Here is a 144179-nt window from a genome sequence, read left to right as displayed (position 1 = left end):
ATGGGCTGCTGTTCAAACCGAGATTGGTCAAACCTAGGTGGCCCATCAAAACGCTGTCGTGGTTGGTCAAATCTAGGTGGCCCATCAAAACGCTGTCGTGGTTGGTCAAATCTAGGTGGCCCATCAAAACGCTGTCGTGGTTGGTCAAATCTAGGTGGCCCATCAAAACGCTGTCGTGGTTGGTCGAATCTGGGTGGCCCATCAAAACGCTGTCGTGGTTGGTCGAATCTGGGTGGCCCATCAAAACGCTGTCGTGGTTGGTCAAATCTAGGTGGCCTTTCAAAGCGCTGCCTTGGTTGGTCAAATTGAGGTGGATTATCAAAACGCTGCTGAGGCTGGTTGAACTGTGGAGGGCCATCAAAACGCTGCTGAGGCTGGTTGAACCGTGGAGGGCCATCAAAACGAGGCGGGGGCTGGTCAAACATTGGAGGACCATTAAAACCTCGTGGTGGCTGACCAAACGTTGTAGGACCTTCAAGGTCTTCTGGTGGCTGGTCAAATATGTTTTTCCTGAGATCAGTAAAAAGAGAACATGTAAACTATTACTATAAATAATTACATTGCATCACATTTTGCTTTAAAAGAAAAATCAACTCCACCTATCTAAGAAGAGAACAGTCCCAACTGACCTTAGAGTTCCGCTTTCATCAAAACTTGATGGTTGTCCAGGTGGTGGCCCAGGGGGTCTGACTCCAAGTCCAGTGGGAGCACTTGCCTGCAAAGGGGGTCCAGCAGGTGGTTCCGATTGTGCTAAAAAAGGAGGAGGTTGCTGACTTTGAGTTATGTTACCAACAGCAACTGGAGGTTGCTGAATACCTGGGATTATTTCTTGCTGCTGCATTTGGATACCTTGTCCAGGGTATTGACCAAACTGTCCCACCATAGCACTACTGTACTGGTTTGAGGCAAATGGTACAATGGCAGAAATAGTGGCTACCCTTTCTTGAAGGTGGGCATTGGTGGCATTCATCTGTTCTTGCCACTGCTTCCACTGGTGCTCATAGTCCTGTAGTTGATCTTTGTGGGGATAAGTCTGAAACTGCTCATACCACAAGGCAAATGATCTAACCCAGTCTTGGAATAAAAGAGTGAACTGTTGCAGTTGCATTTGATAGTGTCTCAGTTGCATTTCAGCAGGCATCGACTGAAAAAAGGGCAATACAGTTAAGCTCTAGTACAAGTGAAACTGATGACTTGCATTACACTCTTAAGAGTTGATCTACCTGTAGGTCTGATGGTTGTTGAATCAGCTGCTGGTATTGTTCAAGGATCTTCTGAAGCTTTTCATGTTGCTGCATGAGTGCCTGGTACTGTAAATTGGTTCTCTGCTGTTGCACCTGCTGCCACTGTGCTGCTGCAGCCTGTAACTGCTGGAGACGAACAGCTTCTTCAGGGTCTTTTGGAGCATCAGGCTTTAGATAGAATTAAGCAAATGTTAAGCAAATGTTAGAGTATATCTCATAATTTCTATTTTGAATTTTTTTTTAAATATGTCTGGTTGAAGATGACATGTTTTAATGGAGTCAAGTCACTACAGAACTTAAAACAAAACAAAACAAAAAAAAATCACTGACTAAAATCAAGCAGTTCAAAACTGAATAACATAAAACATTTAAAAAGGTAGAGTTGCACAACAAAAGAATGAATAAGGTTGGGTCCTGTTTAGGGGTGTGCCATCTTACGATTTGATTTTGACTCAGGGTCCTTCATTTTGATTACTAACCAATCACCATGATTACGACTATTCATAGCTTCATCGTGCTTTCAAATTAATGCAGCACACATTTCAAGTTGCCAAACACATTTTACTCTACTCTTTTGTACGTTTGTTCTGCGTTTACCTATGTAATACATATCTTTCTTTTTTTACACAGTTTAGTACAAAGATAAACGGAAGCGATTCCACTGGCAACTCTGAAGATGATTAGAGGAATTAGTCAAGACGCGCCAGGATTTTTTTTTATTAAACGGTGTTAAAAAAAAAGAAGAAATACAATTAACTCTTATTATTTTAGTTATGTACAACTGAACAAATTCCCAACACACTTTTGCTAGTGTTGCTCTTGTATTTTATTATACTTGAATTCCACTAAACACATCTCTAAATGCTTAAGTACTATGAAGTGGGCCGATGTTAAACAATAGCAACTGTGTCAGTTCCAATACAGTCATGAAAAACAAAAAAACAGTGCATGTAGGAGACAAAGATTTAAAAAATAAATATATAAAAAGATTAACAACAACCATTTAATGTTTGAAAAAGTTGCGTGGTTGAATTTTCAGTTTTACTTAAATAGTTTAAAGGGGCTGTCCAAATTTTAGAGACGTTCATAAAGTTCATGAACGTGATCACATGACAGCACCGACACGGTGCACCGAGACAATAGCAGCTCACGCAGCAACTGACTTGGTATCTTAAAAGAACTCAACTTCTGTGGTTTGGGAGTATTTGGGTTCGAAGCAAACTTAAAGGAAGAGCCAGTAAACACTGATGTGGTTATTTGTGCAAACAAATGATGACTGCGAAAGATGCATGCCTCGTTGGAACTGCGGAGGAGAAAGGTGTAGCTGAAATAGCAGACTTCTGTTTAGACGACAGCATTCTTTTCTGGTGGAAATAAGCAGCTAGCCCTCCCCAGGTGTCGCAACTAGCCCCAAAGTACCCGTATGTCTGTGCCACAAGCTCATCAAAGCGGGTTTTCAGCAATCAGTATACAATGTTCTATGTTGAAGCCAGAAAAGGTAAACATGCTAGTTTATCTGGCGTAAAATCTTTTTATCAGCTGCGTTATTTTTTTTGAGTTGTTAATATTATGTTTGTTATGTTGTTATCTTTTAAGTAATAGTGTTTGTTATTCAGTTTCTGAATGGTGAAGTTTCAAACCAACAGTTTGGTAATTCCATTTGAGGCTTATGTCTTCATCTTTAAATTAGTCCCAGTGATACGGTGCACCTTGGTAAAATGTGGAGGAAGCTAGACGGTATTAAGATGTATGAAGAGCTACACCATTGGCAGGATGTAAACAATGGTGAAATATCCGTTAAGCCAGTCAAGCTGAGAGTTGGCTGATTCGGGTCCTTAATCAACAACCTATAGTAACATTTACTTTAGCAGCAGACTTCAATAATGGGATGGATACTACACAAGCTAGCATCCACCACAATCAGGCTTTTCCACCAAAGGCAAAAGCGTTATACGCATAGTATGCAGCAATAAGCTGCTGTTATTGTGGATGGGTATTATTCCAACAGCCAGTGTAGTCTTACACTTTAAATCAGTGTTAATTATTTTTTTTCTCACCACAAAGCGACATTGGATATGACCGTTCGGACTATTTTTTTTTCCTTTACATAAAAATATTCTCTTCTTAAACATTTTGTTCTTATTTGTTAAAGGCCTAGTCCACACGTAGCCGGGGTTTTTTAAAAACGAATATCCGCCCCTCCAAAAACTTGCATCCACACCACCGCGTTTTAAAAACAAACTCTGTCCACACGTACCCAGATAAATACGTTGTTAAGGACATGCCAGACCTGTAGGCGGCAGTACTTCCCCCGTTCTTAACCTCGTCCTTCGTCTGTGGTCTTCCGCAAGGAGCAGTAATTCCGTTTGCAAAAACAAACGAGCAGAAAGCGCTTGGACAATTGATGCATCGGGTAGTGACAGAGCGCAGCTCCGAGGGCTTCCATGATGCCGGCTAGTGTAAACACAGGTCGCACACGTGATGTCAGCATTTTTTTGTAGCGGAAAGTGACGTTGCGGACCTTAAAACTCCGGTTTTGTCTGTCCACACGCAGACACCCAAAACGGAGAAAACGCAGATCTTCACTTTGGCCGGAGTTTTTAAAAAGATCCGTTTTCATGTGAAAAAACTCAGTTTTCGTGTGGATGACAGGCCAAAACGTAGGAAAATATCTACATTTTGGCAGATCCCCGGCTACGTGTGGACAGGGCCAAAGTCTAACTTTAAAGATTCGCCTAAAAAAATGCATCCAATGTGGTGGATGCTGGTGGGATATCGTTACTTTGGCAGGCATAAAATTGAAAAGCATCATAGGAGTTGTAGTTTATGGCCAATGTACACTTGATAGCATTATTCTTAATGTAATCACATGACTTAAGTGCTAGCATGCCAGATTTGGCCTTCAGATGTCCACTTGTAGGTTAATATGAAAAAGCAGGTCAAAGAAAGGTCTTTTGAAATATTTTTTAAAATATTTTATGTTTCAAGTATCTATTTAGACAGAAAAGTGCAAATGAGAGGCAGGTGTGGTACCCAACCCTATTCAGGAAATGACAGGAATCACAATAACTATGGTTAAATACCAAGATATTGTGTTTATGGGGAAGTGGTCAGTATGACTTACTGTGTCTGTAACTGTGGATGGGTTTCCAACATTTCCACTCTGCAAATTTGTGCAAATGATATAAAAAGATTTAGTCTGCAAGACAAATCCCCTAGAAAACCTGACTTGGAATGTGCTTCAAGGCTGTTCAGTAAAATAAATAAATAATAATCTAATAAAGTTTATCTGAATGACTTAATTACAAATGCATATACATGTTTTAGGTAGCCATTTTTTGTAAAATAAGGACCAACTTTGTTTGGGCCAAGAAATTAAAAAACTATTTCATTTTTTTTAAAAATGCTGCAGTGCTACCCAATTTTCTTGAGATCTGATCAAAATTTGTTTCTAAGAAGCTTACTGAACAGCCATTAGGTACACACCACTTTTGTCATGCATAAGAAAAACAACTAATACTAGAGAACACAATTAAAACTGATTATTTGGATTAAACATTGTTGCCTTTAAGGAATGTTTTGCATTGTGTAATATCCCTAAACCAAACCTTCACACATTTAACATATTTAATGAATCTGGTCCCCTAGACTCACTCGGTCAGTGCCTAGAGCAAGTTAATGACTGGATGCAATCAAGTGTCCGTCAGTTAAGCAAAAACAAGACTGAAGTTATTGTCTTTGGAAATAAGGATAGGTTGGAAGTTATTCCTCAACTTAGCTCTAAAGGAATAAAGGCAAAGACCCAAGTTAGAAATCTTGGTGTTACCATTGCTTCAGAGTTGAGCTTCACTGGTGACATTAAAACTACACCTAGATCAGCGTTTTATCATCTCCATCAATTAGCAAGGCTCAGATGTCTCATGTCAAAACAAGACCAAGAGAAACTCATTCATGCATTCATCTCCAGCAGGCTGGACTATTGCAATGGTCTTCCCAAAACAGCTGTAAAACAACTGCAGCTTATTGAGAATGTTGCTGCTAGTCTTAAGGTGACAATGTGTAGTTTTTACCATTAATTTCTGGAAATATCTTTTGAAATGTTGTTGTAAATGAATTAAAAGACACCCAGCTGTTGAAAAACGTTGGCAGTTTCACAGCATATAAGCCCGTGAGGACAGAATGTATTTCCTGATTTGTAGCAAATTGTTATAAAACTTTCAGCATTAATAAACGTTTTACACATTTACCTCTTCACTTATTGCGAGTTATTAAAAGAAATCTGATGCTCTTGTTATTTTGCTGGAGGTTGCGCTCCTAAGGATTTTTAACCCTAATGGCCATCTGTTGGTAAGGTAGGGATGGGTACCTTTGACATTTGAATCGATTCGGTACTAATTCCCGGTACCTAGGAATCGATACCGGTACTTAACGGTACCAATTTTCGATACTTTTGAGTGTTTATTATTTTAACTCTCTTTTATAATTAAATATATATTTTTCTCAATTTATAACCATATTTGATAAATATCACGATAAATAACATACAACTGTTTGTATTTTAACATTGTCCTTGTAGTTTTATAAGCTGATAATTAAACTGAAGCAAACATCTTTACTGTGAACTAAATTTACTGTGTATCTTCATTCCTTTTGCCGTCCTTTTTCATTTGATTTTTCCTACTGGGAAGTTAGAATTTCCGAGGAGATAGCGAACGCACCATTAGCTGATAACAATGGTGGCAATGGAAGCTAATTTATCAAGCTAACATTATCTTAAACAGTTTATTTAGCTGCTGGAGCAGATTAAAACGATGATGCCTCACGCTTAGATCGTTGCCGCTGGTATCATCTTCACCCGTCGCATTTAGTAAAGTGAAGCCAAACTTTAGAGCGCGTTCATGTTCTTCTAGTCAGAAATTCTGAGTTCCGAGGAGAAAGCGAACACACCATTAGCTAGACGGAAGCTAACAAATCAAGCTAACGTTATCTTAAACATTTTATTTACCTACCGGAGCAGATTAAGATGAGGATGTCTCACTTAGATCGTTGTCGCTGGTTTCATCATCGTTCTTTCTACCATGTTGCTCTGTTTACAACTCGCTCGCAGCGACCGACGACATAACGCTCTTGCGCATGCGCAGCTGTCTTGGCAAGTTCTCTTTATGAAGGACGGGTACCGAAACGAGGCACCGTTTGAAATGACGTGAATCGGTGCTCGGTCGGTACTGTGGAATTCGGTCGGTACCTTAAAAAGTACCGAATTCGGTACCCATCCCTATGGTAAGGTATTACTTGAACTTGTCAAACAGTCAGCAGGTAGAACCGTGGGTCAGAACCAAACAGGGTGAAGCTGCTTTTAGTCACTATGCTGCACACAGATGGAATCAGCTTCTTCATGACCTCAAATGTGCCCTAAACTCTAGTAACTTTTAAATCAAAATTAAAAACCTTCATGTATTCATCAGCCTTTGAATAAATGTTTCTTATGCAGCACTTTCTGCTCTGTAACTGCTAACCTTTTGACTATGCCTTTTATCTCAAATGAATCTACATTTCTTAGTTTGATTCACTGTGTTTGCTGTTCTTGCTTCTGTAAAGCACTTTGAATGTGCCATGTGTGAAGAATCCTCACCTTTACTACCACAGGTGGTGGAGGGGGCGCAGGAGCCTCATCTTTCGGAGGGGGTGGAGGCGGTGCACTTTTCAATGGTTCTGATGGAGGTGGAGGAGGTGGAGCAGTTTGACATGGGGGTGGCTGAGGCGGCAGAGAAGCATCACCTTGTTTCTGATTCTGTTTCTCTTTCTCTTGTCTCAACTTCTGTAGATTTTCAAGATGTTGTTTGTACCACAGGTGCTGCTGCTCCTGGTGGAAAAAAGCAGACTAAGAAAGATCCCACAAAGACTTTATTTATCATTTTCCATACTTTTTTTTACACGCCCAAAGTTATGATGAAATATGAATTAAAAAAAATTAACACATAATCACCAAACATGGCAATCCTTGGGCGTGTAAACATGCAGAATATTATTTTTTCTCTTAACGTTGGGCTACAAAATGTATTTTTGCAATTAAGGATTGTGAAACGTGTCTGCTCATTTTAACAAAAACATACCACATAACTTATAAAAATCAAAACTCACTTAAAGGTTAGCAATGTGGCACACTTTTTACTTGTTTTTATTTTGCAGCTGTTTGGCGAGTGGGTGTGCATAAATATAAATGTCAGCTGCATTAACTGTTTATCAAGTGGAAAAACAAAGACATTACCTGCAGATGTAAGGAAGTATTATCCTCAGCTGTATTTGCATTATTACTACTGGCTTCCTTAGTTCCAGGAGCCTCGATTGGTGGTAGTGGTGGCTCTGGAGGAGGCGGGACCTCGGCGTGCTTCTGCGGTGCAGGTGGCGGTGGAGGAGGCGGTTGGGGTCCCTGGTTGGGAGCCGCACGCCCTCTTGGCATCTGAGCCTGATCCTGATGAAAATACGAGTGACCATCACCAACCTCTTCAGCGTATCCCGTTTCTTCTGAATGCCACTGAGAGCCAGTAAAACCACCGGAGTGTCCACCTCCACCACCGAACGCAGGGGAGCTGTTACCATGATGCAACACAGACTTGAGCTGTTTCTGGTGCAGCATCTGAAGCTGCTCCATCTGTTGACGGTGCTGCTCCTGAAGGCTGGAGAACAGCGAGTTGCTGCTGCTGGTTGAGGCCTCGAAGCCGCCGAATCCTCCAGCTTGCTCTGCATGACCACCCATAGGAGGCTTACGAGGTCCAGACCCTCCGTAGTTTTGCGACGGAGGCGCCCCATAGTTCCCCCAGGAGGGATACATTGTGTAAAACTAAGCCAAAAGAAGCTAAAACTTTACAGTTAGCCCGGAGAAGCTAACAAAGATAACGTCGGCCTACGTACATGAGGACGGACGCTACTGAATCGAATCTTTCCCAACAAGCGACATGTGATGAAATTGTAAATTCGGCAAAATAGTTAGTAATGCACTGGAGAACAAAATGGGGGTGAAAATTTTTCTGTAAATGCCTTTTAAACAACGTCTGGTCGTGTCGTATCGTTGAATGGCCGACGACCGAAAACGAGCACTCTGATGAAGACGGAAATACGTCACACATTAGGCGAGCTCCTTGTCTTCTTCGTTTTGTTAAATAGCGGATGCAAGCTACCTTTTGATGCGTTACCGCCACCACCAACTGGAATAGAGTGTAACTATAAAGTTGCTCAGGATAAACGAAATAAAATCTTTGTATTAAAGGTCCAGATGCAGCTATTTCTCTTCTAAAAGAAGCTGTCTTGTTTCAAGGAAAATAATCAACAACTGGAATCTGAATAAAATAAACTATGTAATGAATCAACTTCCTCAATAAAAGCTGCATTTAGCTCATGTATTTTGATGTTCAATCACTGTCCTCGATTGAAGTGAGGTAAAGTTTTTCTTCTCCTCACTCCATTTAGAGCATTTTTGTTAAATTTAGACCCAATTGTGCTGATGTCCTATTTTTGTAATTTCTGTTGTTAATTGTTTATTTTACGGCACATTACTGACTCAAAATAAAAATGAAATAACATTGATGAAATGAACTATTATTTTGCCTTTTTAAAACCAAATCCTGGAAGAACCACTCATGATATTTGAATCTTTTAAAGCAGCTGTATTAACCCGAACATAGACACATTTATTATTTCAATTGATCTGAAATATTAGCTTTGATTTGATTTTTCATTTTAATTTTTTTCTATCCACCAGAGTTAGAGTATCAATCAAAGGTAACCTCTAATGCTGACTGAATAACATCATGTCAGTTTGATGTAATTCAAGGTCGTTCATAATCTTGTTTATTTTCCAGCCAAATTGTCTTGACTTGGAAAATCACCATTCTATAGGAATTGCTATTATGGCACTAGTGAAGATTCTCAGTGGTTGATACGAAATAGTGTTTATTTATAGTTAAACTGATGCTGAAGCAAATGCTACCTAACCAAAAACTGCAGCCTATGTTTGAATTCAATGCTTTCCACTGAGCTCCCCATGTGAATATTGTGAATACATCATTGTAAAATGCTTCCTTTTTCTGATGAAACCAGAGTTCGTGCTCTTATTTTGAAAGGCAGGCCTGCCTTTTCTCAATAACTTCCGGTTAGCTTCACGTTCTCTCTCGGTGACTTTTTCTCATGCATGAAAGGAAGCTGATAGACGCTGAATACGTGTTCTGATTAATGAGAGACCCACAGCAAGCAAAACGTGTTTTCTCCCCTCCCATTCGGAGCTGCAAGCGGGCAAAGTTGAAGTCTGAAGTTAAGATCAAGCTTCCAGTAAGCTACACTAGGGAGTATATACTGGCTAACAGAGCTGATTTCCCACAAGTGAAACTGAAGAGGCCTGGCCTCACTCAGAAAATCTTGCAGAGCAGATGTTGCAAGAACTAGATTGTGAGGTAGGTTTACTAATTGGTTATTGTTCTCAGGCTCTGGCTCCAAGAGAAGTTATCCATGGAAGTGAAAATCAGCCTTTTGCACTCAAGTCTGTGCTGGGTTGGAGCATTGTCGGCTATAACAGTACTGCCAATGACTATGAAGATGGAATAGGTGTAAGTCACCACATCATTGCGAAGCAAGTCACAACACTCACAATGCCTTCTTCTGAACTTAAGTCAGAAGTCTACTTTTCTGTTAGAACCCAAGTTAAAGAAGTTATCTCCCCATCAGACATGATTAAGGTTTTTGAGTCAGACTTCTTTGAAAGAAAGGGTGGAGAAGCTCTAATATCACAAGAAGACTTGTGGTTCCTTGCAATACTGAAAGAAGGTATAAAGCAGAAGCAGGACGGACACTACCAGATGCTATTGCCTTTCAAAGCAGAGAAGCCAAGTCTACCTAACAACAGAGCATGTGCTGACATCGACTAAAATGCCTGAGAAAACGTCTAAAAAGGGATGAGAAGTGTTGTAAAGATTATTTGGCCTTCATGAAGGACATGATAGAAAGAGGGGATGCCGAACGAGTTCCAAAAACAGAAATAGACAGTAAAACAGCATGGTATATTCCCCACCATGTGGTTTATCACCCTAAAAAGCCTGGAAAAATTAGAGTCGTGTTTGATCGTTCTGCCCAATTTCAGAACATATCACTCAACAAACATCTGTTGACTGGACCAGACCTCACAAATAATTTCACTGGGGTCCTGTTTCATTTCAGAAAGGGACAGGTAGCCATTATGTGTGATGTGGAACATTTGTTTAATCAGTTTCATGTGGCACCACAAGACCAAGACTACCTCAGATTTCTATGGTGGGAGGATGGCAAAATGGACGATCCTTCATCAGTGTATTGTATGAAGGTCCACTTGTTTGGTGCTGCATCTTCACCAGGATGCACCAACTTCGGGCTTAAACACCTGGCAGCTCAAGGAGATGGACAGTTCAGTGAGCAAACAGTGAAGTTCATCCAGCGCAACATTTACGTTGATGATGATGAGGCAGACACTTTGTCTACTTTTAAGAATAGGCTTGAAACATTTTTATTTGATAGGGCCTATAGTTAAAATCTGATGTTAGCCTAAATCTGGACAAGTGGGGGAGTACAGGGAGGCGGAGTGTACAGTCGGTAAAGATGGCTCTCCCTTGCCCTGCCTCCAACATGCCTACATCTAAATAGGATAGATTATCCAGAGTTGTCTCTGTAGTTATGCTGCTATAGGCTTAGACTGCTGGAGGAAAACTGACCACTTTTCACACTCTACTGCTTTCTTCTACAGTCTGCTCTTTAACTGTACTATTTTGTGCAATTTCAGCTGTTAACTTTATTTTCTCTGTAAGTGTTTTTCTCCCCAGAAGAAGCTACAATGACGTTCTGCTGAGCTGTGGTGGCCTCATGGAGGGGGCCATCGACTAGCACACTGCTGCTAACCACTAAAACATTCTCCCTCTCCTGATAATAGCTTTTTGTTTTCATTGACTTTTGATGTGCTAATACTAGTTCATCCGTTTAATTATAGATCCACTAGGATAAATACAATAAAGTTTATCTTTCACCAAATACAATATTTACTAAGACATCACAATATAACTATAGACACATTACGTGTGTGTGTGTGTGTGTGTGTGTGTGTGCGTGCGTGCGTGCGTGCGTGTGTGTGTGTCTGCTCTGTCTTCTCGATCCCCAGTGAGTCGTGGAGGATGGCTGCTTATACTGAGCCAGGATTCTCTGGAGGTTTCTTCCTGTTAAAAGGGAGTTTTCCTCTCCACTGTCGCTGCATGCTTGCTTAGTATGAGGATTGCTGTATAGTCACTGACACTAGTCAGTGACTTGATGCAATTTGCTGGGTTCCTTATATAGGAAACATTATTTCTGCTTGGCTTAATGAACTGTGAATTGGAATGTTTATTATGTGAAGTGCCTTGAGACGACTCTTGTCGTGATTTGGCGCTATATTAATAAACTTGAATTGAATTGAATTGAATTGATGGATTGACAAGTGTAGACAGCGAAGCTGAAGCTATTCAGCTTGTCCAAGAAGCAAGGGAGCTTTGCAGCACTGGAATGCTTTGCTTGCACAAGTTCATCAGCAATAAGAAAGTAGTGCTAGACACATTTCCAAAAGAAGAGTGTGCTGATGGAGCAACCAACCTTGACATGGCTTTTGGAGAACAAAAAATGGAAAGAGCTCTTGGTGTCCAATGGAGCATCAGTTCCGACAAGTTCCAGTTTCGAGTTGAAATTAAAGAAAATCCATTCACCAGAAGAGGAGTACTGTCCACTGTAGCTTCAATCTTTGATCCCCTTGGATTTTTGGCACCTTTCATCCTAACTGGAAAGATTATCCTACAGAAAATGTGCCAGGACAAGGTGGGTTGGGAAGAGCCCCTTCCTGATTACCTAAAGCCACACTGGGATGCTTGGCTTCAAGATCTTTACAATCTGCCTTCGGTTGAAATACCACGGTGTTACACACTATTCACAGCCAAGGAGGTTCAGCAGTATGAACTTCACAATTTTTTGATGCAAGTTCATCTGGCTACGGAGAATGTTCTTACCTTAGAACTATTTCCAAGTCCGGAGAAGTTCACTGCGCTTTCGTTATGGGAAAGACCAGAGTTGCATCAACAAGAGCGACAACAATCCCAAGATTGGAGCTCTCAGCTGCGGTTGTAGCCGCACAGACAAGTGAACTGCTGAAACAAGAAATGGAGCTGGAAGACTTGCAGCAATTCTTTTGGACTGGCTCAAAGGTCGTCATTGGATACCTCAATAATGATGCAAGGAGGTTCCATGTATTTGTGGCCAACAGAATTCAACAAATTAAATCAAGTACCGAACCAAGTCAGTGGCTATATGTTGCCTCTGAAGATAACCCAGCAGACCATGCATCTCTCGGGCCAACCGCCAATAAGCTTGTGGAGTCTAGCTGGTTTACTGGGCCCCACTTTCTATGGCAAAGGTATATCCCTAAACAGGAAGAGACTCAGGTTGAAGAAATCAACAATGTCGATCCAGAACTCAAGGGAGCACAGGTTCTCACAACCAAAGCGAAGGAAGAAAAATCACTACTGGAACATCTTGAGAAGTTCTCAGACTGGAGGAGAGTAACAAAGGCCATAGATAGGCTCAAGCGTCTTGCAAAGGAACTAAAGTGTTTAAGGGCAAGATCAAAAGAACTCACCACACTTGAAGAAAGACAAGAAGCTGAACAATTTGTAATCAAATTGGTTCAAAGGGAAGCATTCAACAAGGAGATCAAAGAACTGAGCCAAGAGGAAGAAGTCAAAAGGAACAAGTCAACTTCCCTCCAGAGGCTAAGCCCATTCTTGGACAGACTGGGTATCTTGAGGGTGGGAGGAAGGTTGACACAAGCAGCACTTCATCCACATGTGGCAAGGTGGATAAACGAGGGCCCGGGCGGGATTCAATCCCCAGACTCCCGGGTGAGAGTCATACGCTCTAACCAGTCAGCCAAAGGGACATCCCCTTGGCCAAGTAGCCAGGGCGCATGATCAATCGGGACATTGTAACAGGACACTCACACTGTCACACACATATCAGACACCTAGTCATTCTTCCTAAAGGACATCATGTTTCCCGTCTCTTACTTAAGCACTGTCATGAGAAGGTGTGTCATCAAGGTCGTGGAATGACAATCAATGAAGTTCGTGCCAATGGCTTCTGGATCCTTGGGTGTAATGGCGAAGTGTCATCCTTTATCTTCAAGTGTGTAAAGTGCAGGAAGTTCAGAAAGTCTAACCAAGAACAAAAAATGGCCGATCTTCCACCTGAGAGAATGGAAAGTACACCTCCGTTCACGTACAATGGAATGGACTGTTTTGGTCCATTCTATGTCAGAGAAGGAAGGAAGGAGCTAAAGAAATATGGGCTCATATTTACATGCATGTGCTCTAGAGCCATTCACTTAGAAGTACTGGATGACCTTTCTTCTGATGCCTTCCTGAATGCATTCCGATGTTTCATCGCAATGTGAGACAACTTCAAAGCGATCAAGGTACCAATTTCGTAGGTGCGCGAAATGAGTTCCAAAACATGATGAAAGGACTATCAGAGGAACGTGTGAAAGATCTTGGATGCAGCTTTGTGATGAATCCTCCTTCTTCCAGTCACATGGGCGGAGTCTGGGAGAGGCAGATCTGCACTGTAAGGCTTGGTTTATGCTTGACGCATTCACTTTCCGCGCGGTGATGCGGCTCGCAGCTGGAACGCGCTTCACAACTCACAGCGTTTATGGTTTGTGCGGCTCGTCTCTGCGGTGAGCCAATATTCTCCCAAACTGAACGGGGCAGCATGGAGCTCTACAGCATGCATCCAACACTACACCATAGTAGAAGTAGAAATGACTGTTTACAACATGGCATTTCAGCATTTTTAACAGCGTTCTCGTCTTTTCCGACAGTGCGAGCTATTTCTCTCCAAGAATTATTAACATGTTGATCACGGTGATCTCTGAGAGCTGAATCATACAAATGTCTGTATTTACGAACCTCTGCCGTGCCAGTCCGCCATGTTTTTCCGTGTCCGACCGTCCACGTGGTTAGAAATTTTCCGAGGTGCGCGTTGCGGAAATCTTGGGCCGTGCGGAGACGCGGTGGAGGGGCGTGGTTGTTAAAATGACGCAAAATGACGCAACTTTTCCGCGTGGAGCCATGCGGACCTCGCGGACGCGTCAAGCATAAACCAACCTTAAGGAGTGTCCTCACATCTATCCTTGACCAATCTGCAGGTTGACTTGACAGCTCATCGCTGAGAACACACATATGAGGTGATGCTATAGTGAATAGTCGACCTTTGACCACTGTTCATCTCAGTGATCCATCAGGCCCAGAACCTCCGACCCCCAGTCATACCCTCACAATGAAATCTTCAGTCATGCTCCTGCCTGGTGAGTTCGTGAAGGAAGATTTATATCTTCAGAAAAGATGGAGGAGGGTTCAGCTTCTATCAAAGGTGGAGTTTTGGACCAGGTGGAAAATGGAGTATTTGCTCAATCTACAACAAAAAGAAAATGGACTACCGAGAGAAGGAATGCTAAAGTAAATAACATTGTCTTGCTGTTGGATGACAACCTGTTAAGAAACCAGTGGAAGTTGGCAAGGGTAGTGGAAGTCTTCCCAGCGGCAGACAACAGGGTTAGAAGAGTCAAGCTGTTAGTTAGTAACACATCACCGGACAAAAGAGGCAAGCGCACATCCCAGCCACTTTATTTAGAGAGAGCCATACACAAAACAGTGCTATTACTAGAAGCAGAGTAAAGGGTTATCTTAAGAAGGGGCCTTTGTTTACTGTTGGAAGTTTTTTGTTGTTGTTTAACAAGTTATTGTAAATAGTTTAAACGAATCACAGTGTGATTGGTGGGAGTGTGAATGCTGTGAATATATCATTGTAAAATGCTTCCTTTTTCCGATGAAACCGGAGTTCGTGCTCTTATTTTGAAAGGCACGCCCGCCTTTTCTCAATAACTTACGGTTAGCTTCACGTTCTCTCTCGTGACTTTTGACATGCATGAAAGGGTGCTGATAGACGCTGAATACGTGTTCAGATCATCGACATACATATATGGACAATGGATTTCCATACACCCAATAACACGTTTTGGAAGAAAAATGGGAGGTGGCTACCACCGTCATTTTGACCGTGTCACAAGTTCCGTCAAGCCCAGACAGTTCCACAAAAGGGAAGAGAGGTGGAGCTGAGGGTGGGGCTGTAAGGCTGGGATCAAATGACGACACCCGGTCGAACTAGCTACAAGCTAACCTGAAGCTAATCCAAAGCTAACGTGGAGGTGGGAGCTAAGCTAACGGAGGTAGCAACCTAGCTACAACCGGAGCTAACTCTGTGGAACACCAGCGACCTGAAGCTCACACGGTTTGTGTGGAGGTTTGCGGTGCTTTTTCATGAAAACTATCTTTCTGTGAATAAAAAAAGCATTAAATCGGTAAGTTTATAAGTTATTTCCTTAATGAAAACATTTTTTCCTTTGAGCAAGTTTTCAATATTTTAACGTACCGTATTTTCCGGACTATAAGTCACTCCGGAGTGTAAGTCGCACCAGCCATAAAAAGTATAATGAAGAAGAAATAAACATATGAGTCACACTGGACTATAAGTCGCATTTTGGGGGGAAATTTTATTATTTTTCTTACAAAATCTGAGACCAAGCATTTCACATTGCAAGACAAGTACCGGTAACAATAACAGAATAAACAATGCGGGCGCAGCAGCGCGTCACGGTCTCCAGTAGAGGATGGCGGTGTTTGAATCCCTCCCAGCGGGCCAGGGGAGCCCATTCCTGGGTCGGAGCCAGCCCGCAGCAGCGCGCCACAGGCTGCAGCAGGTGATGGCGGGGCAGAGGAGCTGAAACTTGGGCCGGATCCAGTGTGCAACAGGCTCCAGCAGGTGATGGCTGTGTGGTTTTTATTCCCAGCGGGGCAGGGGAGCTCATTCCTGGTCCAGAGCCAGCCCGCAGCAGCGTGGTATAGCCTACAAAATTTGGTATATAAGTCGCTCCAGAGTATAAGTCGCAGGACCGGCCAGACTATGAAAAAAAGTGCGACTTATAGTCCGGAAAATACGGTAGTTATTAGTATTTGAGATAAATTAGCAGGCTAAATACATTTCATATATTTCCAAAACGTAATACTTGTTTGTATCGTGTACAGCCAAGTAGCCTTTATTCTGGACTCAGTACAATTTACCAAAAGTAAAGAGACATTATACAGATGAAGTAAGCACAAGACAACTTACTGGAAGAAACAGAATTATTATCATGAGAACCAGAACAAGAGAGCCTGATAACAGTCATGTGAAAATAACAGTTAAAAAGTATGTATGTGTAATAGAAATAAAAATATATTAGAATTAGTGTAACTCACTGTGATCCAAACAATAAATCAGCCATAGCTGATTAGCAATCATGAAATGAGGTCTGGGAGTTTTTAACTTTCATTCTTTTATTACATTTTTTTTTCTGAGATCTGTTAAAAGGTCACCATGGCAGCCTGTGTGTCTTCAATGTCAGCTACACAAAGCAGCAAGTGTAAGTACCATGTACCTGTCTTGACCACTTCATGTATGATTTTGTACTTTAAACAGCTAGGCCAAACCTGTTATTGTTTTCTTCATAGCCATTTGGATCATTGGAGACAGCTACGTCAGGCGTGGTGCCCAGAGAGCTGCAGAGACCCTCGGAGACAACCTTGGCCTCCCTGACGTCCGTGTCTCCTGGTTCGGTTGGGGCGGACTGAGGTGGAAAGACCTTCTCCCCTTCTTTTTCCACTCCCTGCATGGAATGACATGGGGGTGGTCAGCAGTGTGAAGCTGGTCAACAAGATGAAGGAGGACCTGCACCGGCTTCACCTTCTACACCCTCATATGACGATTATCATGTCGTCCATCACCTAAAGGTGTAGATGGAGGGCAGGTGTAAAACCTGCTAAAACTGAGAAGGCCAGGAGGTCTGTCAACAGTGTTTTGGCTACATTTATTTCTAGCTTAAATGGTGCCATTGTTGTGCATCCTCACATCAGACATGACAGTCCAGGGATATTTTTGTCAGACAGAGTTCATTTCACAAACAGGGGAAATGATATATTTTTAACTAATATTGCAGATTGTCTTAATGGCCAGCTCCAAAAGCAGTGAAAGACTTCCAGGTGGGAGTCTCGCTGCTTTTGAATTTGGCCTTTAGGACAAATTTATTTTCAGGCAAACAGGATAAACATATCCCTGACTGTTATAGCTAACGTGTCATTGATATATTTTATCTATAGCCATAACACTGTTGACAACTCTGTTCTTCCTTCACAACCCAATGTTCCACTCACTCTGCAGCTCTCTGGGCCCCTTTTATTATTTAACGTTTTTTTTAAATGTACCGACACTTTGTGTCCTGTTATTTTATAAAATGTGATGTAAAAAAATGTTTTTGCTCAATTACTGGAATTTCTTTGGTTAAGACAAAAAAGGAAGGAAGAATCATTTATGCCAAGTTGTTTCTACAACAGACCCGTTTCAAGTCCAACAGTTTTTAGCAGCCAATTGAAACGTGTTCTTTACTAACTTTACTTCATTTAAAAATCTTTCTAAAATAAACCTTAGAGGCTGCCATATTGCAAAACCCAATCTTACTTGTTATCAGTGTTGGGCAAGTCACTTCAAAACTGTAATGCATTATTTATTACTTGTTACCCTCATTTTAAAGTAATTCATTACATTACAATATTACGATTTTAAAATGTAAGGCATTACACTACTTTTGCATTACTTTAAGTTACTTTCACCAAAACAACTTCAGTATGAATCTGGTCATGTGACGCTCAGTGAGCTCATGACATATATGTGGAAGGTGATGTGGTGTCTGAGCTAGGACTGCTGTTAAAAACAGTCAGATATAATAACAGTGCTTTATTAAATAAATGCAACAACAATCTGTACTCTCAGCACGCTGCCATCTTAGATTAACTGAGCAGGGAGTGAGGTGGTGGGGGCCCCAAGCCTATATTTGCCTTGGTCCCCAAATGCCTTGATACGGCCCTGGATGTGGAACTGACTTCTGGGGTGATCTGATTCTATCACATGTATAAATATTAAATGCTTATATATTATTGCTTTTCACTGGTAAAAATGTGTATTGGGGATAAATCTACCTACTTTTTTTCTTTTCAAGCACTTTGTTTTTTTCTTCTTGATTTTATGTGAATAATTTCCTGCCCTTTCTCTCTCTAACCTTCCTGCATGCTGCATGTTTTCTCCGTCTTCCAGAAAAAACTGTTTCCTAGACTTCCTACTTTCTAACTATCAGCCAAAGGGATCTTCACATGCGCGGCGCTCCAGCAGTAATGAGTTGAAATCACCGGGGCACAGATTATGAACTCAGCTTTGGCAAAGCACGTCAGAAAAGCACAAAATACCAGAGAATATGCGCTGATATGAACGATCGCAGGTGAATTATTTTGTTTTAGTGGAGCGATTTTGTGAATGTTACAGCGGCCGCGTGGAGGACGCAGCTGGAGTAGCTGAGCCGTTACCGCTGCATCCTCTCTGCCCGCAAAGCTGAGTCCATAAATGATGTAATATATGCAGATACTGGATCTTTCTTCGGGTTTCCCGCAATTTGAATTTTTAAGGAACACATCTTGATTCTGGGTTTAAAAATGCATTGTAATTACCGCGTTACTGACAATTGTACCGAGTAAATATTACCATTTTCTTTCCCTGTAATGCCTTACATTACCACATTACAGCAAAAAGCAATGCATTACAGTAATTAATTACTTTTGTACCGCATTACTCCCAACACTGCTTATGTAAATATTAGCTTTGTAGATATTTTTTACAGATAGATATTTGTGTGCTAAAAAAACCATAAACTGAAATAATTTGTCATTCTTTATTAAAAAACAACAAAATACAGGTATACAGAAAGTGTGGGAAAATGATAATGTGAAAGTATTGCTCTTTAAATGTAATACTATTTCTCTTTAAAAAGAAAAACTCTAAAAATGTCCTGTACAGCAACATGACAGACAGGTCTGTCTGTCTGTCAGAATGTGCTGAATAGATTTGCTCTATCAAGAAGAGCCTTAATGTGTACGAGTTTATGTTATTGTAATATTGGTTTGGGTTATGTATCGCCACATCAGCATGTAAATGCTGAACCAATCTGGAATAAAGAGGGTTGATAGAGGACAAACAAGTAAAGAAGAGAGAAAAATTAAAACAACTAGGAAACCAACATAAAAACAGCAACCAGCAGCTGCACTTGTAAAGAAACCTTTCTAGGAATCATCAAGAAAACGTGGGATGAACAACTATAAACATGTAAACCATGAACAACAAACATCAACAAGCATGTGTTCGTGTGTGTGCTGGGATGTGAAGTGTGAGACCTCCAAGGATCAGGTGCACCCTGGAACGGCCCCAAGCACCAGGAAACCAGCAGCCAGCACAGAGCACAGAACCAACTCAGACCACCTCCCAGACAGCCGAGCACCTTGCTACAGATAACTCAGCAAGGCCACATCCAGAACTGGGCTGACACAGGTCATGGGCCACAGGACACAGGAATCACACAGCAATTCCACCTGAAACAGAAACATTAAAATTAGAATTAAAGACAACTGTTGTTCAATATGACATCAAATGGAATTTTAAAGAAGGCAGTTGGACTTCTTTGGTTTCATGAATATAGGAGGGTCCATCTTATTGTAGCTGTCTTGTTGCTTGATGAGCAGAAACTGTCACCTGCAAAACACCTCCTCCCTACCTCCTCATAGTTCGTTTGCATCGTTTTCTCTGTTATGTGGGAGTCGTTGTGTTGATTAGATGATCACTTAGGTCACTTAGGTGTCTGAAGGACTCTGCACAGGGGTTTCTTTGTAAGTAGGAACAGGAATAAAGTTATAGAGGTCAGCAGGTTCAAGATCAGCTTCAATTAATTTCAACATTAGAACAAAGGATGTTTTGTAGGCGTGAGATCACCAAAGATGATAGAATCTTTTAAATCTTACTTTCAGATAAGCTGATGACGTTCAACAGCTGAAACTGGGGTGGTGGCAGGAACTCAACGGCAGAGAGAAAATGAATCCCTGCTAGGAACAAAATAAAACAAACAAACCAAAAACCCCATACTCTCAAAACTTACCTTGTCATTCCTACTTACCTGTACTTTCCTTCTTGGAAGACGGTTTTTGACCTTTTAAGGTAAAAAAAACATCTTCCTTTAGGACAAGAAGATTGTAGGTACAGCTGTGTCCTTCAGGCAAAGTCTCCCCTGAAAAAAAAAAGATTCACTCACACACACACACACACACACACACACACACACACACACACACACACACACACACACACACACACACACACACACACACACACACACATCAGACAAGGTCAATTTCTGTATCTCAAAAACACACTGGTACACCAGAGCACTGTGTGTGTGTGTGCACATGCTTGCGTGCATGCATGTGTGTGTGTGTGTAAAAGCCATGTGGAGAGTGTTTGTTATTTATAAAGCATATGTAGTTGGATTTTATCCAGAATTGACACTTTGAAAATATATATTTTAATTACAGTTTGATTTATTTGACAACAGTAGAATGTTAATTATTTTGTTAATTTTCGTTAAATGCCTAACATTTCAGTTTAACATGAATCTTTGTCATTCATCCAAATACATAAAGTTACACATTAAAGACTGACAAAAAAGGTTAATTTGTTTATGAGTAATTAACCATAGAATTAGATGGAAATTAATAACGCGATTGTTTCCCATCTAAACAGCCCCAGTCACAGACAGTTCAAGGGAGGGAAATTTTTTCTTCTTGTAACACAGCAATGTAACATCTGTATATTATACAGCTAATGCTTCAATTTTTTCAATCTTAACCAAAATATGAAGTAATGTGTTTGTTTTCTCCCCTCCCATTCGGAGCTACAAGCGGGCAACGTGGTTGGTAGACTGTAACTTTATTTGTGGTTTTTATGGGTTATATGTGTGTAAACTCACTGTTTATTCTGTCTGTTTGTAGTTCTACGGTGGTTTACGGTGCAGCATGATTCTAGCTTTGCTAGTCAATAAGAGTGCAAAACAAAGAACTGTGAAAAGAACTGAAGTCCTCGCATGCTTCAATGGCCGCCATACCCCACTTCTTCCCTAAAACTCTTTCATGTTTATCAATATATATGTTCCAGGTATTTTTTTTCATCCAAATATACCTCCAAAAATGACATTTTCCACCCATTCCATATCATGACAGTACATTTGCAGCTCGTAGGTTCCTAAACTCCTTTCTTCCTTAAAAACAAACACCCTTTAATTTGTTTTATTTTGTAAGCTGAATCTCCATTTAAAGGAACAAACCCCCTTTTTTATAATTGGCTATTTTACTTTCTTTACAATAATATGAACATTTTTATCACTCTTCTAGATTGCTCCATAATTAGCAAATAAAGAATAAAAAACATTTCCTTTCCCAACATTTTCATGTATTTTGTTGTGATAGAAAAAAATCTGTTGATATCACAAAAAAATTTGGAAAAAAAATCAGTTTCAAAAAATATCTCACTGAAAATAAAAACGGTCCTTCCACGTCTCTGCCACTAGAGGGCGACATGCACAATAATATAAGTGTTGTCTGTATAATGGGACATACTAAAACTGGGGGAATAAACTACAGCTAGTGGTAAAATGTACTAATTAGGATTTGCTTTATATAATAAAATAGAAGTAATTTCTTAGTTTTGGGCTGATCTTTGAGACAGTTCTCTCTTGAGTTGCATTTACAAATCATTTGATTGCTTTGCATTGTTCAGTTTTTATCTCAAGCAATTATAAAAACAGCAAGCAACAGTAAACTGAAGCATCAAAATGGCAAAAAAGTTTTCAGAAACGTAAAAAACCCCAGCTGTGAGTGTGTTCTGTCTGTTATCGGAGAGAAGGATGAAGGGAGCAAAGGGAGGTACAAGACCTGACTTTAGGTTGCCCTTCAGGTGTAATACACATAAAATTATTTTCCTTACCCTCACTAGTAAATCTGTATTAATTTTGACCAGAACCACTTAAAAAGAATCGTTAAAGCGGATTAATCAAGCTGGTCCTGTTTAATGTCTTCCGTTAATTAGTTTGTCAGCAGTGTTTTAGTATCGCCTAATGACTTCATATTTCACCAATGACATTCAAAGGATAATACAAGAGGAGAAATGGCCCATTCAGGCTTCCGTTCTTTCCCTTAAGATGCCCTGGGTGAATAAGACAAGGTCAGGGAGGCCTAGCCTTTGGGGAGCGTTAGACTACCGGGGAAAGGGGGAGGAGGAGGAATTCCATTGAGGAAGCCGTCTCCCCTCTAAAACAGCATGACGGGTACAATGTGATACAGTCAGAACAATACTCTGCACAAGGGATTTGTGATACGGCCCTGTGGCGTACAGACAATCGGGTCTGACTCTTTTTGATGGAAGGGATCAAAGCTGATTAATATCCTTATAATTTGTGCTCGTAACCATTGCACAGCTCACTGGAAGTTGGTCCTTTCTGATCCACATCAGCACTTTCCAAAGCTTCCCAAAGCAGGAACAAAGAAATCAGAAATCGTAAAGTTGTGGCTCACAATATTGAGGACGCAGCATTTTCTCTGTGATGAAAATCCTATGTTAAACAAAATGCTCAATGGAGGCTAATGGATCCCGAACAAGTCCATGCACTGCTTCTAAAATGCTTTGTTTGACAAATCAATTTTCCCATAACCCGGTGAGGAGAAAAGTGATGCAGATTGATCGCACCCCCTGACTTTGTTTCCAGAATGTTGTTTGATGGCTGGATAGATTAATTGGTATGACATTTGAAAGCCTCCTCTTGACTGTCAGCATCTAAGCCTTTGCTCGCCAATCGAACGGCGGTCTAATTGTCTCCTCTGTAATACCTCCATTCACAAATTAGAAATGGTGCCTCTGTAAACTGTTCCCATTGTAAGAACCAACAACATCACGCTGCTTAATCAGATATGGATCTGAAGTGTGTGTGTGTGAGTTTGTGTGTGTAGAGGGGGGTGATGATGCTGGACTGATAAGACAGAGTGCATTAAAGGGCATCAACCCAAATCGCTGTGCCAGCACATCCACGTCTCACTGAAACACACAAATCAGATCCCAACATGAGCTTGAGTCAACAGGCTCTTCAATCTGTTGGAGTTTATCTGGATTTCTGTTCATCCACACACAGCTAATGTTTGTATTCTGTTTAGTCCTGAAAGGGGTTGAGGTCCATGCAAATGATCCACTTTCTCCTCAGAGACATAGTGCAGGCTAGTTGGGTATGACAATGTAATAACACATCGGTGCGCCTGCAGAAAACGCATTAATAAGGAAGTCATGTCTACTTAACTTTTCAGCTTGTGTTATTTTCTTCATGCAGAATACAATGGCGGACGGGGCGACAGTGGCACAGGAGTTAAGTGCTCGCCCATAATCTGAGGGTTGCAGGTTCGAGCCCTGCTCAGTCTGTCGCTGTTGTCATGTCCTTGGGCAAGACACTTAACCCACCTTGCCTGCTGGTGGTGGCTGGAAGGACCGGTGGTGCCAGTGCTCGGCAGCCTTGCCTCTGTCAGTGTAGCTGTGGCTACATCGTAGCTCATCCCCACCAGCTGTCATGGACTGAGGTGAGATCATCCTCTTTTAACAACCACGCCCCTCCACCACGCCTCCGCACGGCCCAAAATTTCCGCACCGCGCACCTAGGAAATTTTCTAACCACGCGGACGGTCGGATGCGGAAAAACATGGCGGACTGGCAAGAACTAGTATGGCAGAGGTTCGTAAATACAGACATTTGTATGATTCAGCTCTCAAAAATCACCGTGATCAACATGTTGTTAATAATTCTTGGAGAGAAATAGCTCGCACTGTCGGAAAAGACGAGGATGCTGTTAAAAATGCTGGAATGCCATGTTGTAAACAGTAATTTTTACTTCTACTATGGTGTAGTGTTGGATGCATGCCATAGAGCTCCATGCTGCCCCCTACAGTTTGGGAGAATATTGTCTCACCGCAGAGACAAGCCGCATGAACCATAAACGCTGCGAGTTGTGAAGCACGTTCCATCCGCGAGCCGCATCACCAAGCGGAAAGTAAATGCGTCAAGCATAAACCAAGCTTAAGACCTCCACTCCACCTTCAAACAACCAGACCTACTAATCCAGAATTTTCTTGCAGGCCCAGCCCCCCTTTGCATCTCCCAGTTTGGGACGTCGTTAGTTGTGCACTGTTTAATAAAGCCTTTGTTTAATTTTACATTTGTCTCTTGTGTTGATTCTGCATGTCTTGGGTCAAGCACTTAAACCCCAACATGGCACCAGCGCGTGAATGTGTGTGCAACCCTCAGATTATGGGCGAGCACTTAACTCCTGTGCCATTCTCTAATTTCCCTATGGGATTAATAAAGTATTTTTGAATTTTGAATTGGATTGAATTGACTGATGGTGTCGTAAAGCACCTTGGGGGGTTCCAGGACTTTAGAAGGTGCCGTATCAAATATAGGCCATTTACCATTTTACCATTTACAGTGTGGTGCGGGTTGCATCAATTCTTGCACAGAATTAATGAAAATGTTACCTAAGCAATCACTTATCTTTATTGTTCCGGACAATGCACACCAATGTCAAAGACAAATTGAGCTTTTTGTGTAAAAAACAAAATATATTGTTAAAAATGAATTTTGACTTGGTTTGCTTTTTTTGAGGTGAGTTGGCTGTGGCAGCCATCTTGATTTGGGTTAATTACAAAAGTTAAAGAGGCTGAGAAATCCTTTTTTACTCATTATTTTTGAAAACGATCAGTCACTCTGAGTTAACATGCAGGCTGAACATGAAAATCGTCTTCTACCAGTATTTCTGAGAGAAAATAGACATAAAAGTGCTCGGTTCAGAAAAACCTGACAGATCTACGTCATACTCAAACATTCTTGGACTCACCCTTCTTGACTCTCAACAGGGAAAACTGTTGTTGGTTTAGCGACCAGAAAACCGCAGTGAATGTCTTGGCTAGAAAAGCTAACTGTTAGCATTAGCAACATCATCACAGTCATTCATTCCTACTAAAGACCACTGCAAAAGTATTACAAATATGAGTAAAGTTGTATTTTAATAAGTTGCATTTATTGAATGAATACATTCTTAGACTTTGATTAAAGGGGACATATAAGGGGACTAAACTCACATTTTGCATCCTTTTATACTGCCATGCATGTTTCTACTGCCTCTATAGAAACACCCCAAATGTGAGGAAAAACACTCAACCATTTTCTGTCCGTGTTTGGTTTTAGGACTTGTGTGCCTCAAACAAGCAGTATCAAAAAGTTATTGTTTGTGATGTCACAAATGGGGAAATTAGCATAGAACTACACAGCAGCAGCTTTACTCAAGTCTCTTTTCAGAGCTTCTCAGCTTATAGCAGTATGAGCAGGAAGGGGTGGGCATGGCCAGCTCCAGCTTGTTATCTCAAAGTGACAGAGCCCTGAAACGACTCATTCTGGAAGGTACTGAAACTGTCAAGAATGAAACAACTGAAATCACTTCATGTGAGAGGGATTAGGTACAATGAACTTCATAAGCATGTTCTGTATCAACCAAAGAACTATTTTAACTCAGAAAAAAAGCCATTAGATTTAAAATCCATCTGCTGATTCATGACACGTTCACTTCCTGATGCTCTCCTCAGGTTTGCAGCTTTAAACGTCCTTTCTTTTGCACAAACCAGAGTTTAAACCTTTTCAGGACATTTTTCTACCTTTCCATCATCTAAACAATTTCAATTTCTGGAACTGAGACATTCTATCATAAAATTATGTTCCACTTTTATACATTTGTGTCAAATGTGCACCCACAGTCACATTTCTTAAAAAAGAAATCAAGTAATATAATTGTAGACAACGCAGAAAGCTTCAACAATCTGTTTTATTTTTCTTTATTGAGAAGAAACACATTATTCTGAGTCAGATCAGACTGCTGGTTGGGCATCTGCCCTCCATATTTCATCACCATTTATTTACCATTCAGAATGACTAATTGCCTCCCTTGATTTCAATACTGTGGGCCGGGCTCCTCGCAGGGAAAACAGCTCAGAAGAGCCTCTTCATCCGCCGCCGGGCCTCCCTATCACCCCAACACACCCACTCGCCTTTGAAAAGCTATAATTGAATGAGTTTATGTCATCAAATTGATTAATCATATTAATTTGTGCTTGTTAGTGGGACAGCTGAGAGCAATGACAATTAGATTAATGAAATTAGTTAATTCTTCTTCCAATACCATAACCTCAAATTTACCCCAACCCTTTTCCAAAAAAAGAAGAGATTCTGTTATGACAAAATTAGCAATCAAGATCTGGCTGCTAATTGAATGTCTTACTTTATTAATGATGGGTTTATGGAAAGACCTTGGGAAGAGAATATTAATTGATTAATCAGAGCGCTCCAAATTATTTGTCTAGTATACAAATCTAGTCTGGAAATTTGTTTAATATTGTTAAAATTAAGTGGTTCAACTGGAAATTGTTAACAAAAATCTGTTTTTAATATAAAATGTTGATTTAAAGTAAAATGTAGTGTCGTTTTTACCGTTAATCTCTGTAAATATCCATTGAAACATTGAAAATAAATAAAATGATGTTGTTAAAAAACACCAGCGGATTTGTACCATATGACTGTAAAAATTGGGTCTAAAGTGCATTGGGAGCAGGTCTGGCATCTCCCAGAGACGCCATGTTTCCTTCTGAGTGGCTTGGGTTGCTGCGCCTGTCGATGACATCACACTACATAACTGGCTGGACGTACAACTTACGGAAGTTACGTTACAACATTCAAAAACGTTTAGGCAGTAAGAAACATTTAATAACAAAACTGCTAAACTCTTTCCAAAATGTGAAGGAACAGAATCAAAACCACATGATTTATGAAATTGCTGCTTTTGATGTGTTTTTGTTGAAAATCAATGTCCACTTTATCAACATGGAAGGAAATGACTTTATTAAAGAGACAATGTGTAGTTTTTACCATTGATCTCTGGAAATATCCATCGGAATGTTGAAGATAAATAAAATGAGGTCTAGTTGTTCGTAACATATTATAATAAAAATCAGGTCTGAAGTAAGGTAAAGGTGTTTGCTTCTGGCTGGCTCAGGGACTTGCGTCTGTTGATGACATCACACTAGATGATTGGCTGGATGTACGACTTACAGAAGTTAAGTTACCATGTTCAGAAACATTTAGGCAGAAAGAAACATGACTTTAATAACAAAACTCCTAAACTCTTTCTAAAACATATGAAAGAACAAAATTGAAAAAGAGATGCAATATATTTTGGCCAAGCGGTTTTGCTGTAGTATGATGATGTCATCGGCAGGCGCAGGACCCCTAACTGATCCTGAAACTACAGCGCTAGAAAACTACAATCAGCATTGCATACTCTAGATGGAATTAACTGAAGTACCATCAAAGTCTGAGGAGTCACGCAGAGATCTCATGCTTTCTGCTCCACAGGCAAAAAACATTTACCGTAATGTTTTTTAAAATTAGCTACAGTCAAGGCAAGGAAATGTATGTACTGCCCCCTAGCGCCAGGAAACTACACACTGCCACTTTAAATTGAATAAACGTTGAAGTAAATAAATAAATGATGCACATTTTAAATTACACATAACACATACTCACAAATAATTACGCAACAGGTCACTTAAACATCCTTCTGCAGAAATCAGAACATTATGTGTGACTTTACGGTAAAGCTGCTAAAAATCACTTCTTTGGAGTCACCAGCAGAACCACAAACATACATTCATCATACCAGTTCTTATTGAGGAAAACAACAAAAACCCACATGAATTTATGTAAATATAAGTAAACGGAGTGTGAGATCCTTGGAGACGATAGAGTGCTTCGAATTTCATTATGCAACAAACTGTCCAACTATTATAAACGATGCTCGTAAAATAGAAGTGATTGTTTGATGTGATAGTGATGAAATGCAATAGTTTACGCCAGCATGAATCTGATCGTAACGGCCCCACTATTATAGAGGCCGATAAGAGCATTTATGACTATTTGCTTTGTGTCATAAAAGAAAGTAGGCTGCGTGATTAATACGCGCAGCTGCCTGGCTCCGGATGCAGCAGATTGTGTTGCTGCATATAACTTACAGATGTGGTAACGGGCTGGTTTATACTCTAAAATGTGGTCTGTCACACAGGTGAGATAAGCAGAATTATGACACGTTCTGCACTTGCAAAAGGATATGCACACTGTGTAAATGCAGTTGAATAATGTTTTTGTTTTCCCTATAAATTTACTTAGATGACAAGATGCTATCTGCTAATGCAGACCGTACAAAAGAGCTAAAAATGGCCGATTTCTGCATTCAGAAAACATATAAATCTTGCTCACACTGATGCTGCAGGAATGGATTACTGCGAGACTTCACCTATTCAGTCGATGTATCAGGTCAGCATTTTTACGTAGCTGAGTTTATTCCTTCAGGGAATTATTGCAAGTGAAACAAGCCTGGTAAAGAGAGACAACATAGATTTTGCATAGAAAAGTCTGTCTTGGGAATTCTATGTATCTAAAAAAATGCAGGAGCTCATAGTGGAGTTAAATAGAGTTGGAATGGAGTTTATTAACACATGAATCAAGTTCACGTCTTTTTTTAAGCCAAATTCTTTCTCTACACTCTGAAGATAATACGTGTAATTTACCAGACCAAGTTAAGTCAACTGGCTCTACCAAACCTAGTTACTTAAATGTAAAGAGTAATACATGCTGACTTTTAACATAATGTTGTTTAATATTGTTTACATTTAAGCAACTGGGTTTAGTGGAACCAGCTGACTAAATTGAACATTTCCTACAACGTATCACCTGGCACTGAATGATAATTTCTTATATTTACCTTCACCTCACTGTCTGGTGCAGGGTTATATCTGCACAAGTCTGCACAGGAGATGCTACAGCTATACCACTATTCACTTTTTGTTGTTACTATTTGCCAGAGGTGTGACCAAGTCACTGCAAGTCACAAGTCAGTCACAAGTCTTTCCAGTCAAGTCTCAAGTCAAGTCTAAGTCAAAGACAATCAAGTCCGAGTCGAGTCCAAAATCAATGATGTGAAAGTCCAAGTCAAGTCCAAGTCCTTAACTTTGAATTTTCAAGTCATAATCAAGTCATCTGTCCAACTTCAAGTTAATGACAATGATAATAAATAAATTACAGAAATAAAGCTTCTTAAAGTTTCATTTATTTGCTCAAACAACAGAAAGTGCATCTGAACCCAATCATAAACAAAGTGCTGCTGCAGTTAGCGGAACAAGTTTAAACCCAGAACAAAGAATGATTTATGATTTTTGTCCATGTCGGGCCACTTTTGTGCTAAAATATCAAATATGCTCAAGTCATCATCAAGTCAACAGATGCAAGTCGATTCAAGTCGCAAGTCATTGGCGTTCAAGTCTGAGTCAAGTCGTAAATCTTTAAAGATTTTATCAAGTCAATTCCGAAGTCATTAAAATAATGACTTGAGTCTGACTCAAGTCCAAGTCATGTGACTCAAGTCCATACCTCTGCCATTTGCACTTATTTCAAAATGTGGAAATGGTAAATGGCCTGTATTTATGCCTGATTTATTCTTCTTCGCCTGCGTCGGTGTGGAGACACACAACGCCATTATGCATCGGTGCAAGGGCTCTCCGATGGGCTCTTAGGGGGTGACGGAGACATGCTCAAATTTTTAAACATCTATCGAAAGTAACAGAGACTGTAAGCTTGTCAGGATGCCACTTCCTTTAAATTTGCCAACAGCCCCGCCTTTTCCCCTTTAAAAAGTAAAAAGATATTTAGCAACAGACGGAACAGACTGAAAAACACATGGCGGAAAAAGCCCAAAAATATGAACGACTGACGGAGTACAAAGATACGGAGCAAATGTGGATGGAAATGATCAGAAACATGAGTTTAGAGGTGGCGACCGCATGAAGAGATGCAGAAAAATGAAGGACAAATTTGTCCGTGTTATAAAGTCTCTGAAATATTTAAACACATTTGTAAATACATTATTGTGGTCCAGATACATCAGAAAGCACTACACCCTCTGTTTTCCTGGCGGGGAATTGTTTTGCAACACTCCCCGGATGACGGAGAAGTCAGAGAGCAAAACGTCTCTGTCATTGCATGTGCGTCTCTCCCTTGCGGAGCTGACGAAGGAATATAAATCAGGCTTTAGGGTTCTACAACCCCCAAGGCTCTTCACAACACAACCAGTCATCCACCCATTCACACACTGGTGATGATGAGCTACATTGTAGCCACAACTGTAATGGGGCACACTGACGGAAGCAAGACTGCTGTACACAAGCGCCACTGGTCCCTCCAACCACCACCAGCAGCATTCTCTGGATGGAGCCGGAGTTAAACCTACAACATTCGATTACTGGACATCCCGCTCTACCTCCTGAGCTACTGATGCCCTATGATAAAGAAAACTATGTAAGTAATCATTTATTTAAAAAAAAACAATGGCAATGTAAATGTTTAGAGTTTTGGAATTAATTTCTGTAAATATTTTTTCAGATTGGCGCTTTTTCAATACAGTAATGATTCAATCGGACTAGCCGTTAGCTTGTCAGTCCAGCAAGCTCTAGTCCATCTCAGACCATTCAAAAAGCTATCGGCAGCAGGTAAACTATTAACTGGTTCAAACTTTTCCACAGAAACTTTAATCAAAAGATATGAAGCACGACTTTAACATCAACAAGGTGTGTTCTGCTTCTCCATTCCAGTCGGACATGCGTTCGCCAACAGCTGTCTGCAACACTCAAAGAAATCACAAGATAATTAATGTTCACAATGCATCATATATCTATAGTAATGAAAGCTTTTTAACAACGTACCATCAATGTCAGATTTGAATAAATGTTGCCACTCTGGTCAAACGTTGACTGTGGTCCCCGTCGGCAGGATCTACCGTCTTTATTTACACAGCCCATCCCTCCTTAAACAGTGCTATTGATCTTGGCCGAGGTCATGGAGGCTTGGCATCAAGGGGAGGCACTGGTGGGTTACGAATGGAACAGAGAAGGAACGAGAAGAAGCGGCGTTTTAAAAACGACACTTTTTGGGCCTAATTGATCCTCAACGTTTACTCGGCAATGGAATGTTTGAAGACTTGTGAGACAGCCCATCATCACCGGTATGATGGTGTTTCACTCAGCACCAGAACATGTTCCCTAAAACACTGGGCCACACTCGTACAAAAGAAGCTTTTTATTGGTTCAAAAGTGGAAAAAAAAGTCCAGATGTCACATTATTGCTAATAATGCCTGTCCTCCAGTGGTAAGAATAATCAGGACTGTTAATAAACAAACAAACAAAGTCCTGCATTAAAGTTAATGTGCAACCAGGAATATCAACAGACAAAATCAGATCCGTTTTACGGACCTACTATGATTTAAAGATCCTCTAATGAGCTGCTTCAATGTTGATTTATTATCCAATATGTTTAATTTCTAGCACTACACTTTAATATATGGGAGTATTTTGAACCCAATCTGTACTAATTATTATAATATTTATTTTATTTTTTGCAAGACTGTACACAAGTCTTTGTAACATTCTGGGTCCCATGTATCGTCTGTCATGACCTCCCTCACTTTCAGCTCCTTGTCTTTGAGCTATAATTCAAACTTCCCACAGGAAGCGTCTCCAGGGCTTTCCCAAAAACAAAACATGTCCTCTCCGCTTGAATGAGACTGGGAGGGGTTTGAGGATTTGGCTTAATTGTTGTCTTTTCTGGTGTTTAATTGTGAAAACACCAAAGCGCTGTCGTTGTGGCCGCCTAATTCCACTGTGTTCTGCTAATTATGTTGTGTTGATGGAGGTCTTCTTTCTGTTGTGGCATCAAACTCATTAGCTTAACGGTGACCCTGCCCTTAATTGGATGAGAGGCTACTGAGTCACATTTCTCTGATTAGAAAACCTCCCATGTTTATAACACAAGCTGTGACACTCTTAAGCACATTAAATAATGTTAGCTTTTTCGCTTCACGTTGCTTTTTGTCTTCCTCTTTAAATGTTTTATAGAAAGCTCTAAAAGTGTTATTTTACATCAAAGAGCTTCTTTTTTACAGCCTAAATATTTAAAATAAAACATGCTGACATTATTTCTTCCTCAGATATGAGACTGGAGACATTGCTGCAGTAAAAAAAACTCACTCTCAGTTAAATATGGATCAGTTTGGACAGAGAAAGTCCTCAAACCTCCAAAACGTCACACGACGCGGTATCATTACTCACAGTAAAAGGCTTCTTCCTCTACGTTTGTATTTTGGTTGTGATTCTCCTGCATCTGGTTCACAATGGTGCTCTCAACAGGTATCAATTATTCAAACTGGCATGAAAATTTAATCTAAATTACAATAAAAAATACTTCAGGCAATAACAGATGACCTACAAACACATCAAAACATGAAAACTGTTAATTGTGAATCTACTTTAAAAATCTTTTACTGTGAACGCCTTTTGGCGCTGATCAGTGACATCACTCACTGCCGAAGCAGTGTCATCAGACGTCTGTGCAAAGTCCTGAAAGGGCTGAATTCGTATGGAGACACACCAGCTGAGAGGACCATCGTATCTTCAGGCCAGTTTCCCACTCCCAGGAATTACCCTGAAGTTCCAGCAACGGAAACACTCCTGTTATGAGACATTAGGCCAGTTTCTACTAACAGAACTTGCAGGTAAGTTTACCAGACCTTCACACTAAAAGCGTGTCTCCATTTCTCTGGGCCGGCTCAAGGACCATTTTCCTGGACATTTCAGGAACCAGTAGAATATCTGAACTGGGGTATGTTCTCCGAAAGGCTTGGTGGAGTCGCTGGATAGGACTAAAGCCTGATTTATACTTCTCTGTCAGCTCCACAAGGAAGAGACGCACATGCATTGACAGAGACGTTTTGCTCTCAGACTTCTTCGTCACCTGGGGGGTGTTGCAAAACAATTCCCCGCCAGGACAACAGGGGGCGTTGCGCTGTTCTGTGGTGTCTTACCACCATTACACTCATGTATTTGAGCCTCAATACTGTATTTTCTAATGTATTTATGTATTTCAGAGTTTTTATAACATGGACAATTTTTCATCTCTTCATGGTCGCCACCTCTAAAGCCATTCCTGTCATTTCGGTCCATGGATAAAACGATTGTTCCATATTTTTGTACTCCTTCAGTCTCGGGTGAATAAACATTCATAGTTTTGGACTTTTTCCGCGAGGAATTCTTCCATCTGTTCTGTGTCTGCCGCTAAATATCTTTTTACTTTTTAACGGGGCAATAACGGTGTTGCTGCACTTTCAATGGATATTAAAAAAGTTTGGCATGTGGGAAAGGACATCGGCAGAAGTAGCAAGACAACTGGCATTTGTAAAAGTTACACAATCTGTTGCAGATGTTGTGTTCTCTTTGGACAAGACACTCAGCAGTCTCACCTCTGTGGCCCAATCCCAATCCTCGCACTTGCACCCTTCAACCGGCCAGGGGTGCGAGTGCGTAGGGTGTCCCGATTCTTAACTCATTCACTGCCAGCCGTTTCCTGATCGGTAAAGCCCTTCGCTGCCAGCGTTTCTCACTGTTTTTACTGTTTTTTAAGAGTGACAGAACGTTGCGCGCTAGCATGATGTCGACGCCAAAACAACCAAAACAAAGTGGAGACTCACGTCTTACATCAGGAAGAATCCGCACGTTTCAAGCGTTATCCGTTCTTTCATTATCTGTTGTTGAATTGTGATCGGCAGAAGCTTTTCCGGTTCGCGCCTCACTTTTTTTAAAGCAGCGGCCCAAAATGATCTCCTAACACATGGATTTTCTGCTTCCTGATCATGTGACGTGTGACGTATGCGGATGAAGATCGGCTTTAGAGCTGAGATGTTGGTTCTCACGGTGTGGGCCGGGGGCTCGTTCTGATGCCCACACAGTAAAAAAAATGCAAATGACGACTTTAGTCATCATTTGCATTGAATAAGTAAAGTGCGGAAGTTGACCACGCCCCCATTGTACCCTTAATCTGTGCTTCACCCAAGTGCGCAGCCATGCAGACCTCGGGCAAGGGAATTACCCACAGGTCAAAGCTGCGGGAGAAAGGCTCAAGTTACTTTTTTGAAAATGTATATTTTCTAATGAAATTAGTTAATTTTAGGACGATTAGTTGATGCTCTAAAACGTTTAGACAAAGCAGCAATACATGTAAATTTAATTCAAATAACCGTTTGGCTGTTTGTTTAAAAGTTGTTAATAAAGGTTTTTTAAAAAGTATGACAGCGACCAGCATCCCGGCATGCGTTGCAATCAATGATGCAATGCACCCTGTCTCAATTCTGTAATTATTTGCACACTTGTGTATTACACACTCGAAGCTTTACAGCACACTTTCTCCAAGTGCACTTTGCTGAAGACCGCAGGGCGCAGCGTGAGTGTTGAGATTGGGCCTGTCAGTGCACCCCAGGGCAGCTGTGGCTACAACATAGCTCATCACCATCAGCATGTAAATGTGTGTGTGGCAGAATGACTAGTGTTGCAAAGCACCTTGGGGGTTGTAGAACTCTTCTATGTCAAAGACAGGCCATTTACAATTCCCCATTAGGTCGTCCTTATTTTTGAAATCTAGAACAAAAATGTAGACGTTTACCTCCAAGGAACTTTAATTTGAGATTGTACAATTTGCATCACAACATTTTTGGAAACAGCTTCGTAAACCCGTCCCTAATTCATGTTTTAATTGCTGAATTTGATTTCAACAACACTGACACCAAGCCAACTTCCATTTAACATAAAGTCCTGCAGACACAGATAACATAGATACCACCACTGCTTTTCAGCATCTAGTATCCCAGTTCTCACACTCACACATGCCCTCAATTACCCCGCCAGCGCCACACGTGCAACATCATTAATAAGATCCACCAATAATGGTGACGAGCTCTATTGGCCATGAGTGAGATTTGACTAATTACTCTAATTGTATTGGAGTCATGCTCATTAAATATGAAAATTGTGTTCTGTGAAATGAATGGGGCTTCATGATCACTCTTGTATGGACAGGAAAAAACTAAATTAGAGAACAGTTTCTCACTGTGCAATTAACTCCAGCTCGCCGCCACGCCCGCCGATCTGCTAACACAACGTGTGTGTGTGTGTGTGTGTGTGTGTGGGCACATTGCTGTTATGCTAATATTACTTGTTGATTTTCTTCACACAAACGCTATGCTTGACCTGTTTGCCCTGTACAACATGGAAATGTTAATATTTCACAAAGCATATAATTGCGGTTGTAATGATTTTCTCCAGCAAGCTTTAAATTATCATTTTGTTTTCATTTGATTCGAGAATACTAATATCAGACATGCCACCTCTACTATAGAATAGAACAGTATTTATAAATATTATTTGTGTCTCATACACAAAAAGGAAAAGCCCCTTTAGTACATTTTGCTCACAATTTGCAACTTTCCATCCAGACAAAACCGTTAACTCCGTCTTGCAACAAGAACTAAATTTGTTCACATTATTTCTTTTATCATCTCGTGGGATTTTAGCAGCTGACAGGACTCCAGAGTCGAGACGACGGCATCTTGGAGTGGCCGCATCCCCGAGGAGAATGTGCACCCACGCTCAAACATCTCAAGTTGTTTAAAAAAATCTTGCAATGCAAATGCGGTGCTTAGCTGCACCGCCCTGTAACAAAACTGTGTCACAGCTGGAGACTCCTGTGAAAGCCCTTATTTTGTCTGAGGCAGATATAGAGGTGAAGGGAGGCAGGTAAACAAAGCGTAATGTGGAGGTCAAATGCTAATGAGCGCTCTATTTGCTACGTCTGGCTTCCTGCAAAGGCAGAGCAGCGACGTCGGAGGGACCAAGATGCAATAAATCATACAAATAAATAATAAACTTTAGGACTCGGGGAAGGCTTTGTGGTGTTTGTCGGCCGCCTGGAATAGATTCACGACTGAGTCCTGAATTTTCACACGTGGCCCATTTTCAGCTGCATATTTAACAAAAGATGCTTGCAAGTCAGGCCGATCGCACACTACCAAATCTTTTCCATCTGCTGCTTAAGAACATTAAGAAACCTCATTCTGTACTGTAACTAGCTTTAAGCTGTGAGATCTGAACGGATGCAATACCACGGTGGGGGGCTGCAGCTGTTGTGAGGCCTCAGATACCCACAGCTGCCCTCCGTACGCCTGAGACGCCAGTGGAGATGGAGACATGCATAACTGATGAGCTAAAGGGAAGAAGACAATGCTAGTGGATGATCCCAAATGAAAGAACTGTTATCTGATCATCTTTTTTTAGTTGCAGCCTATAGATGGCGCTCTGCTCATTTTGAAAAGCACCATCCTCCCGTCTCAGGGCTGTCCATCACAAAGTGCCAAAGGCTGCACAGCAGCGGGGATGAGCCGTGGAGAAAAGAACCGTCCTTGAGCCGGGCGAGAAGGAAAAAAAAAAGAGTAGATTCAGCATGTATGCACCCTGCAGCCCGCAGCCATAAATCACGACCTTCTTCAATTTAAACAGGGAGCATATTGATGGTTTCCTATCTCCTTCAGTCACTTTCACCAGGTTACATTGTCTAAGACAACACCTCTCTGGGTAACCATGACTGACACTTTACAGCCTGTTTCCAGCGGACTTTCATGTCCACCGATGAATAAACATCATGCAGGACAAAGGATGAAACGTGGAACCAGCAGAGATGCTCCGGCGTGATGCGAGGTTGGAGTGTGATCAGAGATTTACTGTAAGTAAAGTAAGCATGAAGAATGGTTGATTAACAGACCTCGACAAAACTGACAACTACTTAGATGTCAAGGAGATCGAAGGCGGGTTTATAAGATGGGAAGTCACAGCGAGGACAGTAGGTCATGCCCTAATTCTCTTCTACATGACAGACGACAGATAAAACCTCCAGTCCTGTTGAACGGAAAGCCACAAGCTCACTCAAACTTCCATCCATCTGTTTTTTTTTTTACTTTCCTTGCAGATCTGACTAATTGACACCTTAAAAAAGGAAAGGTTGTTTACCTGGTGAAGCTATTTCAGTGACCTCAGTTTGGGAAAACAAACAAGCTAACCGCTAGTCAGAGCAGAACACAAACCAGTTATTGAAACAAATGCTAGTCTTTAAAACGTCGTTCTGATCCATGCAATTGTTTTAAAAGAGCGGTTTACGTGTTTAATCAATACATCTGCAGTGGTCTCTAGTTGGAATAAATGCCTGGAACGTCATTCCCAGGGGGACAAATATACTGGTGATCCATTTCTCAGACCTAAAAGTATTCCACATCACAGCTGGGCTTCAAATGGCAGGTTTTGGAGTCTTATTTCCTGATATCTGGACATCTCGCTTCTGATTGGATAACAGTAACACGACTATCGCTGATCTTCATCATGGATGTTTCATCTCTACAAATGACAAAAGTTTAAAGGAGTTCTGCCATGTGGTGAAGGTGCTAATGCTAATGGTTAGCTTAAACTAGCCGTTCGCTGCTGATTTCCGGACGTTAAAACAACAACAGGAGTTTCACAGTCAGAAGCTAATGCAGGATATAGGTGTAGGAGACTATTTTTATGTTCAGTCTGTATGAAAAACTCAGAGTGACCAATTATAATCAGCAAAAACATTGTAAAATAGTTTTACAATGTTCCACGCCTTTAAAAACGGTTATATTACTATCAAATTCTCCATTGTTCTGGTAGAAATGTTATGAAATTACATCATGAAGTGCTTCTGCCACCTGCAGCTGCTGCTATTTGTGCCAGGAATGTAATAAAAATGAAACCAATACGGATTATGAAGAGATGTTTGTTTTCCTTTTTTAAACGGATATGGTAAATTAACTAACAATTAAACAAGTTAAAGAGCAAGTCACCCCTTACAAGAAGCGTACTTCACTCCCACTTCATGTTTGAAAAATGCAACAAATGCTGTTGCCTAGCAGACCGAGAGGGTGGAGCCACTAACAAATACACACACTCACGACATTGTGACATCATAATGTACCAGTTTACATCATAGCATACCTCTTAGCCAATAGCGGTGGCAGATTTAAGAGTGGAAAGTTTTTACCTGACAACGGCACAACACTGACAGTTTTAGGCAGAACGTTTAAATTTTAACTAAAATGCACCAAAGTGCAAAACTATTGACTACACGTGTCTGCAGCACGATTAGACACGCATTTATATAGTTTATCAGAAAAAAATAGTTGATTTGGGGGTGACTTGCTCTTTAAATACAATTTAAGTCATTTAGAATGCAAGATAAAGTAAAATACATAAAAACAATAAATGTCAATGGATGTAGGGACAATAATCTAATTAAATGTGACAATTTTGATCAGAGCCAGTATTAATTTAATCAAACCGAGGTTCAAAGAGCAATCTAAACAGGTAAGATACTGACGGTTCAAGGCGTCTCCACATAACCGTTCTTCATGAGAACACAACCAGACAAAAGCAGAGTGCAGAACAAGCTGGAAATACACATTTACCACCAGCTGCTGCAGTCATTTAGAGTGTTGCGTTATGTAAAGGATGGGTAGTTTACATCTTACATATGAACCATAAAATGTGAGATTCCATAGAAATATGACCTATCAATCTGATGGATCTTTGAATATTTTAACCAGAAGATCAGAACTTTTTATTGCAGGGATTAAGCGACACTTCGTATTAACTCCAAGGAAAGAGAGAGAGTCAGGTTTAAAATAGTTAAGAAATTTATTTCTACACAATTTAAACAAGACTAACTGAAACACTCTGTGTACTGATGGACTAAGGAGGAGTGAGATGTGCGATGATGGTGTGTGTGTGGAATGTTATTCAGAACCAGCGGATCCGGAGAAGCAGTTAGTTCTGAGTGGGAGTGAATGTTTCGCTCTAAAGTTTAGTTGGAGATTTATAACACACATGAAACACCATCTGTAGGTCTACGTACCCCAGGGGAAGCCTTCATTAGATCCAGAATGTCGAGGTCCTCTTGGACCCTCCTTGGTACTGAAGCTGGTAGAAAAGCAGCGGTGCCGACCAAACATGTCTTGGAATGTTTCCAGGTCATGACAGGTTATCACTGGCGTCTCCGAGACCCTGAAGGGGTCATGAGGTTCAGCTTTTATTCTGAAGGAACCGTTGCGGTCAGGTGTAACTTGCAACAGATTTTATCCAGCTTGTCGAGGTTCTTTATGGCTGAAGAGGAAGTCCGGATGGCCGGTCCGAGACTTCTCAAGAATGCTTGAACTAAAGAAAAGGTGGCGTGGGATAATTTTTATAATTGTCATATTTTGGTTTACTGGCGAATCAGAATTTGACATGAAAAAGAGGGTTTATACAAACACCACAGAAAACCACGCCTAGCCAGAAACGAAGGTTCTGATTGGGTCAGACAAAAGGAAACATGTTGTGTGACGTTTAGCATTACATGTCTTTAGTGTCTAGTGCAAATGTCCAAGATTATAATTACTTGTAAAATACTACTGATCACAGGATTGTAATAACATTGTCATTTCACAGATTGATTGAACATTGGGCTCACAGTATTATTGGTAATAACAAAGTTGTTGATAATCACTGTGTTTACATGCAGCCAGTAACCCTTTTAAAACCCAGATTATTCACAATAACCCGGTTCCGCAGGTCCTTGTAAACACCACCAAAAACCCGGATATGCTCATAACCGGGTTTTGAAAAACCCGGTTACTACACCTGGGGTAACCCTTTTCTAACCCAAATGTTTGGTCGTGTAAATGCATACCGGGATATCCCCATCAAAGCGTGTATTCTGCGCATGCTCTGTTCGCAAGGAATCTTGGTCTTTTGAGTAGCGAGACGTCTTGTGTGCGCCAGAACACCGGAAGTGAACAACAAGTTGGGAGCAACATGGCGAGTCGCAGCACAGCACCACACTTTTGGAGTGACGAGGAAACTAAAGCGCAAACAAACGCGGTCGCTATCTCTTCCGAACTGGGAAACATGTTGTTGTTTTCACGGATGCCGGAACAAGAATAACCGGAAATGACGCATATTGCGTCTTGACGTAGTCCATACGTCTTGACGCTACCCCAATGTTCGCATTTAAATCGGGTTATGCAAGTTAGGGGTAACTCTTTCTATTTATGCTTGTAAACGGGTTATTCTGATCAACTCAGAAACCCGAATACCGACCTTAACCCGATCATAACCCGGATATTGGCTGCATGTAAACGTAGTCTATGTGTTTATCAAAATAGGTCTTCATCTTCGTCTTCGTAACAAAGGTGAAGCAGTTCAGATGAGCAGAGTGCATGAAAGACCTTGGCCACTATCCCATGTAGATTAGGCTGTCAGAGACTTTATGTCTCTGCTCGAGCAGACACAGCAGATCATGACCTTTAGGTCAAAAACAGGACATTCATGACGCTACAGTTAATATGATAAATAAAAATGAGAAAAAAATAAATAAGTCCATTTATTTGTTTCATTCAGACTTCTGTTAGTTAAGCAGTCCTCTCTTCCCTCCGCTGGTCATCATGGTTGATTTTGTTTAGGGGAATGCTTTGTGGCAGGCTGATTAAACACAGAGTCACCCCCCCAACCCCCACGCTGGCTGAAGTTGAAAGCCGAGTAAATGAAATGACTTCCACAGGATTGCACCACAAAGGAAGAAAGTGTGTCAGATGTGCATTCAGCCAGTGTCGTAGCCAACGCAAGGTCAAACAGGACACCCAGCAGACAGTCACCAAAACTGACGGTCGGGGGCAGAAGGATGCCGTTACACCCAGAGGCATCGTCTTGCTAAGCGTGCCGGTGCACACAGACATGCAGACGTGTTCATGTGTGTGCGCACACGACTGGTCACCTTTCATAAGAGGTCAAACCATCTGATGAGAGGAAACGGTTAGTGTTGGGTAGTTTTATTGATGCTAAATTGCTGAAATATTCTTTCAGAAAAAGTGTAAAAATAAGCACTTAAAATATTCTGTTTTGGAGTTAATAGTTGTCTCACCTGATGTGGAACGGCACAAAAAAACATGCAAAAACATTATAATGTGTGCTTCTTCTGTGGCTTTACATGAGTTCTCATCAAGAGACACACAAAACTGCTATTTCTCATTTAAATAAACACAAAGTTCCTTCACATCAGAAACAGGGTACTGTAGTAAAAAACCCATCCACAGCCTAGATAAGCAGCTGTCAATCATTAATTGTGACAAGTGCATTTTTTCTTTTCCCATGCTTCAGCAACTCCTTTAAAATGGTAAATTTAAAGTGTAGCTTCCTGGCGCTAGGGGGCAGTACAAACCTTTCAGGGTAGTTTCACACCATGTCTCTGTTACGGTAAATGTTACCTGTGGAGCAGAAAGCATGCAATCTCGGCCCTTCAGTTAATTCCATCTAGAGAATGCAATGCTGATGCTAGTTTTCAGGCGTTATGGTTTCTGGATCTGCTCGGGGTCCTGTGCCTGCCGATGACATCATCATACTACAGCAATACCTCTGCCAAAATATGTAGCATCTTTTTTTCACTTCTGTTCTTTCACATCTGTTTTGGAAAGAGTTTAGCAGTATTGTTATTCAATTCGTGTTTCTTACTGCCTAATTGTTTTTGAACGTGATAAAGTGACTTCCATAAGTCGTAAATCCAGCCAATCATCTAGTGTGACATCATCAACAGGCGCAGGACCCTGAGCCAGCCTGAAGGAAACATGGCGCCCTTTACTTAACTTTAGACTTGATTTTATGCTAATATGGTATTTTCTACATTTTAATGGATATTTCCAGAGGTTGGTGGTAAAAATGACACCTTTTCTCTTTAATAAAGGCACTTCCTTCCATGTTGATGAAGCTGACATTGGTTTTCAACAAAAACACATCAAAGCAGCGATTTCATGAATCATGTGGTTTTATTGTCACTGTACATTCAGTGCATTTTTAAAATTGTTTTTATGTTCGACACCCTTTTCCTCGACAAAAAAACCCTTTTATTTACACATGATTACAGTGGGCATAAATACAACAAACAAAACACAAGAAAATGCAACGCACTACTGTCCAGTAAGTCCCAGCTGTGCTTGGCTTCCAACTTTTCCATTTTTTCCCTTTTCCAGAACAGTGCAAATAATTAGCCCATCCTCTCCCAAGCACTAGGGAAGTTTACAATTAAAATGCACCAAAGCTCCCTTTTAACTTGATTCATATATCACAAATATTGCTCTTGAAGGAGGGAAGCCCCTTGGGTAGTCACATGTCTGTGGTGTGCACACCTAGCAGGGTCCTTTTATACACCGCGGACCAGAATGGGCCGGGGAGGTTCCTTCCTCTGTGTTTTATGTAAATCTTGTCATCTCGGAGTGCATGGAGATGAGGTAAGTCCGCAAATGGAGCAACGAATAAGTAGCTGTCTCCTCCGAGGAATGTGTCCCCCCCAATTGCAGTAAGTTAATCTACATTTTTTTTAATACCCAGTCGGTGATGTCACTTTATTTCTGTGCCACTGGTTCCCAGGAGGATCCCATGGCCCGCTTCCAAACCCAGTGTAATTTTCAAAATATGAATTGAGGTATAGGGTCTAGACAATTTTAGTCGCTATACATTCTGCTTTGCTGATAACCAAAAACACAGAGAAGATGTTTCAACACTCAGAGACACAATGACATACAATGAATGGAGACTTCTACAAGTTGTATATATGCATCAAAGCTCCTAATCCCACATGAGAATGCATCAAAGTGGCAAAAAGAACAAATGATCATTGTCACGTCGATGCACCGCAGTTACAGTTTAGTATTGTCAAATTTGCACAACGCACAACAGTTCGTCCACGTTGTAAACAAACAAGTGCTGCTCTGATGCTTCAGGACTAAAAGAAACAGAAACACAGGGGCCGAGTTCGCCTTGCATAGCCCAGTGATCGCATCTGTTTGGGAACTGTTACAGACACCCATGAAATCATCTTTGGAAAGATTCAGACAAAAAAACTCCCCAACGTCGACTTGAATAAAATGTCTCTTTTCCCCAAAGATGGAGTGAAAGCTGGAATTTAATTGCTCCATTTCTAAAGAGATTTTCAGCTGAGGGAACAATTAGAGTTAATTGGATGTAGAACTATTTAGGAAGTTTTAAAGGAAATTAAGATTTTTTTTAAAAGAAAGTTTTATTGTCTAATAATAATTTGGGAGCGGGAGAAATTGGGAAACAATGATCTGGGTCGATGCTGTAGATTCACATCTGCATTATGATTTGACTTTGTTCTGTTATCTATGAATAAGTCAACAAAATCACCATCATCACTGGATTTGATCACATTTAAACAATAACATTAAGGTATTAATAACACATCAGTCAATTCAGCTCAGCATAGATTACCTGGTTAACAACTGGGGAGGTGCACCATGGGAATTGTATTCTCTATGGCATTTGGTTATAATTATCTATGCATTCCATTAACGTTAATCAATAGCATCCCTACGGGGATCATCTGGTCAATGTGTTTTATGGCACTTGACTCTAAAAACAGCTGCTTTTGTAACAAACATCTGCAAGCAGCTGGTTAATTTATTATTATGATCTAATGATAACACGTCTCTAAACTGATGAGGATATCAGGACTCTTATTATTTTATTAGTTACTGTTTAAACTATGCAGATTCTTGACTGATTATTTTGGCAACTGGTTTATGGCAGATTAAATATTCATCTAAAAGTCTAGATTACATTTTTATGAGTGTATTTGTACACAGTGCCCTTCTGAGTGATTAACACCACCTCCTCCCAAAAATGTGAGCGTTAGAAAAAGTAAAAATAATATAAAATTTTCAGTTAGATGCAATAAAAAATATTTGCACCACCCCCTCTTATATAAACCAGTTATGATAAATTATTACAATTTGCACAATTTAAGTGACCCAATATTTATCCTGTCGTCCAGATTTAACCAAAATAAATAAAAGTACCAGCTAAAAAAATCCAGGTTGAACAGAAGAGTTACTCACAGATCACAAATACGACTTTGAACCGAAACAAAGCAAAGTTTTCACGATTATTTTTAATTATTGATTAAATCAAATCTGCAAAAATCTGTAGGCAAGTGACCGGATTTTGGTTTCCATTTGTTCTGAGCAATCAGGCTCAAGCAGGTTTTGGTTACATGGAGCCTGAAACACAATCTCAAAACCACTTAATTGATCCGTTTTTTTTTTTAAACAAACAAGTCCGTGCAAAGAACAGAAAGTCTAGACTCTGATGTCTGTTGAAGATGCTGCAAAAACTGCCCTGATTAGCTCTGAATTTGAGCCAAAATTGGTTGTAGTTGGTGTAAGGATGTTGAGAATGATTATTTCATCAAAGCAAGCCAATCTGAGGCATTATAGCTCATGCAAATCAAGGTTTGCAGCTTTAACATCAGCCCTGAATGGATTCTGTAAATGACTCTTATTGAGACAGTGTCACATAAGCACCTTATGGTGGCATTTATTGCTATTAATTAAACAGACACAGCTTGTGTTATTGATGGTGTCTCTCAAAGTGATGGTTCTGGTGGACAGGCTATGAACAACTAGTATCTGACCCATGGTAGATGGCTCTTTGAAGGGCCACAGCTCGGAGAAACAGAGCGGTTTCCTCAGCATACTGCATTCTGGGTAACTGTGGGTCTAAATTGGTGAGGTAAAATCATCTGAAATAAGAGTTGAATAATGATCGGTACATTTTACAAATGGATGGTGCCTTAAGCAGAATCTTTGATTGCAGCGCATTCTGCCATATGGGAGTGGGGGGGGTCCGATCTTTTTCCATGACCTGCTGTCGGACAGGAGGGGGTTCATTGCCAGAGTACGCCCCCGGGCAGCATAGTGGCTCATCACCATTAGTGTGTGAATGTGTGTGTGAATGGATGAATGATGCACTGTAGTGTAAAGCGCTTTGGAGTCCTCTGACTATGAAAGGCGCTATACAAGTGCGGGTCATTTATCATTTAAGAAGAATTACAGACCTCAAGATGCAAAAGTCATCAGTCCAAATACCTTGTTTTGACATTAGTATTGATTTTCTGATTTGAAACTGTCAAACGTATAATACACCTGAAAGCACGCTAAGTGTCACTCGCAAAACATGAAAATAGTTTTGGACCCCTATTTCCTGCATTAGCCGCCAAAAGGAAACAGACCCTCGGGTCAGAAAAAGCCCCAAAGATTTACGTCACACAGACAATCTGTGGAAGGCTGTGTTGATTTGATGTGTTGAGCATGCTTTGGCTAGTAGAAGCTAACCATTAGCATTAGCAACTCCACAACATAGATGAACACATTCAGGTTTTTTTGTGGAGATAAAACAGAATTATGAATATTACTGAGTCGTTTTCTGCCCCCCACTCCTCCGGCTTCATTCTACTTGCTGAAAGAGGAGCGCATTCATTCCTACTGGAAACCACAGATGACTCACTGAAATAAAAAAATTAAAAAAACTGAGAGCTGTTTAAATATGGCGGACCTCTATCACGGTCTTAGCTCTTAGCTTGTTTTCATAGGCAAAACTAATTTAATTCTACAAACTGAGGTTGTTAGGCAAGCTTTCCACAACAGGAAATAGATTAATTGAGCACAATTCTTCCACAGAAAGTCACTTAAGATCTGAACCACAGAAACAGCAGAAGATCTAGCGTATCACCCCCCTGATCAAGTTTCACAGTATGTTTAGCAGTCAGCACACGTTGCTGACTGATGCAGAAGTGTCAACTGAGATTCAGACATAGCTAGCTTCATTATAATTAGGTTTAGCCATGTTCACGGATGCTTAGTGCAAATGTTTAGCAATGGTCGTTAGCCAGCAAGTGTCCCTCATGTCCCACTAAAGCGACTAAACCATTGAGTCAGTGAAGTTACGAGGTAAAGGAATTTCAATGCCACTTTCTTCAATGACAAATTTAGGAATATGTTAAACAACTCTTCCCTGTGCCCAGTGCAATTTCACATAATATACAGTACATCATCTGTAGACCAGTTGGAGACTATGGCGTTAAAGGTGTGGAACAAACAAAAAACATATTTTTATTATTATTTCTGATTATAATCAGTCACTGAGTTTTTTCATGCAGGCTGAGCATGAAAATAGTCTCCTACACCATTTTCCTGCATTTCTGATAAAAAAGAATAGACTATGAAACTCTAGGATTAGAAAGTCCTGACAGATCTACGTCACCATCACTTAACATTTGTGGACTCACCCGTCCAAACTTGTGACGGGGGAGGTTGTTCTTGGTTTAGCGTCCAGGAAACAGCAGAGAATCAGAGCAGCTGTGATCTGGCAACCTGCTGGTTCCTGAAACTGGTGCACCGGGACTTTTTTCCTCCAGAGTACGACTTACGAGACATTTATTCCTACTAGGGACCACTGCAAATGTATTGATTAAACGAGTGTTCCACACCTTTAATGGCTGAAATCAGAAAATGAGATGAGCAAACCGAAACACAAACCGTTTACATCACCTTTACAGTTCTGTTTCACATTTATATTATGTTTTCTTTTTCAGAATAAGTCAAAATAAGAAACAAATTCACAGAAGCTTCGGGTGATATAGAGCAATGGGTCTGTGGTTATATCAAGACCTCAGTGCTAGATTTCTGTACACAATGTCTTTATTTACACAATCATCATCCCAGCTCAGTTAGGTTGATAGGCAGCAAGTCCAATTCACCTTAGTTGTTCAAAAGTTTTAAAATGACTCCAGAGCTCATGTTGCATCGTTTTACTGTCAGTTGGCACTCCACCTTTATTTCTTGTAAAGACTGTCCCATCGTCTCTGATTGGATGATGCAGCCGTCTGTCGAGCGTCTGACACAGATGTCAGGCTTTGGCCTCCAACATCTCGAGGAACAGTTTGTGCATGGGGACTTTGCCCTGCATTTTAATGCTGTAGAAGTGTTGAACAGCCTTGGTGGCGGTCTGACGAAGCAGAGGAAGGGTCATCAGCAGCTTGCCTGCCCGTCTGGGGTCCTCGGGGTGCTGGGAGCCCTCGTAGTCCTGCAGGGCCTCGTGTAGAGAATCCTGGAGCCTTTGGACGGCCTCTATGTTCTCTATGTGCATGGAGTCTGGAACGAGGGAAGCGTTGTGGATGGAAAAATAGAAAATAAGATGTAATCAAATAACAAATGCATGATTTTTTTGTTACATCCTATCATTTATAGTTAAAAGAAAATAATTTTGATGTCTGCAAACCAGCGTGCAGCTGCAGCTACCTGTTCTGCAGCTGCGCTAGTCAGTTTTACATGCCACAGCTTGTAAATGCAAACACGCAATTTCAAAGAGAGCTTTTCTCTTGTTAGTAGTTAATGGTGTTCCTTAAATAAAAGCCTGCGTGGCCGAGACTCTGGGGAGAGTGAGAGAGAGGCACTGCAGGTCTGAATAAATATACGTTGGAACAGAAAAAAGATTCATTTCTTTTTAGTATCGTGGACCACGTACATCCCCCCACTTTGCTAATGAATTCAGATGGCTGCATTACTAGGATATCGTTCATCTGAATGATGGTGGCAGATGGCCTTCATTTCCATAAGAAAGAGCAGTTGGCCCCCTTATGTATGGGCTCTAGAAGAAAACCAGTTGAAACTTATTTAAAACTGCTCTCTGTGTATAAATCCAAATGCTCTGGTGTGTGTGAGTGTGTGTACCAGCAAAGGAGGAGCTGATGCAGAGTTTTTATCATCGCAGCGATTCAGACTTTCACTGAGCATCGTCAGGTTAAATGTTGCAGCAAAACTTTTTGTGACCAAACAGAGCTGGACTCCTCTGAAGTGTGTCTGGGTGAATTAGATCAGCTCTGTTAAAGAGTGAAGTTAAGCCCATGTATGAACATGTAAATGAGGCAGAAAAAAGAGGGAAGTAGAAGGCTAATTATGTTCCTAACTGACTGATTAAGTCTCTTTTACCAGTCGCCTTCTGTGTAAATTGCATTTCTATCTTGGGAAATTAACTAGGCTATGTGGACCGCACATGTGTTCCAGCACTCTTCCTTTGAAGCCTTCATGTTGATACTGATCTGATCGTCGTTCTTGTGTGTGTGTGTGTGTGTGTGTGTGTGGGGGGGGGGGGGGGGGGGGGGGGGGAGGTACAAAAAAGTCAAACGTTTCATATATGCGTCAGTGTGTTTCATCTGTGTGTGTGTGTGTGCGTGCGTTCAAGGTGTTTGAGGGTGGAATAAAAAACTAACTTTAAAGCAACAATTTCCTGTAATCCGTCAGCAGCCTGGCGTCAATCTCCGTCGATACTTTGCTAATTACAAAATCAATGGCCATAAATTTCCACAGCTGTCACACCCACCGAACCGGTGAAGGCGAAGCTCTGCGAGACTTTGTTCAAACGAGCCAAAAGATGCCCTCTCACCCTCCCTGAGCTTCCCTCTCAGCCCTGCCTCTCCCACACTTCTCCTTTACATCACCTCCCCTCCCCATTTATCCCCACACTCCCATGGAGTGTTTGTCGTCAGAAGGCTAAAGCTCTCAGCTCAGCATTTTTCCAATTTTTTTTCCAGTCAGGCAAGAGAAAAGACTCCTAACAGTCATTGATTAGTGGGGGGACAGGCCCAGCCACATGAAAAGCAAACTGTCGATACGGGCGCAGCATCTTCACATTGGAACAAACGAGGCCCGTCGCTCCCTGACGCTCATTCCACTCCACTTAACACATTTTATTGACAGCCCCTAATTTTCTAATGAAATGCTAAATATATCTCCCTGGGCTGAGGCATGCTGGCAGCCACTGTTATGGAGATGGAGGGAATGAGAGCACGATGTGACAGTCACACACATGTATCTGCACACAAATTAAAATATAGCAACACACACACACACACGCACGCACGCACGCACGCACGCACACACACACACACACACACACACACGGTGTGAATGAAAAGCAACCACGCTCCTGACCTTTACGTCCACTCTTATCAGGGACCATTATTGTGAAAGCGACGGTTCAACAAGATACAGATCAACGCTCCACATTTTTTGTCTATTTTATCTTTTTGTTTAATTAAAGAAACACTATATTGATTTATTTGAGATTTAATATGGAGATATGTGTTCTTGACTAATAGTTATTTGTGGAAATAAAGAAATGGAGCAGACATCAGATATCTCTCAGTTAAATGTAATTTTATACACAATACTTACTGGTCTCCCAGTGCACAACCCGGCTACAAGGGCTGATGACCAGTATACCGCAAAACAAAGAGAAAGGCGTGTCACTTTAAATCAGGGGCGACCTGTCAGGATAATCTGTTTATTTAGTCATTAATAACATAAATGTGCAACAAATACTAAAAAGGTAATCCAGTTAGTTTGTCTACAGGTTGAACTCATGTTTAAACTCCTCTGAGCGTGCCTCTACATTTAAAATAATAAGTACACAGAAGTATGTTTTTATGTGTTGGAGCTACTAATTCATACAAAGTAAAATGTACTGAAATGCAACTAAGCCAAATCAGTATAATGTTCCCTTATACTACTGCCCCAGTATATACAACTCAGAACTATGTTGTGATTAGAACATACTGAACCAAGCGTCCGACCTTGGCGGTGTTACTGTGTGAAGGGGCAGCTGTTAAGGGCAGACCATTATAAACTTCCCAACGCTACAGCTAGTAGTTCAGTAAGCAAATTTCCAAATACATTGTAATGGTTTGTCTAATCGTGCGTTCCAGTTGTCCTCGGAATTTCCGAGCAGGAAATGACGTAACAGGCTCGTTTTGCGTTCCAGCTTCCAACTCAGAAAAAATGGATACTACCAGAGTTGTTGAGTACTAAACCCAAACAACTACACAACCGGTTATTATCTGCATCTACATAATAGTGAAACACACTCACTCTTCGACAGTTGCCACATACAACCAGAGAAACATTACAAATCAAAGGTAAAAATATAAACGCCAGGAAAAGTAAAAACCATAAACAATGGTCAATTCTGGCAGCAATGTTACATTTTTCAATAACATAACCATTGATAACGATAAACAACTTACCGGCCCGTGGCAACAAGAAAGAAAACACAACATATAAATGACGGGAAAAAAAGACGACTACTTCCTGGTAACACTGAGCTCAGCGATCTTTAAATTTGGGATCTCTGAAACGTACGAGCTCGCAGTTTGGTATTCCGAGTTCATTGCATCATTTCTGGCTGACTTATCTTGGAAAAACAAGTTCTGAGGACAACTGGAATGCACCATTAGTATTAGCATTTAAGTGTATTTTACTATTTAAGTAACTGGCTTCCTTTTTTCCAAGTAAGGTGAACTAGTCAGATTTTACAGTGTAGGTGTGCTGTATGCAATGCACTGAGAGCATTTATTTAATTCTAAGGGACATTTAAGGACATCTTTCATCTTTTGCCTTACTTAATCTGTTAAGGTTTGTGATTTTTACACCAAAGGGCTGCGCCTATACTCATCAAGTCTGGGGTTTGTTGCTTACCAGAGTTGGCGAGTGCGATGGCTTTGAGCGTGACAAACTCCTCCTTCTCCATGCGCAGCTTCTTGTAGCGTCGAACCAGCGGCAGGATGGCAACATGTAGGTCCAGCAGGGCCGAGATCCTGGCCTGCTCCTCGTCCACCACATAGTCCTCCGCATACACAATCTCATCCTCGCAGGGCAGCGAGCGAAACACGATGCTCAGCACCAGGATCTCCATCCAGGCGCTCTGCAGCAGACTCATCTGGTCTGCCAGCGAGAGTGTGGAGAAACCTGTTGAAAGAGAATTTGTTGCTTTTTGAGGATTTATTTCCAAGAGGTGTGAAACACATTCACAGTCCAGCCCTGTGACCCTGACTGAGATCAGCTCATTAACCTCACAACTAAGTCTCCAGCTAACTTGAGTGCTCCTTGTGTTTTATGGGCTGTATAACCGCTGTGCAAACCCCGGAGAAGTTGAAACAGAGACCGATGGCTGTATGCTGCAGCTTAAAGGTGGACTATAAATCAGTCAAACTTTGAAACATGAGCCAGGGCTGCTTCAGCTGTCAACACTCAGCCCTTCTGCCACCAAATGAGACAACGCCTGCTACAGAATAAACAAATCCACATCCTGTGTGATTTTAAAAGGTGACTAAATTATGCAAAAATGGTTCGCTACAAATGAGCAAGTTAAAGAAAATAACAAATGATGGAAGGGGCAAACTTCTAAATTAATAGCTCGCTTATTGCTTCATTCAAGTTAGTAATGAATGATTAAACTTTAATATACTATAAGACTAGGAATCAGACTAGACTCCTCCTTGAACCGTCACCTTATCGTGGTGGAGGAGTTTGAGTGTCCCTAATGATCCTAGGAGCTATGTTGTCTGGGGCACTTAGTGCCCCTGGTAGGGTCTCCCATGACAAATTGGTCTTAGGTGAAGGGTGAGACAAAGAACGGTTCGAAGGATCTTTCATGGCGGTTAAAACGAAGAGTCGGAGTACCCGGCCCGGAGGGTTACCGGGGTCCCACCCTGGAGCCAGGCCTGGGGTTGGGGCCCGTGAGCGAGCGCCTGGTGGCCGGGCTTTCGCCCATGGGGCCCGGCCGGGCCCAGCCCGAACCGGATACATGGGCTCGTCCAACTGTGGACCCACCACCCGCAGGAGGAACATGAAGGGTCCGGTGCAATGCGAATCGGGTGGCAGACCAAGGCGGGAGCCTTGGCGGTCCAATCCCCGGACAAGAAAACTAGTTTTTGGGACATGGAACGTCACCTCGCTGGCGGGGAAGGAGCCGGAGCTTGTGGCAGAGGTTGAGCGGTACCGGCTAGATATAGTCGGACTCACCTCGACACATTGCATTGGCTCTGGAACCCGAGACCTGGAGAGGGGTTGGACACTCTACTCTGCTGGAGTTGCTCCGGGTGAGAGGCGGAGGGCTGGGGTTGGCTTTTTGTTAGCCCCGAGACTCTCTGCCTGTGTGTTGGGGTTTACCCCGGGGGACAAGAGGGTAGCTTCCTTGCGCCTTCGGGTCGGGGAACGGGTCCTGACTGTTGTTTGTGCTTATGGGCCAAATATCAGTTCAGAGTACCCACCCTTTTTGGAGTCCCTGGGACGAGTGCTAGATAGTGCTCCATCAGGGGACTCCATTGTCCTGCTGGGGGACTTCAATGCTCACGTGGGCAATGACAGCTTGACCTGGAGGGGTGTGATTGGGAGGAACGGCCCACCTAATCTGAACTCGAGCGGTGTTTTGTTATTGGACTTCTGTGCAAGCCGCAGTTTGGCCATAACGAACACCATGTTCGAACATAAGGATGCCCACCGGTACACTTGGTACCAGGGCAGCCTAGGTCACAGGTCGATGATAGATTTTGTAGTCGTATCATCTGACCTGCGGCCGTATGTTTTGGACACCCGAGTGAAGAGAGGGGCGGAGCTGTCAACTGATCACCACCTGGTGGTGAGTTGGATCAGATGGCAAGGGAACATGCCGCGTAGACCTGGCAGACCCAAACGCATAGTGAGGGTCTGCTGGGAACGCCTGGCAGAAGAACCTGTCAAGACGGTCTTCAACTCCCACCTCCGGCAGAGCTTTGACCACGTCCCGAGAGCAGTGGGGGACATTGAGTCCGAGTGGGCCTTGTTCCACTCTGCGATTGTCAAGGCGGCTGTTGCTAGCTGTGGTCGTAAGGTGGCCGGTGCCAGTCGTGGTGGCAACCCCCGTACCCGCTGGTGGACACCAGAGGTTCGGGGAGCCGTCAGGCTGAAGAAGGAGGCCTACAGGGCGTGGCTGGTCTGTGGGTCTCCGGAGGCAGCAGACAGGTACCGGATAGCCAAGCGGGGTGCAGCAGTGGCAGTTGCCGAGGCAAAATCTCGGGCGTGGGAGGAGTTTGGTGAGGCCATGGAGAAAGACTATCGATCGGCTCCAAAGAGGTTCTGGCAAACTGTCCGGCGCCTCAGGAGAGGAAGGCAGCAACTCGCTCACACTGTTTACAGTGGGGATGGGGAGCTGCTGACGTCAACTGAGGCTATAGTCGGACGGTGGAAGGAATACTTTGAGGAGCTCCTCAATCCCACCAATGCGCATTCCGAGGAGGAACCAGAGCTGGGAGGCCTGGGGATGGACTGTCCGATCTCGGGGGCAGAAGTTGCTGAGGTAGTCAAACAACTACACAGCGGCGGAGCCCCGGGGGCGGATGAGGTTCGTCCTGGGTATCTCAAGGCTATGGATGTTGTAGGGCTGTCATGGTTGACACGTCTCTACAACATTGCGTGGTCATCGGGGGCAGTTCCTAGGGAGTGGCAGACCGGGGTGGTGGTCCCCATCTTTAAGAAGGGTGACCTGAGGGTGTGTTCCAACTATAGGGGGATCACACTCCTCAGCCTCCCTGGAAAGGTCTACTCCAAGGTACTGGAGAGGAGGGTCCGATCGATAGTTGAATCTCAGATAGAGGAGGAGCAATGTGGTTTTCGTCCTGGCCGTGGAACTGTGGACCAGCTCTATACCCTTGCAAGGGTGATGGAGGGGGCATGGGAGTTTGCCCAACCAATCCACATGTGCTTTGTGGATTTGGAGAAGGCTTATGACCGTGTCCCCAGGGGCACCCTGTGGGGGACGCTCCAGGAGTATGGGGTGGGTGGCTTTCTGTTAAGGGCCATTCAGTCCCTTTACCAGAGGAGCGTGAGTTTGGTCCGCATAGCCGGTAGTAAGTCGGACCTGTTCCCAGTGAGGGTTGGACTCCGCCAGGGCTGCCCTTTGTCACCGGTTCTGTTCATCACTTTTATGGACAGAATTTCTAGACGCAGCCGTGGTGTGGAGTGTGTCGAGTTTGGTGGCAGGAGAATCTCGTCTCTGCTTTTTGCGGATGATGTGGTCCTCCTAGCTTCATCCAAATCTGACCTTCAGCTCTTGCTGGGTAGGTTCGCGGCCGAATGTGAAGCGGCTGGGATGAGGATCAGCACCTCCAAATCTGAGACCATGGTTCTCGACCGGAAAAGGGTGGCTTGCCACCTCCGGGTCGGGGGAGAGGTCCTACCTCAAGTGGAGGAGTTTAAGTATCTCGGGGTCTTGTTCACGAGTGAGGGTAGGAGGGATCGGGAGATCGACAGGCGGATTGGTTCGGCGTCTGCAGTGATGCGGACGCTGAGCCGATCTGTCGTGGGGAAGAGGGAGCTGAGCCAGAAAGCCAGGCTCTCGATTTACCGGTCGATCTACGTCCCAATCCTCACCTATGGTCATGAGCTTTGGGTAATGACCGAAAGAACGAGATCGCGGATACAAGCGGCCGAAATGAGTTTCCTCCGTAGGGTGGCCGGGCTCAGCCTTAGAGATAGGGTGAGGAGCTCGGACATTCGGGAGGGACTTGGAGTAGAACCGCTGCTCCTCCGGATCGAAAGGAGCCAGTTGAGGTGGTTTGGGCATCTGGTCAGGATGCCTCCTGGACGCCTCCCTGGGGAGGTGTTTCGGGCATGTCCTGCCGGCAGAAGGCCCCCGGGTCGACCCAGGACACGTTGGAGAGGTTACATCTCCAATCTGGTCCGGGAACGCCTTGGGGTCCTTCCGGAGGAGCTGGTGGACAAGGCCGGGGAGAGGACGGCCTGGAGCTCCCTAATTGGGATGCTGCCCCCGCGACCCGGATAAGGGGAGGAAGACGAAGAAGACGAAGACTAGGAATAAAATGGATTATAATCAATCTCACCAAATATATGTTACTGTCACAATTGACCAATTTAGGAGTAATTCCCATTCAGGATGTCTGCCACAGCTGTGCGACATCAGTAAACACAAACATGGCGATCAAATTTGGAGTTGTAAGAGAGAAGAGCCACTACCACCACATGCAGAATTTAATGAGACGCAGAAAATAATGACTTGCTATTTTAAAGCTGATATTTCTGACTTGCAAAAGCAGGAAAGAAGGGACAGCTTACCATTTTTTATTTTAGCAGGGTCATAAAACAGCATGCAGCATAGCTTCAATAAGGAAATGCAGTCCTTCACACCACATCTGTGCTCATCCTATTGCGAGTCAAAATGTGACATACAAATACTACTGATGATCTTCATCCCAATTCATGCAACTAGATTAATAAATGCTGTTTAAGTAACAAAAATGGTTAAACAACTTGTATTTGTTCCAGAAACGGAAAAAATATATTAGAGAGTATAATGTTAAAGACCAAATTCACTACAGTTCACTAAGTTTTTGCACAAATTTGCAGTGGTCTCCAGTATAAATGAATGCCTCTGTGGGGCAAAAGCTCTGGCACTCCTGTTTCAAGAGCTAGAAGTTAGCCAGAGGAGTGAGGAGCAGGAGACGGCAGGATTTGGAGTCTTTTTTCCTGATATTAGGACATCTTGATGCTGATTGGATAACAGCTATGAGACTCTACCACTGACTCAGTTTGCTTTGCAACATTGATGCTTTATCTTCATAAATAACAAGCTGGAGCAGTTCTGCCATGTTGTGGAGTAGCTAACGCTAATGGTTAGCTTTTACTAGCCGAGAAGTGCTAAATCCAACAACAGCCTTCCTCCGTCGGAAGCCAGTTTTTCCAAAGTGATGCAGATCTGACTCACTTTTCTAATCAGATAGTTTCTCTGGCTATTTTCTATCAGCGCCTAATGCAGGAAGACAATTTTCACATTTTGCTGGCATCTCTGAAACACAGAGATGCCAATCATTTTCAAAAAATAACAAGTAAATTAAAACTGCAAGCAGCGTCGTTCGGCCCTCGCAGCTTCGCGTCGCTCCGGCCTGGCCAGCAGTCTGGTGGACCCAGGCACGTCCGCTGAACATAAACATCGACCACCCCGACACCAGAAACCGCGAACGGCCTCCTTGTCTGCACCTCACCCTGACTCAGCATCTTCTCTGAGCCCACCAATAAATTACACATATAACTACTAGGGGATACTCTAGCTTTACCACACTGGTGGTGTGATGACACAGACCAAGTTTAATACTATTCTGACCACGTTTTTTGAAGTAATTGAAGATTAATCTAGGGGGCGCTGTGACCAACTACAGAAAAATCCCATTGAGGTCAGCTTTGGTTGACAAAGATGGTTTTCTGTTATTTTGGCATCAATCAGACGTTGCATGTGTTTTCTAGAGCCAGAGAGCTGAAAGGGGGTGGAGCTAAAGGGATTTGAACAAACAACCACATCAATGTGTTTGGTGCAGTCAAGTGATGACACAAGCCAAGTATAATGCCATTCTGACCTTGTCTTTAGAAGTTGATAAAGTTTGAACCCATCTAGGGGGCGCTGTGACAATTTACAACTAAATCCCATAGAGGTCATCTTTGGTCATCAAAGATGGTTTTCTGTTAATTTGGCATCAGTCAAACGTTGCATGGGTCATCTAGAGATAAAATGCTGTACGTGGGCAGAGTTAAAGTGATTTGAACAAGTGAGAACATATATGTGTTGATTGCAGTTGTGTGATGACTCCCACCATGTTTGATATAGTTTGGAGCTTTTTTGCAGAAGTTACAAAGGTTTTATTGTATCTAGGGGGCACTGTCCCAAATTTAGGAAACATTCCATGAAGCAGTTTGTAGGTTGATAACAGTCATTTGTGTGCAGTTTGGTGTGAATTGCATCATGCATGTGTTATTCAGGGCCTAATATCTGTCAGGGGGCGGAGCTAAAGAGATATCAAACAATGACCACAGGATTGTGTTGGGTGTCTTTGTGTGATGACACATAGCAAGTTTGGTGCAGTTGTGACCTCGTCTATACGAGTTATTACCGTTTTAAAGGTGTGTAGGAGGAGCTGTGGTGATATTATACAACGTTCACCAACCGTTTGTGCCTCATTGGCTAAAGGGCATGATTGTTGATTGCCATGTTCAGTCTCGTGCAGATCGGAGGCTGTTTGCAGAAGTTACAGTCAAACGTAAGGTCACGGCGTCACGCCAGAATTCGCCATGGTGTCAAAGCCCCTCCCTTTCTGGAAAGCTATCACAACTGAATGGTCATTACAGCATCATGAAGACAGTGCATGACCTTAGTGTCATGTTCACTGAATTAGAGGGGACAAATGTAAGCATTTCACCATAAAACAATCGACTTCCTGCTGTCAGGGGGCGGGGCTTAGGTAATGTCAGCTGTCCACATTGTCACTGTCTTGAGATGCGGTCAGTGTTCATGCATATGGGAGTTATTACGTCAAGTAATGCAATGGCAAAAGGTCAAAGTTTGAGGCTTAGCCACGCCCACACCTTTCAACTTTTGAAAAATCCGACAGTTGAATTTCCCCCCCTATGTCTTAAGAGTCTATAGCAGAAGTTTGAAGGCAATTGGTGAAAAGGGCGATGGGGCATCACTTTCCAAACGACGTGTGTGAAAACCACTAAATCGAGTACTTGGACCAAAATGGCCGACTTCCTGTGCGACATTGACTTGGCTCCAAGAGACTTTTTTGTAGTTCCCAAGGCACTACATTAGTGTACCAAATTTCATAGTTCTCAATTAAAGCATGGCTTGGAGCTGACAGTTTTAATGGTTCTAGGGGGCGCTATTTCAGAAAATAGGCCACACCCACCAACCTATCACGTTCATTTCTATTGGGGATCAGACTAGGATCACTCACCAGAGATTTCGTGGCGATATCATGATGAGGAAATGAGAGGCAAACATATTTACATGGTGTGATGGCGAATTTTGCCATGCTCCCAAAGCCTCGCCTTTTTTTGAAACCTGCCAATACTGGACACCAAGTTACCTCAACTTGTCTACTGCTATTTGCCAGAGATTGCTGGTGATTGGGTGAAAGGAGTGCAATAGGGAGCTGTGAAAAAGAGTGGCGTGGCGACAGGTCAAAGTTTGAGGCTTAGCCACGCCCACAACTTTCAACTTTTGAAAAATCCAACGGTTGAATTTCCCCCCCTATAGCTTAAGAGTATATAGCAGAAGTTTCAAGGTGATCGGTGAAAAGGGCGACGGGGCATCATTCTCCAAACAACGTGTGCAAAAACCACTAAATTGAGTACTTGAACCAAAATGGCCGACCTCCTGTGCGACTTTGCGCTTGGCTCCAAGAAACTTTTTTGTAGGTCCTGAGACACCACATTAGTGTTCCAAATTTCGTAATCCTCAGTCAAAGCATGGCTTAGGGCTGACAATTTTAATGGTCCTAGGTGGGCGTTATTTCAGAAAATAGGCCACGCCCATCGGATTTTCACATCAGAGTTTTTGGGGGGCCGGACTAGGATCACTCACCAGAAGTTTCGTGGTGATATCTTTAGAAATTACAAAATGGGAGGCAAATGTATGGCCGCGGCGGTACGCCAGAATTCGCCGTGCCGCCACAGCCCCGCCCTCTTTTGAAAACTCCCATATAATGACGCCAAGAAACACTCACTTGTCTTGAGTTACCAGCTACAAATTTGTGGTGATTAAGTGAAATGGGGCGATTTGGGACTTATCACAGTAAAACTTGACCTTTTTGGTCCTGAGGGCACGGGGCTTGTGTGATGTCATCATCCGACCATTCAATTTAGTTTGTGGCTGGATGTCGAATGACCACAGAAATTTTTGTAACTCTACTCTATTCGAGTATGGAACTTAACTATGTCAACAGACATATTAAACAGCTACTTAACAAAAACAGATGGTTAAATACATGAAAATCCATGATACAGGATAGGTCTCAGATGTGGAGGTCGACCTTTCTCTTCTACTCTCTAACATCAAACAGACAGACACCTGAAAAGACTCCGAACACCACAATACCTTTCACTAAACTCCGTGGCTAAAAGGAAGGTGATTGTGTGGTATTGACCTGAGCCTTGAAGCCACCCGGCTGCTTACTTAAATCTGAACTCGTACGGATCAAAATGACTTAAATACAGGCCCTCCCAATAGTTCTTATCAAGCAAAGAGAGAAACGATGGAAAGATAGAGAATGATGCAGAGAGAAAAGAGTGCTGGGGGTGTCATTGATTAGTAGATTGTAATCAGTCCACCAAATGCGAAAGACTGATCGATTCAAGCCTCAGATTTGACAAACAGACAGCTGATGGAGGACATCCGGTACATGTTTAGCGGGGGGAAGGGATGACTACGAGATCCCTGGATGCAGATATCGGGAATGCATCAGCACCAAGTTAGATTAAACTCTAACAGTTTCAGGATTAAAATTAAATAAAACTCCTCCACTTTAAAATGTGAGCTTAAATAAAATGAAAATTTCAATTCAACAGTTGATACATGTTACTAAAAGATTTAAAAAGCTCTCAAAAGTTTGAAACGAGTGGATTCTGTCATATCCCTCTTCGTCAATTTCCCCCTTTTACCCAATCAGTGTTATTTTTTGTATTGAGCTGAGGTCAGTGAGGTCCTGACATCCTGGGGAGTCACCTGGAGCTTCAGGTGTAGTTGAGTGTTGTCATGAAGTGTGAACCCCTAATGAAATGTTTACGTTTCACCCTACTGACTTGCTACCATTTGACTAAACACAATCAAATGAATTGCTTTTGTAGTTCTATTTTATGCTCTCATTACACCAGTAGAGGGTGACAGTTCCCACAATGACAACATATCAAAGAACATTTCTCAAGCCTACTGCACACCGGAAGCATCAGCTAAACGGAACGGCAGCGGAACGTCACAGCTTCAAATAGAATCCATTAGAGTCTACGGTGGTGATTCACACTAGCTGCGATGCAACAATTTTCAGACGCGTCAGAGAAGCGCTAATGTCGGGTTCTATTTTTGAAGCAAACCAGTTCCGGGACACAACAATTTCCGAAGTTAACATAATGAGCTTAAGTCACGCCCATCTACTTCAGGACCATGGGTCCCCGCAAGAACAAAAAAATTAATGCAAGTCAATGGGGCTAAAAACACCATTTTCTAATTCTGCTTGTTATGTTCCATGGATTTCACATATGATGTCCATGAATTTTAAAGACACATTTTTATGCCCATAATGCGCTTATTTTCGAATGGGGGGAAATGCTGTTTTTAGGTTGTGTGTGAAAATAAGTCCAGGACTACAAATGCGCTTCACGTAAATGATGTCATCAAACAGAGGGAAACTTAAGCAAACTTCAAATCCTTCCTTCAGGAGGGAAAAACCACCATAAAACTGGCCATGTGGTAAGTAGAAGTTGCGCTAGGGGAGAGGAGATTCTGTGGTGACGTGCTGATGTCTGATTTGTAGTCATGCTCAGAGCCGGATTAAATAAATGGACTACACTAGGCAGGCTGCATTTTTTGGCCCCACCCCTCCATCGATGTTATTTAATGAATTGAAATCTGAAACTTACCAAAGTTACTAATAAAAGTTCATTCACATTTTACACAGCCTAGCCTTTGGTTACAAAATGGTTGTTTGTATACCAAAATAAGTCATGTGTTGCATGTTAAACATTCTATCAGACAATTTTTATATATTAATTTATACGTAATTATACAGCTGTATTATATGCTAATTAATTATCCTCATCTTATCTATTGGGAGTGTCATTGTTAAGGCAGTAGTACCAGTAAATAACCACTAGGTGTAATTAAACTATGTAAACAGAGCTAATATGTTTATCTTATTTGCTCTGTTTACATTTAATCACTACATTTAATTAAAAAGATTTTCTGCTAAATGCAATAGCTTACAACATTTATAAATGTTGACAAATCAATCACATGATGGTGGAAAGACATTCAAGAATAAATAGATTCATTTGAATGGGCTGAAGCATGTTTTAAAGGTGCAAAAACAAACTATAAACACGCAGCCTAAATTGTTACAGTATAAATTTTATACAATCTATAATCTTAAAAGAAATTATTTTAATAAAATGAAAACATTATCTTAAGTTTTGATCTTGCTTTATGCTCATTCACGCTGTTGTTGCCTCTGCTGAATTAGAAATTCGGTGTGAATTTTCTGAGTGTGAACTTATTGTTTTGCTATTTGAACATTAATAAAACATATTTGAAAAATAATTAATAAAACCAGGAACACTTACCAAGGAAACCATTTCGCATTCTCCACTCCGGAATAATCTTCAGCCTTCCAGTATCACAGGCCTCAATCACAGCAGAAACACGTCTAAAGAAATGTTCCTTGGTTAAGCTTCGGTTTATGTCTCCAGATCTCCTCTGTGATGCAGAGGGGATGGTTTAGTGCAAAGTACTCATGCATCCTGTCATCAATTTGGTACCACTTTGCAGTATCAGATGGGTAGCTTGTTAACACCCTTTCTGGGTCAAGAGGCTCCTGCTGTAAGACTATATTGGGCTCACTTCTGGCTGGCTGCTGTTCTTCCAGTTCGTCCTTCTGTGACGGCGTTGGCGCTACAGCGTCTTCCGCCGCATTTCGCGCTGCATCTTCCACCGCGTCTCCTCCGGGTGTGGCTCAGGCCCGGCCTTTGGCTCTGCTGACTCGAGCAGGTTCACAGTTGTCGGACGGCTGCCCAAATAGCCTGACAGAAACTTCTGTAAAGCTCCCCACTGTCTCTTCTTTTGTTCCTCATCATTAAATTTTTTTTTAACGTTTTGCCGCACCCGAAAGCATCGTGAAAGTTAGTCTACTCAAAAACACCTGCTAGCTTTGTTGCGTCCCGCTCTGACCGCTTCTCTGACGCCCTTAATTGGGTGGCGCCCAAGTTGTAGGCTACACTCATGGGCTGGCGTTAATGTGACGTAGCCAATGTAATGGTCTATGTTTAAGATAAACATTGTCACTATTTTTAGTTAATTAATAAATATAGAAAAAAATTGTAGATAGGAGTCCTATCTACAAATTCTATCATAGGACATTTGTACATTTAATTTTAATTTATTTATTTTTAATTATGTCCCTCTGTCTGGGCCCCATCCAGCCAATCAGGCCCTAGGCACGTGCCTACTTTGCCTTTGCGTTAATCCGGCTCTGGTCATGCTAGCAGCAAACTTTTACATGCTGATAAATCTCAAAGTACATGACAGACATGGTTGAAACACACGTTACTTTTAATTGAAATTGCAGTACAACACGTGTGCGATCCAGGGTGTATGGCCATGTGGATTAGAAAATATTGTTGTTAGCCTCATTGACTTACATTCATTTTTTCATTCTTCCCACGAGCCGACCGGAAAGAGAGGACACTTAGGCTCCCTGTAAGGCTAGACAGGAAATCGCACACGGTTTCAGTGTAAACCTCTTGGTAATTTTCAAAGTAAAAGACTGTTGCAGCGAAGCAATTTCATATCTATGTAGATTACGTCAACACAGGTTGGCCTAATGGCTTATTTATTCCCAGCATCGTTCCAGAAGTGCAGCTGTGTGTTTTTCATGGCTTTAAGCAGTGGAGAGGAACATCATCATAAATTACATCAGAGATATCAAATATGATTTCTTTCTTTTGAGTTTGATGGCGGACGGCATAAACTTGAGGGATTTTGTAATTTTGTGAGTTAAGCGAGGAAAACAGCGGACAGGCCACTTTGCTGCTGAAACCCTGGAGTGCAGTGAGTAAACCGTTATGCTCCGCTGACACTTCCATTGTAGGGATCAGTTTGACTGAATATTCTTTAAGAACCAGTACTGGTACTCCCCTTTAAAGCATTCTCTCAGATATTATCCAGTTAACACACAACTGAAGTTTAATAAAAAAGATAAAGCAAGACAGCCGAGAAGTTTAGTGCTAATAATGAACATTACACATATATAAAATCTACAATGTTATTTAAATATTACCAATTTTGTTGAACCATGTTTCTAAAAACTGATATACTTTTATCACAGAAAATGTAAATATTTAATAATTACCACCAACAAGTTCACAAAAAATGTTTTATATTGATTTTTTCACAGAATCCTTCATAGAGCTCCGGACCCCACGTGACTCTCAGTTAGTGGACGCCATTTTGGCATGCAAAAAAAGGTAAACAAACACGGATGTAACCATGAACATGAACGGGATCCGCTTGGATTTTACTTCGTTGGAGTTTACTTCACACTTTAAAACAGAAGAAATCGTTTTATATAGTCAGAAATTAAATAGACTAAACATCTCCGACCCTTACCGTGCCCCTGGGATACTTTTTAAAAACGCCAGAAGCTGTCGGAGCGGCCTTCTTACCGGCACAACACCGGACCTGACCGGGGAACCCCTTGGGATTCCCCCGGCCAGAGGAGCTGGGGAGAAGGTCTGGGACTCTCGACTCTACTGCCCGCTCCGACGCCAGAAGCTGTCGGAACAGACTTCTTACCGGCACAACACCGGACTGACCGGGGAACCCCTTGGGATTTACCCGGAGGAGCTGGCTCCGGCGGCTGGGGAGAGGGAAGTCACGCTACTGCCCCCGCAACCCGACTCCGGATACGCGGATGAAAATGGATGGATGGACGGACAAATAACAGATTTACACGTAAGCAGTCTCGGTGAGACAGATAATAGCAATCCAAAGTGCTTTTATGTGTGATCTGATCAACCATTGCTTAAAAATGAAATACAGCTTAGCCGGTTAATTGCTGTGATCATAAAACACGGAAACGGCAGCACGCAGAACTCACGAGGCAACGTTTTACGTGATGTTTACTTGTTGCTATGAGTAATAAGACAGAAAAAGCCACGCCAAAATAAGTTTAGGAAGCCCACTAAGAATCATAATAAAAGCATTTAAAATAAATACCATACACAGTTGAGGAAACGTTGGTTTAAATACCTGATATGAAGCGGTCGCTGCATAAGCGAAAACCTTTACTCTCGGGATCCCACAGTTTCATTTTCGCCCGGTCACTAGTGCATTTTATTACAATGATCCAACGTTTGTGGCGCTCCGGATCCTGGGGAATCCTGTAGAAGGCTCATTCCTTATGTCGTCCGCGTCTGTTCTGCATCCTGGGGCACAACAGGAATCTACCATATTTCCCGTTTGATTGAGTTTTCTGACAATAACAAATAGTCCAGCTGCCGGCTTCTGCATGCCAATATGGCACCGTTTCGATTTGAACTGTTGCATGCCGGGAGAAGTGACGTCAACTCCCGGAGCTCTATAACCTTTGATTAACAAAAGATGGCTTCATTTTTTGCAAGACAAAACAGAAGTGGTGAAACTATGGGAGTTGAATAGGAAAATAACGTTGAGTCCGTTTTTTACTTTTCACTGTAAATTAAACGATCATAATAGCGTTGTTATTACATATGAAAAAAACAAACACCATCCAAAATTATGCCATTGTAGCTTTATAGATAATCCTAATCCTCGAGTGTTTGTAGAAAAGGAAAAGGACAGTGGTAATGTGAAAGTGCAGTATGAGTACAGATCACGTAAAGAAACGAGTCCCAGCTCAGGGCGGAGCAGTGACGGAGCGGATGGCAGTGGAGCTTGAAGCCGTCATTGAGAGCTGCGTCTAAAACAGACAGCAGTTCACTCTCTATTCATTTAGTATCATTACAGGCCTCCTAAGAGCCCTAATGGGCCTAATAAAAAGACAGAGGTTATAATGAAACTTGAGGACCCTATATGAGTAAAAGGAGCAGGTGGAGGGGAGGGGGGGTGCCAGGGGACCTGGAGAACAAGGAGGCCAGAAAGAGAGAGAGAGAGAGAGAGAGAGAGAGAGAGAGAGAGAGAGAGAGAGAGAGAGAGAGAGAGAGAGAGAGAGAGAGAGAGAGAGAGAGAGAACATGATAACAGAAAATGTGAAAAAAACAATCAAAAGGGAGTAAAGTGGTGCTTAGAACTGTGTGAGGATTAAATATAACTTGAACAATCGTCTGGTTAGGCTGAAATTTGATTTTCACAACGCTAAAAATAACGCAAATAACAGCTTTCAATTGTTATTTTGTCCCCAGTTTAGTGCAGACTTTCTTCAGGGTTTCTTCTCCACATCTGGATGCTGAAGGACTTCTACATTAATGAAGCTATCTGCACTAATGACTCCTATTACCTCATCGTTAGGGCCATTTGCTTGGCGGGTTATGGGTGTAATGGTGGGCGTGGACTGTTAAACTGTAGGGACCCCTTTTCGTCTTAATTATTACTTAGTGACACTCTGACCTGGTGGCCTCGGGTAAAGTGTCCCCAGAGTGCCATGCCGTCCATTAATATCGCTGCTGGCAGATCTGAATTCAGATGGTTCAAGCTTTCAGGATCAATAGTGATACTTAGAAAATGTGACAGAAAATAAGGCAAACAATTTATCTTGCTTTTTCACAGCAGAACAAAACTTTACAACCAACAAGAGCGAAAGTAAAAAAGTTCACTCTTCGTAGAAATGGGTGTGTATTGGCAAAAATCCAATGGTATGATATGTATAACAATACAGGATGGGGCGGAGACAATACGATATATTAAAGTCCCATTAGTCATCACACACTGGTGAAATTCATCTCTTTATTTGAACTATTTAGGGGTTTACTCACCCCCAATACAACCCCTTAAAGCCGAGTGTCAAGCAGAGAGGCATTGGGTACCATTTAAGGTCTTTGGGATGACCCAACCGGGATTTGAACCCCGATCTCCCAGTCCCAGGGTGGACACTCTACCACTAGGCCACTGAGAAGGTAATACCATACCATAAAAGCCAAATAATAGTCTAAATTTATTTAGAAAATTCAGGTCAGATGTTTACAAGTAGAAGTGGTTGATACACCAAAATTTTACCAATGCCGAAATATACCGACGCCCTTTTGCCCATGTCAGTACAATAGGTATTTGAAAAAAAAAAAAAAGAAAAGACGTGTGTTGGTCGCCGATTTTCATGTTCCTTCAAGAAGCCATGCTACGAACTGGATAGGGAGGAGTCATGTTGTTTAGTCACATGACTCCGCCCCATCTGGTCTGTAACAAGAAGTGAAAGACAGTTCAAATGTTGAAGTAGCGGGCAGCGGAAACTGGCATTAGCGTCTGAATCCCAAATGTTACCAAACTGTTGTCGGAGAATTTTTGCGGGAACAGGCTTCTCCTTAATCAAATGTACCACCGCTACGTCTAACTGCCACTGTATGGGTAGTTATCGTCCATTTATCGCTATCGAAGTGAACTGCTCAATAAATTGTGGTGTTGATTTGTGGCAGTTTCACCCAGCCATACATCCAAGAAACATCCAGTGCTTTCTCAAGATCTTGTTGTTCCATCAGACTGAAGGTGGTAAAAACTGCTGCCACCTAGCAGTCGGAGTTTGAATTGCACCACATAAAGGAAATGCAATAAATGTTGGCATGTAAATTCTCAAAAAAAAAAAGATAGATGCACTGCTGCTGTTAAATATTGATTCAGTATTTTGAAAACGAAATATCACAATATTTCAGTTTATTGGTATTTTCTTACCTAATAAATAGCTCCATTAATAACATGCACATGCGAATCACCACCAGTGATGATTCTGCTCCTCTGGCAAAATCTAAGACCAGCTTTAGATTTCAAATTGCAAAAATAAATGTATCAGTTTCGATGTGAGAATACATTTTTGTGTTTACTGAATTGATCCCAGTTAACTGAGCTAAAACACCCATGAATCCACGTGTATTTTAGCTTTTTAGAAAATTTTAAACAACCATTTTGGGAAAAACTTTACTGTAAAGTTGGAACACCCCCTTGAATTTTCTTTAAACTGAATCTTCTGTGTAACGTAAGTGTTGTTTAGTTAAAATTCAGTGGATACATAATTAAATGTAAGACAACACAAACTGCAATGAAACAGAAAAACAACAAATCCATTAACAGCAGCAAAGCGTTGTCGGTGTTCAGAGTGAAACGCTCTCCTAACACTTGCATTTTAGCATCATGTAACCTGAATGTCAGGTGGACCATATGATTAGTGGCCTGTTTTGTGTTTAATTACTTGTGACAGCGACTAATGCTGATGCAGCAGTTCATTGTCTCTCAGACGATCAAACATTATTCTGATGCTGAGAACAGAGATTAGGGGAAACCCTAAAGAAAAAATAATGTAGAAAAATTTTTTAATTCTTTTATGTGAGAAAAATGTATTTTACATGTAAAAATGTTGTTAGTTTAAGAGTTTATAACACAGCGTGACTTACAAGGATCCAAGTTCCCAAACTTTCCAGAACCAGTAATGAGAAAAATATTTCTAAATCTAATAAAAAAAAGTTCATACAACTTATTTTAACAGAATTATAATGAGATTTGAAAAACACACTTTTTCTTTAAACATACTGAAGTCTGTAGTGTGTGTTCATTCTGATAAAAATAAAGAGAAAGAGGAAAATCAAACATTTACATAACAACATGTTATTTAGGAATCCATCAACAAGGGAGGAAGAATTTCCCTAAATTTTTCAGGATTTCCCTAAAATAAATCAATCCAACCAGCGGTCCGGTTCTATGTAGTCTCCTTAAGTGAGTAAGAGGATTGCTTTTCTTTAAGTGTGGAATTGAAATGGAACACATTGACACAGAGGCGGGCCCCGGGCCCCAGACTCTCCCACCCCACCCAGTCAAATCAAAGGTTTCAGCTGCTCTTTATTGATTAGATTTTAGAATATGGGACTAGCTTCTCCCCTAGGTGCAGATGAGCAGCAGATGTTAATTATCCTGTGTGTGTGTGTGTGTGTGTGTGTGTGTGTGTGTGTGTGTGTGTGTGTGTGTGTGTGTGTTGGAGGGTTGTGTACAACAGTTGGTAAACTACTTGAGTAATCTAAAATCCTGATGTTTGAATTATTTAAACAGCAAATGTTTTCTCATACATTTACTTTTTCTGTCACCACAACAACTGGACTGATTTTTTAGTTGATTCTTTCTGCCTTTTGTTTACAGAAATTCTAATTTTTTAGAAGATGCAGGGGTGATCCGTCACCTGGGATGTGTTTGGCCCAGCCGATGATGACCACCAGCTCACGGTCAGCGAGGTCACAGAGGGTGGTCAAAGCCTTGATATCCCCATCAGGCACGGTTGGGTCGGGCATGGCGTAGATCTTCTCCGGTTCCACAACCAGTAGATGGGAAACTATCTTGGACACTGGCAGAGTGAAATAAAACAGAGAGAAAGAAGTTAATTTTAAATATACTTTAGCAAGTCAAGCGGTAAGCTGCCCGAGTCATGAATATGATCAGTTTTGGTGAGCACAATTACAGAATGGTAAATGGCCTGTATTTGATATAGCACCTTCTAGAGTCCTGGAACCCTCCAAGACACTTTACAACACAATCAGTCATTCACCCATTCACACACACATTCACACACTGGTGGGATGAGCTACGATGTAGCCACAGCTGCCCTGGGGGGCACTGACAGAGGCGAGGCTGCCGAGCACTGGCGCCACCGGTCCCTCCGACCACCACCAGCAGGCAACGTGGGTTGAATGTCTTGCCCAAGGACACAACGAAAGCGACAGACTGAGTGGGGCTCGAACCTGCAACCTTCCGACTACAGGACGAGCGCTTAACTCCTGTGCCACCGTCGCCCGAACATTCAATTCTGCTTTTAACACTTTTGTTGTAATTTCTGAATATGCAAATGTAAAAACATGCCACATGCAATGTTTAAAGCTGGGGTATGCAGATAAAAATGATAGTTACTCTAAAATTGCTTCAATTTGACCATCTGACTCTGTTCTATGATATCAAGCAGGTACTCTTTCATATTTTATATTTCCCTCCAAGTCTTTCCCCACAGTCTCCAACCTGAGACCAATAAAACTGCATGCTCACAAGAGGGAGTTGTCAATAAGAATGTGCCCCAGTTCCCAGCATGCACTGCAGGGTGATGCAATGACGTGCATAGACATGAATACGTAAAAGTATCATTGGGCTCTGGAGCATTGCCGCCATATTGGATGGGTCCCTCACTATCTAAACACTACTAGAGTCTTTGCAAAGTGAGCAAATATGATTATTATTTTGTGCGGCCTATAGTTGCAACAGCTGGTGCACTATTGTAAACTGATCATGTGCCATTACTATTGACTTAGCCTACCTATTGGGATTTAAATTTTTTTTATTAAATTTATTAGTATTAGAAATATCATGTCATGCCATGTGTCTGATTTTGTGAAAAAGCTTGATAAAATGTGTTTTTTAGTTTAGTAAACTGCTTCCTGCAGTAGAAATAAATGAACTGGGCGTGAATAGAGACCCATTAAAGATGGTGGTGCAGCTGCCTCGCCAACACCTAGGCAACACCAGTCCACGTCACGTCCACATGTACAGTATGGTGCCTGTGCTGACGCACAGTCAGCTTAGCACACCAACCTAGCTTGAAGGCTAACTCAACCTGCATTGAATTAAAATCAGTCTGTAAACATCAAGCTAAGAGTGGAAAAAGGGGAGGGAGAGGAGTGAAAATAGATTTATTCTTTGTGAATTTGAGCTAAGTAATTAGCATAGCATTCAAGGTTACGCTACATCAGACTATTGTTTGAGCTTGTTGTAGCATTAGCAGCGATCGCGAGTGCTGGATTTCTGTCAGTTTTAGGTGTTTCCCTGCTTGAATACTGCAGATTTGATAAAAATGAATGACTATCAGCATTGGCCCTGGAACCCAAGTCCTTGAGAGGGGGTGGACACTCTCCTTTGCTGGAGTTGCTCCAGGTGAGAGGCGGAGGGCTGGGGTTGGCTTTTTGTTAGCCCCAAGACTCTCTGCCTGTGTGTTGGGGTTTACCCCGGGGGACGAGAGGGTAGCTTCCCTGCGTCTTCGGGTCGGGGAACGGGTCCTGACTGTTGTTTGTGCTTATGGGCCAAATATCTGTTCAGAGTACCCACCCTTTTTGGAGTCTCTGGGACGAGTACTCCATCAGGGGACTCCATTGTCCTGCTGGGGGACTTCAATGCTCACGTGGGCAATGACAGCATGACCTGGAGGGGTGTGATTAGGAGGAACGGCCCGCCTGATCTGAACTTGAGTGGTGTTTCGTTATTGGACTTCTGTGCAAGTCGCAGGTTGGCCATAACGAACACCATGTTCAAACATAAGAATGCCCATCGGTACACTTGGTACCAGGGCAGCCTAGGTCGCAGATCGATGATAGACTTTGTAGTCGTATCATCTGACCTGCGGCCATATGTTTTGGGCACCCGAGTGAAGAGAGGAGCAGAGCTGTCAACTGATCACCACCTGGTGGTGAGTTGGATCAGATGGCAGGAGAAGATGCCGCGTAGACCTGGCAGACCCAAACGCATAGTGAGGGTCTGCTGGGAACACCTGGCAGAAGAACCTGATAAGACGGTCTTCAACTCCTACCTCCGGCAGAGCTTTGACCGCATCCCGAGAGCAGTGGGGGACATTGACTCCGAGTGGGCCTTGTTCCACTCTGCGATTGTTGAGGCGGCTGTTGCTACCTGTGGTCGCAAGGTCGCCGGTGCCAGTCGTGGTGGCAAGCCCTGTACCCGCTGGTGGACACCAGAGGTTCGGGGAGCCATCAGGCTGAAGAAGGAGGCCTACAGGGCGTGGCTGGTCTGTGGGTCTCCGGAGGCAGCAGACAGGTACCGGATAGCCAAGCGGGGTGCAGCAGTGGCAGTAGCCGAGGCAAAATCTCGGGTGTGTGAGGAGTTTGGTGAGGCCATGGAGAAAGACTATCGATCAGCTCCAAAGAGGTTTTGGCAAACTGTCCGGCGCCTCAGGAGAGGGAGGCAGCAACTCACTCACACTGTTTACAGTGGGGATGGGGAGCTGCTGACGTCAACTGGGGCTATAGTCGGACGGTGGAAGGAATACTTTGAGGAGCTCCTCAATCCCACCTACGCGCATTCTGAGGAGGAACCAGAGCCGGGAGACCTGGGGATGGACTGTCCAATCTCGGGGGCAGAAGTTGCTGAGGTAGTCAAACAACTACACAGCGGTGGAGCCCCGGGGGCCGATGAGATTCGTCCTGGGTATCTCAAGGCTATGGATGTTGTAGGGCTGTCGTGGTTGACACGTCTCTGCAACATTGCGTGGTCATCAGGGGCAGTTCCTGTGGAGTGGCAGACCGGGGTGGTGGCCCCCATCTTTAAGAAGGGTGACCTGAGGGTGTGTTCCAACTACAGGGGGATCACACTCCTCAGCCTCCCTGGAAAGGTCTACTCCAAGGTACTGGAGAGGAGGGTCCGATCGATAGTTGAATCTCAGATTGAGGAGGAGCAACGTGGTTTTCGTCCTGGCCGTGGAACTGTGGACCAGCTCTATACCCTTGCAAGGGTGATGGAGGAAGCATGGGAGTTTGCCCAACCAATCCACATGTGTTTTGTGGATTTGGAGAAGGCTTATGCTGTGTCTCCAGAAGCACCCTGTGGGGGACGCTCCAGGAGTATGGGGTGGGTGGCTTTCTGTTAAGGGCCATTCAGTCCCTTTACCAGAGGAGCGTGAGTCTGGTCCGCATAGCCGGTAGTAAGTCGGACCTGTTCCCGGTGAGGTTTGGACTCTGCCAGGGCTGCCCTTTGTCACCGGTTCTGTTCATTACCTTTATGGACAGAATTTCTAGGCGCAGCCGTGGTGTGGAGTGTGTCGAGTTTGGTGGCAGGAGAATCTCGTCTCTGCTTTTTGTGGATGATGTGGTCCTCCTAGCTTCATCCAGCTCTGACCTTCAGCTCTTGCTGGGTAGGTTCGCGGCCGAGTGTGAAGCGACTGGGATGAGGATCAGCACCTCCAAATCTGAGACCATGGTTCTCGACCGGAAAAGGGTGGCTTGCCAACTCTGAGTCGGGAGAGAGGTCCTACCTCAAGTGGAGGAGTTTAAGTATCTCTGGGTCTTGTTCACGAGTGAGGGTAGGAGGGATCGGGAGATCGACAGGCGGATTGGTTCGGCGTCTGCAGTGATGCGGACGCTGAGCCGATCTGTCATGGTGAAGAGGGAGCTGAGCCAGCAAGCCAGGCTCTCGATTTACCGGTCGATCTACGTCCCAATCCTTACCTATGGTCAAGAGCTTTGGGTAATGACCGAAAGAACGAGATCGCGAATACAAGCGGCCGAAATGATTTTCCTCCGTAGGGTGGCCGGGCTCAGCCTTATGGGCCATTCCCATCTGTACTGGGTCGGCCTGGGCCGGATAGCGTAGGTTGTTTACATATCTGGGTGGCCTGGTATTTTTCCGGGCCAACCAAGGCTCATTGTCAGCCCTCTTCTCAAGGGGGTCTGCTTCAGGCCGACCAGGGCCAACACACCCACTGCTGACAGCAAATTCACACCTTCCATTAGAGCAAGCCTCTGATTGGTGGGTAGAATCAGCCCACATGGGCAAGGATGTGTGGAATCAACCGGGCCAGGCTGGGGCCGACTGGGGCTACCCGACCCGGGCCGACCCGGTACAGGTGGAAATGGCCCATTAGAGATAGGGTGAGGAGCTTGGACATTCGGGAGGGACTGGGAGTAGAACCGCTGCTCCTCCGGATCGAAAGGAGTCAGTTGAGGTGGTTTGGGCATCTGGTCAGGATGCCTCCTGGACGCTTCCCTGGGGAGGTGTTTCGGGCATGTCCTGCCGGCAGGAGGCCCCCGGGTCGACCCAGGACACGTTGGAGAGGTTACATCTCCAATATGGTCCAGGAACGCCTTGGGGTCCTGCCGGAGGAGTTGGTGGAGGTGGCCGGGGAGAGGATGGTCTGGAGCTCCCCAGTTGGGATGCTGCCCCCGCGACCCGGACCCGGATAAGCGGAGGAAGACGACGGCGACGAATGACTAGCAGCTCCTGCAAAATTTGATAAAGGCTGAGGAGACAATTTAGCAGTTAGAATCAGGTGTGATTGAACAGCAACACAACAAAAACATTACTTTTGATGTAGCACTACAAGGCTACTTGTGTGTGAATGTGTGCTATGAGGTGTAGCTTTTCATATTCAGCTTGATGACATCATACAAACAACCACAGTTTTAATAAAACATTAAACTAATATTTAAAGCTTAATACTTACAGGGTTTTTTGGCTGGAGGAGGGATGGTGAGTCCAAGATAGGAGCCATTCTCTGCATCCAACCTCCGTTTATACTTCTGTCGCCCCCCTCTCACTCGGTCCAGACGCACACCTGCAGGACAAAAGGTCACAGAGAACGTGGCTGCTTAGAAGAATCAAATTAAATAAAGTTATAGTCAGAAATTTTATTTTTTGAACACATCATATTTAGTCATTGCTCTCCTACTTTTGCTCAGCATCCATGAGGACATTATTTCATCTTTACTGTGTTTTTATAGCCGAGACGACAATAAAGCTCTACTTGACTCGACGCACCGTGATATTTAAGTACAACCATTCTGTTTACAGCTTCACTTCAGCTAAATCTTCATTATTACATTTAAACACAAAGGACAGCTTTATGATGGGATATTTGCTAATATAATCATTGTTAATCATAACGCTATGTCATTTATATTAAAGCTTATTATTGGGGAACATCAGCTTTTTTTCTGCTGAGTTATAAAACTCAACAATTAAAACACTTGTGGTGTTTTTGCAGCGTAAAACTGACATTTTAATTTGAGTTCTAATGAGTTTATTACTTTACAGGGGATTTATAATTGGTCAGTTTATTTCTGAAGGTAAATTCAGTGAAAGGAAATTTTTATGCCTTCATTTTGACACTTTTGACTCAGCCGTTTAGTGGAGGTCCCAGCATATATCTGAGACACTTCTGGGATTGTCTCCAAAGCCATCACAAAGGACACTAAATGCTCCACACACCTTACGAGCTGAACCCACACCAAGGGGCGAGCGGACGGGGAAACAAACAGATTTTTACATGGTCAAGTGGAATTGAGTCATGTGAGATTTCCCAGTGACTCGCATAAATTCCTTTGACTCCCCTGGAAACAAAAGAATCAGATTAGGATGGTCTTTCAATTTCCTGACACCGACTATCCACTAACCTAATTACCCAGCATGCCCAGAGGGAGCCCATTCTTCCCAGCAAACACAGTGAGATCATTTTATGCCTCGCAGATTGAAGCTAAATCGAGAGCCCCTCTTCTAACACAGCTTTCCATTTGCACGCCTTAAAGTAATCAATAAGGCTTGTAAATAGACTTCTTGTTCTTTGAACACATGTGGATGTGGTTGTAATAAGTTGAGGCCAGCGAGGAGCTGGTGCTGCTTGGGCTGTTGTACTTGTTACTATTACTTAAGTTAAATTAAAATTATACATCTGGAAAATGTGTGCATGCACACATCCCAAAACCCAAAGCTTCTAGCTTTCCACCCATCTTGAAAAATCGAATTCAAGCACTTCAGGGGAAATTTCGAGCATTTACAGAATCTTAATCATCCTGTCTAAAGTGGTAATTAACTCATTCTCTGCCAATGACGACTAAAGTCGGCAGTTGCATTTTTTGACTGTGTGGGCGTCGAAACGAGCCCCGCACCGTGAGAACAAACATCCCATCTCTAAAGCTGATCTTCATCCACATACGTCACACGTCACATGATCAGGAAGCAGAAAGTCCATGTGTTAGGAGATCGTTTTGGGCCGCTGCTGTAAAAAAAAGTGAGGCGCAAACCGGAAAAGCTTCTACCGATCTCAATTCGACAACGGATTATGAAAGAACAGATATCGCTCGAAACACGCAGATTCTTCCTGATATAAGAGTTGAGTCTACTCTTTGTTTTGTTAGTTTTGGCGTTATCATCATAGAGTGCAACGTTCTGTGACTCCTATAAAAACAGTGAAAACGCTGAAAAACGCTGGCCGCAAAGGGCTTTTTTGATCAGGAAACGCTGGCAGTGAATGGGATAAAATTGTTCAAATGCTGGTGAAAGGTCATCCAGGTCATGGTAATCCAAAGTGTTCAACTAGACTTCTTTGGTTCCTTGAAGACTATGTCAAACCTCATCAATTCTGACTGGAAAACGAGCGAGCCAGGCTTGTAAACTGTTGCTGTCTGTTGTTACTTAACAATCTGAAACTACCTATGAATACCCGTCCTCCATGCACCCAAGGAGTTGTTTAAGTTGTTAGGTCCTATTGTGTTGTAATGGTTGTGTTGATTAGATGCAGGAGAATGTGATCAAGAATTAAACTGTTTTGGAATTAGGTTTAGCGCTACAATGCAGTGCTAAACAGCAACAGTTCATAAGCTCGACTTTTCCATATTCGAGTCAGAACTGACAAAGCTCCTCAGATGAGAAGCGAAACGCCTTCATGAAACCAAAGAAGTCCATTTGCCTTCATTTGAACCCTTTGGCTAGTTTTAAAGAATCATTTGGGGATTCAAATGGTTAGTATTTCACCAAATAAAAGGATATTGATACCTTGGTTTAAAATAATGAATATATTTTGTCATATTTAACTAAAACTGTTAAGTGATAAAATAAAAGGTTTGAAAAATGAAAGTCAACATGGAAGTTTGACCTTTTAAATGCTGTAGAAACATTTTCTAGCATTTTCATGAGTTTGTCCATGACATCACACACACACACACACACACACACAAACACACACACACACACACACACACACACACACGCACGCACGCACGCACGCACGCACGCACGCACACACACGCACGTGCACACGTGCACAGACACACACACACACACGCGCGTTTTCCTGCTGTGGGCTGCCAGGTCACATGGTTGCAACAACAACGTGACAAACAGCCAGAGTTCAAATTCCAAGATCTGCAGGGGCTGTTTGTACTGGAACATCCGACTGGACCAGGATTAATAGACATCAAGAGGAATTAGAAGCTCTGTGCAACAACAGTTTCACTTTACCGCTCAACAACATGAAACGGTCAAGACCTGAAGCGAGAGGGTGGAGCGACAGAGAGAAAAACGGATGAATGGTTCAGATGGTGCTGAAGAACGGGGAGGGTTAGGGAATGAGACGGAGGGAGCTGTTGTTTTTGGCTGAATATATCAGATTTCTGCAAGATTGTTGTTTTTTTTCCTTCTTCTCAGTCCTCCAGTCTGTCAGTCTGGCTCTGTGGCTCATCCTCTCAACATCAGGTGTACATCTCCACCCTGACGGTCAGCCTGTCCCAGCCAGTGCCTGACCTGTGCTCCATGGATTATGTACACCCCCACCGCATATGTGACACGGAGCAGCATGGAGAATCCAACCACAACAAGACAGCTGGATGAGGCCCCTTGTGTGAGGCTGGGGAACGGGGGGTTACTGTCAGCACAACATTCCACGCTTCATATTTACATATCAGCCTTCAAGTTTCAAGACAGAAAAAACATATTTAAACGACAACCAGGAGATCCTGGTATACCAGGCACACATCTTTGTTTCTGTTGTCTATGTAGAAATCATTAAGCCAAACTCTAAATGCATAGAGTGAGGTTATGAGGTAAAACAGGTGCCCTAACAGTAATAAATCAACAAAGATCACACTCTTTTAGCGTATGCCGCCTGACAGTTCATCCCTGTAATGAGTGCTTTTATTTATGTGTTGAAAGACGATGAGGTGTATTTACATCCATGTGATCTCCATGGCCACCTGACCCCGGATTCCCTTTCACATTCACTATAGTTATTGACTGGTCGAAGCTCAAAGAAAATTCCTGATTGAAACATTTATGCCGTTTCTGTACAACGGGGATTCCCAAAGTGTGGTGCGCGCACCGGGTGCGCGATCTGCCGCTAGGGGGTGCGCAAGGTGAAAAGTGTAATGGCTGTGGAGCTCAGAGAAGTCTGTCAAAAGTCACCATTAGCGTAGCCAGAAACTCATTTGTGGGTGGGCCTAAGAAAATGTAAGTGGGCACAATAAATGTAATTGAAACCAAGTATATTTTGCTTGTGTGTGTGTGTGTGTGTGTGTGTGTGTGTGTGTGTGTGTGTGTGTGTGTGTGTGTGTGTGTGTGTGTGTGTGTGTGTGAGTGTGTGTCCTCTGCACATGCCCTAGCTCAGGGGTCGGCAATCCGCGGCTCTAGAGATGCATGCGGCTCTTCCATCCATCTGATGCGGCTCTCTGTGCTTGTAAAATAATGAATGGATATTTAAATAAAATGCTTTATATTTTTTTCTCCTCCTTGAACCGTCACCTTATCGTGGTGGAGGAGTTTGAGTGCCCTAATGATCCTAGGAGCTATGTTGTCTGGGGCACTTAGTGCCCCTGGTAGGGTCTCCCATGACAAATTGGTCTTAGGTGAAGGGTGAGACAAAGAACGGTTCGAAGGATCTTTCATGGCGGTGAAAACGAAGAGTCGGAGTACCCGGCCCGGAGGGTTACCGGGGTCCCACCCTGGAGCCAGGCCTGGGGTTGGGGCCCGTGAGCGAGCGCCTGGTGGCCGGGCTTTCGCCCATGGGGCCCGGCCGGGCCCAGCCCGAACCGGATACATGGGCTCGTCCAACTGTGGACCCACCACCCGCAGGAGGAACATGAAGGGTCCGGTGCAATGTGAATCGGGTGGCAGACCAAGGCGGGAGCCTTGGCGGTCCAATCCCCGGACAAGAAAACTAGTTTTTGGGACATGGAACGTCACCTCGCTGGCGGGGAAGGAGCCGGAGCTTGTGGCAGAGGTTGAGCGGTACCGGCTAGATATAGTTGGACTCACCTCGACACATTGCATTGGCTCTGGAACCCGAGACCTGGAGAGGGGTTGGACACTCTACTTTGCTGGAGTTGCTCCGGGTGAGAGGCGGAGGGCTGGGGTTGGCTTTTTGTTAGCCCCGAGACTCTCTGCCTGTGTGTTGGGGTTTACCCCGGGGGACAAGAGGGTAGCTTCCTTGCGCCTTCGGGTCGGGGAACGGGTCCTGACTGTTGTTTGTGCTTATGGGCCAAATATCAGTTCAGAGTACCCACCCTTTTTGGAGTCCCTGGGACGAGTGCTAGATAGTGCTCCATCAGGGGACTCCATTGTCCTGCTGGGGGACTTCAATGCTCACGTGGGCAATGACAGCTTGACCTGGAGGGGTGTGATTGGGAGGAACGGCCCACCTGATCAGAACTCGAGCGGTGTTTTGTTATTGGACTTCTGTGCAAGCCGCAGTTTGGCCATAACGAACACCATGTTCGAACATAAGGATGCCCACCGGTACACTTGGTACCAGGGCAGCCTAGGTCACAGGTCGATGATAGATTTTGTAGTCGTATCATCTGACCTGCGGCCGTATGTTTTGGACACCCGAGTGAAGAGAGGGGCGGAGCTGTCAACTGATCACCACCTGGTGGTGAGTTGGATCAGATGGCAAGGGAACATGCCGCGTAGACCTGGCAGACCCAAACGCATAGTGAGGGTCTGCTGGGAACGCCTGGCAGAAGAACCTGTCAAGACGGTCTTCAACTCCCACCTCCGGCAGAGCTTTGACCACGTCCCGAGAGCAGTGGGGGACATTGAGTCCGAGTGGGCCTTGTTCCACTCTGCGATTGTCGAGGCGGCTGTTGCTAGCTGTGGTCGTAAGGTGGCCGGTGCCAGTCGTGGTGGCAACCCCCGTACCCGCTGGTGGACACCAGAGGTTCGGGGAGCCGTCAGGCTGAAGAAGGAGGCCTACAGGGCGTGGCTGGTCTGTGGGTCTCCGGAGGCAGCAGACAGGTACCGGATAGCCAAGCGGGGTGCAGCAGTGGCAGTTGCCGAGGCAAAATCTCGGGCGTGGGAGGAGTTTGGTGAGGCCATGGAGAAAGACTATCGATCGGCTCCAAAGAGGTTCTGGCAAACTGTCCGGCGCCTCAGGAGAGGAAGGCAGCAACTCGCTCACACTGTTTACAGTGGGGATGGGGAGCTGCTGACGTCAACTGAGGCTATAGTCGGACGGTGGAAGGAATACTTTGAGGAGCTCCTCAATCCCACCAATGCGCATTCCGAGGAGGAACCAGAGCTGGGAGGCCTGGGGATGGACTGTCCGATCTCGGGGGCAGAAGTTGCTGAGGTAGTCAAACAACTACACAGCGGCGGAGCCCCGGGGGCGGATGAGGTTCGTCCTGGGTATCTCAAGGCTATGGATGTTGTAGGGCTGTCATGGTTGACACGTCTCTACAACATTGCGTGGTCATTGGGGGCAGTTCCTAGGGAGTGGCAGACCGGGGTGGTGGTCCCCATCTTTAAGAAGGGTGACCTGAGGGTGTGTTCCAACTATAGGGGGATCACACTCCTCAGCCTCCCTGGAAAGGTCTACGCCAAGGTACTGGAGAGGAGGGTCCGATCGATAGTTGAATCTCAGATAGAGGAGGAGCAATGTGGTTTTCGTCCTGGCCGTGGAACTGTGGACCAGCTCTATACCCTTGCAAGGGTGATGGAGGGGGCATGGGAGTTTGCCCAACCAATCCACATGTGCTTTGTGGATTTGGAGAAGGCTTATGACCGTGTCCCCAGGGGCACCCTGTGGGGGACGCTCCAGGAGTATGGGGTGGGTGGCTTTCTGTTAAGGGCCATTCAGTCCCTTTACCAGAGGAGCGTGAGTTTGGTCCGCATAGCCGGTAGTAAGTCGGACCTGTTCCCAGTGAGGGTTGGACTCCGCCAGGGCTGCCCTTTGTCACCGGTTCTGTTCATCACTTTTATGGACAGAATTTCTAGACGCAGCCGTGGTGTGGAGTGTGTCGAGTTTGGTGGCAGGAGAATCTCGTCTCTGCTTTTTGCGGATGATGTGGTCCTCCTAGCTTCATCCAGCTCTGACCTTCAGCTCTTGCTGGGTAGGTTCGCGGCCGAATGTGAAGCGGCTGGGATGAGGATCAGCACCTCAAAATCTGAGACCATGGTTCTCGACCGGAAAAGGGTGGCTTGCCACCTCCGGGTCGGGGGAGAGGTCCTACCTCAAGTGGAGGAGTTTAAGTATCTCGGGGTCTTGTTCACGAGTGAGGGTAGGAGGGATCGGGAGATCGACAGGCGGATTGGTTCGGCATCTGCAGTGATGCGGACGCTGAGCCGATCTGTCGTGGGGAAGAGGGAGCTGAGCCAGAAAGCCAGGCTCTCGATTTACCGGTCGATCTACGTCCCAATCCTCACCTATGGTCATGAGCTTTGGGTAATGACCGAAAGAACGAGATCGCGGATACAAGCGGCCGAAATGAGTTTCCTCCGTAGGGTGGCCGGGCTCAGCCTTAGAGATAGGGTGAGGAGCTCGGACATTCGGGAGGGACTCGGAGTAGAACCGCTGCTCCTCCGGATCGAAAGGAGCCAGTTGAGGTGGTTTGGGCATCTGGTCAGGATGCCTCCTGGACGCCTCCCCGGGGAGGTGTTTCGGGCATGTCCTGCCGGCAGAAGGCCCCCGGGTCGACCCAGGACACGTTGGAGAAGTTACATCTCCAATCTGGTCCGGGAACGCCTTGGGGTCCTGCCGGAGGAGCTGGTGGACAAGGCCGGGGAGAGGACGGCCTGGAGCTCCCTAGTTGGGATGCTGCCCCCGCGACCCGGACCCGGATAAGCGGAGGAAGACGACGACGACGACGACGACGGCTTTATATTTTACCGCATAAATTTTACATCTGTAAGCTAATTCTAAATGTAAAGATTGTCTGCATAAACATGAACAGGTCCAACCCGGTCTACTGTGAGACCGGGTTGACGCGTCACGCTTGTGCGTAATCATATCGGCGCTTTCTGAGCTGACGACGTTGTGAGATTCTGGGACTCTACTCAGACGCCACATTGGAGACAGGAACAAGCACAATTCAGCCAAATTTTCATCATCAGGGAACATTTTCTAAGTGACAAGTCTCTCTGAGAGACCGGGTTTGGAAAACTCTCGCTTCAGTGGAAGGAATCTTCCCGCATGCGCGCTGGTTCTGCAACGCGCTCCAAGCCCCTCTCCACATCTTCAGCTCGCTGTGCACCTTATGTACACACTGACAGCGAGCTGTGCTGAGCGGTGTCCAGCTCAGATGTTCAGATGGGAATCTTTTCTTGGGTGATTTAGCTACATCTGCGATTTGCGAAACGAATAAAGTGTCAGTTCGTCTGCATGCGTCAGGGTAATTCTTTCTATTATTTCTCCGTCAAAATAAACAGCCAAATACGGGAACTGTCCGGTCAACACAAGCCCTGCTTTTCACTGTTCTGTTTTCTTGTGACAATTGTTACAAATTTAACTTGATTAACACCAGAGCCAGGCGCACTGCACCGTTATCTCCGTTACTGTAAATGAGGGAAAAACAAAATGATCGGATCCTTTTCTGACCTTCCCCACCTACAAAGTTTAATTACAACAATCAAACGTGACAGAGCCTGGATTTGTATTCTGAACAGTCTAAACATGTTTTAAAAAGAAACGTATGACAAAAGTGGCACCTGCTCAGTAAAACCACCAACAGGGTGAAAAATATCAAAATATTGTCGGCAGAGACGGGCTACAACTTCTGGATCCATTTTATATAAATCGTTATATTGATTATCGTCGTATGAAAGATAGCTTTGACGTACACGAGCGACCGGTACCGGCTGCTGTCACCTGTTGTGAGCAGCGCTCTGCTGTCTGAGGGTAGGCCCCGCCCACAACGCCGCGGCTGCTGTAGCTCCCAGTGTTTTCTTTACTGTGGGAAATGGGTAATAATGGCTCTTTGATGGGAACAGGTTGCCGACCCCTGGTTTAGAGTGACGTCTGATATATATATATATATATATATATATATATATATATATATATATATATATAGCCATGCCCTGATGTGGGGCTGGGGGGTGCGTCAACATGGTCAGGACATTGAAGGGGGTGCGCGGCTAAATAGGTTTGGGAACCACTGCTGTACAACTCTTGTGAGTTAATTAATTTCATTTATGTTGATTATTTAAACTTTTAAAGAGGGCATAAACTCAATATTTCAATACATCTGCTGTGGTGTCTAGTGGGACACCTTTGGAGTAGTTCCTTGTAGGCAAAACACTCTGGCGCACCTGTTTCAGGGAGTTTCAGCCTGAGGAGCAGTGCAAAAAAAACGACAGAGTTTGGAGTCTTAGTCATTAATATTTATGATTTTCTGACATCTCAACTCTGATTAGTCAACAGGTATGCAACTCTTCCACTGCCTCCAATTGCTCTGCAACGTTGAGGTTTTATCTCCACAACTATTTTCAGCCGCTCACCTGTCAGAGGCACTTCCTTCTACAGAATGTGTCAGAAGTGACTGACTGGTTAACACTGCCAAGTGGAGATTAGGAGCTCCCCATTTTAGCTCCTCCTAAACTCACTCTTTACCACACACTCAAACCTTGTCCTTCCATGCAGCGCCGCTGCTAATGGCCAAGCCTCTGAAGAGCTGTGGGACGGGCGTTCGGCAGCTTTCGTTTGATCGTTGGGTGGGCTGCAGGAGGGAGAAAGGGAGGGAAAAAGGGTGGCATCCCACCTGCTATAATCCTCCGTCGGGCTGACGAGACAAAACTGGAGTTGTTCCCCAACGACTGCGAACACTGGCATCGGTCCCTTTATCGTGTTTTACACTCGTCATAAATCTGAGCTGGCGTGTCCACAAGGGGTATAACTGTGTCTTAGACCACAAATGTGCCTGCAATCGACAAACATCTGCAAGACTGAAAAAGACTGGGTCGATTCATAATCCCTGGTGTGTTGGCCGAGCAGATGCTCGCTTCGTTGTGGGTAAAAGAGAAAAGAAAAAAGGGAGAAGGGTGACGGCAGGAAACATGTACCTCAAGGTCTGGTTCCACGTCGCCTGTCAGGGAGGATGACATACTTTTTGACATGTGTGTAAATGAATGTGTGCTGTGGTTGTGAGAGGGTTGTAAAGAGGTCAGCGCTTCACTAAATCCCCCTCTCTTCAGAGGAACATGTGTTATCCTCCGTGTCTGATCTATCACCTGCCAGACAGTGCGGACAGGCCAGCGGAGAGGCTCTGGGTGGGCGCTGACTCTCAGCTGCTCCTTGCCAGTTACTCTGACACCCTGGAAAGCAAACAAGACCCCAAACGTACTCTGCTCGGTCGAAACGAGCAGCAAGGGGTCAGAAGTTACTAAATCTTTACGCCTTGGTTGGTACAAAGCAGCACAAAGACATCCTTATAGCATAGACCTTGGGTATATCTATATTTTGATGATGTAATCTAAGTGTATAGATTGCTTTCTGAACTAAGCGCATTGATTGGGAAGGGACCTGACAGTCTGTGATATTGGATATGGCTTCACTAATCTTTTGTGTATGTGGCTGGAGGAAAATAAGGCCGTAACATTATCCTTGTAGCCACGTTTGCTCAGGAAAGACTGCTGATCCCTATCTGTGGTCGGGCGAGGGCGAGACAGCGGTGCGGGTTGCCAAAATAGTCTGGCAGCTTGTATTCAACCACCGCATTACAGCAGTGTCAGAAAATCTCTACAAAAACACCCAACTACCACTAAAACATCCGGCTCTAATTACCAAAGAGCAACGGCTCGGGTGTCTTCTGTTAAAACTGTTAAAGATTTTCATTCATAATAGAGACCGAGCGGCACTTCTTCTGTTTCCACATACGTGCTAATGGGCATTGGTTTTGCTGTATTTTGCAAACATCTTTAGATGACCAAAAAGAGCACGTTCAACACGTAAATTCAGAGCAGTAATTTATTGCGCCACTTAACACTCTACGGTAATGCTAAGGAGTGTTAGTGTCGCTATTAGTCGCGGGTGTTGGCTCCCGGAAGCGATCACTGACACCCTGCCTTCTGAGAGTTGTAATTACGGTAGAGTTTTTCCACTGGAGCCTGTGACCTTTTATCAGTCTCAGTGGGACATTTGAGGGGTTTGCTTTAAAAAATAAAATACCGCATCCCGCTAACATTTACCCAGAACACCTAGATGACACCTACACATACGCTCTTCTTGCACTACACTGAACACTTTGGACAATATGTTCACCGTGACTTGGTCTGTCCTCCTTGCTAAATTACGCTGAAAAGCCCGTCCACTCTGGTTGGTTTGGTTTGATTGTCACTTGACACCAAGCGCACCTGAAGCCAACCAACAGCACTAAGAGAATTAAAGTCAGCTGGTTTGTGGCAGGTGTTAAAATGAATGAGTTTTTATTCCCACCCTGCTAACAGTGCTGAAGAGCTGTGGCAGCTGGCGCTTTATGATTCAAGATGGCAGCTTGGCATGAAGAGCAGAAATATTTGATACATTTAGAACAACTGATCACATCGAGCCCAGACGGCATCTTTTGCTTTGGTTACTGCTGCACGGAGCCGCTGCTGGGAAAATAGCACGCTTCAGTTCAGTTACGAATCTAAAGGCTTTGTTCTTTTTTTTTTTTAGATGAACACAAAATGATTTAAGATGGAAATTTTTTTTTTGCAACATACTGTGGAACGTTCAAGATTTACGCAAAAAAAAAAAAACACTTTTATGCTTACCAAATTGCCCCACAAATGTTGACCCTAACTTCAGATAATGTGTAATTAAAGAGAACTCTGCTTTAACATCAAATTGATTTCCATGTTATGTAATTTTAATAAATGAAAAGCTAGAACATCCGTCCTTTTGATATTATGTAAAAGTATGTCGAGGTTTTACTACTTTGCTGGTGAATTTTCTTACCTATGTACATTTCATCAAGTGACTCACCCCATTAACCTTTTAAAAACATAAAATAACATTTAAATTAACTAGAAAACATCCTTTATATTGGATCTTTATCTGGTCGTAGTTTGTGAAACCTTATTTAACTGATTTTTATCGAATTGTTTCAACTTGTTGTTGGGTTTTCTGTCATGTTTGGTTTTTGTGGCAAGTCTTTAGCTTCCTCTGTTTTTAAAAACTTTTGACAAAGCACATGGTGCTCCCAAAAAAACTCATTTACGCTCTCACAAACCGTACATTTGTTGTAATTCAAGACATAAATGTTAAAGCCAACATATATACAGAACAGGCCAAAAGTTTGGACACACTTTCTCACTCAATGTGTTTTCTTTATTTTCATGACCTTTGACAGTACATTGATAGATTCACATTGAAGGCATCAGAACTATGAAAGTACACATGTGGAGGTATGTCCATAACCAAAAAAGGTGAAATAACTGTGTCACAAACTCCTCTAGCTAACTACATTTCCCAGCATTCTCGCCACCACTTCCCAACATTCCCGCCACCAACGTGGCTTGCCGACGTCATCACGCAGACACTATATACGGAAGCACCGGCGTTCATTCATTACTCAATCATCGTTCCTACCAGACTTTGAATCGAGTTCTCAGGCTTACCAGCCCTCAAACCCAACCAAAAGGATCTAAACATGCTGTCTACTACCACCACTCCGCGCCTGGGCCACAGACCATCTCTGCTACGTTTCAGCTCTGCCACAAAACCTGACAAACTGAAAATATTATTTATATCCTATATCTGACTTCTAAATAGCCATCTTTGCTTTGTTTACTGCGTAGATCTTAGCAAGCTCTCGATGGGCTTCAAGAGGTAATCACCTGAAATGGTTTTGCAACAGTCTGGACTACCTCATGAAGCTCATTGAGAGTACCGGTATGCTGAGAGTGTGCAAAGCAGTAATCAAAGCAATGGGTGGCAATTTTTTAGGAAATAAAATATAAAACATGTTTTCAGTTAGTACACTGTTTTTAGTTCAGTACATAACTCCACATGTGTATATATATATATGTATATATATACATATATATATATATATATATATATATATATATATGTATATATATACATACACATATATATACATATACATACATACATATATATGTATATATATATATATATACATATATATACATGTATATATACATATACATACATATATATGTATATATATATATGTATATATGTATATATACATGTATATATATATATATATATATATATATATATATATATATATATATATATATATACATGTATATATACATATATACATATACATACATGCATATATATGTATATGTATATATATATATATATATATATATATATATATATATATATATATATATATATATATATATATACATGTATATATACATATATACATATACATACATGCATATATATATATATATATATATATATATATACATGTATATATATATATACATGTATATATACATATATACATATACATACATATATACACACACACAGACACACACACACACACAGACACACACACACACACACACACACACACACACACACACACACACACACACACACACACACACACACACACACACACACACACACACACACACACACACACACACACACACACACACACACACACACACACACACACACACAATTTTTACAAAAATTAAATTTGAAACAACTGAAACAATTGTTAAAAATGTGTCTTTTCTGAAATATTTGTGCTGATGCATCTAATTTTTCAATGAAAAATAATTAGGAAGCAATGCACAGCTACAGGCTAAACGACCACTGAGTTGCCACAGAGACCAATTTGCTGTTCCACCCCAAAATGTTCACTGCCCCCTGCCAAAAAGAAAATCTATAATTCTGGGGTCGCCACTGACAAAACACACACCTACAGCGACCTAGAGTCACTACTCAAAGTGGACTAAGTGACCTTTTCTTCAAAGCTCAAATCAATTAATTCGCTGCATTTGCTTTTATCCTGCCAATTCTATTATTGCAATGGACACTAAAGTCAAATGTTAGTTTTCCTGAATTTAATTAATTGAATCTTTTGGGTACTGCTGCTGTTTTACTACCTTTACTATTATTACATTAGCTGGTTTTACTATTCCACTTGTTTTCTGATCACTTCACTAAATGAGCAGAATGGGTCAGTTCCCCTCAAATGTATTACGTGAATTCAGCAAGAGGACCGTACGCTGACACTATGCAGAGATCAAAGTCTAGTTGTTCTTTGTACATGTCTGGACTGGCAGAGAAAACAGATGCTGCAGCGCAAAGAGAGAGAATCAAACACGGCCGAGATAAATCCGTGGAGATGAACCAAGGGCCTGTCGTGTGTAATCTTGAGCCTGCAGTTAACTGCTGCTGGCCTTAAACATGTTGGTGTGGAAGCGTATAAATAAATGTTCAAAAATGCATCAGAATTATTTTATTTCTAACAAAGAAATTATTTCTGGAAAGGACCAAAAACATTCAAATTCAGCATTCTGCGGTCACTCTTAATGTAAAAATATTCGTGGCTCCATGAATGCGTATAGCTCTCGTAGCTAAACACAAAAAGCTATCACAAAAGTGACATCTTTCTATGAAAAGAAGAGACAAAAAAGGAAAAGAAAATCCATGGGGTAGATTTTCTCTCTGTGCTCCCAGAGGTCCCACACCGGACGAGAAACAACACGTGCAGGAAGTGAGGCGGCATGTTCGGAAAGCGTTTAGCGGATCAATACGGCAAGCAGGAGAGGGGAAGGATGGCAGACTCAGACAGAGCGGGAGAGGAAGAAAGACACCCAGGGGAGAGTGGAAAAGTCTCGGGGGAACGGCCTGTGCGCTTTTCAGGAGTACTGTTACACATTTCACAGTCCCAGTAAGAACATCCAACTCAGCAGCTTTCCCAGCCCATCTGAGCTCAGCACGCAGAGGCTCGGCGGTGTGAGGACAGGTAAGTGAGGCTCCTGTATTTGATATAGCGCTTTCTAGAGTCCTGGAACCCCCCAAGGCGCTTTACAACACAATCAGTCATTCACCCATTCACACACACTTTCACACACTGATGGTGATGAGCTACGATGTAGCCACAGCTACCCTGGGGCACACTGACAGAGGCGAGGCTGCCGAGCACAGGCGCCACCGGTTCCTCCGACCACCACCAGCAGTCAAGGTGGGTCAAGTGCCTTGCCCAAGGACACAGCGACAGACTGAGCGGGGCTCAAACCTGCAACCTCCCGATTACGGAGCGAGCACTTAAGTCCTGTGCCACCGTCACCTGAGACAGGGTAAGATGTGAAGCATCTCACCACCGTCTCCCCTTGAGGATAAACCCGGCTTTAATATGGGATCATGAAAAAAACTATTTGTCTGTTTGTGGTTTCGACAACGGCTCTGAAGTTCAAACCAGTGAAACTGATAATATCTGATAAGATTTAAAAGATGATGACTTCTCTAATCATTTTGTCCCAGAAGACGGAGGAACGATTCCCAACAGTAGCTTTGGATTCAAATCTAAATTAAAATACTGAGACTTGACGAGTAAATCATCTTTGGTTTACTTTAAAAGTTTGATTCATTTCCAGAAAAAAAAACACCCCTCGTTGATGTTTGGTGACCGTTGGTGGGGTTCTGACCTCAAACCACCACAATAACCACAACGAGAACAACAACAAAAATGATCATTTTAAGTTTAACAGCTTCAAGATTTCTCTTGGTTGGTGTTTAGTGACTTTTTACTGCATTGTTTAACTCAACTTTACAGTTCAATCAATTCAGCAGAGATACTGAGCACTTCCTGTTGGACGTGACCCCTAGACAAGCCAGAAGTGCTTCATCTTGCTGCGTCTGAAGGTTTTATGTTTGCAAATAATTGAAAAGAGTTTCTCATGAAGGACTTTTTAGGTTTATGAAATAATTTCTTTTAGAAAATTGCTGTTATGAGACAAAAGCCTAGCAGGCTAGCCATTAGCTTATCAATCCTATCAATCCCTGAACAATGGCTGTTTATGAAGCTACATCAGGGATTGTCCCACAAACACACATTTAAAATCTAAATTAATTACATAACATGACACCCCCCTCCCCTCCCCAAAACAAAACTAAATAAAATCAATTGAAAGGTAATAATCACACAACTTCTTAAAAAATAGAAATATTCAGATAACAAAACTGATTGTGACGTTTCCATCTGTAAATTAAACGGAACAAATGGAAGAATATTCCTAAATTAAAGGAATAAAAAGGGCTCACCTTCCTTCAACATCCCAACTTTGAGACACTTCATGAAGCGGCACGCCTGGCAGGACTTCCGCCTCCTCTTGGTGATCTCACACTCGTTAGTGGCTGGACAGCTGTACTCGATATTTCCTGCAGAAAAATGTGAAATTGTAATGTTTTGTGTAAAATGTGCATCAGACAAAAAAACATGTGAGATCACTCAAACAGGGAAAATCTTAGGATGTGTGTGTGTGTGTGTGTGTGTGTGTGTGTGTGTGTGTGTGTGTGTGTGGACACCTGTCCCAAGGTGACTCAGTGTGACACCTCTGAAGGCGAGGAGGGTTTAGATACATTTTGATGAGACGTGTTATCCCCCCCCCACGGAGCTCAAACATCATTTTGATTCATAGAAATTATTTTCAGTAATTCAGAGCGACCTCTCCGCCCAAAGCACAGCTGCCTTTCCCAAAGATCTGCCGTTAGACCGGACAGTCTGAGGCTGCCGTATTATGTGGCAAAGCTCGATGTATTATTCAAGTCCGTCTTGACGGTTCTCGGCTCAGAATGGAAATATTTCCTATGCAATTTAATCAGTCGGATCCAAAAACAGCCAGAAATGCAGACATATTGAACCTACTGCCACTTAAGCGCTGCCACTCGTTCTCACCAGATCCGCTTCTTCTCTTGTATTCATTCTTTTTTTTTCTCTGACTCATTCTTGCACTCAAAGGCTGACAAAACCCCAAAGCATCCGTGATTTAATGTTTAAACAAAAGCCCATAAGCCCTGTGATGTATCAATGCCACCTAAAAACAGCAAACCAGGTGTTGTCTGTTGCAGATCTGCCAGAGCCGCACCCCCCACCCCCCCACCCCCACAGTGGTCAAGGAGAAGGTGCCAACATTTGTCAAGATCCTTGGCATGGATGGTGCCGGCAGGGTCACAGGCACAGTAGGGTTCTGGGGAACCACGCCAGGATGTTGGCGCAGGCTGCAGCAGGATTTAAGGTGGAATGCTTCAGCAACAGGAAAGCCACTGCAGCATTTGCCTGTGCAAACACAGTGTGTAACAGCTCTATGCTCTTCATGCAAAGTGTCATTCATATTCAAACCATCTCATCTGGTAATGTTTCAGCTTATTTTTGCTAATAAATGAAGTAATTTTTAAAAATAAATTAAAATATGTTATTAAACTTAATATTTTTTATTAGAACGTGGGCCTAGATGTGTCACTTCTGAACATAGACAACAAATAGTAAAATTTTTGAATAATTATTTATGATGAAAACATTATTAACTGGAATATGAATGAAGAACTGACAGAGAGACGATTTGATTTTTCAGAAATGTTTATGCATTTTGTTTAAAAAGGCAAAAATAAATACATTTTATTAGAGAAGAGACTTTAATTATGTGTTTTACCTTGAGCAAATCCTCTCGTGTGTGTGTGTGTGTGTGTGTGTGTGTGTGTGTGTGTGTGCCTTCTGCTGATCGCCTACAGACTGCATCCCTCTAAAAGCCCACCATCAGTGTCCCCTCTTAGTTAATCAGGTCGTGTGTCCACCTTTATTCCTGTAAGGACGTTTCAACCACTCTGATATCCTCCCTTAACCTCTCGTATTTTCCCTCTAAATGTTGATATATTATTATGCCATGCTATTATCCACTCGCTCATCTCCACTCAGATCGGACCTCTCCTTGTTCTCCTCCTTTACCGAGGCCAGGACCCCCCAGTCCTGATTACCATTCCATTAAAGCGGCTTCTCCTTTCTGTGAATGACCACGTCCCCTGTCCCTCTGCATTTATTTTGAGGACTCCTTCGAAGTCGTCCCTCTTTCTCTGTCCCCTTTATCTGTTATTGCCCCACCGACACGTGACTGAGCTTCTAATTGGCCCCCTGATCTACTTTGCTTTGCTTCTGGGGGCTACGGGGGTCTGGGGACAAAGAACGGCTCCACACCTGTGTTCTCCTTTCTTGACTTTTCTCCCAGTGAAACGCCCGGCTCTTAATTACAGTCGCCCAACACTGATTGTTATTGACTGAAAGTCCCGCGGCTCAGGACGAGTGACGGACAGATTAAGCTCGTTACAAGCCTGTCCTCTATGACAAAAAGAAGGACCTGCTGCTAAGACAGCGCAAAGTCACAACTTAGTTTAATTTACAGTCCTTATATAAATAAAACTGATGGTATAGGCAGAGATCTAACCCACATTTTTACTATAAATTACAGTAAATATACAGCAGAAAGAATAATTGCATTGAATTTAATTTTATTTATACCTTTGAACTTATTTAAGTAGGACAAGTCTTTGTAACGCAGTCTTTATGTCTCCTGAAATGTGTTTCAGTAATGGAATAGAAGCTGTTCTGGAAGCCTATGAGAAACTTTCATCACCTTTACACACTTTAGGCTAAAACCCTATGGGTTTGAGTGGTTGTTTTGGAGGCTTAAAAAACAAAAAAATCTAATCCAAAAGTGTAAAAATTGCTCCTTAATCAACTTTTTCCTGTTTAATGCTGTATGAAGGTCCTAGAATTAGAAAAATAAAAGCCATTCGTTCCTCTCTCCTTGAACGCTAAAGCCAAGCAAAGTTCCCTTGGGGAATATTAAATGGGAATAATAACAATGACAAATAATATTATTAAAGGGGAACTGGGCAGTTTTGTCTTGATCTCTTTAACAGCTGAAACATCTCCACAGTCTTCATCAGTGTCTACAGGAGCGGTTCTTCGCTAAATTAAACAAATCAGCTGTGCTCCTTATCTAAAACACGTAAGTCACAAGCTGGAATCAGATTGCAGCACCAGCTCAATTCTTTTTTAAGTCCAACAGACCGAACCTGTACTCTGAAGTTGCAAATGCGGTATTCTGACCATAGGGGGCATTAGGTTGCTGGGGGCCTTTCATTAACTCTGTAAAGGGTCATTTTAGCACATACTGGCTCAAGAAAATCATTTAAAATTATGAAAATGTTGCAAGTTATACCATTAAATGAAGCCAAATACAAATCCAGCTCCCAGGAGGTTAAAGTAATCTAATATGAGCATAAATATATAAAAGTGCAAATTTTTCTACATTATTCTTTTTAATAATTTCAAATATTTCTATCAAGACGTTTTCGATCACTGATTAGAATAACACCCTTTAGTGGCAGGTCTTTCATATATTCCTGATATCCATCTTTGAATGCTTGCTTTCAGTTGTGTTATTTTAACTTGATAAAAGTGTTAATCCCAAAAGCAGGCATTTCTGAATAAATTCAAGTAAGTTGCATTGTTAAGCATTCATAAACAAAGGGTCCCTTTATTAATGTTACCATTATTGTTAAGTGTCCTTAGGGCCAGGGTGTGTGTGCGTTTAGTAATGCATTACATAATATGGTTAAGCAGTTGTTAATACTTTATTTAATAGTTTATTAATGCTTAAAGTAAAGTTGTTAAAGGGACACTTATTGTAAAGTGGTACCAGCAAGTTTTTATTAGGTGTTAATCTGATCTGATCGTTTTTCCTTGTTTCTTCAATAGTTTTAACTCGAGTGAATCAAATTCAATAACGTTCTACTTGAAGTCATTTACTCCATCATAACAACTGTCCAGCAGAACTACAATTACAGGATGAAAGAAAGCCATGAAAGCTTCAACCTGCTACATGCCATAGTACCGCACAGGTTTGGGAGTTAAAAGTACCTCGCAGTACTGCAGCCTGACTCGATGCATCATCAAGATCTGCACCTGTATCGCCACTGCACTAGTGTTGAATATGCACATGGCGGTAACAGGTGTGTGCATTAAAAAGCAGAGCTGATTTACAGTCTGGGTCGAAAGCTGCTGCAGAGGTTTCTATTGGCTGAGCGGCATTAGTCCGACAAGAGCAGAGGGTTAGATGGATGGATGGACAAAAGTGTGAAACATGACAACGATCTCTTCAAATGGGATTTCCCAATAAAAACTAGTAGAAAAATGAAGGATTTCTTCTAATAAATGTTCACAAAAGCGATTTCAGGGAAACAAGCAAATTAGCAACAGTTAGCCTGAGATATTATACCTCAGTGGGGCTCAGTTGTGTGTGCGCATTTACATGAAATATTTTTCCACATGGGAAGTTTTACAAACATTTCATGTGAACTCAGGAGAGAACGCGACAAATACCTTGTATCGTCCTTTTGAAGAAGGCTTTGCAGGCCTCACATGAAGCAACCCCGTAGTGGTACCCTGAGGCTATGTCGCCACACACCAGGCAAAGCCTCTTGGGAATGGCGTTGAGCATGTACTCGCACTTGATTGGCGAGTCGTCGGCCATGCTGCCGGAACACTCCTCGTAGCGGCGTAAGCAGGCACTTCCGCCCCCGAGCATCCCCGGGTTGAACATGGGAGGTGAGTCCAGGGCGTGCGAGCGCCCGTTGGTGCCGTTAATGTAGCCGCCGCTCGCGTCCGAGTTGCCACTGGGACTGTGGTGGCTGCCGGTGTCTACGAGAGAAGAGGAAGGGCTGGAGGGCTCGGTTTTAACGTAAGAACCGCAGCTGGAGGATAGGTGTCGATCGTCAGAGGGCATTCTGGTCAGCAGCCTGAAACACACACGAGAAGCAGAGCTGCAGTCAGTTGAGATCACTGTAACTGGGTTTGTTTGCTTGTTTCAGAAATCTCAGAAAGGGCAGGAAAATAGCTGTAGTTACATTCTAATAAAACACTTTCCAGAAAGCTTTACATGGACGTGAACTTTAATGAAATCTTCCCCAGTGGGGCTCCTTCCAGCCATCATCGCCCCATCACCCTGTGAGAAATTCATCAGCTGGCTCTGAGTTTGATAGATCATCCTACAGGCGTGACCATTAATGTGCTGGAATGCCAAGTGATATATTGCTGCATCTTATTCCTCACAGGCAAAATGGCAACTAACGACCATGTCAACAGATGCTACATACATCTTTCAAACAATGCCCGCGATTGGTCAGCTGCCAGAAGTCAATGAATGAATGAAACTTCAGAGGGCTGTTAATGGACGGAGAGAGGCGTTACACTCAGCACAGGGAGGATTATGGATAAAACACCACCGAATCAATAGTCCCGGTTATTTAGCCGCTGGGTTACGGTAATCCTGAGTAGAGACACCACCCTGGAAAAGCACCACGTAAAGCAAATGTTGCACTTCTACCCACACCAACACACAGGCAACTCAACTAATTACTTTAGGTGAAGATACACTCCAAAAACAATCGCTTGTTGAATCAACGTAAGAAATATAGAAACATTATTGGTATTTCTATTGCAGCAAAACATTTTTTACTGATAAAGCAGCTGAGAGATTTTTTTCTTTGGATGCTTGGATGCATTTTTATACGTGTTAGATTTATTTCTAGTTCACAATAAAGTTAAAGCCAAGGATAAAGGTTCTTTTATTTTTATTATCTTTTTGCGTCCCTCTCTAAAGTTTTGGCCGTGCCTATAAGCCTACATTTCACTGGGAACTTTGAAGACAAAGTTGTGATGAAATATGACAATTCTGACTTGAAATCACACAGAATTGTTACGTAGCTCTTCTAAGAAAAATTATAGACGTGTCCAGTTTATGTGTGGACATTGACAGTCATGCAAACATTGCAGAAACTTCCTAGGTGCAATTTAGTCATAAATTGTCCAAATTATCTTAATTATTTTAAAATTTTTGACTGGGCTTTTAAAGTTTTCTCACATTTCTCATGAAAATGAGCTAAAAGAGTTTCAGAAGTCTAGAGACCAGCTGCTCTTTGACTATTTTGAGATAAAAATTTTCTTGTAAAATTTCAGCAACAAAAAAAAAGATTGTTAAGATGCGTCCAAGGATTTTGAGAAGCCTCAAAAATATTTTGAAACAATGTTGCTAACTCAGCGACTTTGTCGCTATCTCTAACAAATGTTCATACCCCCTTAATTCTTTTTTTATTTTGCAAAAAATCTTGCGACATTTCTAACAATCCTTAGCTAACTTCTGTAGGTATGTGTTGTCAAAAATCCCTGCAGATTAGCAAAAGACCCAGCATGCTCTGCACGTTTATTCAGCATGATCACATTATATTGACTGACCAAACTTAGACCTCTCTTGGGTTATTTCATCCACTCAAAACAACAAGTTGTTTCAGGAACAACAATAAAAATAAATTAAGCTACAGAAAGCCATGTCTGTATTGGATTTTCTATTTTTCGTGTTGGGTATTGAGGAAAATAGGCGATAGGCGGATTGGTGCTGCATCTGCAGTGATGCGGGCGTTGTACCGGTCTGTCGTGGTGAAAAGAGCTGAGCCAGAAGGCAAAGGTCTCGATTTACCGGTCGATCCACGTTCCTACCCTCACCTATGGTCATGAGCTTTGGCTAGTGAACGAAAGAACAAGATTGCGGATACAAGCGGCCAAAATGAGTTTTCCCAACAGGGTGGCTGGGTTCTCCCCTAGAGATAGGGTGAGAAGCTCGGTCATCCGGGAGGAGCTTGGAGTAGACCCGCTGCTCTTCCAAGTTGAGAGGAGCCAGTTGAGGTGGCCCAGGAATCTGGTCAGGATGCCTCCTGGACGCACCCCTGCCCCTGGTGAGGTTTTCTGGGCACGTCCAACCGGGAGGAGACCTAAAGGGAAGACCCAGGACCCACTGGAGGGACTATGCCTCTCGGCTGACCAGGAAACACATTAGGATTCCCCCAGGGGAGCTGGTTCGGGTGGCTGGGGAGCGGGAAGTCTGGGCCTCTCGGCATAGGCTGCTGCCCCCGCAACCAGACTCTGGATAAGCGGCTGAAAATGGATTGATGGATGGTTGTTATTGAGGAAAACATGAATCCTGCCACGTGACTTTTCTTCCAGCAGCATGCCAATGCAGTGTGAAGTTATTTGATGACATACAACCGTCATCACCTGTTGACATTCAGCAACTTTCTGGGTCAAATGTAGCTACTTTCTGTTAGAAACATCTTCGCTAACGCTTGTGGTACAAACAAGTACAGTTGTATAGTCTGCAATACGTATAAGTCATATATGTTTAATATTCGAAAGTACATTTATTTTTGAGGCAATGTTACCTGTAAATTTTACATTTTTTACTTTTAGACAAAGCACTGAGTACTAAGTATTAAGTCAAATTTGGGAAACAAATTAGTGTAAAAAACGTCATGCATCTTAATGTTGTAACATAAGATATCTCTAGATATATTGTGGAGAAGTGTACCTCTCACATTTGTCTAAAAACCTTATCCAATAACACGTTTCAAACCAAGGTCTCGCAGAACCACCGCACTTCCCTGGGTCCTCCATTCATTACGCACTCGTGTGATTAGCAACAAAACACCAGCAATGTGAGCGGTTCGCAGCTCAATACTATCAGAGAAGGAGAAACAGCCGGCTGCTACCTCTTCAACGTTAGGACAAACTACCAGAGTCCCAAAAAGAAAAACACCATTTGAAGTCATGGACAACAAAAGATGTTTGGACCTAGAAAACAGCGACTGGTGTTTAGCGCTATCGAGTTTCCTCCGGCATTGTGGGTTTCTGGTTCCAGCAGTGTCTCAGGGAAGATTCCCGAGGGGAGAGGAGAGTGTTCGGTGATCATGCTGGGGTTCAAAACCTAGCTGGTTTGAAGATTCGCCATCAGAGCTGCATTCCAATAATGCATGCTGGTTGTTCTGTGAAATCACCAACAAGCCCTTCTATATGGAATGCAGCCCTCTGTAAAACACCTGTCTAGAGTGAAATTGTCTTCTTTCATCTTAAAGAAATAATGAAGTCCTTGAGCTGTTGTTCTTATACACATTTAGTGCTGTGAATCAAACATGTGAAGATAGCCTGAGATTAGAGCTTAAGTTTAAGTTTTCTCCATTTTGATCATTTTTACAGTCGTTGCTCTAGTTAAAGAATATTTCTTCCACTTTGCATTTTTGCAAAGCCAGTAAGTCGCCATGCTTCGACAACATAAACTTTAAAGTGCACATGGAAAGGAGTTATAGAGAGCAAGGGTTAGATGGCCTCTACCTCTGATCTCAGACCAAATCTATCGATCTCCTGCTTCCTTCCTGTTTAAGATGAGGCATGAAAATATAACCCCCCCTCTTACGGCTCCCAGACATTCCTTATGCATTTTTAATCAGTCAAGACTGTTAACACAGTGCAAGATGGAGCGATACAACACTATGCTAGTCCTCATTGTGGGGCCATTGTTGTTTATGAAAAGTTCACAGGACTCATGTTAAATCTGGCTGGAAATCAGCACGCACCCAGAGCGCGCTGAGAGGTATAATTTCTCCCATCTGAGGGAGGGAGGTGGAGAAAGCGGCAGGGTAACAGTTAATACATCATCTCAGCCCGATGGGGAATCCCTGTGGAATAGTACATCGTGGCATCTGTAAAAAGTAGTTCATTCCACACTTAGCACACAGCAATGCTGGGGAGAGGTTTTTTTGTTAGATTTTAATGAAAATTTCTAATGGGTCCTTTCAGATCTGTCCAAATGAAATAATAGCACCAACCGCCAAGTTGTTCAGACAGAAATAGCTGCATGGTTTTATTCTTTCTTCTTCTTATCTTAAAGACAAATTTCTCTAAACACAACCCAACTCTCCTTAACACGTCCCGCTGTATTGGTAAAACACGCACGCATGCACGCACGCACACACACGCACACACCCACACACACACACACACACACTTAAAGGCATTTCACCTAATGGGTCTGCTCCGCCGTGCAGAAAAATGGTCCAAACAGAGCAGACAAGCAGGGCTCAGACAGACGTGAAGGTCACCTGCCTCCTCTGCTTCTCTGCTGTGAGACGGTCCCACTGTGGACGCAGCAGACGCAGGTTTCCGTCTGTCCATCACAAGGCAAGAATGAGACATCACTCTGTGTGGAAACCTCAGACCTGTCCAGGGTGTTCCACATGACCAGAACACATGCACAAATCAGCAAAGGCGACTTTTTTGGGCGGGAGAGCTGACGTGTGAAAAAGCCCCAGCGGAGCAGGTGAAAACTCAAGTCTTTGCCTCTGTGTGTGTAAGTGTGTTTACCGGTGTGTGTCTTGTGTACGACTCTTCATGAAAAAACTAACAAAAACAAACAGTGTATTCAAATTAATGTAATGTTCATAAAACAATTATTTTTTACAGTGCATTTCCCCACCAAAGACAAATATTGTCATTCAGCTTGAGTTTTATTTTGTAGCGAGCAGCGCGGCGTAAATCACTTCTGAGCACACAGTCAAACATGGAGGCACAGAAGGACAGAGGCAAGGAGCCATGCATGAAATTAGTTCATTAATCTTTCTATGAGAGGCTGTCCTTGTTTGGGGCAAACTCTATCAGCTTCTAACTGAGTGGCCCTTCCCGCCTGACACATAGATTACACTGCTAGTCCGCGCTCGCCGTGTCCGGGAGATGAAAACAGGGCGGCGCTTGTCGCCCACGAGTTAAGTAGGAACAACAATAACCCACGGAGGTGGCCCAAATGAAGGTCATCAAAAAAACAAATAGAGTGTGTGTGTGTGTGTGTGTGTGTGTGTGTGTGTGTGTGTGTGTGTGTGTGTGTGCATGCTGAAAAATCCACATGCAAATATGTGATAAGTTGCAGCAAAGACCACACTTCTAACACATTTTAAATATTTGAAACTTTTATGTAAAAAATAGAGTTTATTGCAATAAAACGTACAAATCCTTTTAGTTAAGCTGCAGAAGAGGGTTGGGGTTAAGCACGTCACATTACCAGCGTTTGTAAACTCCGTTTGGGAGGAAGAGACGGGAACTTTTTCACGGAAAAGAGAAAAAGTTTCTCATAACTGATGTTGTTGCAGCTCTAAACAGTAAAATCAAAAGTCTCGTTCTTGTGCAGCTCCTGTTATTTCAGCTCTGCTGCAGCTTCTTCCCGATTTCGTTTAAAACTGAAAAAAAAGTTTAAATTGTACAAAACCCCCAAACCTTTTAGTGCCACTTGGCAGCGTTTCTTCTATAAGTCTGTTGTGATTGTTTGAATGTGTTTTCAATTATTCTGTTTAGTTCCGTTTTTGACATTTTTCCATATAAAAAAGGGAAAAATAGTAAATAAAATTTCTATTTACCCTGGTCAAAGGCTAGTTTACTCTGCTTTATTTAAATAGTGCAAAAATTGTAAAATGGATTCAGGTCAATTTACAATCATTTAAAAAATGTAAATCAATTTTTTAAGTGTTTATTAAAACTATGAAATTATGGCAGAACTTCAGAAAGACTGTAGATGGAGTTAAAAAATCAAATTCAAGCAACTTCCCTGAAAGCTAAAAGAGAACTCAATCATTTCAGAGTTACCAAATCCCAACTGTAAGTTTAAACTTCATCAATATACCTCGTTTAATTCACACACACACACACACACACACACACACACACACACACACACACACACACACACACACACACACACACACACACACACACACACACACACACACACTGAACCTCTAGCATATGGCCTCTTCAATGTCAGCCAGGAGGAGAGATTGCACAGATTTCCCACGTGGATGATGTCTCCTTACCTGGAGTATCAACCCCCATCTACATACACATCCACCACCTCCAGGAAATTGCTCTGTCTGCAAAGTCAAACACACCCCTAACTGCCTTTTAAAACGAGAGAGAAACAGAGAAGAAGGAGGTTGCAGGGGAGAAAGAACAAACGAGCGAAGACTTAAGCCGTCATTGGGAATCAGAGGAGGACTCACGAGGGACAGTTGCGATATTGATTTCATAAATAAACAGAGATGGCCATCGATCTCTAATGTTATTTTGCATTTCAATTACTGCCCAGAAACATAACCTTCAAACGTCTGCTCCTCCACCGCAATAACATCCACTGATAATCACAACCGAGTCGTGTTCGCCACAAATTGGCTTTTTCTCCCACCGCCTCCACCCCACCTCCCCTCCTCCTCTTCCTTTTCTTCTTCTTCTCCTCTCAAATGTGTAAACGACACAAGTTTGCATTTGCCTAATGGCGCTAGTGCACGGGCTGAATCTCAAGTGAGACTCAGTCGGATACAGTAAGCGCTCAGGCCAACTGACACACTGCGACTGAAAGTGCTAATGAGGAATTAGGTTCAACGAAGGCCATTAAATCCAACACGTGAACTGACCCACACCCTGATTACTTCCTGTGCAGGTGTGTTCATCTCACTTCATCAGAGAGAAACTCATGAGAAGTTTGCAGCTCGGACTCGAGCACGTGAAAGGTGTTTCCTCTCCAGAGCAGAGGCGGCGTTCATCTGCATCCTCATGAATCCAGAGTCCTGGACAGGCTGCCTGAAGGATAGGTGTAAGTCAGCAGGGTCACGACGGGTAACGACGTTATTTCACCTCCAGTAACACCCGGCTGTTTCTTTATGAGGAGCAGTCATAGAGGCAGAGGTTTTATTCCTGGCTATTTTTTCTTAATCGTAGAAAAATGGTTTGCTGATCATGACCAGAGTGTTTTTGTCCCACATGGTGAGCAGAGCTGTAGTTTCTCCTCACCTGCTCCTCTGTCGATCACTTCAGTTAGCTCTGGTTTGATCACTAACACTCACGGATTTAGATTTTGAACTAAATTATATTTCTTTCACGAATATGAACATTTGCTTTTTGGATTGTTTGCAAACAAATGAAAATCAGTTGAGTTCTGTTGTTATTTCTCATTGGCCGTTCGCCTTAAAGAGATGAGCGACATCTTTAGGTTTTACACTTTTCATTTATTTCAATAAAAATTAAATAAATAATAAAAAATTTTAATCCATGTGTGCAAAGAGGCCACAAAACTGGTTCTCTCTAAAAATGTCTGAATGACCAGGAGAATAACTGGAGTAAATAACGCTGATGAGAAGACACACTCCGGGGTTTCTACGGTGAGGTTAAAGTTAGATCTCAGGTCAGTGTTTGCACACACACGCACGCACGCACGCGCGCACACACACACACACACGCACGCACACGCACACACACAACCACTTTCATATTCTTGTCTGAACTGCCCCTTTAGAAATAGTACGACAAGAAAAATTAAGGTTTTTGTGATTTATTTAGGGAAATTAGCATTTCATAACTTTCAGCTGATTTTAGCTGCACACAAAAATCTAATTTCTAAGAAGCAGCTCATTTGAATAACCTATGAGGTTTAAAACAGACATATTTACGATTAGAGGCATTTTTCTGCACATTTCTTGGGCAGTGTCATCGGACCTCTCACAGGTCGTCTCAGCAGAAGTTTTCCAGGGATTAAACACATTCCCTCAGAGTCAGACCTCCCAGAACACAGCTGTGTGTGTCACCGATCACACATTCGGCGGTGAGAACGGAGGACGCTGTGATTTAAAACCTGAAAAAATGAGTCGAATTCTTAAGAAATTCCAGGAATAAGTAAAAGGTTTATGAGACTGAAAGAAAATGTTTTCAACTTGATTTAACTTTTAATTTGATCATTTTTGATACAAAAAGAATAAATCTATTTTTACACCTAAAACAATCACTTGATTTTGGATGTAAAATACACACAAAAATATAAATTAAACCCAGAAATGTGAGTTACTGAGTGAAGTTCAAACAACCAACAGACTCTGGATGAAGATTATACATCTGACTAATTCCCTTTCCCTCTATCCTTCTAAATAGAGTTTTTCTTTATTTTGTGGATTTTCCTGTGACTGCAATGATCGTAGTGGTCAAATCAAATGTATATACAGCTTTAAAGAGTGCATACTGCACATTTAAAACTATTCATGTCATTGTTTCACTTCTTTTAATATTTCAGCGCAATTTTGATGCTAGAGTATAAGAAAAAAATGCAAAAATAAGTAAAAGTCACTAAAAAGAACTGAATTTTTTAAAATCTATTTAAAAGAGATCAAAATTAAAAACATGTGATCAGACTTTGTCAACATTTCAAGGAAGTCTGATTATTTTAATAAACTCAGCGCTCTAAATCAGCATTAATGATCAAAGTTTTTGTCAAACCCAACGCTCATAATATTATGACCTTAAAAAGAGTCTTGCTTACAGAAGATGACAGCTTTAGTTGTAACTAGTTCTAGATTATGAAGAAATGTAAAGAGTAAAACTTTAATCTAGTTACAGATTTAGTTAATTATTAATGTTTTTATTAAAGGTTGTGTGTCCTGCAGTGTAAAAACATTTATGTGTTTCTAATTTTTTGTCTAAATTTGTTAAAGAAAACAAGCTTAAGAATTTTTTATGAAAGCGTTTTTCAAAAAACTGCATAAATGCACATTTTTATTTTAACTTTTATGAGCGGCTTCTTTAAAATAGTGTTAGAAACCGATGGAAACAGAAACCGAGTCTAAACTGATCCTGGTGCAGAGCAGGACCGCTGCGAGACAGCGCTCCACCTCCGACGCATCTCTCAGATCAGCTGTTCCAAACTCAACTCTGTTAAAAGGTTCACTTCATGCTCTACTTTTTACTTTCTTTCTTGCAAAATGATAAAGAAACAAAAATAAGTAAAAAACAGAGCATACATTTTCGCCGACCTAAACAAAACAAAAGTGTTGATTCAGAGGTAACCAAAGAGGAGAGGGGGGCGACTCACTGGTTGTGGTAGCAGAGAGGGTCTGGGATGCACAGTTCAGAAACATCCATCAGTCCACGTGAAGCATTCCAGGTGTTGCAATTCAAAGTAAAACAAAAATGACAAACAGCTGGAGAGGAAAAAACTCAAGAGGGGAGGGAGATCAGTTCTTAAATCTCCACATTTCTTCAAAAACTGATCATCAGCTGTTCCTGGGGGGTGTCTCTCCTCCTTCCTCTGATCAACACACAGAAAACAACAACCTTCCCCCTCGGCCCAAACAAACTCCAGTCGGCACAGGTGCTGCACGCTCGGGCTCAGGTGCGCTCAGTAGTTTCACACAGAGAAGAGAAGGAGAAGAGAACGACAAATACAAAGAGGAAACACAAAGGAAGTAAGAAGAGGAGGAGGGAGAAATGTGGATAGTTGGAGAGAGCGAAGGAAGATGGATGGAGAGCAGCACACTCCACCTCAGCAAGTCAGTGAGGAGACTGAGGCTCCATTGAAGATGAGGAGGCTCTTTAAGAGGAGGAAGGAGCGGCTGGGGCAGAAGGAGCGGAGGCTGTTGGTGGGATTTAGGGAGGCTGTCCTGGAAGCAGCCAATGGGAGACGAGGACCACTGAGATGAGATGGACTAATGGGAAATGTGTGTGTCCATTCACAGGATAGAGAGAGAGAGAGATAGAGATTTTATGGGTCTGTTTATGGGGCTTTGGGGGGCTCAGTGCCAGCTTATGGAGTTAAACTCTTCCCTTTAGTCTTTTATCCTCTCCTCCGTGGATCTGGCGTTGCAAAGCCTTCCGTGGTTTAACGCAGGAACAGCTGCTTCCCACAGCTCTTCACCAGCCCAGTGCAGGTCCATTATTCCTGAAAGGATCCCCTAAAAACCCGGCCTGGCCGTTCGAGAGGTTTCTGACTGGATGTTTGCTCACGACGTCTGTCAGAGGAAACCCCTCCACCCTCCAACCCACTTCATCAACCCACATTTTCCTGATCGATGCAAAACCCATCACACGCTCTTATTGATTACAGAGCAGCCGTGTCACCAAAAGCCTGCAGGACAGACTGTTTCCTCTACAGTCTTTTAGATTAAAGAGAAAAAAGGCAGGGTTTATAAATCTGACCATTTTCTTTTCATGTCACTCCACATCAGAGTCACGGGACCAAAGGGGCAACTGCTTTAACGACGGAGCTGTGCATTCTGAATTAAAACTCTGATCAATGTTTTGGCATTCAGCGTACTTTCCTGCAGCAGAATACGCAGAATATTCCTGCTGATCTGATTAAGACATCCAGACATAATCAATAAAGGAGATGAGTTTATGTTTTTAATGAGGCAGAAAAGACAAGCGCGTGGCTTCACATTGAGGTCGGACAAAGGGATGAATTAAAATAAATAAATGCGTCAGCTTTTTATAACCTTCATATGCATCAAGTTATATTCAAATGTTATTTTTTTGTGATTTTTTAATCTATTTTAGTCATGAACGGATTATGTTGAGTTTTAATTAGCCTAGGTAGCTAAATGCATCGAGCCTTTGTGACAGGTTTACTCTAATTTCCTATTTTTCCTCATTAAGTATTCCCGTTCTCCACAGTCTCCAAATGCTAGAAATCTAACAGAAAATAGCCGAACAGAGAGAATTGGGATTATTTTATTTATTCAAATAAGGTCTGCAGTAGAGAAATCTAAACTAGGTCAAAATCAGCTGATTTCTGTTTAAATGTACACCAAATAAATTACCGGCTGTTATCTGTTGATCAAAGCATAATTAAACGTGTCACAAAGGGCACAAATATTTCAACCTTTTTTATAACTTTATTGTGAAAAAAAAGTCATTTCTAAACCAAAAATGATAAAAATTGTAGATTTAAAATGAAACAAGAAACATTTTTGTAAACAAATTGGATAAGACTGGATAAGTGAATGTGGGAAATTATTTTTTTACAGTGCAGTGCAACTTTCATACATAACGTAGTTTTATAACAAATGGCAATAATCATTTATTTAATGGAGTGGTTCACTCCTTTAATTAATACATTTCAGTGTCTCTACTAGAAATGAATGCCTTGTAAGTCGTTCTCAGGGGAAAAAAGATGCCAGTTTCACCATTTCTCTGACCTAAAAGACCACATCACATCTGAGCTTCAGAAGGCGGGTCTTCGAGTCTTTTTTTCCTGACAAATGGGCATCTCGCCTCTGATTGGATAACAATGCAACTCCACTACTGGCTTGAAACGCTGATGTTTTATCTCCACAAATAAATCAAACCTGGAGGAGCTTCTGCCATGTGGTGAAGTTGCTAATGCTAATGGTTAGCTTCTACTAGCAGAGACGTCCGCTGCTGATTCCTGGACATTAAAGCAACAACAGCCTTCACTAGTCAAGATGGGTGAGTCCATGAATGTTTATTAACAGAGTGCTGTAGATATATCAGGAGTCAAATTCTAGATTTTCACCATCTATTTTCTATCAGAAGCTAATGCAGGAGATAGGTAGGAGACTGTTTTCATGTTCCACCTGCATGAAAAACTCAGTGATGATTTTAATTAGGAATAATAAAAAATTTGTTTCAGTGTTCCACACCTTTAAGCATCTTTGAAATAATATTTGTTAAACTCATTGCATGACCTTTATTTGACTTTTGATTTATGAACATTAAGGTTAAGTATAAAGCCATCACAAAGCGAAAAAGGTTTTTCTTTATCCATCCACCCATCCATCCATCCATCCATCCATTTTCATCTGCTTATCTGGAGTGGGGTCATGGGGTCAGTAGCCTAAGGCGAGAGGCACAGACTTCCCTCTCCCCAGCCACTTGGGCCAGCTCCTCCGGGGGAATCCCAAGGCGTTCCCTGGCCAGGTGAGAGACATAGTCCCTCCATCGTGTTCTGGGTCTTCCTTTAGGTCTCCTCCCGGTTGGACGTGCCTGGAAAACCTCACCAGGAAGGTGTCCAGAAGGCATCCTGACCAGATACCCGAGCCACCTCAACTGGCTCCTCTCGATGTGGAGGAGCAGCGGGTCTACTCCGAGCCCCTCCCAAATGACTGAGCTTCTCACCCTATCTCTAAGGGAGAGCCCAGCCACTCTTCGGAGAAAACTCATTTCTGCCGCTTGTATCCGCGATCTCGTTCTTTCGGTCACTACCCAAAGCTCATGACCATAGGTGAGGGTAGGAACGCAGATCGACCGGTAAATCGAGAGCTTCACCTTCTGACTCAGCTCTCTTCACCACGACAGACCGGTACAACGCCCACATCACTGCAGACGCAGCACCAATCCGCCTATCGATCTCACGCTCCAGTTTTCCCTCACTCGTGAACAAGACCCTGAGATACTTAAACTCCTCCACTTGGGGTAGGACCTCATCCCTGACCCGGAGAAGGTACTCTACCCTTTTCTAATTCAAGACCATGGTCTCAGATTTAGAGGAGCTGATTCTCATAACAGCTGATTTACACTCGGCTGCGAACCGCTCCAGCGAAAGCTGAAGATCACGTTCTGATGAAGCCAACAGGACCACATCATCTGCAAAAAGCAGAGACCTGATCCTCAGGCAACCAAACTGGATGCCCTCCACATCTTGGCTGCACCTAGAAATCCTGTCCATAAAGGTTATGAACAGAATCGGTGACAAAGAGCAGCCTTGGCAGAGTCCAACTCTCACTAGGAACGAGCCTGACTTACTGCCGGCAATGCAGACCAAGCTCTGACACCGGTCATACAGGGACCTAACAGCCCGTATCAGAGGGCCTGGTACCCCATACTCCTGGAGTACCCCCACAGGGCCCCCCGAGGGACGCGGTCAAACGCCTTCTCCAAATCCACAAAACACATGTAGACTGGTTGGGCAAATTCCCACGCACCCTCCAGGATCCCCCTAAGGGTATAGAGCTGGTCCAGTGCTCCACGGCCAGGACGAAAACCACATTGCTTCTCCTGAATCTGAGGTTCAACAGTCCAACGGACCCTCCTCTCCAGAACCCCTGAATAGACCTTACCAGGAAGGCTCAGGAGTGTGATCCCCCTGTAGTTGGAACACACCCTGCGGTCCCCCTTTTTAAATAAGGGGACCACCACCCCGGTCTGCCAGTCCAGTGGGACTGCCCCCGATGTCCACGCGATATTGCAGAGCCGCGTCAGCCAGCACAGCCCCACAACATCCAGAGCCTTAAGGAACTCCAGGCGGTTCTCATCCACCCCTGGACTCTTGCCACAGAGGAGTTTTTTAACCACCTCAGTGACCTCTGCACCAGAGATTTAAGAGGCCAATCCAAAGTCCCCAGACTCTGCTTCCTCACTGGAAGACATGTCGGTAGCATAGGGTACCGAATTCGGTACTTTTTATGGTACCGGCCGAATTCCACAGTATTCCGATTCACATAATTTGAAACGGTGCCTCGTTTCGGTACCCGTCCTTCATAATGAGAACTTGCCTAGACAGCTGCTCATGAGCAAGAGCGTTGTGTCGTCGGTCGCTGCGAACCAGTTGTAAACAGAGCAGCAAGGTAGAAAGAACACACGCTAAAGCTTGGGTCCACTTCACTAAATGTGATTGGTAACTGGGTGATGATGAAACCAGCGACAATGATCTAAGTGAGACATTCTCATCTTAATCTGCTCCGGTTGGTAAATAAAATGTTTAAGATAACGTTAGCTTGATATGTTAGCTTCCGTTCTGCTAATGGTGCGTTCGCTTTCTCCCCGGAACTCCGATTTTCCGACTAGAAGAACATGAATGCGCTCTAAAGTTTGGCTTCACTTTACTAAATGCGATGGGTGATTGGGTGAAGATGAAACCAGCGACAACGACCTAAGTGTGAGGCATCATCGTTTTAATCTGCTCCAGCAGCTAAATAAACTGTTTAAGATAACGTTAGCTTGATAAATTAGCTTCCATTGCCACCATTGTTATCAGCTAATGGTGCGTTCGCTTTCTCCTCCGAAATTCCAGAATCTCCTCGAAGCCGTATGGAAGTCTTGCTCCATGGTCTCACTGAACTCCTCCCATGCCCGGGTTTTTGCCTTGGCGACCACCCGAGCCGGGTTCCGCTTGGACTGCCGGTACCCGTCAGCTGCCTCTGGAGCCCCACAGGCCAAAAAGACCTGATAGGACTCTTTCTTCAGCTTGACAGCATCCCTAACCGCCGGTGTCCACCAGCGGGTTCAGGGGTTGCCACCACGACAGGCACTGACGATCCTGCGACCACAGCTCTGGTCGGCCGCCTCAACAACTGAGGCACGGAACAGGGTCCATTCAGGCTCAATGTCCCCCGCCTCCCCCGGAACATTTTGGAAGTTCTGTCGGAGGTGGGAATTGAAGCTCCTTCTGACAGGAGACTCTGCCAGACGTTCTCAGCAGACCCTCGCGATACGTTTGGGCCTGCCTGGTCTGACCGGCATCCTCCCCCACCATCTGAGCCAACTCACCACCAGGTAGTGGTCAGTTGACAGCTCCGCCCTCTTTTCACCCGAGTGTCCAAGACATGCGGCCGCAGGTCTGATGAAACAACAACAAAGTCGATCATCGAGCTGCGGCCTAAGGTATCCAGGTGCCAAGAGCAAATATGGAGACTTTTATGTCTGAACACGGTGTTCATTATGGACAATCCTAGCCTAGTGAACTAGACCAAATTCTTGCTTTGCAAAGAATGGTCTAGGCATGCTCCATTGGAACCTCAGGAGCTCCTACCAGGACTCTGGCTAGCCAATCACAGCTCTCTAGAGGGGTTTCAAACACATAAAGAGCTGTGATTGGTCCATAATGGTGGGCCAATCATAGTGCTCTATCTGCTTAGTGAACAAATCACAGAGCTTTATCCGCTTTGTGGGCCAATCAGGGCACTCTATATGCCTGGTGGGTGGGATGATGCAACAGAGTGAAACAAGAGTATGTCACATTCATTGTCCAGTGGAATGCGGAGATCATTTGAAAGACAAGGGTAGAACCCGCCCCACAACCGAGAGCCGTCAATGGAGCATTGCCAGACTAAATAATACATTTATTTAGTCTGGCTTGCCAGGCTAGGACAATCCATGACTGGCACAGAAGTCCAATAACAAAACACCACTTGAACTCAGATTGGGGGGCCGTTCCTCCCAACCACACCTCTCCAGGTCTCACTGTCGTTGCCCACATGAGCGTTTAAGTCCCCCAGCAGAACGAGGAAGTCACCGGAAGGAGCGCTTTCCAGCACCCCCTCCAAGGTCTCCAAAAAGGGTGGGTAGTCTGAACTGTAGTTTGGTGCATAAGCACAGACCACAGTCAGAACCCGTCCCCCCACACGTAGGCGGAGGGAGGCTACCCTCTCATTCACTGGGGTGAACCCCAACATACAGGCACCAAGATGGGGGCAACTAGTATATTCACCCCTGCTCGGCGCCTCTCAGTGGGAGCAACTCCAGAGTGGTAGAAAGTCCAACCCCTCTCAAGGAAACTGGTTCCAGAGCCAGAGCCATGCGTTGAGGTGAGTCCAACTATATCTGGTCGGAACCGCTCAACCTCACACACCAACTCAGGCTCCTTCCCCACCAGAGAGATGACATTCCATGTGCCAAGAGCCAGCTTCTGTAGCCGAGGATCAGACCTCCAAGGTCCCCGCCCTCTGCTACCACCTGTCTCACACTGCACCCGAGCGCACTGAGCCCATGGGAAGGGGGACCCACGTTTCCTCTTCGGGCTGTGCCTGGCCGGGCTCCATGGGTGAAAGCCCGGCCACCAGGTGCTCGCCAGCGTGCCCCACCTCCAGGCCTGACTCCAGAGGGGTGCCCCGGTGACCCACCTCCGGGTGAGGGAGCACGGTTTCCATTTATATAATTCATCATAAGAGGTCTTCGGGCTGCTTTTTGTCTGATCCCTCACCTTTTGGGTTTTCTTTAACAATTCCTAAATGTTTTGAACATTTAAATACCATCGATATTAATTTTTAATCTATTTTCATTTACATTTTTATTTCAAGGAAACAAACTTAACCACTAATCAAACAAACACACCAAGAAATGATAAATTAAATCTGAATTGATTAAACTGCATTAGCTTCACCTTGTCAACTCCTCAAATCTACAACCTCATGCCCTTATCCAGTTACCTACAACTCTCACCAAACCAGAGTCGCACAAATCCATCATTTGCACACACTCACACTGGTTTGGCCCGTCTGCTGGAGGAGTGTGGAGAGGGATAATTGCTATAGCCACGGGGCTCCATTAATCAGTTGGGTGCATTTGTTGAGTTCGACTCCTCTCCCTCTCCACCGAGCTTGCGCAACTCAAACAGACTGGTGGAGGACTGCTGCAAGCTCATGCTGGGTTAATAAATGCTATTAGCCTCTATCTCTTGCCTCTTAAATTTCTCATTTAACCGAGGAGTGTTGAAGCAAAACTATGAGAGCAGGAGAGTTAATCAGAAATGGTGGCAGGGCTGGGGTTTGCCGACTGAGGTGGACGGCCTCACATGGAGGGGAGGGGATTATTGTGTCGCTCTGTAATTTGGTGTAAAACGTCACCAGTGATCTTTACCTGTGGCGGATAGCAAAAGGCTTACAGTTTCAGAGAGTTCTTATAAAATCCAACAGTGTAAGTATATTTTTAAAGCCATTCAGATCAGGGTCTGTGTGTTATTTGTACCATTTTCTATGCTTTTTCTTTAAAAATCAAGTTAAATGTTCAAATATATATTTCTTCATCAAGTTGACGCAGTGATAGCTTGATCTTGTTGTATTGTTGCTGTGTTCCATTTTTATTTTTTGTCGTTGTTTTGTTTCTTTTTTCTTCTCTCTTTCTGCAGGTCTAGAAGCAGAATCTTGTTCATTATTGTTTATTTTTGTGGACCCCCCCCCCCCCCCCCTCCCTTTTCCTTTCTCTTTCACCTCTGTCTCCGTGTCTGGTCAGAATTACAAAGCATTCAAAAACAACAACAATAAAGTTTTAAGTATCAGGCATGACATTAAAAGCAGACGCTTTGATGCTCCACCTGAGAGTAAATCTGTAAGGCTTGTTACCAGCATTCAGACATCAATTCTGCTTGCTTCACAGCCAGACAGGACACGGGGGGGGGGAGATAAAATAAAATAAAAAATCAAGTTAAGGCAACTTACTGAATTATGGTCATTTTTAGAGTGCATCTGGAATGTTTTGAGCTAGAGATGCTCCACCCTAAAAAAAGTGCTCTCTCTGCAACTTCAAACAAGAGAGAAGAAAACTGATATTTTAGGGTTCCAGTGCAGCTACAGCTTGAAAATAATTTAATTAATTTATAATAATCTAAGCTAAGAAAAATTTATGTTTTAACAGATGTGTACTAAAATGTATGGCAGGTAGGATGAGTTAAAGTAAAATAAGAAAGATTTGATGTAATTTAAAAAATTTGCCGATTCTGGTCGGTAACAAGATGGCGCCTGTGCTTGGCTTACTTACCGGCCACTTTTTCAAACTTTTCTCCACTAACCTCCTCTTTTCCACCTTGCTCCTGTCTGCGATCCTCTTCAGTAGTGTCCCTGCTACCATGTCCTATGATCGCCAGACTCTTTTGTCCTTTCGTTCGTTCACTATCGCCTAAGACGCACCGAGGGCGTACCATCCTGTATGTTTAACTGAGTGGCGCACTGGCCCGGAGCTAAACGACGGTCCCGAGGTGTGCACCTCCGGCTATGTTAATCCGGTCCCCGGAAAAGAGGTAAACGAGCAGGAATCCAGGTGAGAATAATACTTCTCTTAAAGCGTGTGGTTTATCTAGTAAACATCGGCGTGATCTTCTAGCTTCTCTTCCTTTGTTTGGTGAACTGAGCGCCACTTCTGCATTCCCGCCAGGCCGCGCTGCAGGGCGGTTTCTCCGTTCAAGTTTTTTAAGGTCAGTTTATCCTCATTCCTCAGTGGTTTCTCCTCCTGTTCCCTCCATAAGTGTTTTTTTTATAAACACCGTGGATCTAACCCTGCTAATTTACTTCCACTAACTCCAGCTGTTTCTGTAGTTTCTGATTCCTCTGCCTCACTCAGCATGGCTCTATTAAATACCTGCTCTGTTAACAATAAGTCCTTCCTGCTCAATGATCTAATTCGCTCTAAAAACCTGGATTTTCTGTTTCTGACTGAAGTTTGGGAGCAAACATCTGATTATTCTGGTCTGATTGAACTCTGCCCGAGTGGTTATTCTTTTCTTAGCCAGCCCTGGGGTTCTGGTCGTGGTGGAGGCCTAGCTGTTGTTTTCAGAGACCATCTTCCATGTAGCTCTACAACCTCTGGTCACTTTGCTTCCTTTGAACTGCAGCTGATTAAAGTCGGGCATAAGGACCCCTTCGTCCACCTGGTCCAAACAGTTCTTTCCTTCAGGAGTTTAGTGACTCTCTATCCTCCACTGTGAAGCTGTCCAGACTGGTGGTTGTTGGTGACTTTAACATCCACGCTGATGATCCCTTTGCCATGAAATTCTCCAGCCTTATGGACTCCTTCGGCTTTACCCAGCATGTTTCTGGCCCCACACACACCAGGGGGCACACTCTAAACCTTGTTTTCACCCTGAGTCTAAATGCTGACAGTGTTTGTCCTGAGGACGTTGATATTTCAGATCACCATTGCATTTTCTTTAACTTGTCAGTTTCTGTGTCCCCACCTCCTGCTCGCCGTATGGTTAGTTCTCGTTTTCTTAATGAGAGCACAGCTAGCAATTTTTCTGCTGCTTTTGATCCACCCTGTTCTTCTGATGACGACCCAGATTCCTTAACTTCTCAGTTTAATGAGCACTACCTTGCCATTCTGGACAACATCTGTCCTGTCAGAACCAGATCAGTTCCTGCAGTGAACCCTACTCCCTGGTTTAATGACAGCCTTCGCAGCCTGAAGCGCCAATGCAGAAAAATTGAGCGTTTGTGGAAGAAAACCCATCTCCACGTCCATCTGCTGCATCTAAAGGATCTTCTGACATCCTTTAACTCTGCAGTCAGAGAAGCGAGGGTTTCCTATTTCTCCAACCTGGTGTCCCAGAGCCAAGGGAACCCCAAGGTGCTGTTTAACACCATCAGCAGCATCGTCTCTCCTGCCTCTCCTACAGCCTCCATCCACTCTTTTGCAGACTGTGAGAACTTTCTGTCTTTCTTTGTGGACAAAGTCAATAAGGTTAGATCTAGCATCTCTCCTTCAGCCTTATCGCTGCCTCTCCCGACTCCAACCAGGCCCATCATCCTAGATAGCTTTGCTCCTGTTTCTTTGCCTGAGTTAACCAAACTAGTTACGTCTATGAAGACCTCTGCATGCCCCCTCCACATCTTACCCTCATCTTTGTTTAAAAGTGTTTCTCAGTCCATCGGTCCCAGCGTGCTCTCTATAATTAATGCTTCTCTGGTTTCTGGTCAGGTCCCTGCTTACTTTAAGAACGCTGTAATCCACCCGCTTCTTAAAAACAGAGTCTCGACCCCTCTCTCCATAGCAGCTTCAGACCCATCTCTAAACTTCCGTTCATCTCCAAGATCTTGGAAAAGGTTGTGGCTAAACAACTCACAGCTGCTCTTGATGAACATAACATCTATGATAGCTTCCAGTCAGGTTTTCGTAGAGCTCATTCTACTGAAACAGCTCTTCTTAGGGTCTCTAATGACCTTCTGACTCACAGTGATGCAGGGGACTGTTCTGTTCTGGTCCTGCTGGACCTGACTGCAGCCTTTGACACTGTTGACCATCACCTGCTACTGGAGAGGCTGAGAGACTGGGTAGGCCTATCAGGATCTGCTCTGGAGTGGTTCTCCTCTTATCTCTCTGAGCGCTCCTTTTCTGTGGCCGTCTCCAAGTTTAGGTCCTCCACCACCTCTCTTACCCATGGTGTCCCACAAGGTTCTGTGCTGGGGCCTCTGCTCTTCCTCCTCTATCTGCTTCCTCTTCAGCACATCCTGAGCTCCTTCAAAGGAATCTCCTACCATCTTTATGCAGGTGACATCCAACTGTACATCTCCTTTAAGCCCCATGAGATGTCTAAGCTGCAGCTGTTACACACCTGCTTAGACTCTATCAAAACCTGGATGGCTGGGAGCTTTCTGCAGCTGAATGAAGATAAGACTGAGATCCTCATCTGTGCCCCAGACAAACAGGTTCCCAAAGTCAGAGACTCTCTTGGTCAGCTTTTTTCTCACACCAAACCTTCTGTCAGGAATCTTGGCGTGACCTTTGACCCAGCATTCACCATGGATTCTCATGTCAGTTCTCTTGTTCGCTCTTCCTTCTTCCATCTCAGGAACATTGCTAAGCTGAGTCCCATTCTGTCCCGCTCTGAATTTGAGACAGTTCTCCACACCTTCCTCTCCTCACGCTTAGACTACTGTAACTCTCTTTTCACGTGTCTGAGCAGAACCTCCCTGAACCGTCTACAGGTGGTTCAGGATGCCTGTGCTCGGCTTCCGACCAAGTCCTCCAAACACACCCACATCACCCTGCTTCTCCTCCAGCTTCACTGGCTGCCAGTCAACTTCAGGGTTCATTTCAAGATCCTGGTTCTGGTCTATAGGGCCTTACATGGACAAGCACCATCTTACATTGTTGATCTTCTTAGTCCCTACACCCCCAGCAGGTCCCTGAGGTCCAGTGATCAAAGCCTACTGGTTGTGCAGCACCAGGCTAAAGACCAAAGGTGACAGATCATTTGGTGCTGTGGCCCCCAGACTCTGGACCTCTCTCCCCCTGAGCCTGAGATCAGTGGACTCAGTGGTCTCCTTTTAAAAGCAGCTGAAGACTCACTTGTTCAAGCTGGCTTTTGTATGACCTTCTTCACCACTCTCTCTTTATTCTGCTCTCTCCACCTATTCCACCTTCCTCAGGATCCACTGATTTCCCTCTTTCCTGTTCACTCTCTCTCTTTCTTAACATTTTTTAATCACAATTGCCTATTTTTGCTCATTTTAAATATGTTTTTAAACATTTTTTAAATGCTCTTTTATATTTTTACATTTTTTGTTTTTGTGAAGCGCCTCGTGATTTTTATCTTGAGAGGCGCTATAGAAATGATATTTTCTTCTTCCTCTTCTTCTTCTTCTTCTTCTTCTTCTTCTTCTTCTTCTTCTTCTAATAAAAACATTTAAAATTGTGTAAAAGTCATGAAAAGGTACCAAACCTATAGTTTTAACACGTTAAGGACAAGTTTCTGTGATCCATTAAAACTTTAAATTATCTGTCTGCTGTGAAGTTAACCTAAGAACCTGAGGGGGCGGGGCTTACTCACCTGATTTCCCAAAATCTGTGTTTATCATTTATGGGGAAGTTCTTTTAGGTTTTTCCAAAGCTTGTCGTCATTATATATAATAGAACAATAAAGAATTTATTTATTTATTTTCCCTCCAAAAGCTATACAAAGACCGGTGATATTGAAACTCAATGTGAAACAGGTATGAATAATTCACACTTTATGTAGCGATTTATTGATATTATCAATAAAATTAGCACTTGTTGTATTTAGATTTTTCATCAAATGGCAGAAGACATGTAGTTGTTCTAGATTAACAAGTTTGTAAAGAAGGTACTGATCCTGTTAGAGAGGTAGACGGGTCAATAATGTTTAATTTCTTGAAGAGAGCCAGACTTTTGACTTGCTGCACGCAGTGTTAAAGATCTTCTTTATTTTAAAATTTGAAGAAAAATAATAAATTGCTTTATTTTTGGGCAGGGCCGTTTCAAGGCATAAGGGGGCCTGGGGGAAAATAACTGAGCCCCCACACCCCCACCCCACACTCAAAGGACCCACTTTATAGATACATTTTTAAGTTTACCCAAACTTTGATCAATATTTTGGGACAGTGCAATTACTTTTCATAAAGTTTACATTTGAACATTCCCAAATGGTAGCTACAAAGTCTAATATACTTTAGAAAAACGTGCAGTAAGTATAATAAACATACAGATACAGTTACACTGATGCAGTTTTTTCTAATAAATAGTAAATGCCAGGGGGACCCTGGCCTCCTCGGGCCCCCCTGACATTTTCCTTGCCCCTCCTTTTGCAACAGTCCTGTTTCTATCAGAAATTGGCTCCTGCTTCTTTTGGCGTTGTTTATTTTCCGCAGGGTTTCAGTGATAAGTGACTTTGGTTAAAAGTAATCACCAAATGGCATATATTATCCTCAGGACGTTTCTCTAACCTACGTTACACGTCTGCTGCTCTGAAAGCCACAATTGTGATTCAAGTGACAGCAAACAGTCTCCGCTGTTTAATCACATCAAAAACAAACAAAATCAATGCTTTAACTTTAAACGGCTTCTTGACACCAGTCGAATCTTCCACGGCTCGTCCAATCACGTAAACCCAAACGGGTCTGGATGGAGTCACCTTTAAAACGAAGCCAGGTTGTGTCATTGCCATCCAGAAACAGGATCAATACATTCATCTCAAGTTCATTCCAATATGGAAGCTGGCAAAAAATACCCTTGTGGTGTCAGCTTATTAGGGAGTCATGACGTTTGTGCGTACGTAGGAAACGTTGAGCGCTGCAGGAAAACTGCCAACTCCCAGGAAGGGGAGGAACTTTAAACAGATGTTTTTAGTTTTAAAATTATGCTGAAGAAGAATTTTTAAGTACAAAAGATAGTAAGTAACATATTTTTAAAAGAACTTAGACTTTATGTGATATAAAAGATGGTTGGATGGTTGCTTATTGGGCTCGTTCTGAATTCAGATCAGCCACAAATGCCTCAGCTTCACTCGGAGGAAAGTTTAAGTACAAAACTTTCTGCTTTTAGTGCGTTTGATGAGGTAATCTTTTTTTCTCACTATAAAAGTAAGATGTTTCCTCCACAGACCAGAGAACGATCAAAACACAGAAGCAGTGAGTCAGCTGGGTGTCTCACTTCTAATTTACCATTTCAAAACATCAGCAGGTGGAGAAATGACCAAACAAACATGAACACATAATCAGGAGAACCTCGGCATTCCACAACCTGCTTCCTAGGATCCAGGGATGACTTTCACTTCGCCTCACCTCCCCATCCAGCTGGGGTCACCCCTGTTGGTATAGCAAGCACAGCAGTCACATTGCTCCACCATGCGCGCAGATTGCTTACTGGACCCGCCTGGAACCTTTCATATTTCCCCGTCAGCATTTTTACAGGATAATTTTGGCAGCCTTTAAGGATATCGCTGCCTTAATAGAGGATAAAAATAAACGGGTGCTAGGAGGGCTATATCAGGCCGCTGTAATCCTGTATTCTGCACCGTGTGGAGCTAAACGGCCCGCTTTGCCTCCTTTCAATGAGATTAAACATCTCCACAGCTGATTCAAAAGGCCATTCGTCCTATTTAAATTAAAAACAACAGTTTTCAGCCATGTGAACCCAAAAAAGCCAGTTATTGTGATTAAAATACAAAACGAGTTTCGATTTAGGTCAGCATATTTGTCTTTTGGACGCTTTGTCCGATTCAGTTTCAGGTGCCAGCACTTTAATGTGGCTTTTCGTGTTTGGGCGAATTCTGTTTGTGCATATTAATGTGGGATCGTTGACTTTGACTGGATTTTCTTTGCAGAAGAAAGCCCTGGAAATGTATCAAAGAAGGAAAAACGCTTAATTCATTAGCGCTACCACTTTCAAAAGCACAAGGGAGCCAGCAAATTGTGTTAGAAGCATGAAAAGTTAGAAAAATAAGCTTGAGGAAGTTCTTACTACCTGGGAAAGAAATGTGCTCCTTGAGGCTTTCCTACACTGTATGATAGTAAAAAAGCTCCACTCTTCAGGGCCTTGTTGTTTCTTTGTGAGCTCAAATGCTGGATTTGAGTTTGTGCTCCTCCCATGAGGGGCCAAGCTTTGCAGAAGTTAGAAGAGGGTTATATGAAGTTCAGTCAAAAATGTTTTTCACTCAGCCAACTTTTTAATAAAAGACACGAATATGGATCGAGATGTTCTGCAGAAGCATGTTTGGAAGTGGGAGTTGAAGAATATAAGAGTATTTTCTCTAAATAGCATCCTATGGGCTTTACTTTTAAGGGAAAGAGACAAATGTTATGTTGGTAGCTCAAGAAAACATGGCAGTTTATGTCGGTCTGTGCAGAGCGACTGAAAACTGTGGACCGTAAGCACCTCCTTTGTTTGATGCCCCCCCGTACCCCCTCTACATTCACTCACATTAATTCCATGATGGTGTCGTCCCCTCATTTTCCTCCTCGTTATGCATTTAATGTTTCCAATTTGCCATCATCGCAGGGAAAACGCCACAAGAAGCTATAAATTCTTTTCTAATTCAAAATAATTAGGATTACACGGCTCAGTGGTTTTCAATCAGTGAGATCATCTCGATGATAGATGGTAGGATAACTGGTCATTGCCGAGACATAAATATTGTGTCGTTCAATTAATCTGGTCTAATGAGGTGTCAAAGCTGCCACTCATCCATCAAATACAATTAGGAATAAACACATATGCATGGAGATGGGTAATTAATAATTAGCAAAGCAAAGAAATCAGTATTGGTTTCAGCAGCCACATCCACGGAGCAATTTACCACAGCTCTTTCTTCATCTGAGACAATACCACATCCAAGGAATTTGAATCAGCTTTTATTTGTTCTCCCATCCGATGTTTTACGCCCTGTGATTGTACTTGAAGAAAATGAAAAAGTGACAAACTTTAAATCGGAATGTCCAAAGCAAACTTAATGCCACTTTTCATATTGCTTAAAATGCATTAAACAGAAATTTTTTAAACAAAGAGCACAAGAAATACTTCTTCTAGAATATAAAAGCTGTTGCCAACACTTTCATTTCATGTTTCTTCATAAAAGTAAAAGTTACAGTGTTTTAGGCCTCAGTTTGGTGAAATAGGCTCAGAGCGGTTTGAAGGTGTGGAACACTGGTTTAATACTTTTGCAGAGGTACTGCAGGTCGTACTCTGGGGGAAAAACACTGGTGCCCCATTTCCAGGAACAAAGACTTACAGCTGAGCTTCAGACGGCAGGATTTGGAGTCGTATGGGCTCGACACACGGGAGGCGACAAACGACCGCGATCAGCGAAATTCGTCGCTGTCGCTTTTATTACCCGCAGCAGCTGCCAGCGGCAAAGCCATCTACATGTTCTGTTCCACGGCAAAATCGAAACTTCTGTTGTTTAGTTTGGCTGTGTCAGGTTGGAGGGAATTAAGGTTATTTAAGCAGTTCAGAGTTAATAAAGTGGTAGATATGATGTTTCACAAGGTGATGCTAGAGTTATGTGAAATCTTACTTCTGATTTTACTATAAAACATAATAAAAATCAACTTCTCCTCCATGTTTGCTCGGAGATGTACGGAGCATCCTGTCCGCTCATTGGTCAGTGAATGAAACCTCCGTTGATTGGTCCTCGTCCGAGCGACAGCGATGAAAACTTGAAAATATTTCAACTTTCTGGGATCACGTCGGTGGGTCACCTGTGTACGACATGGGCACGAGCGCAAAATTTCACACGCACGTTTTTCACGTTTCGCTTAGTAGGAGGGAGACCCGCGATTATCGCTTTGTTGCGCATGTCTCATAGAAAATGAATGGAGGAGAGGCGATGCCACCTCCCGTGTGTCGAGCCTATTAGGCCCAATCCCAAACCTCGCGCTGTGCCCTAAGGTGTTCTGTGAAGTGCACTTGGAGGAAGTGTGCAGTAAGGCTTCGAGTGCACGATACACAAGTATGTAAATGACTGCCGAACTGGGACAGGGTACATTGTGCCATCGACCATGCTGGGATGCTGGTCGCTGTACCACTTTTAAAAAAACTTTATTAACAACTTTCAAACAAACAAACAATTATTTGAAATAAATTTACATGAATTGGTGCTTTGTCTAAAACATTATGAGCATCAATTAAACATTCTAATACTTTAATTTGAAAATACATCTTTTCAGAAAAGGCACTTGAGCCTTTTCTCCCACAGCAATGGATTGTGGGTAATGCCCTCAAGGGTGCAAAAAGGGACGTCATCAATTTACGCACTTCAGAATCAGGACACCATACTCACTCACATCCCTGGCCAGGATCGTGCAATTGAAGGGAGCAAGGGTGGAAGTGCAGGTTTTGGGATTGGGCCTTATTTCCTGATATTTAGACATCTTACCACAGATTGGATAACAGCAATGCAACTCTACCACTGACTTACAACGGTGATGTCTTATCTTTACAAATAGCACAAGCCTGAAGGAGTTCTGCCAGTGGAGTTGCTAAAGCAAACGGTTAGCTTCTACTAACGGAGAAGTTCTCTGCTGTTTCCTGGACGCTAAACCAACAGCATTCCCCGTCGTGAGTCCAATCATGTTAGATGACAGTGTGACCAAGATCTGCCAGGATTTTCAAATCCTAGCGTTTCACTGTCTATTTTCTATCAGAAGCTAACGCAGGAGATATGTGCAGGAGACTATTTTCATGTTCAGACTGCATGAAAAACTCTGACTGACCTATTACAATCAGAAATAAGATTTTAAAAATGAAATAAATAAGTTTTTTCAGTGTTCTACACCTCTAAAGACCAAGTTTAAATGTTTTTTTCCCAATACATTTGTGGTGGTCTCTAGTATAAATGAATGCCTAGTGAGTCGATGTCTGAGGAAAAAACCCTGGTGCTCTTGTTTCAGGAACTAGAAGTGAGCCAGAGGGGAGCAGAGCATGTCAGGACTTTGAGTTTTGTTTCCTGATATTTGGACATCTTGCCTCCAATCTACAACACGACTACCACGGACTCCATTTGCTTCGCAACACTGATGTTTTATCTCCACAAATAACATGCCTGAAGGAGTTCTGATGTGTTGTGGAGCTGCTAATGCTCATGGTTAGCTTCTACTATCCAAGATGTGTTATGCTCTCTCCTCGATGCTAATCAGCAACAGCTCTTCCCGTCATGGGCAAAGACGGTTGAGGCCATCAATGCTAATTTTTACTGTGATTTAGAACTAATTGGCTTTTCTAATCTGAGCATTTTTTCATTTATTTTATATCGGCGACTAACTCAGGAAGTCAGGGTAGAAACCTATTTTTACGTGAAACTCAGTGACCAATCATACTAACGACTATCGGCTAGACTGGTCAGTGCCAAGAGCCAAGTGGTGTGGTGCCAATTTACAATTGGGTAGGAAGACATTCCTGCTGGACGTGAACAAGCTAGGCTACACCAGAAGTGCTAAAGCTAGCTGCTGCTACCAACATTTATAAAGACATATGTAACTATGTAAAAAAATGATATTTAGTAAAAGCATATCAAATAGTTTTGTGTAAAAGTTTTTAAAGCTTTTTACAAAGACTCGTTTGAATAAAACATTCTACTTTTAACTAACCGTTAGCCCGTCAATCCGGTTAGAGGTCACCTCTATTATTTTATCCACAACAGGTACAGTGTTTTTTATAAATGTTGATTGCATATTTAATTCCATTTATTTTGCTTCTGCTTCCCAGGGGTTTTAAACATTTGTGTCACAAAAACAATTAGAAGAGAAAAACAAAGAAAATCTGTAGAAAACGTCAAATATTGTGACGCGTCTTGTCAACTTTGAGGACAAGGTCTTGCTTATTATCTCCTCCTGAAGCACCACGTTGACACCTGTCACGCAAAAGCTGTGAAGATAGTTTGCTTTTGACACGTTACTGATACAGAGCTTCACCTCCAAACTTCTGCTGGTGCTTGTTAAAGAAACAAGACAAAGTGACTTAGGTCAGGAGCGTTTAGTTAGTGAGCTGAAAACGCAGAGAAAAAAATGGCAGTTTTTGCCTTTTAACTGGAATATTGTTTTTATTATCGCGTCTCTGGCATTCAGCTATGGCTAACAGACGTGATTTTTAGTTTACTTTTGTTGTGAAACATTCAATAAGCAATAGTGATAGCTGCAGAAAATCTTTTTTGCACTACACATTTTGGTGTTACAGGGCTGCAAAATTATCACAAGGTGAGAAAATATACTTTATCATCTTTCTGGTCATTATTGTGCAAAGCTAGCTTAATCCAGCAAAGATATTGGGCAGAAGAATTTAAATTTAAATAAAAATGCATGGAAACTATCAACTTTTCAAGAGTTACATGTAGTCAAACTGCTGTCTTGATCTTGGTCTGGCAGAACCTATTATGGGTATATAAGAGACACAGCTATCAAAAATAAGTATACATACTTTTATTTCATGTGTATGTTGCAAAAACCATGAACTATCGGCTCGTCCAAATACTTACACCTAGAAGTCGATAAAAAAATACTCAAGCTGCACATCTGCGGTGCACGAGCTGATTTTGGTGGAGACATAAATGCAGCGTGAAGTCAGTACGATAATCTTCAGGGAGTCTCTGTAACAGGACGGAGACACCGAGACACCCCGACGGTTCAGTTCAGATATAACAGCAGCAAAGAGGCAATTACCCAGAGGCATCGGGGCGAAAGACAGGAGGGAAATCAATACATAATTTCAGCATTTCAGAGGGTGTTTCCTTCAACTGAATCAATATCTCAATTCACCGGTGTGAGTAAGTTGTGTTTTTTTAGGTTAAAATGTCTTTATAGTTTACATTATGCAGTGAAAATGCTAATAAATAATGATTCCAGTTAAGGTTTACCATACAGATTTAAAAGATGCATGCAAATTCGGGTTCGAATTGAATCCTCGACGTGCAAGGTTGCGCTGACTTGAATTTAGAGTCTAGAAAATGCATCCAGACACCTTTGAGTCAACTATTTGGTTAAAATTCCCTTTCCCTTGACCCAGGTCACATGACCCATGACACCAGAGTGTGGTGTAAGTTCACACAGAGTTTACAGCTTCCAAACAATGCCCGTGGGCAGATGGGCAACCCCTCTGCACACAGCACCAAGATGCCATGGTTAAGTGACAGCAGCCAGACTCAAAAAACAAAACTAATCAATAGCTTATGGAGAGGACCAAACCACAGAAACAACACAATAACGACCACAAAGCCACTGAAGCGTTGGAGCAACCCCCTGAGAGGCACTTGTTTAAATGACTGCAGTTTAGTATGACTGACTAATCACTAACTGAATTAGAAAAGACAATATCACACAGCCTCTTCGGAGAGCTCGGTCCGCACCGACTGATGGGAGCACTCATGACCTGCAAGCATTGTTAAACATATTGATACACCATCCTCCATAACCTGGCAGTTATGCTGCCTGCAGAAACTTCACGCATCATCTCTTTATAAAACAGTAAAAGACCAGTTTTTTATATATTTTTTTGGATTAGATATGGCTAAACTTTTATGTTGTGGATTTGAATACGAAAAAGGAGACTGGCGGTGAGCGCAGGCGAGCCCAGGAGACTCAAACACAGACTTCCTCTAAAATGTTAATCGTTTGGCTAATTGAAGGTATGTTCTTTGTTGGCTCCACATTTTGGAGGGTCCTTTCTGTGGACCGAGCGAGCACAAGGTAACGGGGCTGTTAGATGTTATTGTATTTGACTGCTCCTGCACAGCGGCGCCGGAGGATTTTGGCGCTTTCAAGATAAGTTACGGGAGAAAAACACACTCATACCCACAGATGTGCATAAAATAATACCAAAACCTGTATGTAAGCTCACACACACACACACACACACACACACACACACACACACACACACACACACACACACACACACACACACACACACACACACACACACACACGTACATGCCAACATTTGCATTTCATAAGAGCATAAATGCCCAGGGCGGTAGCAGGGGGAGTGTGGCCTCAGGACTCCCCGAGAGAGCCTGTGAAGTTAACGAATCACGAGCTGAGACTCAACCCAAGCCGCTCTTTCATACGAGTGCGTTCACTAAAGCATCCTCCTGAGTGTGAGGCAGGTAGAGCAGTCACACACTGTGACACAGAACGCCAATTTATTGCACTTTGTAAATCGGGCAAAAATAAGAGATAACGTTAATGGTCTATAATGTTAGGCTCAGTTGATATTTTACCTCATCATCACATGTAAAAAGTTTCCACGAACTGTCTTAACTAGGGTGTGACTGAACGGGTTTGTAAAGTCGAGTCTTCTTGCTGTTTTTTGAGGGCATCGTTGCAGTTCTATATGGCACTTGAAGGAAAAAGATTAATGACGCTCTAATTGTAGTTTTCATGCTCATATCTTGTACTGCTCTCCCTCTCTCTGAAGACAGTGGCACCCCTAGAATAACTTTCATCGGGGGGCCAGAGAGAATCTTGGGGTGGCACACCAAATTGGTCCCTGAGGTAACTTTGGGAGAGTTTGGTTAGTAGCTGGTTTCACTAAAAATAAAGCTTTGAAAAACAAACATTTGAGTAAAAAAAACTTCTTTTAGTCTGTGATGGACTGGCTCTCTGTCCAGGGTGTACCCTGCCTGATTGCCCATTGACTGCTGGAGATAGGCGCCAGCCCCCCCACGACCCTACGTGGACAAAGCGGGTTCAGACAATGGATGGATGAATGGAACTTCTTTTAGTTATCATTTCAAAATGTATTGTTCTAGAATTTTAGAAGGCCTGTTGCTGTCTCATCAAAAATATCCACAAAACCTATTGAAATGTTTAGTTTTTTTCTGAGCCTTAGTGACATACATGTTTAAATTGTGCTTTGTTAAGTAAATTATTTATTAGAATTGCACTAAAAAAACTAAATTATTGACTTTTACATTTATGTCATGGATACAGAAGGTGAATGTTTGATGGTGTGATCATGAATGTGATTTCTTAAAGGGGCATTGTGGAAGTTTGACAGCCAAAACATGTATAGAAATAATAAATGTCTTCTTCATACATTCTCCTGCAATGCCCTGGTCCTGTAGAATGATCCCTGTCATTTTTACTGTGATGGCCTGTTTTTCTGTAAAATCACAGAAAAAGAGAGTTGAGCTGAGCTGCTCGGGTCGAGCAGGCTGCTTCATGCGCGTTCACGCTCAGGCATAACAAGTAGCATTTGCTATCAGTAGCTTTAGCAGCAGAGAGAGAGGTAGTGCAACTCAGCGACTTTGTCGCTGTTCCTAACGCCTAGTGATGAACCTAGCTACATTTCTGAGGACCCTTAGCTGCTTTCTTCTAGATATTTCCTGCAAATTAGCAACAATATAGCCATTTTCGCTCTGAACCGTTCTTTGAACGTTGTTTTAGCTGTAATCAAGAATATAAATGTTACAGATACCAAAACTGTGGTTTAGTTCATCTAGTTAAGACGTTGGACTCTCACGTAGGAGACCTGGGTTTGATTCTGGATGAAAACATAGTGTTTTTAGAGTTTCATTTTTACATTAATGGTATTTTTTCTTTCCCCTCCTTGAACCGTCACCTTATCATGGCAGAGGAGTTTGAGTGCCCTAATGATCCTAGGAGCTAGGTTGTCTGGGGCACTTTGTGCCCCTGGTAGGGTCTCCCATGACAAATTGGTCTTAGGTGAAGGGTGAGACAAAGAACGGGTTCACAGGATCTTTCATGGAGGTAAAGTCAGAGTCGGAGTACCCGGCCCAGAGGGTTATCAGGGTCCCACCCTGGAGCCAGGCCTGGGGTTGGGGCCCGTGAGCGAGCGCCTGGTGGTCAGCTTTCGCCCATGGGGGCCGGCCGGGCCCAGCCCGAACCGGATACATGGGCTCATCCAACTGTGGACCCACCACCCGCAGGAGGAACATGAAGGGTCCGGTGCAATGTGGATCGGGTGGCAGACCGAGGCGGGAGCCTTGGCGGTCCGGTCCCCGGACAAGAAAACTGGTTTTTGGGACATGGAACGTCACCTCGCTGGCGGGGAAGGAGCAGGAGCTTGTGGCAGTGGTTGAGCGGTACCGGCTAGATATAGTCGGACTCACCTCAACACATAGCATTGGCTCTGGAACCCAAGTCCTTGAGAGGGGTTGGACACTCTCCTTTGCTGGAGTTGCTCCGGGTGAGAGGCGGAGGCAGTAGTGGTTTTAGGCACGGGCAGACAGGGCAGTTGCCCGGGGCGGCATTTTTTCATGACACAAAAGGGGCGCACAAGCGCTGAGTAAAAAAAAAAAAAAAAGGAAATCTGCGCCGCACCGAGGTTTTCTATTATCTGTCATATGACAGTGTCTGGATTGGAAACTGCAAGTTGGCGCCCCCTGCAGCTGCAGGCGCTCCTGCTGACTGAGAACGTTCACGTGCACCGTGTGTCTATGAAGAACAGGAAGGGGAGGTGTGCGGCGGGGGAATTCACCTCTGCGTCTTTCCCAAATGAAATGAGCGTGCAGGGGCTGAATCAACTGTATTAACATGGCTAAAGTCAATCACATCTTAACGTTCTTCCATATTTCATTCATAATATCATAAACACAGGCCTATCATTCTTTCAGATTTCTCTGAATTGTGTGAAATGGCCGAATAAAAAAAGGAGAAACAAAACGATTTTGTGGTCACACCCCCCCCCCCCCCATCAAGGTCAAATAGTTTAGTCCTGACTAAAGGAAACTTATTGAGTTAAGAGCAAAACAGAAGAGATGAACATAAAAAGGCTAAAACCACCAGGTGCCCCATTCAGGGGGAAAAAGGAAAAAAGAGGAGAAAGATAAAGGTATGTAGCTCTCATGATGCATGTTTTCAATTTTTTGAACCAGTTAACTGGGATTTTAACGGTTAAATGCGGTCAACTAATTGCTAACAGAGCTAATAGGGCTGAAATATTGAAACGAATATTCAAATGGTTAGAAAAAAGTCCTTGAATCGTTTTTTACTGATTCAAGATTTGTTAAATGCTCACTGCAGCCTGTGGCCTGCCTGAACAACAACAAACACATGTTGATCATGTTCACATAATAATAAATAAAACAACTGTACAAGCAGAAGAAAACTCCCCAGTCACCACTAACTATCCTGTTTATTTATTGCAGATGGCTGCACTGATTATTTTTACATGATTTGTTCTGTAAAAGTTGGCATTTTTGGTAGTCTACAGTTTGTTATGTCAGTTTAAATTACAATTTCAGAGGCAATTCTAAAATATTATGGATCATGAGATCTATTGGAGATCTACCCCAACTTTTGGACTGCTCTGCCAGTCACTGTGGCTCAAGCTGAGAGGAGCTTTTCAAAACTTGATCAAGTCATACCTGAGGTCACCTATGTTTCAGGGGCGGCTCAGCGGCTCACTAACCTGGCTCTGATTAGTATCAATCACTCAGTAGGGGAGCAGATTTCATATGATGACATTATTGATGACGTTGCATCAAGGTTAGGTTTTAATTTTAGTTTGTGTTTTCTATTCTAAGTGCAATGCTGTAGTGATTATCTTTAGTTTGTTATGTGTGAAATATTTTTGCTATTTAGAATATTTATTATCTATTATGTTCATATTTTCTTAATATTTAGTTATTGTTTGTTTTTGTATATTTGATTCTATATATTTTGATACAGTATATAATGTATATTGCTTTACATTCTGACATCTTCATAGTAATTAATGTAAATATGTGCAACTTAGAAAAATGAATTTTCAATAGTCGTTCTAATAAAACATGCCTGTTTGTAGAAAACATGCGTGTGTTCGTGCAGGTGGTGTGGTGTGGTGTGGTGGTGGTGGTGGTGGGGGGGGGGGGGGGCGGTTGGGGGGGGGGGGCGCTCAAAGGGGGCCTCGCCCAGGGAGTAATTCCATGTAGAACCGCCACTGGGCGGAGGGCTGGGGTTGGCTTTTTGTTAGCCCCAAGACTCTCTGCCTGTGTGTTGGGGTTTACCCCGGGGGACGAGAGGGTAGCTTCCCTGCGCCTTCGGGTTGGGGAAAGGGTCCTGACTGTTGTTTGTGCTTATGGGCCAAATATCAGTTCAGAGTACCCACCCTTTTTGGAGTCCCTGGGACGAGTGCTAGATAGTGCTCCATCAGGGGACTCCATTGTCCTGCTGGGGGACTTCAATGCTCACATGGGCAATGACAGCTTGACCTGGAGAGGTGTGATTGGGAGGAACGGCCCGCCTGACATGAACTCGAGTGGTGTTTCGTTATTGGACTTCTCTGCAAGCCGCAGTTTGGCCATAATGAACACCATGTTCGAACATAAGGATGCCCATCGGTACACTTGGTACCAGGGCAGCCTAGGTCGCAGGTCGATGATAGACTTTGTAGTAGTATCATCTGACATGTGGCCGTATGTTTTGGACACCCGAGTGAAGAGAGGAGCGGAGCTGTCAACTGATCACCACCTGGTGGTGAGTTGGATCAGCTGGCAGGATAAGATGCCGCGTAGGCCTGGCAGACCCAAACGCATAGTGAGGGTCTGCTGGGAACACCTGGCAGAAGAACCTTTCAAGATGGTCTTCAACTCCCATCTCCGGCAGAGCTTTGACTGCGTCCCGAGAGCAGTGGGGGACATTGACGCCGAGTGGGCCTTGTTCCACTCTGCGATTGTTGAGGCGGCTGTTGCTAGCTGTGGTCGCATGGTGGCCGGTGCCAGTCGTGGTGGAAACCCCCGTACCCGCTGGTGGACACCAGAGGTTCGGGGAGCCGTCAGGCTGAAGAAGGAGGCCTACAGGGTGTGGCTGGTCTGTGGGTCTCTGGAGGCAGCAGACAGGTACTGGATAGCCAAGCGGGTTGCAGCAGTGGCAGTTGCCGAGGCAAAATCTCGGGCGTGGGAGGAGTTTGGTGAGGCCATGGAGAAAGACTATCGATCGGCTCCAAAGAGGTTCTGGCAAACTGTCCGGCGCCTCAGGAGAGGGAGGCAGCAACTCACTCACACTGTTTACAGTGGGGATGGGGAGCTGCTGACGTCAACTGGGGCTATAGTCGGACGGTGGAAGGAATACTTTGAGGAGCTCCTCAATCCCACCTACGCGTATTCTGAGGAGGAACCAGAGCCGGGAGACCTGGGGATGGACTGTCCTATCTCGGGTGCAGAAGTTGCTGAGGTAGTCAATCAACTACACAGCGGCGGAGCCCCGGGGGCGGATGAGGTTCGTCCTGGGTATCTCAAGGCTATGGATGTTGTAGGGCTGTCATGGTTGACACGTCTCTGCAACATTGCATGGTCATCGGGGGCAGTTCCTGTGGAGTGGCAGACCGGGGTGGTGGTCCCCATCTTTAAGAAGGGTGACCTGAGGGTGTTTTCCAACTACATGGGGATCACAGTCCTCAGCCTCCCTGGAAAGGTCTACTCCAAGGTACTGGAGAGGAGGGTCCGATCGATAGTTTAATCTCAGATTGAGGAGGAGCAATGTGGTTTTCGTCCTGGCCGTGGAACTGTGGACCAGCTCTATACCCTTGCAAGGGTGATGGAGGGGGCATGGGAGTTTGCCCAACCAATCCACATGTTTTGTGGATTTGGAGAAGGCTTATGACCGTGTCCCCAGGGGCACCCTGTGGGGGACGCTCCAGGAGTATGGGGTGGGTGGCTTTCTGTTAAGGGCCATTCAGTCCCTTTACCAGAGGAGCGTGAGTTTGGTCCGCATAGTCGGTAGTAAGTCGAACCTGTTCCCGGTGAGGGTTGGACTCTGCCAGGGCTGCCCTTTGTCACCAGTTCTGTTCATTACCTTTTTGGACAGAATTTCTAGGCATAGCCGTGGTGTGGAGTGTGTCGAGTTTGGTGGCAGGAGAATCTCGTCTCTGCTTTTTGCGGATGATGTGGTCCTCCTAGCTTCATCAAGCTCTGACCTTCAGTTCTTGCTGGGTAGGTTTGCGGCCGAGTGTGAAAGCGGCTGGGATGAGGATCAGCACCTCCAAATCTGAGACCATGGTTCTCGACCGGGAAAGGGTGGCTTGCCAACTCCAGGTCGGGAGAGAGGTCCTACCTCAAGTGGAGGAGTTTAAGTATCTCAGGGTCTTGTTCACGAGTGAGGGTAGGAGGGATCGGGAGATCGACAGGCGGATTGGTTCGGTGTCTGCAGTGATGCGGACGCTGAGCTGGTCTGTCATGGTGAAGAGGGAGCTGAGCCAGAAAGCCAGGCTCTCGATTTACCGGTCGATCTACATCCCAATCCTCACCTATGGCCATGAGCTTTGGGTAATGACCGAAAGAACGAGATTGTGGATACAAGCGTCCAAAATGAGTTTCCTCCGTAGGGTGGCCAGGCTCAGCCGTAGAGATAGGGTGAGGAGCTCGCACATTTGGGAGGGACTTGGAGTAGAACCGCTGCTCCTCCGGATCGAAAGGAGCCAGTTGAGGTGGTTTGGGCATCTGGTCAGGATGCCTCCTGGACGCCTTCCCGGGGAGGTGTTTCGGGCATGTCCTGCCAGCAGGAGGCCCCCGGGTCGACCCAGGACACGTTGGAGAGGTTACATCTCCAATCTGGTCTGTGAACGCCTTGGGGTCCTGCCGGAGGAGCTGGTGGAGAAGGCCGGGGAGAGGACGGTCTGGAGCTCCCTAGTTGGGATGCTGCCCCCCGCGACCCAGACCCGGATAAGCGGAGGAAGATGACGACAACGACGACGACTGTATATTTTTTTACAGTAAGATGCCCAAATTTTTGTTTGAGACTCGCCGAACGGCATTGAATTCACAGATAAAAAAGATGTGGGTTCAACTTTCATTTTGGAACAATTTTTCAAGCAAGGGAAGGGAATGATCTGAGCATGCAGGAAGATTGACCCATCATAAACCTTTGTCGGCTGTGCTGAAGAGAAAAGGTACAGAACTATGGCACCAGACCCGTGCCACAACCCGTGCACGCGCATTGGGTCCACAGCGCGCGTGTGAACGGGACTCGCGAGCGAAAATATACATGGCAGCGCTGATGTGAACGGGACTCGCGAGCGAAAATATACATGGCGAGAGGTCATTTGTGCACTGAGAGGGAGCAAACTGTGTCTGTGAGCGCACAAGGATGTGCACAAGTGACAAACCTGCGTGAGCGCGTTGCCAACGAGCACAGGGCAGAGGAAAACGTGCGCGCGCAGCAGCCTCTCTGCGCGCTCAGCAGCCTCTGCGCGCTCGGTTTCTAATTCCACTCGCTCGGCTGTGAGGAGTTTTGGCACTCTGGAGGCGTGGCCTGTGGCAGATCTTCCCTGTCCTCAGATTGGTTAGTTTACCCCGCACTTTACTCTCTACCTATCTATATAAAAAAACCTGAGATTCAGTAGTTGCTGTCATAGCTCAGCTGGGAGAGTGGGTGACTCTCACTCTGGAGGATCCAGGTTCAAGTCCGGCCAAGGACCATAGAGTAGATGTCATATTATTCTTTCCTAATTCCTGTGATATTATTTTACAGTTGTGACCGTTCAACTGTCATTAAACGTCCGAATGTTTGCTGGGCAGTGTTTTAAAAAGTGCACATAAGCTAGATGGTTTTAACCAGGTAAAAATAGACTTGTGGGTGTAGGTATGTTCAAGTTTAAAAAGTTCTTGCCTCATTAATGTATTGTTTATTTTTTTCAGCATTTAATTGACAAATTATCCTTTCAAATAATTTATTGATGAGTTACATAATTGTCCATTTAGAATTGTTGAATGGACTGAGTCAAGTTTGGTGCACTTTATATATTTCAAAACATGTTTTTTTATTTTAATTATGCATATAAATAATTTAAATGTTAATTTATTGAAATATTTCTATTTTTTCATTACCTCACCCTTGTTTTGACAAAAACAAGACCTTGCTGGATAATATCACGGAGAAACTATTTGTTCACAGTACTTGGCTCAGTGAGGTTCTGTATACCAAAGGAGGAGATACTCAGAAATCTGTCTGCAGATTGTTACAACCCAGACTGGAAGTGGTGGGCTGTAATAAGAAAGGAGACCAAACAGAGGAGTGGGAGGTTCAACAACTGATTTATTTAACCAAAGTAAGGATTTACTAAAGCAAGTTAGTGAACAGAAAATGGCCATCTCAAGGTTTTACTCGGATGTCCCTCAGCAGGGTGCAGAACTGTTGAAGGTCATCTGAATGAAAGCTTGATATGCAGCTTCTTTATGAAAGTGTGTAAATATACAGTGTGGTTGCCGTACATATGTTGAGGTTCTCAGACATCAGGCTTCTTTGCCCAGGCCTTCACTAGTGGGCTATTTTAAAAGTTGGTAAGGAGAAAAACCACAGCATATAGCTGATTGTTTACAAATGCAAGGAGGGGAATAACAATCAAAAACCTAGTGTTCTTGGACCAGATGAATGGAGCACTCCACATGCACTCAGACATGTTATGGCTTCTGTTTCTATAACTTTACATGCAGACATTTGAGGTTTGCCAGAAAGAAAAGCTGGCCTGTACACTTTGCAGGGCACAATGTCATCAATGAAGAAACCCCTGTCTACCATGATGACCATCTCTAGTTGTAGCATTTTCAACACACCAGATTCCCAGGTTGGTCGCTGATAGTTCCAGCATACAGTGCTGAGACAAAGGTCACTGGCCTATGTGGCACAATCCAAATGAGCCTCTTCAGAGTGCAGTTGAACTTGAGGAAAATATATGACTCTGGAAGAGAGGGGAATATGGCCATTGACACCTCAGATCAGTGCAGTCAAGAATTACTGGTGTTTGGGTAGTCCTGAACGTGTTGTGATGCCCCCACCGTCTCATTGGGTTTTCATTTGTGTTTAATTGTGTTTTTCTTCTGTTGTAGGCAGCTCGTTAAGCAGCCTTGGAGGCACCTGGGCTCAGGGTGTGGTGCTGCCTACAAAGCCTACTGTTTTTCCTGCTTTCACTGGGTCTCTCCTGTGTGGTGGAGAGTCCTCACTGGCCATTTTCTGTTCACTAACTTGCTTTAGTAAATCCTTACTTTGGTTAAATAAATCAGTTGTTGAACCCCCCACTCATCTGTTTGGTCTCCTTTCTTATTACAGCCCACCACTTCCAGTCTGGGTTGTAACAATCTGCAGACAGATTTCTGAGTATCTCCTCCTTTGGTACACAGATCCTCACTGAGCCATGTACTGTGAACAAATAGTTTCTCCATGATATTATCCAGCAAGGTCCCGTTTTTGTCAAAACAAGGGTGAGGTAATGAAAAAATAGAAATATTTCATTAAATTAACATTTAAATTATTTATATGCATAATTAAAATAAAAAAAACATGTTTTGAAATATATAAAGTGCACCAAACTTGACTCAGTCCATTCAACAATTCTAAATGGACAATTATGTAACTCATCAATTAATTATTTGAAAGGATAATTTGTCAATTAAATGCTGAAAAAAATAAACAATACATTAATGAGGCAAGAACTTTTTTAACTTGAACATACCTACACCCATAAGTCTATTTTTACCTGGAGTCTCCTCTCAAGAGTGGCTGAAGTAATATTACAACTTTGACAGAATACAAATTCTCTCTCTCTCTCTCTCTCTCTCTCTCTCTCTCTCTCTCTCTCTCTCTCTCTCTCTCTCTCTCTCTCTCTCTCTCTCTCTCCTCTCTCTCTCTCTCTCTCTCTGGAAGCCCCACTCTAAGGGTCTTTGCAGTGTAATAGTGACTCATATATTGTACAACCACAGTCATAAAGTTTTCAATCAGTAGTTTTATTTCAGTATGTATTTTTCCAGTATCACAAAAAATATAATTTTATATGGTTAAAACCATCTGGCTTATGTAAACTTTTTAAAACACTGCTCAGCAAACATTCGGACGTTTAATGACAATTGAACGGTCACAACTGTAAAATAATATCACAGGAATTAGAAAAAAAAAACTTGACATCTACTCTATTTTCCTTGCCCGTACTCGAATCTGGATCCTCCGGGGGGAGAGTCAACCGCTCTCCCAGCTGAGCTATGACAACAACTACTGAATATCAGATTTTTTTATATAGATATAGCTTCCATCATTTTGGTCCGACAGGAAGCCAATGGGCCAATGAGGTAGAGGGTAAAGTGCGGAGTAAACTAACCAATCAGAGGACAGAGAAGATCTGCCACAGGCCACGCCTCCAGAGTGCCAAAACCCCTTCACAGCCGAGCGAGCAGGAGTCAGAAACCGAGCGCGCACAGAGGCCCGTTCACATGCGCGCTGTGGACCCAATCCGCGTGCACGGGTTGTGGCACGCCTCTGACGCCATAGAATGAGCACATTTAAAAACAGCATGTGAGCTGACCAAAGTGCTGTACAGGGGTAAAAACATATAAGGTTAAAAGAATAATATAAAAGAATAAAACAGCTAGAGCATAGCACAAAGAACCGAACAAGAGAAGTCAATAAAATTGTGAAAAGAATCGTGTAAATAAACCTAGATAAAATAGCTAGGCAGTAACAGCAAGGGAATAAAAGTAAGTATTTAAGTGAGACTTAAAAACCCCAATGGAGGGGGAGAGTCTGATATTCAGCAGGAGATCATTCCAGAGTTTCGGAGCGCAGACAGAAAAGGCTCATTCACCACGGGTTTTGCAGCGTAGACGGGGAATTTGTAGTAGGTGTAGGTCACCAGAACGGAGAGTCCTGCCCGGCACATAAGGAGTGAGTAACTCGGATATGTAAGGTGGTGCTAAGCCATTCAGCGCCTTAAAAACAAACAATAAAATTTTTAAATGTATACGATAGTGTACAGGAAGCCAGTGAAGTCTTGCTAAAATTTGAGTCATGTGCTGCCGACGGCCTGTATTAGTCAGAAATCTTGCCGTCGCATTTTGTATCAGCTGAAGGCGAGATAATGCGGCTTCTGAAATGCCAAACAGAATTGCATTGGAGTAGTCCAACCTTGAGGTGATGAAAGAGTGAATGGTTGTCTTGAGGTGGCGCAGATTCAGAATGGGTTTTAGTTTGGAAAAATGATTTAACCATGTGATTAACACGAGGGTCCATTTTTAGAGCCACATCCATTTTAATTCCAAGATTAACAATTGTTTGACTAATTTTAAAAGGAAGAGCAGAAAAATCAGGAGCGGAGGAAGATGAGCCATTAGGAGTAAAAACAATAAACTCTTTTTTTATTTCTTATTTATTTACTTTTGTGTGTGTGTGTGTGTGTGTGTGTGTGTGTGTGTGTGTGTGTGTGTGTGTCCTGTCTGGCTGTGAAGCAAACAGAATTGATGTCTGAATGCTGGTAACAAGCCTTACAGATTTACTCTCAGGTGGAGCATCAAAGCGTCTGCTTTTAATGTCACGCCTGATACTTAAAACTTTATTGTTATTGTTTTTGAATGCTTTGTAATTCCGACCAGACACGGAGTCAGAGGTGAAAGAGAAAGGAAGAGACAAAAGGTGTGTGTGTGTGTGTGTGTGTGTGTGTGTGGGGGGGGGGGGGGGTCCATAAAAATAAACAATAATGAACAAGAGTCTGCTTCTAGACCTGCAGAAAGAGAGAAGAAAAAACAAAACAAAAAAATGGGACAATACAAGATCAAGCTGTCACTGCGTCAACTTGAAGAAATATAAAATCAACATTGTTTAACTGAACAATCACACGATAATAAATCACAGTGCATTTAGTGCCCACCACAGTCTTAAGACATGTGTTGAACCTGTTAAAGGCAAAGGAAGTACGACTCAGCCTTGATCTTCATTGATTGAGAATACAGACAGAAATGACCTCACGCTTAGTTCTGATATAGTTTCACCAACACCAGACAGATCTGAGACATCAGATTCTAGCAGGAGTTACACCAGTCCAGGAGGACTTTCAGGGAACAGCTGGGAGGGAAAATAGTCCGAGTCTGACGCTCAGTTATGTGAAAGGTAAGCTGCCTTGGTGCTGGAAAGAATGATGGCGTGGCAGAAGTGTTATTTGTCTTGCACCGTTGGGTGAGCCCTCACGTCCACTCAGAAAGAGATGAACAAGGGACGGACGGTCTGTCTGGGAGAAGTGCTACAGCAGTGTGGCGGAGGACGATCTGTCACCAGCAGTCATCACTTAACTGAAGCCCGTGCTGCGCCACCACTCACTCAATGAGAACCTCGGAGTTAAATGGGAATGCCGGGCAAAGCCAGAAAGAGATATGATTAAAAATATGCATGAAATGAAATGCAAATTCTTTAGTGTTGGACACACACACACACACACACACACACACACACACACACACACACACACACAGAGAGAGAGAGAGAGAGAGAGAAAGAGAGAGAAACCTAAACATTATGATCAAAATTACAAGAACAACACGGAAATTCAAAGTCAAAGTTTGTTATCCAATGTTGACGCGTCTATGTTTCACAAAATTACAGCTAAACACAATTTAGAACCTAATAGGAGACGACATTGCACGTGGAGGTGAAGGACACGCGGAGGGACCGGCCTGTCTCGTGACACAATAAATGACTGCAATCGAGGTTCCAGCAAAAACAAGCACTGCTTTTCAATTCCACCTCTTTTACACAGATGAATGATGAACCCTGGGTAAGAGGTTTAGTGTTGTGGTATTAATATACATCAGGGGCCAGAGCACCACACTAAATCAGGAGAGCCAGTGCATTTGTTAGTGTAATGACAAGCAGTAGCCTCGTTTGAGCTGTGAGAGTTGGGAAACTCTTCGATGCGGGTGTCTAAACTAAAAAGCACTAAAGAGGATTTTAGATGGAGCTTTTCATGTATCTGCCGTACCATGAGGCTCCAAATGATGCCTGTTGATTTTCGAAACACCTTGTGTTTACTTTTTTATGTTCTTAGTGACTGAAGGCTTGAACAGCTCTTTGAGCAGCCTCAGTTTGGAGGTAAAGATATTAGCTCTAACAAACCATCACTATAAGCAACAGCTGATCATTTAACCAGCAATTCATAAATGAAGTTGGAGAACGTGGCGGATGACTTCAGCGGTCGCTACGGACCAAATGATCACAAAAATGTCTGTCTTAACTATTTATAACGCTCTAATCTACACCATCGCGTTTTTCATTTACTTTCGGGCTCCATAATTACCTGCCCTGTAGTTTGTAAATCACATCGATATTGATCTTCACTTCATTTAATTGTGACTTTTACCGTTGCACTTTGACACCGCTGATGAAAATATTAGCCATTCATAACACACATGTTTGTAACAAGAAATAGATTCAGAAAATTTTTAATACAAACTGACAAATATAAAAAAATCACTTTCTGGAGCTTTACGACTTGCAGAATCGGAGATGGTCCATAAATCTTGGCAGATTACACAAAGACAAAGCAGCAGGTTGGGAGTGAAAGACGTTGGGATCAATGGCGCCAGATCAATGACCAATAGGCCGCTCACATCAATACACTTCCTGCTGAGGCCCAGTGCTCTGGTTACACAAATGAAAATGGGAGGGCAGGGCTGGACCGTGATGCTGATTTATGTCAACAGGGCAGATTTGAAACAGTCATTGTCTAATAAAGTTACCCAAATGTCACCACTTGCACTGGCAAGAGCATTTTAAAGTTCTCACTCAGGAACCAATCTGCTCGTTGTAAGAGAGCCCAGAGAGAAAGGGACTATCTGAACCCTACGGGGCTTTATAATTTACTTTTGTTGACTCAATAGCCCATAAAAACAATAGAACTTACAAAAGAGAACAGTCCAACCTAAATGATGGCATGAATACCCAAACAGACATGTGAGCACACGTATTGAAGTGAGAGCCCCGTTTCGACCTGTCAGTCACCCATGCTACTCAGAGCCAAGGCCTAGTGACAACTGTTAAATCAGAGCATGCCCGAATCCCTGCTGTGACCAATATTGTTAACTATAATGCAGCATCTTGGCTAACACATCCTGGACAGCTCTAATTACCCCCAGATGAGCCCCTTGCACCCCCTCTTCACCCACAAGGTGCCTAGCAAGCCCACCTTATTAACACACCTGTTTCTCCAGACACACTCTCCTTTTAAATGTCACTGGCACCTCCCCCTCCTCTTCTTTTCCAGATCCTACTCTAAGCCACCCCCTTGCAACTGTCTCCACCTGTCTCTCAGCCGTGGTAAATTGGGTTAACATACACTAAGTGTCCCATCGTTAGCGCTGTTAATTGACTACAGCGTGGGATAATTAACAGGGAGCGGTCAGCCTACCTTGCTAATCTTATTTAGGTCATTTGCATTTAAAATGGTTTTGGTCTCTCTGGCAATTGGAAAAAAAAACTTGACTGGGCTGAAAATTTAAAGTACTGGATATGAAAAGTCTCAATCCAGATCCGAGGGCCTCAAGCTTAATGCTTAATCCAAGTCTGGTCTGTTTTCTCCTGCTAGCGGTAGCTAGCAACTCCTAAAGTTGCTATGCTGTGATACCTTCAGGTGAATGTTTCTTTTGTTCAAGCATCGTCTGTCCTATTTTGGCAAAGACACGTGTACTCAGTAGCTACAGGGGAGACACACGACTGAACGCTCCTCCGGATTCACACAAGCATTAACGCAGCACATTAGCTTAGCGGAGTTGTGGGAATGAACGATGAGCTAACACCACCGCTCCAGGCAAAGAGAAGACGTAGACAAAAGCCAACTGCCATCTATTATGGATAGCCTGCGCCAACCCCCGTTGTTAGTGTTACAGGGTGACAGTGCTGTCCTTGCTGAGGCAGCGACCTTCCTTGGCGGGGAGAAGGCACTGGGCAGATTAAAAGTGGACTGGCTCACCGTTCAGTCCAGGCGTACCCCTGATGTTCTGCCCAGATGGTAACCACACACACTCGTGAACACACACATCCTGGGAGGGCAGATGTGGGGAGCAGACACGGCCGCTCCTCGAGGCTCTAAAACTTCAGAGTCTATAAAACACACATCATGTAGTCTTCAGAGGTCTGAACGCCTCCGCCTCCTTCACTTTCCTTTCTGAGTGTTTCTCCATCACTTAATTCTGGCTCGATGTATGTGAATCATCCATCACTCACTCAATCAGTCCATTGAATTTCATTTAGTGCTGTGTTACTCAGGGCATGTGATTGATTCACTGCTACCTTTTCACTGAAGCTTGAATGACACACAATGCGGCTTTGTGGACACGTATACACACATATCGCTTGCTCAGACGATGCTGTGCTGGGCCACCTTTGCCAGGGGGTGAGGTGGTGGTGGTGGGTGGGTGGAGGGGTGAGGGGGGGGGGTTGTGCCCACGCTGCCAAAGAGGACCCCTTTGAGATTTACTCAAGGTCGCCATGTCCAGCTGGCTGCTCCAACATCTGCTCAGAATCGCCTCAAGACTGGCACGAGAGCGACCCGTCCACACAGCTTGACCTTGGATCCACAGCAATGTTTGCGTTCATATGCCACGAATCATTTAGGACCGTCAACAGGGTGATTGTGAATTTATTTTGTAAATTTGCACAGTTTAAATTGGCCAATTGCACATTCAGAGCAAGCAAACTATGAAAATGACTAATTTAATGAACTCTGGCCAACCACTCAGTGTAATCATTTAAAATGAACTGATGTACACACATATGTGCAATGACGGTTCTTAAAATGATCATGGAGTCACCTTTTTATTAACTTTGTGATCATTTAACAGAATGTTCAATCTATTTTATCAAATTGTATGCAAACAAAACTATAAATAAAAATAAGGCATAAAATGCTTTGTATTTCCACGAATAACTGTTAAAAACTCATTTTATCAATACAACAGGCTATGGATGTGTTTTCTGATAACTAGCAAGAAAGTCTGAAGCAATACACTCAATTTTTTTTTATATTTTGCTAAAGTTCTTTTATTTCAGTAATTCATCTTAGACTGAGAGACCATCTAAAGGCTTAGAAGCCCTTCACGGGTGTGGTGGATTCGTTCGCTGATTAGAGTGTGACACTTTGAGTCTAGTGTAACGGTATGAAATGACTGTTTTCCACCAAAAGCCATTTTCCCCTCTCCTCTGAAACAGAACTAGTCTGCATGAGATATGGCCTCAAGGTCTCATGCATTTGCTTCTAAACTGCTTCTTTCCAGCCAAAGAGAAGAATGAAGAAAGGACTCTCTCCTTTTAATAAATCAAAGAACTCTATTTTTAATAAAGCTAATCAAACAAAGTGTTAGTCAATAATAAGATGTGACCAATCTGTGAAATCAAAATATTAATTACTTTATTATAATCCTATAGAATATAATAAGTAATATGACTTTAAATGTTTCCACCAGGACTGATCTCCCGTAGCGTTAAGAGATGACACATTGCTTTACTGATCCAATCAGAATCTGCCAGATCGGACGGAGGCGTGGTTTTGGTGGTGTTTGGTAAATCTGTTATCTTTTCATTCGACCATAAACCAAAACATCCGAAGTATAAAACTATGCCCACGCCATCTTTAACACCAGTTCAAAGCATTCTAGAGAAGCGTCGGAGTGGCCAATCCGTAACTTTCCTCTTCAGCCAAAAGAACCAACGACAAGCTGGATAAAATCTGTTGCTGTTCCACCTGCTGCAACGGTTCCTTTCAGAATAAAAGCTGAACCATCATGACCCAGGTTTGGGTCTCACTAGATGCCAACAAAATTGTCGTGACCCGGGAGTATCTCAAGACAGGTGGTCGGCTGCCGCGGCTGCTTCTACAGGCTCCGGCTCCACAAGGTCAAGCTGGACCTTTATACCTCCTGATCTAGACGGGGACTTCCTGAAGGGTATGTAGACCGACAAATGGCGTCGAATGTGTTTATGAATCTGCTAATCAAAGCTTAGCGCGAAGACATCACCTTCAATTCCCATCAGAACTAATCGCTTCTTCGGATTTGCTGGTTCTGAGCAACATTCCATCACCCCATTCTCCATCTCATCCACCTTAGTTACACCATACATTTAGTGTTAAAGTTAGACTAGTTTAATTTGTTTTTAATAAATTTTTAAACTTTTAAACTTCACTCTCTCTTCTGTTGTCTCTGAGTGAATACGAAGCTGTTATCTAATCCCTGCATTAAAAAGTTCCAATCCTCTGGTTTAAAATAACCCAACAGATCGAAAAAGTTGATTTTATATTTACTATGGAATCCTACGCCTTATGGCTTATTAAATAACATGTAATTTAAATCATTACACTAGAATATTGAACATTTTCACAATATTCTAACTGATTTTCTAATATTCTACTGATTTTAAAGTAGGGGTTTTCATAAACTGTAAGCCATATTGGGGTTAGGGTTAGGGAATTAGTCTATCTCATAAGTTTCATCTCTTAAGTTAAATTACTAAAATAATTGATTTTTTGGCACCATATTCTATTAGTTTCACATGTATATCGAAATTAAAACCAATTCTGAAACGGGCACACCTGGAATCCGTAATCCGTGCTTTTATCAAACAAAATTAAAATTAAATTAAATTAAATAAAAATTCTGATATTTGTTTTGAAGGCCCTGAATGGACTGGCACCAGATTACCTGTCTGACCTTGTGACTGGTTATGTGACAAACCGGACGTTGAGATCTGTCGATTGCTTGCTGCTTCACGTTCCCACCATGAAATACAAACCGCGCAGGCAGCGTGCTTTTGTCTACGCTGCTCCGTCCCTCTGGAATGCTCTTCCTCTTTCCGTGAGGCCGGCACCATCCCTCCCCCGTTTCAAGTCACTGCTTAAGGCCCACTTTTACGACCGGGCATTTTTAAACCCTTGACTTTAATTAATCATTTTTATTACGTATTCTTTTTACTGGCTGTGATTTGACTGCTTTGTTATGTACTTTTATTATTGATTGTGTTTTTGTTTTTATGTTGTGTTTTACTATTTATCTGTACAGCACTTTGGTCGGCTGCCATGTCGTTTTCAAATGTGCTTTATAAATAAAGTTGGTATGGTACGGTAAATAACTCAACATACTTTAATTTCTGTAAAGAACCAAAAATATGGAACCCCTAAAAAGGGCTTGGCTGGGAAAATATACTGGTTTCATGCAGAAAAAAATAACATTTTCCCTTTTTTCCCCTCCTTTTAAAAACATTAGTTTGTCAGCAAATGCAAACATGAACATTAAGAGGCTTAAACATGTTTAAGCTAGCTTTTAAGCTAACTAAATATGCTGTTGAATTTTTAATGATCAAAGAATAGAAAATAATTTGTTTACATATTTTGCATTAAAGCAGCTTTAATCTTGATTTCTACAACACAAGAAGACAACAATCATTTATTTTGTCACATGTTAATGGAACATGAAAACAGTTTTTCAGTGATCATTAATAAATTAATAAATATCTAAAATTTGGCAAATATTTCTGATTTCTCATAAAATTCAAAATATCAGTAAGGTAAACCGCATTTTTCACATCATTTCCTTGTTTTAACCCTTCATTGAAGCTGTTCTCCTTCTATCCTATCGATTTTTCTATCAAACATAAGCTTGGTGTTGAGGTCAGAGGTCACTGTGAATCAGAGCAGATGTGTGTTTGTGTGTGTTGAGGGCGTCCCCTCCTTCACCCAACATCCTTACTGTCACTTTCAGAGACCTCTCTGTTAAATTGGCTGACAGATAAGATCCAACAGAAGAGACACAAAGACCAACAGGCCAGGAGAGCGAAATCCTGCACAGCAGTGAAACCAACATTTTAAAGCCCTTTTATTTCATTTTACATTATCATCATTTAACAGTCTTCCGTTTAAATTCAAATATAATTTATTTTTCCATTTTTAAAGTTGCATTCTATTGTTTGATGAGTTTTTTCATCCGTGTGCAACCCACAGCAGAAATCCCATTCCATAGTAACTCTGTACATAAAAAAGAGGTGATGAGTGTTGGGGATAAACAGTGATACTAGTTAAAAATGTCATTCAGATTCAGTAAATGTTTTGTTGGTTTAATATCTGGATCAAGCCAGAGCAGCAGATGTCAGACATGGACTCAAACTTACCTTTTACGACGACTGCGTTTTTAAACTGAGAAACACAAATCTAATAACTCTCCTCGTATGTTTGTTTATACCAAAGTTTCTGCACCCTTTCTTAAATATAATATTAAAATCCCAAATGGGCCAATTCCGTTCAACCGCACTCTTCACATTCATCTATGGTTTTTACTTAGAGGTCTGCAGCTCTCCTTTTCCACACAACACTCCTCAATACATCCCTGTAGCGTGTCCTCAGGCCTTCTGCTCTAAGGCTCATGGGATGCGACTACTCCCTGGGGCTAGTGTTTTCACAGCCTGTGAGAGAAGCACTCGAGAGAGAACAGGAGAAAGGCAGCAGCAGCATTTCTCTGTTTGCTTGATGTCACTATAATGGAAATATGCATAAGTGAGAAAAGGCATAGTGGGCCTTTGGGGCCTGAAAAGTACAAATATTTTAATAACAAACACATTGGTTGTTTGCCTCCTATGACAGCACCTGGGTATCGTTTCCGACTGAATGCAGTCAGTCAGCGCCAGATTTCATATGCATAAAGACAGAGATGTTTTATTATTTTAGTGGAAGTGAATTCCACGCTGTGAAAAGTTTTCCCAGCAATGTGTCCTTTGGAGAACTGTCATTAATCAAAAGTCAAAGTCACCTCAGATCTCACATTAGAAAAGACCAGTTTAGCTACGGCTGAAATTGCAGCTGACCCTCTAGCCCTGAGCACTTATTCAAAATCAGCAACATGGCCATAGGGGGCTAAAACAACTAAATTGAGTGAGGTTGCAAGAAGCTAGCTAGAGTACTAGGGGAACATACCCAATAAAGCACTGGCAACTGGAAATCTCCAGGGTTTCTTTGAGCGTTCTAATGTCCTGATGGGTGACCTATAGCTTTATGTGTGCTATAAATGTAAATGATAAAGAGTATGTACATTGCTAATAACAAAGATATATTTTTTAATTTTAATAAAAGTAGTGGTGTTCTTGCCATTGTAACCTCCGTCCAGACCAAGCTGTTAAGACAGAAAAAGATACACACCTAAAACCTAAATATTATCTACTAGTGCAAATGAAATGATTAAAGAAACTTCAGTCCAGAGGATGTGTGTATAAAAAGCAAGACCAATGTAAAATATGGTTGCTTGGGTCACAGACTCAAGCTTGGTGTGCCAATGCAAAGGGGGTGACATACTCCACGGCATCAGATTTCTCTGAGGTCAAACTGCACAACGTCCCACTCTAGAAAGACACGCCAACATCACAACCACACATCGCCGAAAAACAAAAGACACAAAAAGGCGACAGATCCAAGACGGCAATGACCACATGTGGTAGGTGACCTCCACATACAGCTACTCTCACATTGTACTCATTTCTAGTTTTTTGTCACTGCTGTAGGTGCGTTTTCGTTGGTCGATCGCACACCAGAGCCATAAATTTGGTCTTGGAAGTGTTCAATATGCTTTCAGTGGGCTGGCAACCCTCGTGTTCAGTTTCTCGTCACAAATCTGTTCATTGTGTAAGATTTGTCAACAATGGCTGAAAAACAGCGTGAACGGAGTTTAAGACACGATTAAAGTTGCGTTTCGTGTAATTCTTCCCTGCATCAGTTCCCGTGCAGGCATGAAGCTCTTTGATGTCTGAAGGTTTTTAATAGTTGAACCTAGGGATGTCCCAATCTGCATTTTATGCTTCCGATCCCGATCCGTTAGTTTGCCTTTACTATTGAAATTTATAAAGCTGAAATACATTTTTAGCATGTAACTCAAGTTAATTTTTTAAGACTAATTTCATTAAGAAGGATTTCCACTATTGTTGTAAATCCCATGAAATCAAAATCTTACAAAGAAAGTTCAGCTTTGGTTTAATATTTTGGACAAAAGTAATAAACTGATGAATTAGCAGCAGGCTGGTGTGCTCAGTGGTGCCCTCTACTGTCATGGGATCAAAATAACGCTTTATTCTTGAGTAAAGACCAGAGTGGCCGGGAAATTTATAACACCGTCAATAGACCCTGTGCACGAGAAAATGCCAAGTTCCTGTTTTAAGACCGGATGTAGAGTGTTATGATTCTGGTAGCTTTATTTTGTGTTAAAATGTGAAGATGGACTCCAAAGTACAAAAAAAAAAAAAGCTTGCGCTCGGTTACAAAGAGCACGAGGTGGGCTGTAGGCAGTAACAGCAGCTCTCGCTTAGTTTCTCTCTTTTTATTCTTTGCTTTTTCTTCCCCCTCACTTAAGGTCCTTAAAATACTTGTGCTGCATGACTCATCTGTAAGAAAGAAAATGCAAGAGTCCAACGTAGAGCCCTAATCCTAACCTATGATAAAGGTAGAGGACAACATCCATCCAG

General features: G+C 43.0%; 2 protein-coding genes across 6 annotated transcripts in view; both read right to left on the bottom strand.

Annotated features, from left to right (window-relative positions):
- Positions 1-8307, bottom strand: part of ylpm1 (YLP motif containing 1) — a 47842-nt gene extending 39535 nt beyond the window's left edge. For 2 of the 5 annotated variants that reach the window (XM_070542752.1, XM_070542745.1), the window contains exons 1-6: positions 7513-8307; positions 6877-7125; positions 4369-4407; positions 1224-1412; positions 630-1144; positions 1-510 (exon numbers count right to left, since the gene is read on the bottom strand). The exon at positions 1-510 is cut by the window's left edge and continues 2376 nt beyond it. In XM_070542752.1, coding sequence (XP_070398853.1) covers positions 1-510; positions 630-1144; positions 1224-1412; positions 4369-4407; positions 6877-7125; positions 7513-8076 — 2066 coding nt within the window. In that variant the 5' untranslated portion in view covers positions 8077-8307. The remainder of the gene's footprint in view (positions 511-629; positions 1145-1223; positions 1413-4368; positions 4408-6876; positions 7126-7512) is intronic. The other 3 variants (XM_070542751.1, XM_015947168.3, XM_070542749.1) reach the window with 3 other exon arrangements.
- A 38698-nt stretch (positions 8308-47005) lies between these two features.
- On the bottom strand, positions 47006-102636 carry esrrgb (estrogen-related receptor gamma b). The gene is made up of 7 exons (XM_015947166.3): positions 102362-102636; positions 92962-93377; positions 88845-88961; positions 73053-73163; positions 68028-68189; positions 50786-51055; positions 47006-47404 (listed from the first exon to the last, which is right to left on the bottom strand). The coding sequence occupies exons 1-7, from the start codon at positions 102409-102411 to the stop codon at positions 47160-47162; spliced, it is 1371 nt and encodes a 456-aa protein (XP_015802652.1). The 5' UTR covers positions 102412-102636; the 3' UTR covers positions 47006-47159.
- Positions 102637-144179: the final 41543 nt, after the last annotated feature.

Source organism: Nothobranchius furzeri, chromosome 2 (assembly GCF_043380555.1).
Source record: "Nothobranchius furzeri strain GRZ-AD chromosome 2, NfurGRZ-RIMD1, whole genome shotgun sequence".
Lineage (NCBI taxonomy): Eukaryota > Metazoa > Chordata > Actinopteri > Cyprinodontiformes > Nothobranchiidae > Nothobranchius > Nothobranchius furzeri.
Note: the sequence above shows the minus strand (reverse complement) of the source record. Positions and strands in the feature narration are given on the sequence as shown.

Coding starts and splice junctions, on each gene's coding strand:
- esrrgb (XM_015947166.3), bottom strand. CDS start 102,411: ATGGATGTTTCTGAACTGTGCATCCCAGACCCTCTCTGCTACCACAAC. Junction 88,962..92,961: donor CTTCAAAAGGACGATACAAG/GTATTTGTCGCG, acceptor ATTTTTCTGCAG/GAAATATCGAGTACAGCTGT. Junction 68,190..73,052: donor TCCTCCAGCCAAAAAACCCT/GTAAGTATTAAG, acceptor TCACTCTGCCAG/TGTCCAAGATAGTTTCCCAT.